The sequence below is a fragment of the Zingiber officinale genome, chromosome 8B (genome assembly GCF_018446385.1).
Source record: "Zingiber officinale cultivar Zhangliang chromosome 8B, Zo_v1.1, whole genome shotgun sequence".
Classification (NCBI taxonomy): domain Eukaryota; kingdom Viridiplantae; phylum Streptophyta; class Magnoliopsida; order Zingiberales; family Zingiberaceae; genus Zingiber; species Zingiber officinale.
This window is the reverse complement of record NC_056001.1, coordinates 14,854,612-14,960,377: the sequence shown is the minus strand read 5'-3', so window position 1 is coordinate 14,960,377 and position 105,766 is coordinate 14,854,612. Positions and strand designations below refer to the sequence as shown.

The following is a 105,766-nucleotide window of genomic DNA, read 5'->3' as shown; positions in this document are numbered from 1 at the left end:
TTATAGAATATTTTTAGGTCGAATTTCATTAGACTTTATTAAATTATCTGTTAATTAAGTTGAGAATTAATTTAATTTATTAATATATATTTTATATTAAAACCTAATGTATCAAGTTTCTCTTCCCTATATGCACAGCGCCGCCATCTAAATCGACTTTGACCTGCTCGCAAGTAGCCGACGGAAGCATTACCGACCACCTTAAATAATTTTTCTATTTGTTTTCCTCTTTTCTGACGCATTGCAGGTTTCACTGGATGACACTCATTGTTTCCCATCACGAGCAACCAGAGAAAAAATCTCCGCCTATAGTCCACCGCCGTAAGCCGCCATCGGAGAAAAGGCTGCAAGCGGCTGCTGCTCCGTTCCAGCCGTTCCGATCCATTCTTTTACCGTTATAACGTCGAAGAACGGTATTTCAGAAGACTCTCAGCTTCGCATGAAATGCATGTTGAGAGGTTGATATAGGCTGCCGAGAGATTGAACAAGGATCGGGCCTTAAAGATCAAAAAAATAATCAAAATCAAGAAGTGGGAAAAGAAAAGACTTATTTGTAAAAAATTAAAGCGATTTGAAGTCAAGGGTGAAGAGAAGACTTTTTATTTTATTTTTAAAATTATACCAAGTATTTTGAAGAGATCTTATTGGTTAAAATTTATATCCAAGGATTTCTAAACATCCATGAAAATCTATTGAAACTTTGGATATCAAAAGATTTTCATAGAGTTTTAAAAAGTCAAGTTTAAATACCACATGACTTTTTAAAACTCTATAAAAATCTAATTTGGATACTACTAGATTTCTATAAAGTTTATAAAAATCTAGATTGAATACACTTAGACTTTTAAAATCCACAAAAGTCATTCAAAATAATTAAAAGTGGAATATTGAATATATATATATATAGAGAGAGGATTGATATCCTACGCGCTCGCACAGTGTGCGACTGTGCACGCGCAGGATATCAATCGATTTTTTTTTAATAGTTTAAATTAAAAAAATCAATTAAAAAATAAATATTTTCTTATATAAATTTCTAATACATTAATATATCCCCTCAACATATTACAATACTCAATAAATACTTAAATTTATTTTATTTTAAATTTTTTTAAACCAAATACTATAACATAATTGGGAAGACTGAAAGCCTACAGATAAAATCTAAAAAAATAACTTAAAAACTATAACCCAAAGCCTGAACCCTAGAAATAAAATTTTAAAAAAATATTTTATTTATTAAAAAAATAAACATTTCTTTATATAAATTTCTAATACATTAATATATCCCCTCAACATATTACAATACTCAATAAATACTTAAATTTATTTTATTTTAATTATTTTTTTAAACCAAACACTATAACATAATTAGAAAGCCTAAACCCTATAGATAAAATCTAAAAAAAATAGCTTAAAAACTATAACCCAAAGCCTGAACCCTAGAAATAAAATTTACAAAAAATATTTTATTTATTTTTTTAATTAAAAATTTTTAAAAAATAAAATGTGTGATATCCTGCGCGCGCACAGTCACGCACTGTGCAGGCGCGCAGGATATCATTTTAATTCAAAATTAAAAAATAAATAAATAAAAAATAAAACAAGTGATATCCTGCGCGCGCGCACAGGATATCAAAACTTTATATATATATATATATATATATATATATATATATATATATATATATATATATATATATATATATATGCGGATATATGGAGAAGGGTCCAAAGGGAATTAAGAAAAAGAGGAAGGGCATTTCCGTCATTTGGTAGGTTAGGCTTGAAGGGGGAAGCACTGTTCACCAGTGGGGGAGGGGGGCTTCGTTTGGGTTTGGCTACTGCCGCCAGGAGGATTTTGTTCGTCCTCTCAAGCTCCTCGCCGGCGCGTCGGCGTTGACGCCGACCTCCTATGCTCTACCTCTCCTCTCTTCCCCTCTCCCTCTCTCCGTAGACGCCGGTTCACCGGAGGAGAGTTGTCCTCTGCTTCGGTCTCCAGGCGGACGGCGAGGAGCACCACCACCGTTACCACTAGCACACGCCGCCGTCGCCCACGGGCACCGCCACCGCCTCCTGCGACCATCGCTGTCTCTTCTGTTGATACAATCGACCTAGGATTAAATAGGTGATCTTTGTTTTTGATGTGTATGTCAAAGGGTTTAAGTTAGACTTTACATTGGTTCTAATATGTACTTAAGTTGTGCAGGACTTGGTAGACTGCACAATCTTGGAAAGTTTCATGGCTCATGTTCATCCGATGGATTACGGACAAAAAGCAAACGGAGTGAAGGGAAGTGAATCTCTAGGCAATGTGAAGGATGGCACGAAGATTAGCTGCAGGCTTGAGTGTATCTGAGGGACAAAGGCTGAGGAGAAAGACTTCAAGGGTAACTCCGGACACCAGTCGACTGATGCAGTTGACTGGGAGTGAACAGAGACATTCTGTTTGCTCGGTCCACAGTCACCAGTCGATGTATAAACAATTCGAAGTGTGATCCTTCTTTTCCTACTTGATCTTTGGTAGTCCCTTTACTAGCTCCATCTTGGCTACCTTGGCTATGTTTCTCATGTTGATGTGTCCAAGTCTTCTATGCCATAACCATCCTTCCTCTTCTTTTGATATTAAACACTTAATAGGAGGATTAGAAGCATATGAAAGATCAATATAATAAAGATTTGCTTTTCTAAATCCGTTTAGCACAACATTCTCAAAATTTTTATGCTTAACTAAACATTTATCGGGATGAAACTCAACATTATATCCGGCATCACATAATTGGCTAACACTAAGCAAATTAAACCCCATACTTTTAACCAATAGGACTTTATGAATAGTAATTTTAGATGATACCTATCTACTAGTCGAGGATATAGAGTATACAACAAAAGGACTCAAACAATTGAGGAATCATCCAATGTTGAGTTTGATGAATCCACTAGTACTTACCCTAGGAAATCCCCTATTGATCATATAAGTGAACCAAATCAAGACGTTACTCAAGGATTACAAAATCTACATTTAGGGGGTATTGATCAAGGGGGAGGAAGAGATGATTCGAATGATGAAAGAAACAATGTAAACAATGATCCTTCCAAAGATGATGATTCTATAACCTCAAGGATCTTAAGGCATCATCAAGATCATCCTATTAATCAAGTAGTTGGAGATGTTGCACAAGGGGTAAGGACTAGGTCATACTTTAGGGATCACACTAGTCAAATTGCACTAATATCACAACTTGAACCAAAAACAATTGATGACGCTTTGCTTGATACGGATTGGATTCTAGCAATGCAAGAAGAGTTGAATCAATTTGAAAGAAGTGATGTATGGGAGTTGGTTCCAAGACCAAATGATAGTACAATTGTCACAACTAAATGGGTCTTTAGAAACAAGTTGGATGATCAAGGGAGAGTCACTAGGAATAAGGCTAGGTTGGTAGCTAGGGATTTCAATCAAGTGGAAGGACTTGATTATGATGAAACATATGCTCCGGTAGCACGATTAAAGTCCATTCGGATACTATTAGGATATGCCGCCTATATGAGGTTCAAACTTCACCAAATGGATGTAAAATCGGCTTTTCTAAATGGGTTCATTAAGGAAGAAGTTTATGTAGAGCAACCACCCGGATTTGAGAATATGAATTATCCGAACCATGTTTATAAACTTAAAAGGCATTATATGGTTTAAAACAAGCTCCCTAGGCTTGGTATGAGAGACTTTCATCTTTTTTAATCTCTAAGGGCTTTCGGAGGGGAACAATTGATCCAACATTGTTTTTAAAGTCTAAAGATGAAGACATTTTCATTGCCCAAGTCTATGTTGATGACATAATCTTTGGCTCAACAAACAATGACCTTCTTCATGATTTTATTCAACACATGGAAAGCGAGTTTGAAATAAGTCTAGTTGGAGAATTAAGTTTCTTTTTGGGGTTACAAGTAAAACAAACTAATGAGGGAACCTATGTGTACCAATCCAAGTTTGCTAAAGAACTTATCAAGAAATTTGGATTGGAAAATGCTAAAGGAGCAACTACCCCTATGGGGACAAACACCAAGATAGATGGTGATCAAGAAGGAAAGTTAGTGGATCCAAAGCAATATAGGAGCATGATTGGTAGTTTGCTATATCTAACCGCTAGTAGACCGGATATATTATTCGCAATAGGAATGTGTGCAAGATACCAATCATGTGCTAAAGAGTCACATTTAGTAGCGGTAAAAAGAATTTTGAGATACATCAAGAACACTCTCAATGTGGGGCTTTGGTACCCTAGAACTAGAAATTTTGACTTAATTGGGTATACCGATTCTGATTATGCGGGTTACAAATTGGATAGAAAGAGTACTAGCGGTGGATGTCAATTTCTTGGACCTTCTCTTGTAAGTTGGAGTAGTCGAAAACAACCTTGTGTGACATTGTCCACAACCGAGGCCGAGTATGTGGCAATGGGTGGTTGTGTAGCCCAATTGCTTTGGATGATGCATATCTTAGAGGATCATGAGCTACATTATTCCAAAGTCAAGGTCTTATGTGATAATGTGAGCACCATTAATTTAACCAAAAATCCAGTACATCACTCTAGAACAAAGCACATTGAGGTAAAACACCACTTCATTAGAGATCATGTGACAAGAGGAGACATTGAACTACTTTATGTTGAATTCAAATCTAATCTTGCCGATATTTTTACCAAACCTTTACCCGAAGCGGAGTTTATCTCTATTAGAAGAGAGCTTGGTTTGTGCCTTGTAGAATAATAGATTTAGCTTTTCATGATCACATAAATTCAAAAGCTAAGTACATACTTGAATGCATCTCACAACGACCTAGGATGACTTGAATGTATTTAAACATGATGTGAGATATTAAGAAGATGCATTTGGCTCATCATGTTAGTTATGATGCATTATTGTGAGCCAAAATGACATCTAGAGATATCAATCCTTCATTGGAGCAATCATTGGGAAGACTTGTGCACAATCAATGTGCTCTTTGCTCCTAGATTATGATTGGAAATTTTTGAAACAAATATGGCCATGAGGACATCAATTTATAAATTCGTTACAAAATTATCATATAAATGACTCCTTGAAATGTACTCAGATTTGGCTAGGTAAATCATTCTAAGGAAAAACTCAAACTAGTACTTTGGCTCAAGGTTCTATATTTGTAATCTTAATGGTTATTAAGTTTGTATCTATTTTATAGGTTGGCTTGTATCCAATTGGATACCTATTTTTCCCAAGTAAATATTCACATAACAGATCACTCCACGAATTTTGGGCATTTTTAAAGGTCTAGAGAATATCTAGTGATTTTTCAAAACTCGGTTCCTGATTCTTCCATCTGCGTGCCAGTCCCCTGTCACTGCATTAGTCGACTGGGTCAGTCGACTGATGCAGTCGACTGGTAGCACTATTCGACCATACAGAATGGTTCTGTAGGTTTTTATTCTGGGGTGCAGTCGACTGCTAAAACATGCAGTCGATTGCAGCAGTCGACTGCATGTTTTAGCAGTCGACTGATGCCCTCGATTTTATATAAGCCGCCAGATTGGGGCGGCAGCAGAAACCCTAGTTTTTTCGCCGCCGCCCGCTATTTCTCGCCTCCTACCCCTTCTTCCCGACATCCTCCACCGTTTTGGGGCTCCAAATACTCTTCCAAGCTTTTGGATCCGCTCTCCCTCCCGTTCCTTCTCTCATTTGCCGCCTGGAACAAGGTTTAGCCACCCCCTCAAGGTTTGGGTTGCGGTTCCTGCCATTTCTCTGTCGTTTGACGATTCCCCGGCACAATGGAGCGTCGGTAATACCTTCTTCCTTGTTTGTTCTGTTATGTTGTGGTTGATTCTTGCCTAAAGTCTTCTATGTGTTGTTTCCTTGTTGTTTTCCTTCATGATTGACTGGTACTTGGCATGGTTATTGCATATGCATGGTTTAGAGTTAGGCAAAAGCGTCCGAGTGAAGCGGGAACCTCTCGGCAGCCCACTCGGCAACCCCCTCCGGCGCCTTCTGGAGGGCGGTTTCCCTCTACGGCTTGCCGAACTCGGTTTGAGAACACCAACTTCAAAATGATGAGTTGTCGCTATCTCAATCGTCCATATTTCACTAGAATTGCCCCCGAAATCATTGACATCAATGTGCATTATGGTTTAGAAAAGTTATTTCATTGCACAACTACTGTCAATTTAGACCTCTGTAAGGAATTCTATAATAATCTGTGTCCATCTAGTACTGAGGGTCATGCATATGTCACTATGGTTGGCGGGACATCCATTAGCTTCACCCCTGAAATATTGAGGTCATTCTTAGGGTGTAGGCGGTCTACTAGTACCTTTACATGCTTTCCTCAGGTTGAGGAGTCTCTATCTGATACACTCTCTCATGTCTCTGTTGATCTGATTCATCAGTATTATTTCCATGTTCCTAGGCCTCCACTTAAATGTATTTTTGATGCCACCCGCATGTCAGCCCCCAGTTACGTTCTCTATAAGGTTGTCATTGCATGTCTCCTGCCCATCGTGACCAAAGGGCAAGCCAAAATCCGTCTTCCTCATCTAGTTATGATGTATGCTCTAGAGCAGCTTCTTGATATTGATATTGCTCTTCAGGTCTATGAGTCTATCATCCACTTCTCTAGACCAGTCCAGGGGAAGCTATACATGCCCTTCTGCCATGTCTTAACATCATTTTTCGTGCATAAAGGGATAGATGTCACTAGGGGTGCCTTGCATCAGTTGTCTAAGGACTTTGATCAGTTAGGACCTCGCTAGATGTCTTTAGCCCAGATTGAGCCACGTGACGGTGTTATGGTGTGGCGTCGCCGCCCTGGCCAGGATGATTCTAATTCTGATGAGGATGCAGAGGATGTTCCTGTTCCTGCTGCAGAGCCAGCACGTGCTCCAACATCTTCCTGCGGCCACTATCGCTGCCGCCTCCTGTGACCATGGCCGCCGGCTGCCACCGATGCCTCCTCCCGCGGCCACAGCCATCGCCTCTTGCGACCATGGCCGCCGGCAGCCACCGATGCCTCCTCCCGCGGCCACAGCCATCGCCTCTTGCGACCATGGCCGCCGGCAGCCACCGCTGCCTCCTCCCGCAGCCACAGCCTTCGCCTCCTGCGACCATCGTCGCCGGCAGCCACCACTGCCTCCTCTCGCGGCCACAGTCGTCGCCTCCTACGGCCATCACCGCCGGCAACCACCGCTGCCTTCTCCCACGGCCACAGTCGCCGCCTCCAGCGGGTGTCGCCTCCGTTAGCTGTCGTCGCCTCCTCCCGCGGTCATAGCCGCCGTCTCCAGTGGACGCCTTCACCCTCCGGGTGGTCACCGCCTGCGCACCGTTTGTTTACTCCGACCTTCGAGTCGAGATGGGGTTCCGACCAACGAGTCGTGTTGTGTTTCTCTATTTATATTGCTATCATGCTTGTGAGTTACTTGTATCATCCGCCCTGCGAGCTGTCATCATATCCTGACCTATGAGTCGTTGTAGTATTCCGGCTCAGGAGTCCCCGTCCTATTTCGACCGACATGCCGCCTCTTGGATCCATGCTGCACCAGATTTCATGTCGTCTCCCCCTAGATTCGGCTCCTCAGCTGTCTCACACCTCTCTACTTGTCCAAGCCGCTACAACTCGATTAACACCGTGATCAGCTCACCGACCCATCCGAGGGCGCCTCCTGGGGCCAGGGTACGTCATCGTACTCATCCTACATTTACTTCATTGTTGTGCTATTATTTGATTGCTTATACATTTGTGGGACCCGCCTCGAGCATCGGGGTACCAAGGACCGGGGCAACTCGGTCGCTGGCTACAGGTACTGCTGACCAGAGGACTTTTGACGATTTAATCAACACAGAAGACAGCTCACCAGCCGGGTCACGGACATGCGGTCAACATTCCAGCCACGTCATTTCGGCAGTTCCGTCTTCTCAGATTCCCGACAGGAACATATATATATCTTAGGCAAAAGCATGGAAGCCGACGTAGCAGTAGGGGTGGGCCCCCACCCCCGTGATTTATCCTCTTTTAAAGAGTATGGTGTAAGTACCCCGGATTAGTTTTAATATAGTCAATCAAGTTAAGTTAGGTCTTTTTGTGTTTTGATCTTTGTGTCCAAGTGTGATGGAACTTAGGAACATAAAAAATCGAACGGAAGATACAATGGAGGAGAAGGATGGCATAGGGAGTAAGTTGACGAACTCAGTGCATCCGAGGGACGGGAAGCTTCGAAAAAGTACGCCGATGGAGCGAGATGGATGCGCACGGTGTTTTTTAGGGATAAGAAGCCGGAGCGGAAGACTGCTCGAGGACAAGGCAGGAGTTGGGTTTGGGTGAGCTCAACTCTGGATGACTGAAAAATCACCCAAGCAACCGGAGCGAAAGACTAAAAAAGTCAACGCAGTGTTGACTTGTCCAGGTGCCTAGACCATTTCCGAGCGCTCAAACTGTCTGGGATCAAACCAAGCGCCTCATTGAATGGATGGCGTTCAGGTGACATCAGCAGCACCCTGGGAGCCTGGACCGGTCCAAGCGCTCGGACATTGATAAAGTTTTATCATCGCACCATTGAATAGTTGTTGCGAGCATATAAGGCGCACAATTGGGGGTACCCGGAGTGGGTCCAGGCACCCGGAGATGCCACGCCATCAAAATGGCTAGATCGACCAAAAGGTTATAAATAGAGCACTGGTCCTCTTCATCTCATAACAACACTTGTATTCAAGTATCAAATCTTTGTTTTTATTTTCTGTGCTATAAATCATTGTACGGGGTTTCTCCGCCTTTGAGAGTTTGCTCAAAGAAAGAGTATTGATAGTGCGCTTTACTTGTCTTGAATTAGCAACCTCCTGGGTTGCAAACCATGTAAATCCGGTAGCCTCATTTCATTTTATGCAATTTATTTCTAATGTTTTTTAATCAAATTCGAAAGTTTTGAGAATGATATAATTGTTATTTCAGGTAATTCATCTCGCTCTTGCCGGCCGCACTGGGACCTACATATGGGATCGCCCAGAAGGGGTCGATAAAAGGATGGGTTCTAAAATGTGCAAGTGGGCCACCGTCCCATGTGCAACTGAGGGGGGGGGGGGGGCTCACACCCACTCTACATTATATATAAAAACTAATCTTTTAGAACTCATCCTTGTTAGTGGCCCTTTAGAAAAACCCCATTTGTCCCAGTGCATTGACCCTTTCCATGGAAGAAGGCAGATACCCAATAAGATATTTTACACCCGTTAAAAATTGACTTCAAAATCTTTTGAAACAATCATATGTAGGATCGTATGCATGTGAAAGAGAGAGAAGGGGTGAATCACGTATATTTTAAAAATAATTTTTTTATCGAACTTTTAAAAATGAAGTACACGGTGGAAAATAGTTAAGTAAAGAATAAAACTAAAAACTAAAAATAACGACATGATCAGATTAATTGGTTCGGAGCCTTCGATAACTCCTACTTCAAGACTCATGCTCCTTGAACCTATCGATGATCAATCCACTAATATTCTCTATCGGTAAACTCCTGACAAAGTAATCGAGAACAAAGAGAAGAATAGGAAAGTCTAACAACCCTACACTTCCTTAGCAATAAAGTAAATGATTTTATATTAAATCGTTACCAACACAAGGATGGAGAAGTCATCAGTTGGTCTGCAGTAGTCGAGTGGAGCAACATTGTAGGACAACAATAGAATGAAGTTAGACCAGCAGAATGATCGTGAATAAGCGTAGAAATGTTGTAGAAAATTTATGTCTGAGGCTACTATTCGAAGCTCCTTTTATAGACATTTCTGGGCACCTGTGTTGAACCTCGTAGTTATTTTGATGTAATCAACCAAATTTGGTTGGGTCCTATTTTATTTTAATCCCTGTGTCTAAGTGTGCAGGAGCTTAGAAATGCAGGAAGTCGAGCGGAAGACGCAGCTGGCAAGAAGGACGGCACGGGAAATGAGCCGACGGGCTCGGTGCGTCCGAGGGACGAAAGAGCTACGGAAGAGTACACCAGTGGACGAGAAAAATGTACACGACGTTCGAGGGACGAGAAGCCGGAGAGAAAGCCTGCTCGAGGAGAAAGCCGAAAATTAGGTTCGAGTGAGCCTTATTTCGGTTGTCCGCAATCACCCAAGCGATCAGAGCTTTGGAAGAAGAAAATGAGTGAAAAGAAGCTGGAGCTATTTATATGCTGCAGCATTGAGGGTGCCCTCCATGGCGTTGAGGGCGCCCTCCACATTGAGGGCGCCCTCAACGCCATGGAGGGTGTCATCAAACCAGTCAAAGTGACTGTTTCACATTTAGATAAAACTTTACCCAAATGCCATGCTGGAGGCACCCTCCATGCTTATGGGAGGTGTCCTCAAGCTGAAGATTGAGTTTCCAGACCCTATTAAAAGGGCCATGGAACTAGAGAATTAATTATCAACTCTTGCATTAACTTCCTAGCAAGTATTTAAGCTTTTATTGTATAAAACGTTTCTCCGCCTTCAGAGAAGGAGATTTTGACTGAGCTTTTTAACCACCTTGGATTAACAACCACCTACATTGTAACCAAGTCAATCCAGAGTCTCTTCTTTAATTCTGTTCTTTTATTTTTATTTATTATTGTTTCACCTTACGAGTTGAAAGAATGAGGAGGGTATTTTTTTTGTTTCAGGCAATTCACCACTCCCCTCTTGCCGACCCGCTGCACCAACAAGTGGTATTAGAGCCCAACAGCCTCAGAAGGACTAACTGTCATCTGAAGCAATAAATATCAAGATGCTGGCCGATGCAAGTATTCACCCCCCCCCCCCCAAATTCGACAGAGACTTTGCTACATGGAAACGCCGAATGGAGTTATTTTTTAAAACAGATTTCGATATTCTATTAATAATGAAATACTGTTTAGTAGCACCTACGGATCATAAAGGGGTCGAGAAAGAAGAATATCAGTGTACGAAGAAAGAGCAAGCCGATTTCGTGGCGAACAGGAAAGCAGAATTCCATCTGCTCAGCGTCCTTCCACCCTATGAGGTCAACCGAATCGGCAGCTACGTCTCCGCCAAAGATTTATGGGAGAAGTTCTTGGAGCTCTACGAAGGTACTTCAGAAGCGAAGTTAGCAAGGCGGAACATCCTCCGAGCTCAGCTAGCAAATCTCCGGATTAACAATGGAGAAAAGGTAGTGCAACTCCAAGCAGGAATCAAGGAGCTGATAATTCAGTTAAACAATCTCGGAGAATCGGTAACAAACCGAGATTAGATTCGGTATGCCCTCAACATCTTCCCAAGAACTTCAGAATGGGCGTCCTTAGTAGATGCATACTACATCTCTAAGGACTTTGAGGTAAGTACGCTAGAAAATCTATTTTTTACCTTCGAACTTCACGAATCTCGAATTACATATTCAAAAGACATAGAAAAGACAAACATCAACGTTGCCCTAAAGGCAAGGATGGAAGATCAAGAGTCTGAGACATCCATCGATGAAGACGAAACGATTCTACTGGTAAAAAGGTTCAATAAATTTCTTAAGTCTAATAAGTTTAAATCGCAATCAAGAAGCCATCACCGAAACAAAAGAAATGTCCGATGCTACAACTACAACAAAAAAGGGCATATCAAGGATGACTGTCCAAAATTGAAGAAAAAAGGACAAGCACAAAAAACTAACTTCCTCCAAATACAAGACCATGAAGGCCACTTGGGATGATTCTTCATTCTCTTATTCCGAGGTACCAGCCTTCTCGGGACTAACGCTAATGGCTAACCATCAAGAAGAAGATGAGACCAGCTCAGAGATGAGCATAGATAAAGGAGGAGGATCATAAGAAGAAAGCTGCGATGAAGGAGGAGCATCAGAAATTGAGATAAGTGAGGTACCTGCTCTAACCCCCAAACAGTCTTTTCATTTTATCAAAGTTCTTACAAGAGACTTAGTGAAATCAGAAAAACAGATTACTGAGTTAAATAGAATATTAGATAACCTGAAATCAGAGAATGAAAAATTAAAATTGCAAATTAAAAATTTGAAATCAGATACATGTTGTCAAAAACTAAACATTTTTCAAAAGTCTAACCTTAAGATTTATGAAAAATTAAACTGGTACATTAAAAATATCAAGAACAACTTAAAAGAATACTTAAATGATATGTACCCCCTAAATATCTAACTAACCCAGTAGGAAGGACCCTCTATTGGGTTCCAAAATTCTATCTAGATTAAAACCTTCTGTTAATCAAGACTTTCAAAAGAAATTAAATGTTTCAATTCCTTAAAAGGCTTTGTCTAGAAGTGGTTGATGATCCAATAACCAAGAAGGCATAGTGTCTCGCTATAACCTGGAAGTCAATTATCGAATTAAATGTTTAATTGACAAACTGACAAGCAATTAAGATAATGTTTTTAAATTCTTGTCAACTATTTAAGCGTTTCAAGTTTTTTTTTGGAAATTTCTAACTTGGAAATTGTTTCAAATTTTGTCTAACTTGGAAATTTTGAAAATTTGCAACTTGAAAAAAAAATTCTTTTTCGAAATTTTTTAATCTGTACCATGGTTTTTTTTTATGTGTACCCTATTTTTTGATGTGATAGAAGGGGGAGAGATAGGTACAAGTTTAGGGAGAGTTAGAATATTTTGTCAAATTATTTTATTTTATTTTATTTCTGAATTTTAATAGATCAATTCATTTTAGTATTGCAATTTCTTTTTTGCAATCTTTATGCTTGAAATGATGTTAGTTCGGTAATTTTTTTAAATTACTTGTTTGTTTTACCTTAACTTGAACTTGGTTTAATGCACATCAAAAAGGGGGGAGATTGTTGGACCTCATGGTTGTTTTGATGTGATCAACCAAATTAGGTTGGGTCATGTTTTGTTTTAATCCCTGTCTAAGTGTGCAGGAGCTTAGGAATGCAGGAAGTCGAGCGGAAGATGCAGCTGATGAGAAGGACGACACGGGAAGAGAGCCGACGGGCTCGGTGCGTCTGAGGGACAAAAGAGCTGCGGAAGAGTATGTTGGAGCAATCTAGTGACCCTAGGTTTTGATGTTTGGGCAAAGGTTTAAGTTAGGTTTATTGTTGTATTTGATATGCAGTGTGAGTGTGCAGGATACAGGTACAACAAGGAAGTCCAAGTGTGATCTTGGCAAAGGAGGAAAGTCCAAGGATGAGTCTTGGCGGTGTAAGTCCAAGCATGTAGTCTTGGCAACGTAAGTCCAAGTGTAGCTTGGCAATGGATGAAGTCTCGGAGGCGCGACCTCTTGGCAAAGGAAGACCCGACAACAATGACAAGGCCGATGGAAGCTCCAGAAGGCAAGACGTGAAGGATGGGGAGGCATCCGAGGGACGCAAGGCTGATGGAGGAGGCTAGAAGGCTAGGTCTAGGTTGGTCGGGCAGGGACGAGTGCTGAGAGATTGTACTCGGAGTAAAATATAAGAATTAGGGTTTACTGTAGCAGTACTGTAGCGTTACTGTAGCAGTACTGTAGCAGTCGACTGCATGTTTTAGCAGTCGACTGGTGCAGTCGACTGGCAGCGAACAGAATGTGTGAAATCGAGCCGTTGAGGTGTAACGGTCGAATTTCCACAGAGGGCAGTCGACTGCATGTTTTAGCAGTCGACTGGTAGGCGGGGTTTTCAACCCGCGGGCTATAAAACCAAAGCTTGGGAGCTTGGTTTGAGTTGACGAAATTAGACTTGGTTAAGGTCTAATTAGTAGTCTACAAGTGCTCAAGAGTTTTCCTTGTGTCCAAGAGGTCTTGGTGAGTTTGTGGTGAGGTTTCTCCACCCACAAGGAGTTTGAGCTAGCCGGAGGTCTTCCGGGGAGTAATCCACCGACGGATAGGGATCGTCCACCTTACGGACACGCCGTGGAGTAGGAGCTTTATCTCCGAACCACGTAAATGATCGTGTAGCTTGGTTTGCATTCTTTCTTGTCTTGTATTTTGTTTATCTTGTTTATTTTTGTATTATTCCGCTGCGCAAGCTAACAACGTAGGAAGCGAACGATTTGGGTGAGCCGCTATTCACCCCCCTCTAGCGGACGTCAAGGTCCCAACAATTGGTATCAGAGCGAGGTCGCTCTTCTACGGACTAACCGCCAAGAGAGCAAGAAGCTAGAGGAAGAAGAAGATGGAGTCCGAAGGACCGCTCGGATGGGATATCCGAATTCCACCTCCGTACGACAAAGAAGACTTCAATTATTGGAGGAAGCGGTTGGAGACATGGTTCCAAATGGATTGGAACCAATGGGTTGTCTTGAGTGACCCATTTGAAGCTCCTACGGACAAGAAGGGTAAACGCCTCCGACCTCGGCATTGGACCGAAGAGCAACGAGAGCAATCGGAGGCAGACAAGGAGGTAATGAGAATTTTGAATAATTTGCTACCTTCTAATATTTTGTTGAGTGTAGGTGAAACCACAAATGCAAGTGATCTTTGGAAAAAGATCATTGCCTATCATGAAGACCCTATAAAAATCCAAGAAGTGGAAGAGCCCAAGGAAATGGCTCATTGGTCCAAGAAGAGAAGGACCAATCCGATGTTGACAAGAGGTCAACATTCGAGGAGGAAAAGGAAGAGGAGGAAGAGAAAGAGAAGGAAGAGGTGGAAGAGGAGAGATCTTCCACATCCTCAAGAGATGAAGAAGTGGAAGAGTCCACATCTTCAAGTGAAGAGGAAGAAGAGAAATCCGAGGAAGAGGAGATCTTGGAAGTTCAACCCTCTAGTTCAACTACCAAGAAGAGCACAAAGGACCACATCAAATGTTTTGAGTGTGGTAAGATGGGGCACTACAAGAGTAGGTGTCCTTCGCTCAAGAAGGTAAACCCTAAACTCACTAAAGTTAATTTAGAAACTAATGTGAGTTGTAGGAAGAAGAAGAAGGAGAAGAAGCACATTAGGTGCTTTACATGTGGTGAGTGGGGTCACTACCACACAAAGTGCCCAAGGAGAGGAGAGCTCAAGAAATTGGCGCACTTGAAGAAGTGGGAGAAGAAGGGAGCTTCCAAGGTAAAAACCAAGGTATCATTTAATGAATCCATTCCGTTGACATATGATAAAAAGCATGCTAGAAATAACTCTTATCATCTTAATGTTATTTATCATGAGAATAGGAGGCATGATAACCTTAAGGATAAATATATTCCTCCTTATGCTAGATTTACCACACCTAAGGTTAGGAAGGTAAATAACAACTTAGGCAATAACACCAAGGATTTTAGATATATGCCTAAAAATAGAAATGCTCAAGGATTCAATGAAAAACCAAAATCTAGAGATTTATGGGGTGAAAATCAAGTCTTGAGGACAAGACTTGATAATTTAGAAAGGACCTTAACAAGAATGGAAAATATTCTTAGGGGTCAAAATGAGCATAACCTAAGAAAAGCTAGACAAGAGCCATCCAATGACTATAGAGGTTTGGGATACAAACCTAAAGTCAAGAAGGATGTGACTTCCTTTCATAGGGTTCCATATAGTTATGGGACCAACCCTAGGTTTAGAGGTCAAGTTAAAGATACTAGGGAAGGAATCCCTAAGAGTATTTTTGGCAAGACCAATGTGACTAAGGCTCCAAAAAGGCCTAATAAAGTCACAAATAAGGTTACAAAGGGAGTTAACTCTAGAAGTGACCTAGTGGAAGTGACCAAGGCTTCTAAGAAGCCAAGAAAGGTCGTTAGGAAGGTATCTAGGGAAGTCATCCCTAGTGAGTACCTAGAGCATCCAAGGAGCACCAATAGGTATTGGGTTCCTAGGAACATATTCTCTACACCCTAGATGGGTTTAGAGAGTGTCAACTCCAATTGGAAAGGTAGTTAACCCAACCTTGGGAAAGTTGACACTTGAGAGCATTTTCAAAGTGATTGTTAACCTTTGAAAATGAAAAGGATGATAAGTGTTACTCTTTGAAAGAGTAAAATGTGTCAAAATTTGAGAAGTTAAATCTAATTTAAATTGACACACTAGAGAGAAGCAAAAGTGATGCCAAATTTAGAATTCGACATTTTCTTATGGAATTAAGGGAAATGTAAACCTTAATCCAAATTGTCACTCTTGGAAAAGAGTAACATGTGGCAAATCTTAAGGAATTATGTTTGAATTAAATTGGCGCAATGTGGAAAAACATAAGAAATATCAAATTGGGATTTTGGTATCTTCTTAGAGTAATTAAAGAAAAATCTAGGTCATAATGTAAGATGTTCACTCTTTGGAAGAGTGAAATGTGTCAAACTTTGAGGTTTTGAACTTAATTTAAATTGACACATTTAGAAAAGGATAAGAAATGCCAAGTTGGGGTTTTGATATTTTCTTAAAAGGTAAAAGGCAAATCTAAGTTTTAATTTGATTTCATTTACACTTGGAAAGAGTAAAATGTACCATACTTTGAGAAATTTGTTTAAGTTAAAATGGCACAAATTTAGAAAGGAAAAATAAATGTCAAAATTGGGTTTTGGCATTTTCATGGAAAATCATGGGCAATTTAGGGTTAAATTTTGAGTTAGCTAGGGTTAAGAATACTTAGATAGGTAATCTAGGTAAATTTTATTTATGCTAACTTGCCATGTTTTGTTTGCCTATCATATGTCATGACATCATATTTATATTTAGCATTCATATTTTATTATGAAAATACAAAATACCATGTCATGTCATACATACATCATGTAGCTATAGCTTGCTTTTCATTTTGAAAATTACTTATTTTGATGTATGCCATGTAACATCATGCATTACTTTAATTCCCTTGTTATTTAAGGACAAATGGCATCTATTATAAATGGTAAATATCCCAACAAGAGGGATTATATCAAGTGGCATCCTAGATGGATGATCATGATTTTTACAATGCCTAGATAGAGATGCATGATCCCTTAGTTTAGGGCAAGACCAAATATACATCTCACAAAGAACTATAAGGTGACTTGTATGTGTTTTAATACACGTTATATACAAGTGAGATGTTAAGATGGTGAACTAAACTCAAGATGTTGATCTAGTGCATCTTGTTGAGTTTTAGGTTCATCAAAACACATAGTTATGTGTCTTCCAATCATTGGGAAAGCTAATGTACAAGTCATGTGCATTGAGCCCAAAGAACATGGTTGGATATTGGTTTTAAAAATGATTTCAAAATACTTTTGAAAAACCTTGGTGAAGACTATATTTTGATAGTAATCATCATTGGAAAGTTAGACACAAACTAGGAGAAAACATTGAAATTTTCAAGAGTTTTCAAATTTGTGTCAATCTTTGAAAATAGGAAGTATTTTCATAGAAAACTATTTTTCCTTGATAAAGTATAATCTAAATAATGTCTACATGAGTTTTCATGATGAAAACAAGTATGGTTTGGTTAAGAAAAACCAAAGTGAAGTTTCGGTTGAGGTTAGTTTCATTATTGAATTTTTAACCTCAAAACTTCAAGTTTTGGCTTTCCTAATTATTTAGGAACCCCAAGTCATTGTTGGTGCAATGATAGAAGTTTAACCATGTTTTTAGGGGGAGTTACTCCTTTAAAACATAAAAATCTTTTCCAAGACCAAAAGGACGTCAAATGTTAAGGTAGCACATGACATTGGTATGGGAGGCGTTGCCAAGGACAAGGGAGAGTCATCCAAGGCCAATAAGAAGGAATATGCTAGGGTAGCATATAATTATAGCAAGGATGAGGTGTCCAAGATTAAGGACAAGAAGTAATTAATCAAAGACAATGTGTCTAAGGTTAAGAAGGTGAGTTTAGTAGGCCAAGTGTCACCCGAGGTGCATCGAAGTGACCTAGCTATAGTGGATGAGTCACCAAGGGAGGTGACTAAGGTTAAGATTCCTAAGGTTAGGAAGAGTCTTTGGGACCCATGGTAGATGGGTTATCAAATGTGCCAAGTGGTTAGGAGACGGACTTAAGTCTCTAACATAGTGGGTTGGCACAATTGAGTTGAGTTTCATGCATAGAAATATGAATTGGGTTCATATTGCATGAAAATTAGTTTTTAATATATAGATGCCATATAAACTAATGCTAGTGATGCATTATGGTTTAGTATGGGCAAATACATCAAGAGGAAGCCAAAACTAGGACTTTAGGTCAAGGTTCAATTGAACTTTTTAGCTAGTTTTGTGTTTTATGTCAATCTTGGGATTGGTGATAGATATATTTTTATATATATTTTTCCCAAGTAGATATTGATATAATAGACCTCTCCACAAAATTTGGGGATTTTTGGAGGTCTGTGGAATTTCTGGCGCATTTCTGAAGTTGGCCAGAAAAGGCTGATTTTTTCATGAATAGTGTACCAGTCGACTGGTAACACTGTTCACGAGCACAGAATGTCTCTGTAAGCTCGTTTTCATGGGGGCAGTCGACTGGTACTTCTTGCAGTCGACTGATATGGTCTAAAATTGTTTTTCAGCACTAGAAAATGACTAAAAGAGAGGTGGACATGTATGTAATCTTATGGGGGATTAATACATGATATTTATGGTCATTAGAGGTCAAAGAGTCTAATAATTGGGATATTATTGGAGCTCTTTTTGATGTATGGCAAAGGGGGAGAAGTTTAGGTTTAAGTGGGAAACTTACATACCTTTGCAAGAAATCCTAGCTCAAGGGGGAGCTTAGGTGAAAGGGGAGCGATTGCTCATTTATTAGCAAAAGGGGAGAAGTTTACCTTTGCAAGAAATCCTAACTCAAGGGGGAGCTTAGGTGAAGGGGGAGCCTAGGATTAGGTTCCATGATTTATGCATGTGTAGATTGCATGTTTATTTGCATTATTATTGATATATTGTTTCCTAGCTCAAGGGGGAGCTTAGGTGAAGGGGGAGCCTAGGATTAGGTTCCATGATTTATGCATGTGTAGATTGCATGTTTATTTGCATTATTATTGATATATTGTTTCCCTAACTTAAACGGTTTGCCAAACATCAAAAAGGGGGAGATTGTTGGAGCAATCTAGTGACCCTAGGTTTTGATGTTTGGGCAAAGGTTTAAGTTAGGTTTATTGTTGTATTTGATATGCAGTGTGAGTGTGCAGGATACAGGTACAACAAGGAAGTCCAAGTGTGATCTTGGCAAAGGAGGAAAGTCCAAGGATGAGTCTTGGCGGTGTAAGTCCAAGCATGTAGTCTTGGCAACGTAAGTCCAAGTGTAGCTTGGCAATGGATGAAGTCTCGGAGGCGCGACCTCTTGGCAAAGGAAGACCCGACAACAATGACAAGGCCGATGGAAGCTCCAGAAGGCAAGACGTGAAGGATGGGGAGGCATCCGAGGGACGCAAGGCTGATGGAGGAGGCTAGAAGGCTAGGTCTAGGTTGGTCGGGCAGGGACGAGTGCTGAGAGATTGTACTCGGAGTAAAATATAAGAATTAGGGTTTACTGTAGCAGCACTGTAGCGTTACTGTAGCGTTACTGTAGCAGTACTGTAGCAGTCGACTGCATGTTTTAGCAGTCGACTGGTGCAGTCGACTGGGGCAGTCGACTGGCAGCGAACAGAATGTGTGAAATCGAGCCGTTGAGGTGTAACGGTCGAATTTCCACAGAGGGCAGTCGACTGCATGTTTTAGCAGTCGACTGGTAGGCGGGGTTTTCAACCCGCGGGCTATAAAACCAAAGCTTGGGAGCTTGGTTTGAGTTGACGAAATTAGACTTGGTTAAGGTCTAATTAGTAGTCTACAAGTGCTCAAGAGTTTTCCTTGTGTCCAAGAGGTCTTGGTGAGTTTGTGGTGAGGTTTCTCCACCCACAAGGAGTTTGAGCTAGCCGGAGGTCTTCCGGGGAGTAATCCACCGACGGATAGGGATCGTCCACCTTACGGACACGCCGTGGAGTAGGAGCTTTATCTCCGAACCACGTAAATGATCGTGTAGCTTGGTTTGCATTCTTTCTTGTCTTGTATTTTGTTTATCTTGTTTATTTTTGTATTATTCCGCTGCGCAAGCTAACAACGTAGGAAGCGAACGATTTGGGTGAGCCGCTATTCACCCCCCTCTAGCGGACGTCAAGGTCCCAACAGAGTACACCAGTGGATGAGAAGAACATATGCGACGTTCGAGGGACAAGAAGCCAGAGCGAAAGTCTGCTCGAGGAGAAGACCGGAAATTAGGTTCGGGTGAACCCTATTTTGGTTGGCCACAATCACCCAAGCGATCGGAGCTTTGGAAGAAGAAAAGGAGTGAAAAGAAGCTGGAGTTATTTATACGTTGCAACATTGAGGGCACCCTCCACATTGAGAGCGCCCTCCACATTGAGGGCGCCCTCCATGGCATTGAGGGCGCCCTCCACATTGAGGGTGCCCTCCATTGCATTGAGGGCGCCCTCAAACCAGTCAAAGTGATCGTTTCGCATTTGAATAAAACTTTATCCAAATGCCACGCTAGAGGTGCCCTCCATGCTTATGGGAGGCACCCTCAAGCCGAAGATAGAGTTTCTAGACCCTATAAAAAGGGCCATGGAGCTAGGGAATTAATCATCAACTCTTGTACTAACTTCCTAGCAACTACTTAAGTTTTTATTGTGTAAAAGATTTCTCCGCCTTCAGAGAAGGAGATTCTGACTGAGCTTGTCAACCGTCTTGGATTAACAACCACCTAGGTTGTAACTAAGTCAATCCCTAAGTCTCTTCTTTAATTCTGTTCTTTTATTTTTATTTATTATTGTTGCACCTTAAGAGTTGAAAGATGAGGAGAGTATTTTTTTTGTTTCAGGCAATTCACCCCTCCCCTCTTGCCGGCCCGCTCACCAACAACCTGGACCACCTGGACTGAGACATATATGATCCAGTTTTGTCGTTGGATTATCCACCTCTGGGTGCCTGACCACCTTCGGGTGCCTGGATCACTGATGTAGCTACATCGCGACGAAGCTCTATTCGGTTGTCTCTATCTACTTCCGGGCACCTGGATGTTGACGTACACCAGTCAATCGGAGTGCGCCAACTCATCTACACGAGTAGTTGGGTTTGGGCCAATCTAGGCGCCCAGAACTATTCGAGGCACCCAGACCTCCGAGCCCCTGGACCCTTTTCGAGCACCTGGAACACCTTTTTTCTAATTTTCTTTTTCTTATACCACAGAGTTAGCACAACAAGCATAATATGAAAAATTAAATGTTTTGACAGTCTTGTAACTATCCGGTCCTGACTTCGGATTTCATTGAAATATTAGGTCGGATAGACACTTATTGTTCCCTCAACTGGGAACACGTCATCACTATATCACTCTCCTCCAGTACTTATATTACTTACATTTCTCAACTTACTTGACTTTTGACCCACCAGTTGGGGTGTAATCGAGCCGAGTTGAGCCGAACTCTTGAATGTTTGAGCTTGGCTCGTTTATAATCGAGCCGAGCTCGAGCTTTATTTAACGAATATATTCATGCATCACGAGCTTATTCGAGCTTTTATCGAGTCTAAACGAGTTTAATAAATATAAATAATAAATTTAAATATTCATTAAAAACTAAATTATATATTTAGAGAAAATTATAATATTATTATTAAAATTTATAATTTTACTCTAATAAATAAATTTAATATATTTGTCTATATTTTTCATAAGTAGAATATAAAATCTATAAATTCAATATCAAAATTATTATTTTTTTTATTTAAAAATTATTTAATGAACTTAACGAACGTGTTCACGAGCTAACGAGACGAATATTGCGAAATTTGAGCTTCGTTTGTTTATCTTAACGAGGCTCATTAAACGAGCTCAAACGAGCTTTTATCGAATCGAGCTTCGAATAGCTCACAAACGGCTTGATTCATTTACACCCTACCCACCAAGTCTTTTTGCTTCATCTGAACTTCAGCGAGTTAACAAGTCATACAGATTCAATTAGTCTTCTTGTCATATAACAATTTATCTGATTTTTTTTATTAATTATCAGTTTAATTAGACTTTAATATAGTATCAAGTCTCATCAAATCTTTCAATTCTACGTATTTAACAAATAAATTAAAAAATATAATACTAACTTTAATTCATTTACCATCGAATCGAATGAGCATTATCAACTGTGTTATCGGAAGAAATGTTCATATAATGCAAGATGAATTTGTAATAAAAATAAAATAACAATACTAAATTATAAGGATATATCTGAAAATATTTATAAAAATGTGTGATGATAAAACAAAATAATAGAGATATTTTTAAAATATAGTTGAAATTATGGGATAAAATGCAATTCTCTATCTCTTTTTCCATGATTTAGTTTGATTTTTCGACTTCCCGTTTTGGATCGACACTCGAAAGGGTTCGCGAGGCTGCTGCGAAATTGGCATCTTCCTGTCGAAGGCGAGTTTTCTTCCTCCTTTTCTTCCTTTTCGGCCTCTTCTGTTCTTTGCCGATGCCGATCCCTTTTGCTCTCTTGATTTTCTGATCTGCCGCCTTCTTCCAGCTCTTTAGATGAGCCGTCCGTGTGGGTAGATCTGGTGAGGGCCGTTGGTTTGGAGTTCAGGTCTGTGCTGGAGGTTCGGGCTCTTTCCGACGGAATAAATGGAGGTGGAAGGGTAGCCGTGCCGGTGAAACGACAGAGATTTTGCCGTTGTTTCATTGTCTTCTTCCCTCAACACTTCCTTCCGCCGGCGGTGATCAAGGTCAGATCTGTGTTTAAATATAATAATAATCATATAAAAATATTAATAAATTTAAATGTGAATTGATAATTAAATTATGAATAAGAAAATAAAATATTCTAAAGAATATGTCTTTTTGTGTGGGTGTGAGCGGGTTGAAGCTGAATTAATGTTTGATATTTAAATTGTACAATTTTGATGAAAAAACTATATCGAATATAGTGTTATGGTTTGGAGATGTCTAAGGTCTCTCTTTCTCTCTTTTTTTCGGTTGATGTCGCTCATTAGTTCTATAATTTTGTGTTTACTTGGACGGAAGTGGGAAAGAAAAGAATGATGGGAAAAAAAATTTTTTAAAAAAAAAGAGATACTTGGAACGAAGTAGAGAGAAAGAATGGGTTTGATTCGATCTTATTTCTTTTTTGATTTTATTTTGGCCAAAATTGGGCAAAAGTAGTGAGCAGGAAGGTCATTTCCTCTAATGTAAGACATCAGTCCTTGAAAGTCCCAATTTTACAGTTGGCTGCATGAACTTTATTAATCAATTTTGCTACATCAACTTAACTTGAGTTTTCTTTGATCTCGAACTATTTTCACATCTGCAACTCTAATTGATTTATCTCACTTAAATATAGAATAATTTTTGCAATTCCACTAGTAGAATTTATTATGGGTAAAAATCAAAAGGGTGCCTCTTATTTTTGGAATCATCCAGATGCGCCCCACTTTTATTTTTTATTAAAAAGGCACCCCCGCCTCATGTAAAATTACCCATTTACCTTTTACTACATTGTTCTCATTATTATCTTTCTTATATTTCCCACCTAAATCCTGATCTGAGGGCATGTTATATTGTAACTGTTACAACTGAGATGTCATACAGTTGTAACAGTTACGATTTCGTAGCTGCTACAACGTGAATATTAGGTAAGCTTTGAGATGTCAAAATTTTTTATTCGGGTTAAACCACAAGACGTATAATATATCAAATTGAAGCTCGTTCAAATATCTATATTTATTATCGAGTGTAACCCGTAATGGCCCAGTCTTAGGCCAAAAAAACGTAGTTTAAAGCTTTTTGAGACTCTAAAGAATTTTAATCCTCTTGATTAAAGTTATTTTTCATGTTATAACAGCTATGAAATCGTAACTGCTACAACTACCAGCTACAACTATTATAGTTGTAGCAGCTACGAAACCGTAGTTACTACACCATGTGTAGCAGCTACGGTTTCGTAACTGCTACAATGCACACCACCGTTTTAGGATTTAGACATGCGATATAGACGAGATAATAATGAGAACAATGTAATATTAACTGCTACAATGCACACCACCGTTTTAGGATTTAGACATGCGATATAGACGAGATAATAATGAGAACAATGTAATATTGTCAAGCATTGTACCCAAGGCAATGATGTCATTTTACAAGGTAGTGAGACATCCTTTTAATAAAAAAATCAAAATGGGATGCCTTTTGATGATTTGGAAAAGTAGGGGCGCTCTTTTGATTTTTGCCCATTTATTATTATACTAATAGGTCTTGTCAACTTTAGAGCTCGGCTAATGTTTATGAACAGCCAGTAGAATTTATGCTTTAGATTTAGAAGTCATACTAATATGTAGTAGGACATCCTTTTCTAAATACTTTTGGCAATTGTGTTAATGATTGATAAAATCTTCATATAATACACTTCAAGTCTACAGATATAAGCTCTAGTTCCTCCTATTATGTTTGGCACCAACTAGAATGCCTGAACACTATGCTTATGGAAGTGTAAAAGCTATGATGTAGAAAAAAATTTAAGATGTTTTTTTTTTTTGACATAAAGACCTCACTTATGAATGATAGTTTAAAATAATGTTGTGATTGTGTCTAGCAGTCTGCTTAGAGCAAGTTGGCTCAACCTCGTCTAGATCCATACCTTGAATTCTTCGAAGGTCAGTCACAAATCTCCCTTCCTCATTCTTTTCCAAGATGTTACTGGCTCCTTGCTCGGGGTGGTGTCAACCACTCAATAAGACACCTATGCCTCCCTTTCTAGCACTATGATGTACTTCCTAGTTGCCCACATGAGCCAATTTTTGTCCAATAATGTGGTTACTGCATCCATTTCTTATTTTTGTAATGATTTGATTACAGAAAAAATTTACTTTGTTTGGTTTTAGAAACAATTCCGAAAAACTGACAAAGCCTTTTTACCTTTTGATGTTGCAAGGATCATGTACCTTTGTTTATACTTTTTCCCCTTTATATATTGCCTTTTCCGGCTATATGATCACTTTTGGAATTGCATTCTACAGTCATTGCCATTAAGGAAACTGCCTAAGTAGGAGTTTCATGGCATCAAGACGACATGTTGAGTTCCATGGAAATCAGTAGCTCTTGCACTTTTTCTCCTGGCCCTCGGGACTCTTCTCCTTATTCTATCAGTCTTCATCTTTACAGACCATATGGAGGGTGAGCAATCCCAAGCATATGGCCTCTTGGCGCTTGGTAGCCTTGCATTTCTTCCAGGTATGTAGTGTATAGGTTTGACATCTGTTTTCTGAATGAACTTTTTTTTTTGTCTCAATGAACTTGTGCACATGATGCTCCAAATTGCTCCATTTCTTCTCCTTGCCTTTTCTTCTTTTACTGATGTAGACAGAAGTATCTTGTTGCTTTCCCTTTCCTTCTGTTTGGGCTCCTTCCCCCTAAATTAGACTCGCCCTTGGGCAAAGTTGATGTATCATGGGTATTGAATCAACATTTATAATTATTGCAGGTTTCTATGAGACTCGGATTGCATATTACTCCTGGAGGGGTGCACCAGGGTATAGGTTTTCTGCCATTCCCAGCTAGTGCAAGTCGCGTGCCGGGGAATGTGGAATGTGATACATCATAAAAATAACAGTTCAACTCCACCTCAATCTGTCTTACCAACTTTGTTTAGCATCAGTTCAAATCTTTTGTCTCCGAATCTCGTGTCCCCTCTGTCCCACTCGTTGATTGGATGAGTCATATAACATCTTAAGGATATGGTACACATCACGAGGTTATCACATATGTCCGATCAGCAAGGGGACATGAGGACGAATCTGACGACAGAAGATTTGAACTGGTTTAGCATAGCTTGTTATGCAACTTTGATGGTTGCTCACACGTTTCACAAATTGTCATGCGTGGAATGGCTTTGTGATCTTATAGCCTGGTAGATCTTGAGTTTGGAAATGTTTCCACAAGAAGTTTATTTTGTTACTTTTTCTCAGTGTTTTCAATATATATAAACAGCATTTCTTTGATAAATCTGAAACACAGCCCAACTTATGTAAATAAAAATGAGGGAATATAAATAAAAAATACCATATAGTTCCACTCTTGCAGGTGCCAATGTTGGCACACCAAGAACAACACCAGATCCTATTCAATTTTGTCTAGACAATGAAACTCCAACTCAACAAAAATTTAAACCATGATTCATCCATTTTATCAATCTATCCACTAGAATGAACAAAATTCTGGCATGGAAGAAAACAGAGAAAACAATTGAGGGGAAAAAACTTCTAAAGCCAATGCATACGAGCGAGAACTGGCTTTTCACAGAATTACATACATAAAGTTTCTCAGATATACAGAGAATAATTTTTTCCGTTTGTTCTTTTATCTCAAAATGAAACACAACAAGAATGGAGACTTCATCACCCTTCAGCACAGCACGTTGCAGTCCTTGTGAAAAAAAAAAACTGTACATTATCGGCACAGGCACAGGCACAAACTCATCACCATGGATGAGTTTTCATTTACAAGGACACCTCTCTCGTATAGTTAGGAAAAAGAAGAAACTTTCCCACTGACGTTAGAGGTGGTGTGATCCCTCCGATTGAATGCTTTCATTGCCCGAGGCAATTTGCCGGGAGTCAGAGAGAGAAAGGCGCCTAGACTTCCCAGTGGTAGCTTCGAGAGGAACTTCTAGGGGTGGAGGGCCTGACGAGGAGACGAGGAAATTTCTTGCCATTGGAACATCAACCGGAGAGGATGGAGAAAGACTGTAAGCATACAACCCCATGGGTGTTGCCATTGGATGGTTAAATTTGCAATGGGCTCCAAACTTGCAGATGCCATATCTCGAATAGAAAATGCACAAAGGTTCTCCCTGCCATAAAGAAAACAGGATCCTACATTTAGCCAGATCCATGTCGAAAGATGCAAGGAGTATAAAAGTTGCCCGTATCGATTCTAGTATGCAAACATCAAGTTGGCAAGCAAGTATTGATTCCCAACAGTACAAAATACCGAGGATCATAGCAAGCAAGCAAGCTACCACACAGGATCAATGTACGGAAGATGATCCCAAATTCCCAGTGTCAAATCACAACTATAGAGGTCAATCATTGTCAAATTTACAAAAAGCCATACAAGAGAATTGTGTTTCTAATGATTTGTGTAATTGGCGAACAATGCAGGATGCAAAAAAGGAACCTAGACATTATCATATAAAGAATTTGATGTCAGCAAAAGTAACGAAATTAATGGAAGGAAACACGTGTGAAAAATGTCAATTTATTATATAGGATGACAGACACCTAGAGCATCATAAAGGAACAAGATGAGTTTGTGAGAAACATACAGGGCGTAAAGGAAGGCCTAACGGACTCAGCAAACAGTTAGGGGGAGGAACCATTCTCTCTCGAGGATGATTGAACTTGCAGGCTGCGCCAAATTTACAATCTCCTGTCTTCATATAAAATTGGCATTCAGGTTGATCAGGTCTTTCAGGGAAGACACTGTCCCTTGCCATTATGTACTGACCCATGGGAAGAGCATTTGATCGGTAAGATGGGACTGTCCCTTGAGCTCCTGCCACTGTTTCACTTTGGCGAGATGTCCCAAAAAATGAAGATGTTCGTGGCATAAGCAATGGACTCTCGGATGATGAAACAGCTCCTAATTGTCCCTAAAGAGGCAGAAAATACTTGTGATAGTAGCATAATCCAATATGATAACAGTATGTAAGGGGGGAAATCATGTCGTTAAAGAAGGCATTGTAGCAAAGAAGTAATTTGGTTATAGGGGAACATTCGGCCTTGAGGTCTATCTATATCTTACTGAGCAGCGAATCATGTGCATAGATCCAATTATTGATATCAAATATAACAAATTGTTAATAAAGAATAAAATTTTCCCAAAACTAAAGTAACAATGTTATAGAAGATAGAAACATTCAAACAGAACTATTTGATATCAATTATCTTTAGAGCTATGTAAGTATCAAAGATTTGTGATAACTACTTCCGGTAGAACTAAGAAACCCAGTTAACATAACATGACCGCCACAGGCATGGAATTAAATTTACCAAATATTGAGTCTCTCATAATTACAATGAAATTGGGCAAATTAGTTAACTTGCTCAAATATATAAAACACTAAATATTAAGAACAATTAATAGAATTCTGAACACCCATAAACAAATAATGGGTCAAATATTCCTGGCATAGTGCTTGTTATCCATGTTATCATTCAAAGTTGGATAAGATTAGCTGCTCAAATGGTTGGACAAGTATATTAATCAGAAAACTAGTCCAGTTTAAGCCAAAAATACTGGTGTTAAATAACAGGTCAACCCAAGTCAAAATGAAGGTTTAGACTTCAACATGGATGTTTTGTTTTCAAATAATCCTATTTCCATAATCCATATTCAGTATTTCCTGTATAGTTTATATTTCTAACAACAATAGCAATGGGAACATAATGTTTGCATTGCACTAAACAGTTAGCTGGGAGTATGTTGGAAAACTGATTCAATGGAGACTTGTGTGTGGAAATGCTGATGGTCCGAGAAAGGGATACCAACATTAAAGATGTTTAGGGAATGCATATTGTTTATATCCAAAAGTACTATAGGCTTTCCATCCAGCTTATACATGGTTTACTATTGTAGGTACTTCTAGTTGTACATTTGTGAAGTAATATGGTTACACTAAGAAAATGGCTTCAAGGGAAAAGAGCTGCACTATAAAGCAGATGACCATAAACATTCGTTGTGTCAAAGTTCTCTCTATAATTTTGTTTACATACTTGGGAGCAAAATATAAATATCAGAGCAACTTCAGGAAAAAAAATGAAAGACAAGAAGGCTTAGCCATATGTACTTGTTTTATCCGTTTGAAATCTAATAAAAATCCTGAGTGGCGTCAACCACTAATTCATATATTCTTCCAATTGGAGAGAGGAACTTTAAGTTATCCCATACTGGAGCTACGCCTTGAAAGAAAATGATGGCTTCAGACAAAGGAAAAGTTTAAGATAATCTAGCAGTCTCATCCTTAGGCAGTTGTAAGAACTCTTAACCTTGCAAGACTATCTTCCTTTTGATCCCTATCAAATCCTAGAAAAGCTGGTGATTCCAAAGATATAAGAAAAGGAGTGAAAGAAAGCGGGAATATAACCCTTTTGAGATTTGACTACTTTTTTACCAGCTCTACTTACTCAGCCCACTGGCCTTTCCTTCATCTCCCTGATTCTTATGTTGCTGTAAGTAGCTGCCTGCTTTGTCTAACTTTGCTAAGAAACAATAATTGACTGAGAGTAATGTAGAAATCATTCATATAATAGGTGCTAATATATTTGATTATACAAATTTTGCTTGGATATTTGAATACATGAACCGATAAACAAACCTATGAAATAATCCAAAGTTTGCTCTTTACTCTCCAGTCAGCTATAAATGGTAAGGATAAGTGAAAGGAGAATCCAAGATGCCCATCATAGATTAGAGAACCAAGGATATAGTTCTCTTATTTCACATAGGCTAAAATGACTAATGCTCTGTTTACTCTAAAGTGCAGATAAGGAAGAGAAAGAAATCTATAGTAGAAAATCATCCTCAGGAAGAGAAGAGAAAGAGTGAAGAAATATCTTCCTTTGCATGCTTGTTTATCTTGATAGATGAAGGTGGATACATGCAGCATAATTTTGTAAATAAAAAAAGGTACATGCACCATTTTTTTTTTGGCACATGGTCTAATTTTGTGAGTTAAAAAGGGTACATGCGTCATTTTTTTCCCATCCTCTGTTTTCGTCCGATTTTGAGATGATCGATTTTGACTCCAAAACTATCCGTTGATGGATTACATTTCTCTTCCATCTGAAAATTTTAATGAAGTAAACGACGGAAACTCTTCCACTACGGAAACTTTTCCTTAATTTTGCTTTCCGTCTTCCAAGTAAACTGAAATAATCCAAGCTTGCTCTTTACTCTGCTGTCAACTATAAATGGTACGGATAAGTGAAAGGAGAATCCAAGATGCCCATCGTAAATTAGAGAACCAAGAATATAGTTCTCTTATTTCACATATGCTAAAAAGACTAAGGGATGGAACCATTGACAAAATAATATTAACTAAAATAAAATAGTGTAGGGCAATTATAATTTAGCTCCTTTTCAATTTCAGAAAAGAATAAAAAAGATGAGGCCATGATCTGAAATCATTTATAACTTAATAGTTTCAGTTGACAACTCCAACTTCATGTGTTTTTTTAAATCTAAGTTCTTTCAATAACCATCTTATGGTCAGAGAAATGGCATGCAATAAACTTTAGCTTCTAGAAAATTCAGTGTTAAATTGAGAAACTCTAAAAATCTAGTTATGCTAGACGTGGGACAAGTATATCATGTTTTGCCAACATGAGCTATAACAGAGTCAGGCTGATCCAATTTACCAGAAGATTAAAGAACTGATTGGGTTGATTTTGAAGAGCAACAAACAAATAGCTTTCATCTATAATAGTGAGGAAATAAAAAAGCCCTTTCAAAAATAAAGAGAAAGAAATATCATCATTGTTAAAGAAAAGAAAGAATAGACAAGCTGAGCAGCAGACTTCAGTTTTTTATTTTCATTTCAGAGGACATCAAATGAGTTTGGTCTACAAATCAGAGCCCCAGATCATCAACTATTTATATAATAAAAAATAAGAAAGCAAGGATTGATGTATTATTCATTAGAGGGAGACAATTACATGATTCTTACTGAGTTTTGGCATATATATCTGTCAGTAGCAAAAATCCTGGCTAAAAGAGAGCTTATACATTACAATTTTTTTCTATAAAGATGAGATGCAAATCAAACATTTTTTTTCTCAAATTAGGATAATTTCTAAAATAAACGAATCAGACCGTTAAAACAAATTACCAATCGATAATTAAAGATCCAAATAGATACTTATCTGCTGATAATACACATAGTCACATACCTGATGGATCCTAATAATCCTCCATTTTGGCTAATTTGAAATGACTTGGATTTAACCAACCATATATCCATGAAGGATCTTTGAATATGGCATCACTAACCTATTGCTCTTGCACACTAACACAATTTTGTAGTTTTGAATATGTAATGGTCAAAATTTGGCTGAGTCCACGTCAGCTCAGGGTATATAAATTCATGACCATGAATGCATCATGCAAAATTGCACCATTCGCATACACAGTAGTTCACAAGAAAATTTAAATAAAATATTTGCAAAGCTTACTCCACATGCCGTATAGATATAATTCCTGAATTGAAGCATCTTTTTCTTAATCAGAAAAATACAGAGTTTTTTCTGAATGATCCAATATACAATCAACAATGACATAAAATGATCTTATTTGTCCAGTTTATGAATACTCTAGAAAGCAAAGGAGTTTAAAACAAAGTTTGACTTACTGGAAATGTGTTCCAGCTAGGTACTTGAACCAAACCTTGAGGAACAATCACTTGAGCATAGCTTGAAAGACCTTGCCATCGTGGGCTAGCAATGAAAGAAGCTCTTGACAAGGGCCAGTTTGTCAAACCCCCAGAATAAGATTGCTGAGAAGTAGGAGAATGTACACCAGGATAAACACTAGACCCGCGTAGTGAAACCAGTGTATTAGAAGGCTGTGGATGGTGAAATTTACAAGTGCTCCCAAATTTACATACTCCAGTTCTCATATAGTATGCACATTCTGTCTCATTCTACATAAATGTAAACATTATGTTATACATATATCATAGTTACACACTCACCAAAAGCTTCAAATACAGTCTTAGAGATTAGCAAGTAGCAGTTACAAACCGGACGAGTTGGATAGCCTAAAACATTTAGTTGGACTCTCCCAACAATCCCTGCCTTATCTCTAGGATGATGAAATTTGCATGTAGCTCCAAATTTGCATGTACCCGTCCTGAGATAGAACTAGCAAAAGGCAACAGAAGACTGTTGAAGTAGGAAGATCATTAAAAAAAAAAGACCCAAAATAATATTAAAAAAGCCATACATCATACACATAGGCAAAGTAACATCTAGTTCATGTGTACTACATAAATAAGAAAATTGGCATCTTTATTCCATTAATATTTCTTATATTATTCAGGAAAAGTAAAACAACTGTAGTGTATGTTCTAATTATTTTAGGTTTCAAATAATAATAGGAAATAAATGCAGAGAAAATAGAATACGCACAAGATGGAAAGAGTAAAGAACTATTGGGAAACAATTACCTGACATTCAGGATGTCCGACCCTTTCAGGATATCCTCCCTTAATACTTGCAGTAGCAATAGCCTGAAAGTTGACAGGTTTCAACCAAAACCAAGATAATTATGACCTCATGTAATATATATACAAAAGAATATAAAAGGCAAAGTTATATTACAAGCTCAAGGAATGAGAAGAAACCCATATAACAGAGAACTTGGGCAAAATGGCAACGGCAAACAGCCAACCACCAAACCAAAAAAGTGAAACCGCCACCAGCACCCAAGCCTTTAACCATGTATCAAAATACTTACTATGTGTAAGAAATTTAAAAAGAAGGATGATCTGTCTCATAATGATTATCTGGTAGATAATAACCTTTTGATCAACTAGATGTTGGTAATTCTTGCAATATATACATCAACAGAAATTGTGGCACCACAGACAAGAGTTTTACAAAAATAACTCTCAAGAAGGCATGCAATCTAGCTTATTCTTACTTGTGGTCAGTAAAAGAGTCATGGCTTTACCATTGAAGGTATCACTGCAATCACGTAACCAAATGAAATGGAAACACAGTCATGAGTGTTCACAATTATTTTAATTTAGAGTATTATCTAAGTCCAAAATTGGGAAGCGACAGATGCAAAAATTCATTCGGATGACATTGAGATGATTGGAGTACGCTCAGTGGAATGTGGATGAGATACATGTCTCCAGACATGTGCCAGGAGAAATAAAATCTGAAGAAAGCTTATATGTGTTTCTATAACAATTGCAAGATAGATTCCTTAGTAAAGTGACTACACCGTCAGTGCATTGTTAAATTAGTCTAAAGGATACACTTGCTTAATGCATAAGTTACAATAATGTTGATGCGTTGAAATAGAGCAATGCCCTAATTATTTCGTTAAAAACTAATAAATGAATTCATACAACAAATTTAAATTTAACAATGCAACACTTGGAAAAGGACAAAGGTGTAAATGGTCACACAATATCATTCACACTCAGACCAAAAAAAAAAGTTAGCAAGAAGGACAATAAAGAAACTAGTTTACCATCTGTCTATTAGGAGGATGATTGTATCTGCAAGTCATCCCGTATCTGCAAAGGCCGGTTCTAAGATAATAAGTACAGTCAGGCTCCCCTAGACGCTCAGGGTAGGGTCCCGATTCCATGGAATCAATCTCTCTGATGCTCATTTGCCACATTGCTTCTGCACTTGCAACAAATGCGTGGGCTTAGATTACAAGTGAAGTTAAAAAAGAAGAAGCCTCAGCTGAACACAAAATTTTAAAGGATGAACAACAGTGTCAGGAAATAGAAATCGTGGTCGATTAAGATCAATTGCCCCCAATGCATTTGTACCCGGAAGCACAGCTACTTCCTCTGCTTAACCAGAGAACTTCCGTAACGAGACCGGACGGGAAATAACAGTTTTGTAGAAAGGGCGTTGAAATTTCGAAAATATGGGAAGATGCTAAAAAGGAATATAAAAATAAACCTTTCCAGCGTATTGTGGCTTCTCGCGACGAAAAGCCAGCAACTTCCCAATCCAATTCGTCAGACCCGGATCGCCCCACTAGCCTCGGCCCAAAGACGCCCAATTTTAACTCCATAACCCCTCAAAACGAAATTTTCCTTGCGAATCGAAAGAAACTACGAAGCCCAGGCACGCGATCGGGGGTGACGAAACCCTAGCTAGCACACGGAGGAGAGTAGAGATGGCAGCTTACCTTCGTCCATAGAAGGGCGGCGCGACGGGGACGTCGAGGCGGAGGCCTCCGTGACGGACACGGAGGACGCCCGGGCGCCGCGCTTGTGGACCCCGGCGGCGGCGGCGTCGTAGTCCATGGGCGGCAGGCGACCCTCAAAAGGTCATGGAAAGGGGAGGAGCCAGGGCCGAAGGGGGGGAGCTCCCATTGGGGAGGAGGGAGGGAGAAAGAAATGGAGTGAGAGGGAGGCGAAAAGAGCGGAAGAGGAGAGACTCGAGTCTCCCGTCTCCTCCACAGCCACAAAGCGTGAGGAAGAGAGAGAGAAGGAGAATAAAAACCACAGCCATCCGCTCCATATGCGTTTGTAGAGGTCGCTGCTGTTTCATTTATCGATTTATGGAAAATAAAACTAAAATAGAACGTAAAAAAACAAAACAAATCGTTTTTTATTTTAAAAATAAAGAAATAAATATAAATATAAATCCATATTCCAAAATTTTAAATTTTTATTTATTTTCTTCGTTTATTTTTTCAAAAATAACCTTACTAGTTTGCTTTGTTCGTGAACGCAAGGGCAACGTGACCATGTTACTTTAGGTTTTTAATTTGCGCAATCTGACTATTTAAATGTCTGAGATGATTATTCATATATATATATTTAATTCAAATGTATTACACCAAGTGCATGCATCCTTTTATCAATATTCTCTAAGAAGCATCAAGAGTTTCAAAATTACTACTTGAATTATCATTTCTTACAATTTAAAATACATAAAAAATTACTAAATCTATATGTGTGACATTTTAATAATTTCAAATAGATCGAGAAGAACAATATTCAAAATATTATAAGAGGAAATTTTAATGAAATTATTTATTCGAAATAATCTTTTTATTTTGTATGCCACAAGAAAAAATACATGATTTTTTTTTGTTCGAGTAGGTAAGAAAAAGATGATGCAAGATTCTCAGCATTTAAGAATTCTTAAGAGTGTACATGATAATGTTTGTGCATATTTGATATTTTGAACATAATTTATTAGTTGTCATTTGTGTAGAATACAGGAATATAACTAAAAAAAATGGCAATGCAAGTTAATACATTAATATATATAATAAAAACCATGAAAATAAAAAATAAATAAATAAGTAAAGTCCATAGCTAGGGTTGGAATTTAACTCTAGTTTTTTTTTCTATAAAGTTTTCTTTTTGCATAATGTTATTTTTTTAAGGGTTGGTTAAGTTATGAGTGACTGGAAGCTTTGACGTAACCATAAAGTTTTTACGATCTTGGGCTGCTCCTCTTTGTTTTTTTTGTTTGGTTGGGTTAGATTTAGAAATTTATGCTATAAATGGAGGCCACAAGTAAAAAAGGGCCGGTCTCTCTTGTGTCTCTATTTGAATATTTTGGTGTTGGATCTTTTATGAGAGAGGAATACCCCGGTAGGAGCTATTGGGAAGGGTTTTTACAGTCCTTATAATCTCATATCAAAAGTAAAACAGCTCACTTATATTTTCCTTATAAAAAATCTCTGAACCATTTTATTCATGGTCTCACTCATCTTTCCTTTTTTTTTCTTTTAAAAAAATCATTCAAAATAATTATATTGGTCTCTTTACCGCCGGCCAGAGGAGGGGTGAAAGATAAGAGCAAAAATCTTTCTTGACTTATATCTTATTAGAGCAAATACTTGTATAAAATATATTTTATTAGAGCAAACACTCCTATAAAAAAAATAAAATATTAAAAAATAATTATTATAAGTAAATAGTTATTTATTTCTTAGTTATTAGGGGTGAGCATTCGGTCAAAATCGAATCGACCGAATCGAATAGACCGAAAATCGAATTTCTTTTCAATCAACCAAACCGACCAAATTTCCCTATGAAACCGAACCGACCAAACCGATAAGATATCGGTTAATTCGGTTTTCGACCGAATTGACCAAATTTTAAAACCCTATTCGGTTTTTACTTTTAAAAAAAAGATTTTATTTAATTAATTATATTTTAAAATAAAAATTAATTAAAATAATATTCTTATTCGGTTTAACCGAATTACAAAATTCAAAATCGAAACCGAACCGGATTAATCGAAAACCGAACCAAATTTTCAAAAAAACTGAAAATCGAATTAACCGAACCGAATGTCTAAATTCGATTGGTTCGGTTCGGTTAATTCGATTTTTCCGAATTTTTGCTCACCCCTATTAGTTATTAGAGAATAATTATTATTAGAAAAATAGTTATTTGTTTCCTAGTTATAAGAGAATACTTATTATTAAGAAATACTTATTGTTTTCCTAATTTATGTATTTTCCTATTTTCACTTGTAATAGTATTTATATATATCATATGCTATCATTAATAATATGTTTGAATTCTATCGTCAATATGGTATAAGAGCTCTAAGCTTAACAACAACTTTTTTTTTCTTCTCTTTCTTTCTTTTCTCCACAATATCTACCAGCCGCCTTCTACAATGGTTGCCGCCGACAACATCAACTGTCGGCTCCAGTAGCCTTCTACAATGGTTGTCGTCGATGACATCACCCGCCGACTATCTCTCACAAATACTCCTGATTCTCCTGCCTCTCTTGTGGTTCTCAACATCAATGCTCAGGCACCGTTAAAACTCACCACCTCCAATTATTCTGTATGGTGCTTACAATTCACGTATCTTCTATTCGGATATGACTTACTGGTTTTGTTGATGACTCACGTCCCTGCCCCCCTGCGCAGATAACGCCTACAGATGTCACGCTCCCTCAGGCGAATCCTGATCATATTCTCTAGCTCCGCTAGGATCAACTTCTCATCAACGCTATTATAGGTTCAATGTCCCATACTCTTGTGCAATTTATTTCTTCATCAACTTCATCTAGAGACGCATGGCAGACGTTGGAGAGAACTTACGCCACTCCCTCACGTGGTAGAATTATGACTCATTGTCAAAATATTGCCAGCCCTCAATAGGGTAACAAGTCTATCACTGATTATATGCAGGACATCAAAAGAAATATTGACGCTCTTGTGCTTATAAATGTCAAAGTTGACTTTGATGACCTCTCTATTCATGTCCTGAATGGTCTTAGCCAAGATTACTGCATTATCTCACATGCTCTGCAAGTTCGTGACATCCCTATTACCTTTGATTAGTTATTCGAGCAGCTCCTCAGCTATGAAGCCCAGTTAAAAGTTTCAACACCATCTCCATCTTCGATGCCAATGACTGCTCTTGTGGCTCAAACAGGGATTTCTTGTAATCGGTATTCAAACTATCGTGGTGGTCACCAGCAGGTTCCGCCTATATCCAATCAGCCATGCATGTCTACTCCTGGGCTATCTGCACATTCTCGTGCACATCCAGCTGTGTCCAGTCCCAATTGTTATCTTGGGCGCTGTCAGATTTGTGGTGACCAAGGTCACTTTGCTCGCCAGTGCGGTCATATGATTGCCTCGATGCTTGCTCTGCTTCCGTCGACTCCTCCGCGTGCTCCACGTCCCACATATAGTGCGTTGTTTGCGCACACTACCATTCATTATACACATTCGTCTGATTCTCGAGAATGGATTGTCGACTCTGGCGCCCCTCATCATGTCACCACTGATCTTGCTACTCTCTCGTTGCATGAGCCTTACTCTGAGAATAATAGCGTCGTCATTGGTGATGGTTCTAGACTACCTATTACACACACTGGTTCTTTCTCTTTCTCTACTCCATCTTTCCCTTTAGTTTTCTTCAATGTTTTATTTGTGTCATCTATGTCAAAAAATTTGATTTTTGTCGCAGCACTTTGTGCTACTAATTCTGTTATATTTATTTTCTTTGATTCCTATTTTCAGGTGTTGGATCGTCGTACGAGAGCGACACTGGTCAGCGGGGTCCATAGAGATGGTGTCTATTACTGGCCAAAATTTATGTCTACGCTATCATTACCTTCCACCTTTTCTATGTCTGTCTCATCATCTATTTCCTTATGGCATAGTCGTTTAGGTTATCCGTCATTAGATGTTTTGCAACGTTTTTTTTTATCCTTGGGTCTTTCGTTTCATGTGAATATTTTGTCTAATTTTTGATGCACTTTGTGCAATATTAATAAGAGTCATAAATTGTCCTTTCATAAATCTAATATTTTGTCTCGTGCTCCTTTGGATATTATATTTTCTTATGTTTGGATATCTCCAATATCATCATCTGATGGACTCAAATATTATGTTATCTTCGTTAATCATTTTACAAAGTATATATGGCTTTATCCTTTACGCAATAAATTAGATGTATACTCTACCTTTATTGCATTCCAAACTCTTGTTGAAAATCAGTTCTCGATGACTATCAAAATCCTATTCACTGATAATGGAGGTGAATTCTTAGCCCTTCGCTCCTTTCTTATTACTCATGGTATTAGTCATCTTACCACTCCTCTACACACTCCTAAACACAATGGATACTCTGAACGTCGTCATCGCCATATAGTCGAAACTAGTCTCACTTTGTTGCATAAAGCATTTATTCCACTCACTTTCTGGCCTTATGCCTTTGCTGTGACAATCTATTTGATTAACCGCATGCCTAAGGTCAGTCTCTCCCATATGTCCTCTTTTGAAAAATTATTCACCATCGTTCCTGATCTTTCTAAGCGTCGAGTTTTCAGGTGTCTATGTTTTCCGTGGTTGCGCCCCCTACTCTCATCACAAGTTTGATCCCAAGTCAACCTCTTGTGTCTTCCTTGGCTATTCTCTCACCTAGAGTGTCTTCCTGTGCTACGATGTAGCTCTCAAAAGAGTCTTTGTATCTCGTCATGTTAAGTTTATAGAGCATGTTTTTCCATTTGCCATCACCTCCTTCTTGGACTCCACAGTAATAGACACTGACTCTGAGCTCTCTGCTACACCAGTTCTCTCGTGGGGACCATCCAGCATTGATGCCGCAACCTGCCACTAACCGCAGTCGTCCGCAAGTGACTTCTTCACCGCTGTCATCATCACCGCCATCATCTCCGCCATCATCACCTCTTGTTGTTGGGTCGCCCACGTTGCTTGGTGACAACCGACCCTCTAACCCACCGACTCTTTCTCCCTCTCTCACTTCTCTAAACCAACATCCCATGCAAACTCACTCCAAAAATGTCATTTATAAACTCAATCCAAAGTATTCTTCATACTACTCTTCCATAACCTTGTGAACCCTCCTCTGTCACGCAGGCGCTCAAAGATCTGAATTGGGTACAGGCCATGCATGAAGAGTATGATGCTCTTCTCCGTAATCAGACTTGGACTCTTGTCCCACATTCGTCAGACCAAAATCTTATGGGTAATAAGTGGGTGTTTCGCATTAAGCGTAATTTTGATGGCTCAATTAATCAGTATAAGGCTCGTCTTGTTGCCAAGGGTTTTTTTCAGCGCCCTGGTGTTGACTTTCATGATACATTCAGCCATGTTATTAATCTAGTAGCAATGCATATTGTTCTTAGTTTGGTTGTGAATCGGAGGTGGTGTCTTCGCCAACTTGATGTAAACAATGCGTTTCTTAATGGTCATCTTGCAGAGGAGGTTTATATGGCGCAACCTTCGGGTATGCGCAGTGCTGAGTTTCCGGATCATGTGTGCCGTTTGCATAAGGTGCTTTATGGCCTGAAGCAGGTTCCACGCGCTTGGTATTTGGAGCTTCGCGCTTTCTTGATCTCTCTTGGCTTTATCGCATCCCGAGCTGACACCTCCTTATTTGTTTATTCTCGAGATGATATTGTTATCTATTTCCTTGTATATGTTGATGATCTAATCATTACAAGGAGTGATGCCTCTTCTATTGACGTCATAGTATGTAAACTTCATGCAAAATTTACGATTAAGGATCTTGGGGTTCTTTCCCTCTTCTGTGGTATTGAAGTTCACCCAACCTCAAATGGTCTTCTCTTGTCTCAGTAAAAGTATGTCACTGATCTTCTCTTCAAACACAACATGCTTGATTCCAAGCCAGTCTCCACTCCTATTGTTGTTGGCTCTCGTCTTACTTTGCATGATGAGTCTTCATCTTTTGATATGACTAAGTTTCGACAAGTAATTGGAGGCTTACAACATCTCCGTATGACTCGTCCTGATATTTCCTTTACGGTCAACAAGATTTCACAGTTTATGCATACTACTTCAGAGACGCATTGGGAGTGTTGTGAAGAGTCTACTTCGCTATCTCAATGGTATTAGGGATCTTGGCATTCGTCCTCTTGTGGATACACCTTTTACTCTTCATGATTTTTCTGATGCAGACTGGGCAGGAGATCCAGATGATCGGTGTTCTACGAGTGCATTTATTATTTTTCTAGGTGCTAATCCGATTTCCTAAAAATTTACCAAACAGCGCACGGTTGCACGCTCTTCGGTTGATGCTGAATATCATGTCATTGCCTCTGCAGCAATTGAGATACAATGGATTAAGTCACTTTTGACAGATCTGCTTCTTATGGTTACCACGCCTGCTATGCTTTTTACTGATAATTTGGGTGTCACGTATCTTTCAGCTAATCCTGTTTTTCACTCTCGGATGAAGCATCTGGCTATTGACTATCACTTTGTTCGTGATCTGGTGCAGGCCTCCGAACTACGAGTTACTCATATTCCTATTGAGGATCAATTGGCTGATGCCCTTACAAAGTCATTTTCTCGACCTCGGTTGTTTGTCATTTGCAACAAGATTGGTGTCATTTCTGGGACATCATCTTAGGAGAGTGTATTAGGAAATAATTATTATAAGTAAATAGTTATTTATTTTCTAGTTATTAGGAAATAATTATTATTAGAAAATAGTTATTAATTTCCTAGTTATTAGAGAATAATTATTATTAGGAAATACTTATTGTTTTCTTAATTTATGTATTTTCCTATTTTCACTTGTAATAGTATTTTTATATATCATATGCTATCATTAATAATATGTGTGAATTCTATCGTCAGTATAAAGAAGCATGCAAATCAAAGACAGAGACACAGAAAAAATTACTTGGTTGCAATCAAAGGATTGCTAATCCAAAGCAAGTGAAACGCACTATAAAGATCTTCTTTAGCGGAGTAGCCTCTTATAATGTTGATGGCTCACAAACAGTAGTAGAACAAAAAGAGAATGATTTACAAGTGATGTTTTTGGCTACTAGGATCAGGGCACCTAGACGTAAATAGAATTTTATCCTCGTCGTACCGGATCATGCCACGACGCGTTTTGATAAATTTTTCAATCCGGGCGCCCGAACTAAGTCAACCAGCAGGTTGACTTTTTAGTTCAGGTTCTCTCTCTAGCTCCGCTCATTTAGGTGATTTGATTTCGGCCATCCGGAATAGGGCTCAACCGAACCCATTTCCTGGCCTTTTCAAGTAGTTTTCTGCTCTAGCTTCTCGTCCCTCGAAAACGTCATGCGCCTTCTTCTCATCCACCAGCGTACTCTTCCGCAATGCCTCATCCCTCGGACGCACCGAGCCTATCGGCTCTCTCCCGTATCGTTTGTCTCGCTAGCTGCGTCTTTCGCTCGACCTCTTGTGTTTCTAAGTTTCTGCACACTTAGACTAGGGATGACAATTTTTCCCGTGGGTTCGGGGCCCCGCGGGGAAAACCCGAAATGGAGATGGGGATCCCCAATTTTTCGGGGATGGGGCGGGTTTGGGGCGGGTATGGGAATACTATCCTCATCCCCGAACCCGCCCCGAATATTATTATTAATAAATAATAATAAGATTTTTTTAAAAGTAATAATAATAATATTAATAATAATATTGATATTAATATTATCATTAATAATAATGATAAAATAATAATAATAATAATTAAATATAGGGATGGGGCGGGGATGGGGATTTGATCCCCATGGATTCGGGTTCGGGGAATCCCCGAACCCGAAAAAATGAGGACGGGGCAGGGATGAGAATGACAAACCCGCCCCCGCCCCACCCCATTGTCATCCCTAACTTAGACACAAGGCATTAGACAACAATAGAATATAACTTAACTTGGTTGATCACATCAAAACCATCATGGGGTACTTAATTATAATCTTCCCTTTTTTTTGATGTGGATCAACCCAAGTTAAGTTAGGGCAAAACAAGATATTAAATTAAAGACATTAAATGAAATTGTAAGTTTTTGAAATAGTAGATATGTAATATTTTTAAAAATATATCTCCTCCCTTAAACTTAACTTTTAACTCTCCCCCTTTATCACATTAAAAATAAGGGTTTTACTAAAATAAGTTGAAATTAAAGTCTAAGGAATTTATACTTGAAATTTAAAAACGGTGACTTACACTTAGGAAAATTTTGGGTAGAGAATATGATAAATTCTCAAAAAAATAAATTTTGTAAAAATAATTATGTGAGATATTTTTAGTTTCTAAAATATAATATTTTGCACAAACGAGCTAACTTAAGCAGAAAATAAATTTAAAAAAAAACTTTAATTTTAAAAACTACCCTTTTTAGTAAATAACAAATATTTTTAGATTGGACAAATTAAAAAAAAATTATAACAACTAATTATTTAATAGTTAGTCAATTAAACATTCATTTCAATAATTGGCTTCCAAACTTTGACAAAGCACTAAACCTTCTTAGATATTGAAACAACAACCACATCTAGATAAAGTCTTTTAAAAAAAATTAAATATTTAATTTTCTTTCTATAAATTTTATCTTTAAAAAAAATAATTTATTCTAAGCAGGAGTTGGGAATACAATATAGGTTCCTTCTTACTGGATTAATCAAATATCTTTTATGAACATATTTTGACGATAACTTTCTAATTTGACCCTTATGGTATTTAAAATACCAATTTAGTCCTTGATAATATCTAGAATATGAGCCTGCAGAATTTTTTAAGATTTTCTATTTATTTCTTTAAATTAGCATTTTCAATTTTTAACTTATCTAAACCCTCTATTAAGCATGATTTTACTGAAGTCCTTTTTATCTATAATTTTTTATTTTTTAATTTGTCATTTTTAGTTTTCAATTTGCACATTGATTTTTCCATTGATTTAATGTCAAAATATAGTTGATCAGGTGGTAAGAGGCATACCTCACTTAGCTTGTCAGATCTGACGCTTGATTATCCCATGCCTCGCTGTATTCGTCTAAAGTCACTCCCCCTTCATCAATGCTGGCTTCTGAGGTGCTTGGTTATTCGTGGCTAGCCATCAATGCTAGACCAGCATATGCTTCTATTTCTGACTCGAATGATGAGCTTTCGTCCCTAGTGGCCTTGAGATTCTTGTGCTTATTTTGCTTGGGCCTCCTGTCTTTTTCCTTTTTGAGTTCCGAGCAGTCCTCCTTTATGTGTCCTTCCTTTAGACACTGGTAGCATCGAACCTTTCTTCTATTTCTTAGATTTTTCTGTTCTGCATTTCTTTAAATTTGTAAGATCTAAAAAAATTCCTAAATTCCCTTACCATGTAAGTGTTGGTGCAGTAGGGCCGGCAAGAGGGTGTGAATTGCCTATTAAAAATAAAGCAAAAAGCGAACCTTTCTCATTCTTTCAACTCTAGTTAATAGCACTACCAAATAGAATAATAAAACTGAAAAAAAGGTAAGAAGATAATCTATTTACTTAGTTACAACCCAGGTGGTTATTAATTCAAGGCGTTGAAAAAAACTCTACTAGAAAAACTCCTTTGTTGAAGGCAGAGTAACCTCTTACAGACGTTTATAACTTATAGAATGACTAGGAAGTGAATACAAGACTTGTAGTTCAATTGTTATATTTTTCCTAGGTCCAGGGGTCTTTTTATAGCCTTTGGAAAAACTTATCTGAGGTTGGAAGGTGCTTTCAATAGGGTGGAAGGCGCCTCCAGCGTGATAAATCCTATCTGTGCGAAAATAAAATTTATCTTCGCAATAGTCACTATTTGAAGGCACCTTTAAGGGGTTGAAGACGCCTTCCATAGAGGCTCGAAGGCACCTTCAAGGGTTGAAGGCGCCTTCCTCCCGAAAGGCACGAGGGCGCCTTCAATACCATTGAAGGCATCTTTAGCAGCTGCTACCAATCTCCAAACTTCTCCTTTGGCTCTTCCGCTGCTCCATTCGCTTGGGTGATTTCGGCCATCCGAAATAGGGCTCACTCAAACGTATTTTCCAACCTTATCCTCAAATAGGCTTTCTCCTCGGCTTCTCGTCCCTTGAATGTCGCAGATGTCCTTCTTGTTCATCGGTGTACTCTTCCGCATCACATCGTCTCTCAGATGCACCGAGCCTGTCAACTCATTTCCTGTGTCATCCTTCTCGCTAGATGCGTCTTCCACTCGACTTCTTGTGTTCCTAAGCTCCTGCACACTTAGACATAAGGATTAAACACAACAAGACCTAACTGAACTTGGTTGACCATATCAAAACTACCTGGGTACTTACAATCTTCCCCTTTTTTATGTACATCAACCTAAATTCAAGTTAGAGTTAAAAATACAATAACATAAAAGTAAATAACAAATTGTTTGCAAAATAAGTAAAAAAAAATGCTTGCAATTAAATAATTAAAAATTCTAAATCTTACATCCCCCTGAACTTGTACATATTTCTCCCTCTTTGATCACATCAAAAAAATTTGAGAAAGATAAAATAAACTTTTAGAATATTTTGAAATATTTTTCCAGGGTTAATCTATGTAAATAACTGGAAATAATTTTCAACAGAAGTCTAAGAGATAAAAAAATAAGAAGTTTTTAGAATTTTTAAAAAATTTGATACTTTTTATACTAGTTGAATAGTCATAAAAAATTTAAATTGTATTGAAATTATTTTAAGCGAAAAATAAAAATAAATCTATTTCAGTTAGTTAATTAAACATTTATTTCAATAATTGACTTCCAAGTTGTGATGAGGCACTAAGCCTTCTTGGATATTTGAACAATAACCACTTATTTAGAAAACCTTTTAAAGAAATTAAATATTCAATTTTCTTCCTAAATATTCTAGATTTATCTTTCAAACATAATATTTTAATCTAAGGATGTTTTTGGAATCCAATATAAGTTTCTACCTACTGGGTTAATTAAAAATTTCTTAGGTATATATTTCTGTAATATTTTTCTAATTTGACCCTAGTGATTTCTAATATACCAGTTAATTTTACCATAATTTCTAAATCTTAGTTTTTGATAGTAATTAGAATATGCATGGTTATCTTTCAATCTCTCTATTTGTGTTTTTAATTTTTCATTTTCTAATTTCAAATTATCAAACAATTCTAGTGTACATATATTGGTTAATTGCATTTTCAAATCAAAAATTTATTTTTCTAATTTGTACATATTTTTAGAGAGCATTTTGATAAACTCAAAAGATTACTTGGGAGATAGTACACGTACCTCACTTACCTCGTGTTCTGATGCTCCCCCTTTGTCATTGCTTTCTTCAGAGGATCCTCTCCCTTCATCGATACTCATCTCTGAGAAACTTTCAATGTCCCTTTGGTGCTCTACTATCAAGGCTAGTCCGGCATAGGTTTCAATCTCGGACTCGGAGGATGATGATTCATCCCATGCGCCCTTCAGATTCTTATGCTTCAATCTTGTTGGTCTTTTACCCTTGTCCTTTTTTTTTTTTAGTTTTGTATAATCATCTTTGATGTGCCCTTCTCCTTGGCAGTTGTAGCATCAAACTTTTCTTTTGCTTCGAAAGTACTTATCTGTCTGCAACTTATTAAATTTATTAGTTTTAATGAAGTGACTAAATTTTCTTACCATTAGAGTCGCTTCGTCTTCATCAATTGACACTTCGGAGTCCGAATTATCTGTTCTTGCCTTCAGGACAATGTTCCGACTAGGCTCTCTTTTCATCTCTGCACATCTAGATTCGTGAAGTTCAAAGTTGGGAAAAAGACTTTCTAATAAACTAACTTTGAGGTCTTTAGATATATAAAACAAGTCGACTATAGAGGCCCACTCGGGTGTCCTAGAAAATGCATTTAAAGCGTACCTAAATGAATCTCGGTTCGTTACCTTTTCTTCGAGATTCGTTTGTCCGGTGATGAGTTCTTTGATCCTCGAGTGCAGATGTGCAACTGTTTCTCTTTATTCCATCTGGAGGTTCATCAATTTGTTCCGAAGCAAGTCCTATCTCGCAAGCTTTGCTTCGAAAGTTCCTTCGTTAAGCTCCAGGAACTTCTCCCAAAGTTCCTTTGCTGATTCATAATCTTTGATCTGATTTACTTCTTGGGGGTGGAAGTACGTTGAGTAGGTGGAACTAGGCTCGTTCGTTCGCTACGAAATCTGATTGCTCCTTCTTGGTCCATTGATATTCTTCCCTTTTCATTTCCTTGTGGGTCTTTGGGAACTACAAAATTATATTTAATTATCAAAAGAATTTCAAAATCAGTTTAAAAAAATACCTCCATGCATTTCTTCCATAACGCAAATTCTTCCTCGAACTTTGACAGGTAGATGCTCAGTTCGACCATTGCCTCAGTTAAGGGTGTCAATTCAGGTGGGTCGGGTCGAGTTGAGTTTTTTTTTAATCCAACCCGAACCTGAGTTCAACCCAAAATCCCTAAATTCAAACCCGAACCCGACCCGGATAACCCAAAAATCCGATTCAAAATGATTTTTTTTTTTGACTATTTTCCCTATAATTCTTCACTTTTATGTTAATACTGTAGAATCGAAAAAAATTTAGATATCTCCATAATGGTATGATATTGTCCACTTTGAGTCTAAGCCCTCATGGTTTTGCTCTTGAGCTCTACTAAAAAAGTCTCATACCAATGGAGATATTATTTTTCTTATAAACCCATGATCTTTCCCATGTGTTTTCAATATGAGCCTATGTTTACAACCTTGCAACCCCAACAATCCCCCTTCAAACAAAGGACCACAGGGTCCCCCTCAAGCATCGGGTCACTCTTGACCTGCTCAAAGCCTCCCCTTGAGCATCGAGTCATCTTGACCTGCTCAGGGCCTCTTCTACTTTGTCCAAGGTTTCACCCACATAGTTCGATCTTGGATCATGACTCTGACTCGTGCTTCTTTCGACGGTTAGTCTGGTGAAAAGCAATCTTGCTCTGATACCACTTGTAGAATAAAAAAAAAAATTAGATATCTCCATAATGATATGATATTCTCCACTTTGGGCCTAAGCCCTCATAGTTTGGAGATATTATTTTTCTTATAAACCCATGATTTTTCTCATGTATTTTCAATATGGGACTACATTTGCAACCTTGCAATCCCAACAAATACTCCATCATTATCATACAAACATGATATTAATATACATAAAAACATCTTAATTTTCAAAATAAAATTTGATTTAACCAAAAAATCCACTAAACCCTATATTTAGGTCAACCCGGACCCGACCCGACCCGACCCAAAACTTTTTAACCCTTCAACTCAAACCCGACCCGAACCCGAAAATGCCCCAACCCGACCCTGATTTTTTTTGGATCAACTCGAGTTAGGTCGTCAGGTTGGGTTCATTTTTGACACCCCTAGTCTCAGTGGTTCAGTCGGCGGTTAGTCCTTCTGAGGCGTTCTAGCTCTGATACAAATTATTGGTGCAACGGGGCAGACAAGAGGGGGGTGGATTGCTTGTTGCAAATAAAGCAAACCTTCTCGTTCTTTAAACTCTAGTTAGTAGCACATGTATACCAAACAGAATAATAAAACTGAACAAAAACTAAGAGGACAATCTATTTACTTGGTTATAATCTCGGTGGTTGTTAATCGAAGACGTTGAAGAAAGCTCCACTAGAAAAACTCCTTTATTGAAGGTGGAGTAGCCTCTTATAGACGTTTACAGCTCATAAAATGACTAGGAAGTGAATACAAGACTTATAATTTAGTTGTTGTATTTTTCCTAGGTTTAGGGGTCTTTTTATAACCCATAAAAAAAACTTATCCGAAGCTGGAACGTGCTTTCAATAGGGTGGAAGGCACCTCCAGCGTGACAAATCCTATCCATACGAAGATAAAGTTTATCTTCGTAATGGTCACTGTTTGAAGGCGCCTTCCATAAAGGCTTGAAGGCGCCTTCCTCCCGAAAGGCGCAGGGTCGCAGGGCGCCTTCAGTAGCTGCTACTGAGCTCCAAACTTCTCTTTTGGCTCTTCCGATGCTTTGCTCACTTGGGTGATTTCGATCATCCGGAATAGAGCTCATCCGAATATATTTTCCGACCTTCTCCTCGAGCAAGCTTCATCTCAGGCTTCTTGTCTACTGGTGTACTCTTTCTCAGCACCTCGTCCCTCAGATACACCTAGCCCGTCAGCTCCTTTCCCATGTCATTCTTCTCGCTAGCTACATCTTCCACTCGACTTCTTGTGTTCCTAAGCTTCTTCACACTTAGACACAAGGATTAAAAACAATATAACCTAACTGAACTTGGTTGACCATATCAAAACTACCCGAAATACTTACAGTAAGCTTCTTGGCCTCCTTCTGGATCTGAGTTTGATTCGGATTTGTCCTCCTTTGTGGCTCTGAGTGTCTAGTTCTGTCTTAACTCTTTATTTGATCCTACACATCTGGATTTATATAATTCTAAAGTCGAAAACAATTCTTCTAGTGTACTTACTGTAGGATCAAAAAAAATTTAGATATGTCCATAATGGTATGATATTATCCACTTTAGGCCTAAGCTCTTATAGTTTTGCTCTTGAGTTTTACCCAAAAAGCCTTAAGCCAATTAAAATATCTTTTTCTTATAAACCCATGATATTTCTCATATGTTTTCAATGTGAGACTATGTTTACAACCTTACAATCCCAACAATCCCCCCTTAAACAAAGGACCACAGGCCCCCCTCAAGAATCGAGTCACTTTTGACCTGCTCAGGGCCTCCCCTCGAGTATCGGGTCACTCTTAACCTGCACAGGGTCTCCCCTCAAGTATCGCGTCACTCTTGACTTGCTCAGGGTCTCCCCTACTTTGTTCAAGGTTTCACCTGTTGGTTGGTCCTAGGAAGATCATATCGGTTCCACTGTACAAAATTTTGTACAAGTGTCGAACATTTCCTAAACAACCTATTGGGTTCTTTAGAAATTAAATTAGGAATCGCAAATGGAACTTAACATTATTGATTCCAAATTTAACTTATCCGTTCTTAATGGTTTAGATTAGGATCGCAAACAATGCTTAACATTATTGATCCAAATCCACCTATGTTATAAATTCAATTAAATATTAATTTTCAAAATTGGCTTCCAGGTTAAACATGGCGAGGCACTAGGCCTTCTTGGATATGGGAGCAACCACCACTTCCTAGACAAAGACTTTTAAAGAAATTTAATATTTAATTTTCTTATATAACTCTAGGTTTAACCAAAAGGAACAATCGAATCACAAATCCGAAAACAAAAAAAAACACAAACTCGAATCACAAATTCGAAACTCTAGAATCATATGTCTCTTGTGTTTGGAATTCATACAAAGAAAAACTAGTATGATGCGGAAATCAATTACTAGTTATACCTTCCTTTGTAAGCAAATAACCTCTTGATCTTCTACCGTATTCCTCTTCTAATCTCGGACGTTGTATGGGCAACGATCTTCCGAGACGAGAACCGCTAAGCTCCTTCTTCTCCAAGCTAGATTCGGCCACCACCAATTCTCCAAGAGAAGTAGAGGTTCGGCCACCACCATCAAGCTTCAAGTGATGCAAGAGCAAAGCCTCCTTTCTCTCCTTCTTCTCCTAGCTAGAACCGACCACCAACAAGTGCTCCAAGGGAAGGATAATTAGGCCACTAAAGAAGAAGAGAAAAGGAAAGAATAGGGCCGACCACACACCAATGAAAAGAGGAGGAACTATAGAATAGATGTTCTATTGTGAAGGCACCTCTACCCTCTTTTTTATATTCCTTGGTCTTGGCAAATAAGGAAATTTAATTGTTATTAAAATTCCCTTATATTCCTTGCCTTTGGTTATTAAGGAAAAATTAATTAAATTTTCCTTTTAACCATGCTATAGCCGACCACATCCCCATGCTCCAAATAAGGAAAGTTTTAAATACAAAATTAAAACTTCCTTATTTATTTCCAGAAATTTTAAAATTAAAATTTCTCTAATAATTTATCCTTTCATGGTTGGTTATAAAAGGAAATTTTATAAATTAAAATATTTCTTTTAAACACGTGGTTGATTTCTAAAAAGGAAAGTTATCTCTAAAATTAAAATCTTCTTTCAATGTACAAATAAGGAAAGATATCTAATCCTTCTCTTAAATCTTTTGTAGAAGACTATAAAAGGAAATATTTAATTTTAAAACTCTCTTTTTAAATCATGAACATGGTTACAAAAAAGGAAAGTTTTATCAAAATTAAAATCTTCCTCTCAATCTACAAATAAGGAAAGATATCAAATATTTTCTTAATCTTTTGTAGAATGAAAGATTTAAATTTTAAACTCTCTTTTAAAATCATGGAATTCACATAAGAAAAATTTTAAAATAAAAATCCTTTTATTTTTCTTAGGGCCGGCCACACCATGCTTGGGCTCCAAGCATTGGCCGACCCCTACTTAGCTCAATCTTTGGGTCTTGGCTGGCCCTAACTTGGGCTCCAAGCTAGCTTGGCCGGCCACCAAAAGGTGGGTATAATTCTCTATATACAAGAGGCTACGATAGGGACCGAAAGGAGGAATTGGTTTTGGTCTCCCGATGAAATTAAGCTTCCCGTGTTCGCCCCGAACACCCAACTTAATTTCATCAATAATAATTCATACCACTAAAGAATTATTATTGAACTATCGCACCAATCCCAAATTACATTTTGGGCTCCTTCTTATTAATTATGAGTGTGTTAATCTCCCTGTGTTTAAAATGTTGAATGTCCACTAATTAATTAAGTTACTGACAACTCATTTTAATTAATATCTTAGTCCAAGAGTAGTACCACTCAACCTTATCGTCATGTCGGACTAAGTCCACCTGCAGGGTTTAACATAACAATCTTAATGAGCTCCTCTTAGAGACATTATCAACCTAGATTTCTAGGATACAGTTTCCTTCTATAATCAACAACACACACTATAAGTAATATCATTTCTCAACTTATCGGGCATTTTGATTTATCGAGCTAAATCTCACCCTTTGATAAGTCAAATAAATAAATAGTAAATATATATGCTTGTTATTATATTAGGATTAAGAGCACACACTTCCATAATAACTAAGGTCTTGTTCTTTTATTAAGTCAGTACAAAAAGAACTCACCTTAAATGATTCTACTCAATATACTCAGAGTATACTAGTGTAATTTATTAGTCAAGATAAACTAATACCTAATTACACTACGACTATTCCAATAGTTTGTTCGTTTCCATCTTAGTCGTGAGCAACTGTTTATAATTTATAAAGAACTGATAACATGATCTTCTGTGTGTGACACCACATACCATGTTATCTACAATGTAAATTAATTGAATAACTACACTTAACAAATAAATGTAGACATTTGACCAATGTGATTCTATTATTTCAAAAATAGATGTTTACAAAAAGCTAGGCTTTTAGTATACACTTTAACATCACCCATATGGTTTAATCTTGGATCATGGCTCTGACTCATGCTTCTTCCGGCGGTTAATCCAGTGAAGAGTGATCTCGCTCTAATACCAATTGTAGGATCAAAAAGAATTTAGATATCTCTATAATGATATAATATTGTCCACTTTGGGCCCAAACTCTTATGATTTTGCTCTTGGGCTCTATCCAAAATGACTCATGCCAATGAAAAATATTTTTTTCTTATAAACTCATGATTTTTCCCATGTGTTTTTAATGTGGGACTATGTTTGCAACCTTGCAACCCAACACTTACCTCTAAGTCCTTCGAGATGTAGTAGGTGTCGATTATCAAAGTCCATTATGGAGTCTTGGGAAAAGCATTGAGTGTGTAGTGTATTGAGTCCCGTTTTGTTACCGTTTAACCGAAGTTGACCAGTCCGGTGATCAGCTCCTTGATCTTCGCGTGTAGTTGGGCTACCTTCTCACCTTTTTCCAAACATACGTTTATTAGTTGATTTCGAAAAAGGTCTCGTCGTGCGAGCTTCACTTCGGATGTGCCTTCATAGAGTTCCAAGAATTTCTCCCAGAGGTCTTTGGTCGACGAGTAGCTTCCGATGCGATTGATTTCTTGAGACGACAACACACTTAGCAGGTGATATTCTACTATGCTGTTAGCCACGAAATCACATTGTTCCTTCTTCGTCTAAAAGTATTCTTCTTTCTCTACGCTTTGTTGATCTTTCGGAACTACAAAATCATATTTAATAATTAAAAGAATTTCAAAGTCGATTTTTAAGAATACCTCCATTTGGCATTTTCAATGCACGAACTCCCTCTCGAAGTTTGACGGAATGAGGCTTGGTCCGGCCATTGATTTCTTGGCTTCGGTTGGCGGTTATTCCTTTTGAAGCAACCTCGTTTTGATACCAGTTGTTGGTCCCTTGACGGCCGACTAGAGGGGGGTTAATAGTCCTGAAAGATAAGAACAAAAACCTTTCTCGACTTATAGCTTATTAAAGTAAACACTTGTATAAAAAAAATAAAGAAGCATACAAATCAAAGACAGAGATACAGAAAGAATTACTTGGTTGCGATCAGAGGATTGCTAATCCAAGGCAAGCAAAATGCACTACGAAAATCTCCTTTGAGCTGAGTAGCCTCTTATAACGTTGATGACTCACAAACAATAGTAGAACAAAAAGAGAATGATTTACAGGTGATGTTTTAGGCTACTGGGATCATAGCTGTATTTATAGCCCTGATCGGGGCGCCTGGAAGAGTTCCAAGCACCTGGACGTGGTTAGAATTTTATCATCGTCATGCAGGATCGCACCACGGTGCGTTTTGATAAATTTTTCTATCTGGGCACCCGGAAGGGTTCCGGGCGCTTGGTCTGTGAGGTGCCCTGGAGGCGCCTAATTGATCCGGGCGCCCGGACCAAGTTAACTAGAAGGTTGACTTTTTGGTATGGGTTCTCTCTCCAGCTTAGGGATGGCAATTTCACTCGAACCCGATGGAGGATCCGACATCTGACCCGAATGGAGGAGGGTATGGAGGGACTATCAATACCCGATACCCGACCCGAATACCCGATTAAATAATATATATACATATATTAAAGAAAATTTTCTTTTTTAAAATCAACTTACTATTTTTTGTTGATATTAGTAGGCCTATATAGATGTTTAATCTATTTTTTTAATTATATATATATATATATATTAATAGAATGTTAATTTTAATATGTTTTTGTTGAATGATTATAGCTCGATAGAAAGAAGAAAAATTACACGTATAGAATATATCCGATTTTTTAATGGGTATGGGTATACCCATTGGATATCCTATACCCGATGGGTATGGGTACGGAGGATATAGAATCCGACCCGAACTCGACCCATTGCCATCCCTACTCCAGCTCTGTTCGTTTGGGTGATTTCGGTCATTCGGAATATAATTCACCCGAATTCATTTCCCGACCTTCTCGAGTAGTCTTCCGCTCTTGTTTTTCGTCCCTCGAAAACGCCGCGCACCTCCTTCTCGTTCGCTAGCGTACTCTTCTGCAGTGCCTCATCCCTCGGACGCACCGAGCCCATCGACTCTCTCTCATGCCGTCCTTCTCGATAGCTGCGTCTTTCGCTCGTCCTCTTGTACTTCTAAGTTTCTGCACACTTAGACACAAGACATCAGACAACAACAGGTCCTAACTTGACTTAGTTGTGTTGGTGCAACATCCCTCAGGTCAAGGTTGACCTGGTTGACCAAGCTGAGTCTTGGTTTGAGTTTAGATGGTTGACAATAAGAAATTGATTGAAGAAGAGTCAAGTAGGTCAAGGTTGACCGGATACTTGACTGGGAAGTCCTAACTGGGATGTTAGGTAGAATGGAAGTCCTGGTGAGTGAAGCCAGGCAAAAGAAAAGTCCTAGTGAGTGAAGCTATGCAGATTGAAAACCCTAGTGAGTGAAGCTAGGTGAAAGTCCTGGTGAGTGAAGCCAGGTGAAAGCCCTAGTGAGTGAAGCTAGGCAGATGGAAAACCCTAGTGAGTGAAGCTAGGTGAAAGTCCTGGTGAGTGAAGCCAGGCAAGGGAAAATCCAGATGGATCAAGGATGATCGGACATCTGGTGTTGGGAAGTCCAAGTAGGTCAAAGGATTGACTGAATACTTGGCACGAGGAAATACAGATAGGTCAAAGGGATTGACCAGACATCTGATGGAAGTCCAAGTAGGTCAAGGGAGTGACCAGATACTTGGCATGAATAGAAAAGTCCAAGTGGGTCAAAGGGATTGACCAGACACTTTGTGGGAAGTCCTAGCAGGTCAAAGGAGTGACTAGATGCTAGGCATGATGTACCAACAGGTCAAGGTTGACCGGATGTTGGTTTGAGAGGCTTGGGACTTGGTTTTGGGCAAAACCAAGTCTGGATCGATCGATGGATCGATCCAGGAGATGGATCGATCGGTGGATCGATCCGGCCTCTAGCGAGCGAGAGCCTCCGGATCGATCCGTGGATCGATCCGGATGTCCCAATCGATCGGTGGATCGATTGGGGGTTCCGCGCGGGATCGATCCATGGATCGATCGGCGTTCTGCGATAGGCGCTGGATCGATCCGTGGATCGATCCAAAGCCTTCCGGATCGATTAGAAACATTGAATCGATCGGGATCCGACTGTTCGAGCCACAGGCGGACGTTGTCTTGGCATCTCTTCTCCGATTCACTACGGATCTCTCGACTCCTCCACGGCACTCACAAAGCTCAGATCGCCAGTTCTTGAAGGATCTTGGAAGTTCTCCAAGTCAAGAGGCGGATCAAAGCCAAGAAGAGAAGCTAGGGTTAGGGTTTATACTCATTGTAAGCTTGTAAGCTTGTATTTCTTGTATCATTTCCCTCTCTTCTTGTATTGAGTCTTGTAGGGCTTCTCCGCCCTTGGTAGTTACCATAAAGGAGAGTTTTATTTAGTGGAGAGTGTGTGTGTTGGTGTGGATCCTTGGATTAGTCACCTCTTGTGAGGTGGATACCAAGTAAACCAACCGTGTTAGCGTTGTGTGATTGTTTCTTTGTATTTCCGCTGCACATCTTTGAAGAAACAAGCAACGCCAAGCAACGCCAAGCAACGCCGAGCAACGAGCGAACGCGAAGAGCTATTCACCTCCCCCCCCCTCTAGCTACTTTTGGTCCTAACAAGTGGTATCAGAGCAAGGTTGCTCTTCACCGGAATCACCGCCGGAAGGGGCAAACATAACAAGCAAAGCTAGAGGGTGAAGACGTTGGAGCAAATTCATCAAAGTCAAAGAATTCAAGAAGCTCAACTTCAAGATGCAATTCCAAGATGGACTTGGATTTGATACAAGGGTGGCTCCACCATACACATCCACAAGCTTCGATTCTTGGAGATCAAGAATCGAAAACTTTCTTATGATGGAGATAGAGCAATGATTTGCTCTAATGGAAGGATTTTAAGCTCCAACAAACTCCAAGGGGAAGCTTCTCAAGAAAAGCAAATGGAGCTCGGAGCAAATTCAAAGGTGCAAGGCAAATGACAAAGTGACCAAGCTTTTGGTAAATTTATTGCCAAGCACCATCCTTTGCAAAATTGGAGAATTTGAAGATGCAAAGGAATTATGGAGCAAATTGGCCAAGCTTCATGAAGAGATCCCCTCCACTGTACAAGAGCAAGAAGTATCCAGAGAGGGTGACTCTTTGGAGCAAGACCAAGAGGAGGACTCCGAGGTTGAGAGATGCTCAACCTCCGAAGAAGAGGAAATCCAAGAAGCTTCATCCTCAAGGGAATGCAACGAAGGAAACAAGGAGGGAGCATACTCCTTGTTTCATATTCAAGATGATGAAGCCTCCACTTCTAGGATTGAGGGGGAGCAATCCTTGGTGACGCCGGATCAAGAAGAAGGAGAAGCTTCTACATCCAGGTCAAGAGACGAAGAGGAGGAAGAAGATTCTACCTCCACAAGTCAAGAAAAATCAAATGGAGGAGAATCAAGGTCCGATCAAGAGGAAGCTTCTACCTCCGGATCCAAAGGAAAAGATGCCACCCCTACAAGCAAAGGTATAAATATTTCAATTAATAATAAAAATCATATTATATGCTTTAAGTGTAGGGAACATGGGCACTACAAGAGCAAGTGCCCTAAATTGGCCAAGAAGAAGGGCCAAGTGGCACAAAAAGGCGAGGTGAAGCCCAAGGAGATCATCCCCAACACAAAGAAGAGTAAGGAGCATATTATATGCTTCTCTTGCAATCAAAAGGGGCATTACCGTAGTCAATGCCCCAAGGGGAAGAAGGTGGTCAAGGCTCAAGGAGGCACTAGTCAAGGGGGAGCCTCCAAGGTAAAGAAGAAGGTATCTTTTATTGAGCCTACCCCTTTACATTATGGTAAAAAGCATGATAGTTCAATTTTTTATCATTTTAATGCGATTTACCATAAGAATAGGAAGCATGAGGGCTTTAAGGAAAAGCATGTGGCCCTACATGCCAAAACTACCCAACCTAAGGTTAGGAAGGTAGATGGACACTTGGGCAAGAACACTAAGGATAATAGATACAAGCCCAAAAACAAAAATGCTCATGGGTGTAATGAAAAATCAAAATCTAAGGATTTAATGATAGAAAATCAAGTCTTGAGATCAAGACTTGATAAAATTGAAAAGACCCTAAAAATGATGGAAAATATCCTAAAAGGGCAAAATGAGCATAACCTCGGTTTAGGGGTACAAAAGCCATCCAATGGCCATAGAGGTTTGGGATACAAACCCAAAGCTAAAAGGGATGTGCCTAGTTATCATAGGGTTCCATATAGCTATGGAACAAACCCTAAGTCTAGAGGTCAAGTCAAAGATACAAGGGAAGATATCCCTAGAAGCATCTTTGCAACCAAAGTGACTAAGACTTCTAAGAAGTCTAAGAAAGTCACTAACAAGGTCACAAGGGAGGCTATCCCTAGAGTTGACCTAGAAAATGTGACCAAGGCTTCTAAGAAGCCCAAGAAGGTCACTAGGAAGGTATCTAGGGAAGTTATCCCTAGTGAGTACCTAGAGCATCCAAGGAGCACCAATAGGTGTTGGGTTCCTAGGAGCATTTTCTCTACCCCATAAATGGGTTAGAGAGTGTCAACTCTGATTAGAAGGGTAGTTAACCCAACTTTGAGGAAATTGACACTCAAGGAGCATTTTCAAGGTCTTGTTAACCTTTGAAAATGAAATAGAATTATTATTTACTCCTTGAAAGAGTAAAATGTGCCTAATGGTGGAAGAATTGATTTTAATCTTAAATGACACATATTGGGAAATTCAGAAGAACTACCAAGTTGGGATTTTGGTATGTTCTTAGGAAATTTAAGGCGATCCGGGCCTTAATTTAAAAGTGCTACTCTTGTGGAAAAATGAAATATGCCAACATTTGAGGATATGCTTATTTTCAATTGGCATACATTAATCAAGGGAATTAGAAATGCCAATTTAGGCTTTGGCATTTTCATGAAGCACTTTAGGGCAATCTAGGTTTAAGTTGTAAGTTTAGCTAAGATTTTAAGGATACTTAGATAGTTAATCTAGGTATATTTTATTTATGCTAAATCTTGCCATGATTGTTTGCCCATCATATGCCATGACATCATGTCTATTTTTGCATTCATATTTTATTATGCAAAATCCAAAAATACCATGTTATGACATTCATACATCATATAGTTATAGGAATCTTTCTTTTGAAAGTTATTTTATTTTGATGTATGCCATAACATTATCATGCATTAGTTTAATTCCTTGTAATTAAGGACAAATGACATTTAACAACACTTATTAACAAGTGACATTCTAGGTGGATGTCTAATATCTTTAAAATGCCTAGATAGATATGCATGATCCCTAGATTAGGGCAAAACCAAAATCTACATCTCACAAAAACTATAAGGTGACTTGTATGTGCTTTAGTGCACATTAGATACAAGTGAGATGTTAGGATGATGAACAAAGCTCAAGATGTTGATTTAGTGCATTCTTTTGAGTTTTTAGGTTTATCAAAACACATAGTTATGTGTTTTCCCATCATTGGGAAAGTTAATGTACAAGTCATGTGCATTATGCCCAAGGAACATGATGGGATATTGGTTTTGAAAATGTTTTTAAAAGATGCTTTTCAAAAACCATGGTGAAGGCTATCTTTTGATAGTAATCACCATTGAATAGTTAGACACAAACTTGAAGAAAACACTAAAGTTTTGCAAGTTTTCAAGTTTGTGTCAATCTTTGAAAATATGAAGTATTTTCATAGAAAACTATTTTTCTTTGATAGTATATGCCCTAAATAATGTCTACACGAAATTTCATGATTTTTGGATTTTTGTAGAATTTTCTAGGGGTTTCTAAAGTTGACTGAAATGGAATTTCAGCAACTATCAGAACTCCGATCGATCCATGGATCGATTGGAGTGCCTGAATCGATCCGTGGATCGATTCAGAAGGCAAGTCTCCCGCGAGCAGAAGCTCGCTGGATCGATCCAGGTAGTCTGAATCGATCAGTGGATCGATTCAGAAAGGTTCAATCGATTGGAACCCAACTCCAATCGATCCAAGTTGCTGATTTTGGCTGGGAAGGCCTGATTTCAGCATCTTTGAACCTCTTTGAGTCTAGGTAACCATTCCAAACCCCTAAAATACATTTGTATACATACAAAGGGTGTTTTCATGTGAAAACAAGGATGGATTGGTTAAGGAAGGCCTCATTGAAGTTTAGGTTGAGGTTTGTTTCAAATTTTGAGTATTTGAACCTCAAAACTTCTAAATTTGAGTTTCCTAAAGGTTTAGGGATTCCAAGTCATTGTTGGTGCAATGACAGAAGTTACCACCATGTCTTTAGGGGGAGGGACTCTTTAAAGACATGAAAAATTATTTTTCATGAACCTTGGAAGGTGGTTAACCTTCTTTAAAGAAAATGGTCATGTATGAGCTTTTGAACTTGAAATGGGGAGTGGATATCCTCATTATTTCAAGTGGGAACTCAAGTGGTTAGAAAATGCTCAAGGTTGGGTATTTGTCTACATTGAGGGAGAAGTTAAGGATAAATGAAGGGTATGGGACCTTCATTATCGTGTTGATCACAACGAGTGATGTTGTGAACAACGATGAGCAACTCTTCAGGGGGAGAGTCGTCAACAAATGGATTTGTTGATGTGTACCCAAAATTGGGGCATGGGTTGATGTGTGCCCAAAGAAGGGTTGATGTGTGCCAATAGGGGGAGAATGAAAGGACCTGTGAATGAGTGTAAGTTAGGCTTTCATTACCTAGAGGGAGTGTGCCCTCTTAGGGGGAGAATGAAGAGCTTAATTTATGTGTTCATTACCTAGTGGCATGAAGATTGAGGCTATAGGATTAGCCTAACTTACATGTGGTATTGTAAGTGTTATTGTGGTATTGTCAAACATCAAAAAGGGGGAGATTGTTGGTGCAACATCCCTCAGGTCAAGGTTGACCTGGTTGACCAAGCTGAGTCTTGGTTTGAGTTTAGATGTTTGGCAATAAGAAATTGATTGAAGAAGAGTCAAGTAGGTCAAGGTTGACCGGATACTTGACTGGGAAGTCCTAACTGGGATGTTAGGTAGAATGGAAGTTCCGGTGAGTGAAGCCAGGCAGAAGAAAAGTCCTAGTGAGTGAAGCTAGGCAGATTGAAAACCCTAGTGAGTGAAGCTAGGTGAAAGTCCTGGTGAGTGAAGCCAGGTGAAAGCCCTAGTGAGTGAAGCTAGGCAGATGGAAAACCCTAGTGAGTGAAGCTAGGTGAAAGTCCTGGTGAGTGAAGCCAGGCAAGGAAAAATCCAGATGGATCAAGGATAATCGGACATCTGGTGTTGGGAAGTCCAAGTAGGTCAAAGGATTGACTGGATACTTGGCACGAGGAAATCTGATGAAAGTCCAAGTAGGTCAAGGGAGTGACCAGATACTTGGCATGAATAGAAAAGTCCAAGTGGGTCAAAGGGATTGACCAGACACTTGGTGGGAAGTCCTAGCAGGTCAAAGGAGTGACCAGATGCTAGGCATGATGTACCAACAGGTCAAGGTTGACCGGATGTTGGTTTGAGAGGCTTGGGACTTGGTTTTGGGCAAAAACCAAGTGCTGGATCGATCAGTGGATCGATCCAGGCCTTTCCTAAGCGAACAGAGAGCCTCTGGATCGATCCGTGGATCGATCCAGATGTCCCAATCGATCAGTGGATCGATTGGGACGCGGCTGCTTCGCGCGATAAGCGCTGGATCGATCCATGGATCGATCCAGGCGTTTTTCCCAGAGCACAGAGGCGCTCTGGATCGATCCGTGGATCGATCCAAAGCCTCCCCGATCGATTGGGAACATTCGAATCGATCGGGATCCGACCGTTGCGTCGGGTTTATAGCCGCAGGCGAACGTTGTCTTCGACATCTCTTCTCCGATTCACTCCAGATCTCTCGCCAGCTCCTCCACAGCACTTACAAAGCTCAGATCGCCAGTTCTTGAAGGATCTTGGAAGTTCTCCAAGTCAAGAGGCGGATCAAAGCCAAGAAGAGAAGCTAGGGTTAGGGTTTATACTCATTGTAAGCTTGTATTTCTTGTATCCTTTCCCTCTCTTCTTGTATTGAGTCTTGTAGGGCTTCTCCGCCCTTGGTAGTTACCACAAAAGAGAGTTTTATTTAGTGGAGGGTGTGTGTGTTAGTGTGAATCCTTGGATTAGTCACCTCTTGTGAGGTGGATACCAAGTAAACCAACCGTGTTAGCGTTGTGTGATTGTTTCTTTGTATTTCCGCTGCACATCTTTGAAGAAACAAGCAACGCCAAGCAACGCCGAGCAATGAGCGAACGCGACGAGTTATTCACCCCCCCTCTAGCTACTTTTGGTCCTAACAAGTTGATCACATCAAAATCATCACAGCGTACTTACAAATTACCGAAACTATTAAACCATTAAATAATTAAAAAGGAGGTGTCATTAAAATAGCTGCAAGAACCATTAAACCATTAAAAAAATAAAAAGCGGCTCACCGTTTGGAGAGCCCAAGTTAATAAAATGTAGCTCCCTCTTGTTTATAATATTTTATCAAAATGGGGCGCACAATCAAAGATATTGGACTTCTGAGTTTACCGTCATGCGCACTTCTCAATTTATCTTGATGACCGATAAAAAACTTTCGTGAAATAAAATCAGTCACCCTTAGGTATAGTGAATAAAACTAAGTTTATCGTAATTTTTTTTTCTAACATTTTATCAGGCTTCCCATTCTATGGGCGGAGATCAATTTAGCGATCAAATCAAATGGCCCGCCATCGTTGTTGAATCCTCCCACTTCGTGATCTCTTCCTCACAGATGTATTACTATGGTGCAAATTACACAATAATGCATTATCGATGGAATAAAAGTATAATAATTTGATTAGCAAACTAAAATCTAAAAGTTATGAGTTTGAAGATAATAAATTACATGATCGAGCTATCAACCATCGCTCACAGCACTCTCAATTCTCGCTCAATATTTGAGTCATGGACCTTGACAATTGTCATCATCTATCATGATCTCCAACCTCCTCCTACTTGTTTGAGTATAGAAAAAGCTTATGATTATTTAATGGAGGAAGAAGAGGAGTGGTAGAAGTAGGGCATATGTGAGCAATGAATTATTCAATTTTACAAAACAATTATCTTTTTTTTGAAAAAGAAATATTCTCCATAATTACTTAAATTAAATCTATTACTCTCCAAAAGAAATATTCCCTCAGAGTGTGAGATGGTAAAGGGATACAATCCACTTGAAAATCTTTCTACTATCCTTATTTTTTAAAGTCATTCATTCACTCTCTTTATTTTTATTCTCGAAGCAGTGTGTGTTCTCTATTTATTGGACGAAACCTCATGTCTCTCATTGCAACATCATAGATCACTTTGATACAGATTCTTTAGGAAATTCGATAGGCAGCTTGTAGTCTGATAACATTAGAATATGATAGATTCACTATTTTAACAATTTCCCTATCGATCTTAAATATAAATACATAAACACACGATAAAATAAAACTTAGATCGTCTATTTCTGATAATCAATTCCTGTCCATTACGTTAGTCAGTATGATGCTAGAGATATAGTGACAAGTGAATTGTGTCTTTGTCTAAGATAAAATAATTAAGTTTTTAAGAAAATAAATAGAATGATCAGACTTTAAATATGATTTCAAATAATACATATAAATGAGTGATATATTTAATAGACAATTGACAAAAAGTCGAACTGTTTCAATTGTTAATCAACTATCATTCTTAAAAGAAGAGGAATAGAGTAGCTTTTCGAGTGGTCCTTGATACTCTTCTCTAACTTGACCTCAGTTAGCCCAACTCAAGAATTAACCACTCATACTATATCATACTTCTTACCATACCATAGTTAATTTAACCCAACTCAGAATTACTCTAACTTTAACCCTTACTCTCACCATGAAGTAGCAAGTGGAATGGATATTCGAGTGTAAAATTATTTTTGCTTAATTGATCTCTTAAATATTCATTTGACATGTCTATTTACTCCGAAATAAAATGTCATGATTAAACTTTTTAATAATAAATCAGAGATCTAGAATTCGAGCGCTTTACGTATTCATTTCAAACAACCTAAATCAAGTTAGCAATACTATTTTTATACATTAAAAAAGAATAAATTAATATAGAATGCAAGTAAATACTAAATACTTAAGAGTATAGACCATAGCTAGGGTTGGAACTTAACTCTAGTTAGTTTTTATTTTTTATTTTTTTTTTTTGGGTAATATAGATTTTTTCAAGGGTTGGTTAGGTTAGGGTTAGAAATTTTTGCTATAAATGGAGTCCAAAAGTAAAGAGGACTCATCTCTCTCTTGTGCCTCTCATTTGGGTATTTTGGTACTTCATCGTATAAGAGAGAGAGAGGAAGAGCGGGGTTTGTAACCTTTGGTTTGGGCTTCCCATTTCTGATTTGGGCGGAAATCAAATTGGCGATCAAGCCGCCTCAAATCACTGCCGTCGCCTTCGATTCCTCCCATTTTGTAATCTCTTCCTCTCATCGCTGCATCCGATTTATTTGCCGTCGTCGTTGGTCGCCGGAGATCGTGCAGTTTAGGGTTTCGACGGTTCTCTGGAGGAAAGTCGCAATTTTCCCCCGGCCGGTTCGTGTTCATGATTCCAAACTCCCAGTCTTTCCGCTCGCGTCGTGTCCTTTGGCTTTTCTCATTACTTTTGTTGATCGTTTGCCCGTGGTTCTGGGTGTAAAGCGAGTGTTCGAGCCTTGCAACTCTTCGCAATGCCGATGTGTTGAGAGTTCGTGTTTTTATTTTATTTTTTTTAGTAAGGTAGCGATTTTTCAATGATGTCTTTGTAGTTTGGCCGACAGTTGGGTTGCTCATTAATTTGCGGGTTAGGAATTCATCGCGTTTGACATATTTTGTAGAGTTTTATGGTCAAATGATTCGTATGAGACATCCTGCTAGCTTTATATCACGTTTAATTTGACCTTACTTGCTGAAATCTATCAGGAAAGTGAAGCTTTGTGATCGCCCGAAGAAGGTTGGAAAATGGAATGCAACAAGGATGAAGCCCTTAGGGCAAAAGCGATTGCTGAAAAAAAGTTCATGGAAAAGGATTATATGGGTGCCAAGAAATTTGCCTTGAAGGCTCAAAATCTCTTTCCTGCTTTTGAAGGCGTGATCCAGTTGATATCAACTCTTGATGTTTATATTGCGTCTGAACATAAAGCTAACGGGGAGAACGACTGGTATTCTATTCTCCGCGTGAGTTCTACAGCAGATGAAGATACAGTGAAGAAACAGTATAGGAAGTTGGCGCTACTGCTTCATCCGGACAAGAATAAATCTGTTGGTGCTGAGGGTGCTTTTAAGCTAATTTCAGAGGCATGGAGTGTCTTATCTGATAAATCTAGGAGAATGCTGTATGACCAAAAAGTGCAGAAATCTTTCCAACCAACCAAAAATCAAACTGTTCCTGGTAACTTTAATGGGTTTTACAAATTCTCCAAGAACACTGTAAAAGCACACATGGGGAATGGTAGCACTAGGGTGGTTTCCGCGACCACCAATCCGTCTCACAAGCCATCAGCACCTGAAACATTTTGGACATCTTGTAATAAGTGCAACATGCAGTATGAGTATCTCAAGGTCTACCTTAATCATACTCTTCTATGTCCTAGTTGCCACGAACCTTTTCTAGCTAAAGAGACAAAGTCTCCTTCCAACCAATTTGTAAACTCGGTGCCAATTTCTCAGCAGAGTCAACCAAACGACAACCATAGTGCTCCCAGCAAAAATGCCTCTGGTCAAGTGAGCAGTAACTCAATGCCTCAGGGGAAAGAAACTACTGGGCTCCAGAATGGAGCAAATCCAGGCTCTTTCACTAACTCAAATTTCCAATGGCGTTCTTTTTCTCGAAGTGCAGGAGTTGCTAGTGCTACTGCCTCTTCAGCTGCTGCTGCACAGGCTGCAAATGTTGTCCATCAGACTTATGAGAAAGTAAGAAGAAAACGTGAAGAGGCACAGGCAGCAGCTAGAAGGGATGTGTCTCTTCGCAGGAAGAATAATGCTCTCAAGAAAAATACTAATCCCTCTGGAGCACCTAATGCAGGTCAAAGTGTTGATATTCGTGTAACACAAGGGCGAGGCATTAGTCATGATCCTGGGAGTGACAAAAGAGCTGTTCTGACACAACAGTTTCATTCATCTGGGACAAATGAAGTGGGTGGAAATTGTGGTGACTTATTAAAGACCAGAATGGCTGAGAGAGCAAACAATCCATACATACAGTTCTGTCTTTTTAATACTAGGAAGATGTGGATTGAGATGACTAAGTCAGCAATAAAAGAGAAGTTAAAAGAGTGGAAATCTACTGCCTCTATGAAACTTGATGAGAAAGAAAATGTTAAGAAGAAACAAAAGCTCTGTGAAACTGGTAAAGATGAGGGCAAAGATGTAGCACATGGGGATGCTACTGGTCAAAAACAGACTCTTGAGCCACAGAATGACACCATTCAATGTCTTAATGAGAACAAACCACCTAATTCCCAATCCACTGAGTCAGATGATGAGACTAATGAACCAATGTCAATCGATGTTCCTGATGCAGATTTTCATGATTTTGATAATGATCGATCAGAGAAAGCTTTTCGAGGTGATGAAATATGGGCTACATATGATGATGAGGATGGTATGCCTCGTTACTATGCGCTAGTTCAGAAAGTTATCACTTTGAATCCTTTCAAAATCCGCTTTAGTTTTTTGACATCAAAATCCAATAGTGAATTTGGCCCTTTGAATTGGGTTGCTTCTGGTTTTCCAAAGAGCTGTGGTGATTTTAGAATAGGACGATATGAGGTGACTGATACAATCAATATTTTCTCGCACAAGGTTACGTGGGAAAAGGGACCTCGTGGTATCATAAAAATTGTCCCAAGAAAAGGTGAAACCTGGGCGCTTTACAGAAATTGGTCTCCAGAATGGAATGAACATACTCCTGATGATGTTATCTACAAGTATGATATGGTAGAAGTACTTGAAGATTATAATGAAGAACATGGTGTATCTATTATCCCTTTGGTGAAAATTTCTGAATTTAGAACAGTATTTAGTCGTAACACAGATCCCAAGCAAGTAAAGCGAATCCAGAAAGAAGAGATGTTTCGGTTTTCACATCAAGTACCTTCACATTTATTGACTGGTGAAGAAGCTGAGAATTCTCCCAAGGGATATTTTGAGCTAGACCCTGCAGCAACTCCTTTGGAACTTCTTCAGATAATCAAAGATAGTAAAACAGAAGCAGTGGCAGAGGCCATTGAGCCAACAGTTACCTAATTGTTTAACTTGGTATTATTGTCGTACCAGAATCAGTTTGTTCCACGTCCATTTAGTCATTTATTTTATGATGCTGTATAGTTTGGAAGGTTGTTAGATGACTTGGATAAAGTTTCTTCCCCCTGTCTTTTGCAGTTTGGCGAGGGAAATTTTTTCTGGCTGAACCAAATTTTCGTCTGCAAGTTGAAATTTAGCTGGACTTAGAACATTCTTTCAATTAAGAGATTCCACATTCTAATTAGCAAAGCGTCCACTGGTAGTTCCTTGTGCCTGTCCTGCAGGATTGGTAAGATGACAGCTATTTTATATTGAGCTTTTTTAATTTAGCTAACTTTTGGATATGCTGTATTTTCCCCCCATTCTTTATATCATCCTTCTGTTTTATACTAAGTTTAGAAATCCCACTTTTTTGTGCTTGTATGCTTGTTCATTGTATTTGTTAAACATACATTGAGATATTAAATCACACACACACACACACTATATATATATATATAGTGTGTGTGTGTGTGTGTGTGTGTATAGTGTGTGTGCGCGCGATAATATCTCTTATAGGAAACCTTTTAGGACTTAGTATTCTAAAAGGTCATCCCTTAGGGAATACTTTTGATGGCATCCCTTCCATGTCTTCTTTTGGTGTGATCTATCCATCTCTGTGATATCTCCATCTCCTTCTCTATGATCTCTCTGCTTGCGTCCTAGTATGCCTTCAAGTTCCTCTCGAAGTATTATCTCCTGCACTGTAGTGACTTCTTCCCAAACTGAAACTTGCTATGCCTGCCTTTATTGCTGATAACCCCAATGCTAATGGAAGCTCTTAAATGACCTCCTTTGGAGGTCAATTCCCACATGGAAGCTGCCAACTGTGACTGAAGGCACAAGATCACCAATCCCCTCTCTTGGTTCCTTGCTGTTTCTGGTTGCTATCAGACATGCTTCCACCATGTTCTTTTTTGTGGGTTCAAAAGCAATGGTGATAGACTCCATCCCCTTTTGTTCCAGTTGTCTTCTTCATCGTGAGCCTGTGCTGCAACCTCTGCCTTTTGTGTCAAATTCTCATAGGAGCTAGAAGGGAGTCCACCTTAGATAAGATCTGTTTACTTCATCCCTGCAGCTTCATATCTTTGCACTGGGCAGATTTGTTTCTCTTCTTTTCTCTTCCTGCTAACCTGTATCTTTTGTTCTCTTGATTATTTTCATGTCTCTTAAATGGAGTTTTCTTATTCTTCCATCATTTTCTTCCTCCGGATCTAGTTTCCAATGATGATTTCTTTGCCATTTTGATAGTGTGCCTTCCTTCAGATCTGCAGCACCCTCTTCTTCTTTGCCAATTTGCCCATCCATTGACAATTTTTCCAGCATTCCTCTTCACCTGGCAGCCTACAAGTGGATCTCGGCAGATGTGAGAGTCCGCTTTGCAGACATCTACTATTGCTTCTTCTTCTCCCTGTTTCTTTCTGATCTTGCATTATTCTGTATTTCTTCTTTTCACTTTTTTGCTCGTCCCTCTCATCGCATTAGAGTAACCTAGGGGGCACAATTCAATTTGTCAGTTAAGAGGAAAACAAAAACCAATCTGAAATATTTCAGTTTGGAAATATTCAAACTGAAATCAACCAAAATTGTTTTGGTTAGGCTTGAAACTACACTAAAACTTGTTTTTGTTTTGGTTCAATTTGAAATTGTTAATTACAAAATCAATATAAATTAACTTAAATCTAATTTAAAACTTGTTTGCAAACAATAATCCTGTTAATATTAACAATACAAATTATTATAATTTAGGGTTTATGTTGATCACATAATATATAAAATAAATAATAATAAGAAAACATAGTAATTAACATCCCAATTTGTCTTTGTATACATATAATCTCAAGGTTCAAATCTTGAATCATTTTGGAGGTGTATTGAATTATGAATTGTAAGGATCATTTTAAATAGATAAATAAGTCAAAAAAAGAAAATCTCCTTCATTGGAATTGTAAGAATATCTTATTTCACATCATATTGTGACAAATTGCATTATAAAGAACCAAAGTATTCCAAAATAAAATTGCCCTGATGATTAGAAAATAGATATTAAATTACTCGCCACTTTGAACATTACCAGAAAATTATTCGAACAGAGATTTAAAAGCTTTATATAGCAAGAGAAGTGTAGAAGCTGAGTCAGCAATTGTTTTGCTAATGCAACAAGTGAATACTCCACATAGGGATGCACACTATCAATCTCAAGTTCAAAAACATATTTGGAGATTAAATGAAACTCTAAAGCCAAAATAGAAGTGCTACATGTTGGATAGAGTTAAGGAATGAATCAATGCTACTTTATAATTCTAACTGTGGGAATAGTGAACAATAATGTAATTCAATAATACACACTCACAGTAGCTTACAATCCTGTAGTAATCTGGTTATACTGAGCATTTTCTTTTAGCAATTTCTCTTGAGATCAACAAATGCTGTCTCATTTGAAGGTGTTCTGGTTGAAGAGGGCTATAAGACAAGAGTTGTTGCTGAGAGATGAGGACCTAACAGATGTTGGGTTTGGACAAAGTTATTCCAGGTAAAGGAATATAAACTAGAAATGTCAATGAGGTTGCTGAGGATGCTGGCCAAAGGCATATGATCGAAGGCATTGGGTTGTTGAGGATGCTCAAGGATGTGTGGTGCAGTTAAGGATGTGTGGTGAGTTTCTGAAGATGTGTAAGGAGGATGCCCAACCGCTAAGAGAGGCCTTATCGTCAAGGAGGACGTCAGCAAAGCAGTAGTCTTGTCTTGTGGTTGATGCCTTTAATGCTATAATTATTAAATGGGTATATATAAACTTGGTAGTAATCCTCTACACCTAGAACTGTTAATGTGAGGCTAAACCCAGTAAACCAATATCACCTTATTAATCAAGTACCATTGTCCTTGCTTTGTAAATGTGTTGCTCTGATGTCAAGGAGTTAATGCTTGTGTGTTTTATGAAAACTTTATTTATGTTTTTTTGGCTTTAATCATGTCTTGGTCCATATGTTCTAGTTATACATCAATCTGATTATAGATCAAATCTTACTTCAACTTGAGGGGAATGTTAAATGTATAAGTTATTGTAATCATATGTAGTGGGTTTAGTTTCATATTGTTCACATTAGGCATATGGTAAAGTTGACTCTATACTTTGTAATAGTTTCCTTACAAAGAATACAATCTTGCACTAGTTATGGCAGTTTCCTGTAAAGTGTGATCCATGTCCTCTTGTTACCATTGTTTTTCCTTTTGGTGACGCAGTTATTTTCTTATGGCATGGACTACAACCTTTGACAAACCTCCAGGAGTACATGTATGAACTATTTTTCATGTCATCCCCTCGGGACGGACAGTTGACTAGCACATAGTGGTGTTGTCATCATAAGGTCTGGGGTTAAATTCTGGCTAGTAGTCGGGTGTCTGCCCTCCCCTTTGCGCTATTCAACTGTTTAAGGCTGGTAGCCACCTATGATTTACCTTTTCCTTGTTGGCCTAGGATAGGCTGACGGAGGCGTTGGGGACGAGCGCATCGCCTTATTCCATCATAGACTATTTTCATGTCTTTTTTAACTATATATATAATAAAGCATGCTATATTACCAAATTTAGCCAATTTCATTTTTGGTATTCCTGAGCAATGAATACTAGAATTATTAAAGTTCATTTTTCCATCAATGTGAGCAAACAAACATCCTTCACTGAGGGCTCGAAGTGGGATATTAGTTTTATAATATATTCCATTTCTATCACTTTCATCTTTAGTTTTTCTATGTTCTACATAATGTCTGTAATGCTGCACCTCCAACCACGATTGGAAGAGAAATATATCAGCCATTGTTGCTGAAGAATTTCAGCTAGACTGTCTCCATGTTTTAACATAATATACTTGCATACTTTGCTCTTAATTTGGAAGGAGCATGGATAGGGTGCGCCCTTTGATGCATGCCTTTACAACTAGGTTTACTATTTTAATGATCAGCTACTTTTGAAAAATGTTATTTCATTATGTGCATTATTGATTATCAGCATATTACTGTATGGCATTAAAATATATCATTTAATAATATAATATTCTTAGATTATTTGATCTGGTATTTGATTGTTTATAAAATATGTTAATAATCTAATATTGTCTATTATATGTACATGTGATATTACTAGTAATTTGACTTTCACTATTAATAATTGTATTTAAATTAAATTAACTTATCTGAATGATTGATTTAAATAATAATTAGCGATTAATTATTAAGTAATTAATTCTTGCTAAATTTGTTTTAAAAGTGCCTGCAGCAAGAACTATCAGATGGACTTAAATTGTCTGCTTTCAAGAAATCAATATTGTGCTTCTATTTTAAATAGCAAACCTGATCAATGTTATCAAAATAAAATTAGAGATTGATTGACCATTTATGCCATCCATATGCTAGATAATAGTCTTTGACATGAGCCAATTTTGCAATGTTTTTAAAACTGGGCCCACTGGTCTCAATCGGTTAAACTAGGAACCAGCAACAAATCTGATCTTGTTTGATTGGAAAACCGTTTGCTGTAAAAACTGGTAATTGACTCCTTTTAAGTTATTGGCTCTTTGGTTTGGTGGTTGTGTTACCCTCTCACAAAAGGGGCAGTTCAACTTGGTGTCGGTGCAAGCTTACCTTTTTTATTGTATTAGTATGAGTTTATATACATAGGGTATGGATATAATTCTGTTTATATATATATATATATGATGGTTATGGTGTCATTTTCCTGTCAACCGGTTCGACCAGTTCAGCCAATATCAGTAATCTTGTTGGATTGTTCTTCGATCTAATTTTCGGAACATTGCATTTATGCCATAAATACTTTAGCCATTCAATGCACCGCCATACTTGTTCTCTATAAAAGTTAATGGAATTATCTTGTCTTAAGATATCTGATTTAACCATTTAAATTTTATATCTTTAGAGTTGGTTTCTCTCTTACTAGTTAGAATGTGATTTATAAAAAGGGTAAAATACATATGTAAAATCATTGAGTCTATCTTTCAATCTGAAATATACATGTATAATAAAGTTCATTTAAACAAAGAAATACCTAAAACTTTCATCTATTCAGAAGCTTTTGATGTATGTTGCCAGAATGGTGGACAACTGTAAACCATTGTTATTGTTAAAGGAAAGGGATTATTTGATAATTCATGTTGATTTGTGGTGATTCTTCCAGTTCATCAATGATTATTCGGAATCCATCCCTGACATCTTCTTGATTCACAATGGTTTATTTAAGTTTAACATATTGGTATATGTATTTCCTTCTATTTATGTCAGTTTATTAAATAGTGCATCATGTAGCCGTCAGTTTTCCATAATTGAATGCAGTAATACTATTTCTTCGCTTATACTATCAATCATGTACTTTTACTTTAAGAACAATTAGACTATAACCGATGCCATGTGTTTTAGGCATATATGCTGTATCATAAGTGGCCTGCATATGCATTTGAAAAACCGTTTTTGTAGGTTGAACTAAACTGACTAAAAGGTCCAACTTATCCTATTTTGGCAGTTTGCAAGTCGTACTATTTCGAGTGATAAATTTTTTAAATATCAATATAAATATTGTAATAAAATATTGTTTAGCAATTAGTATTAGTGCTGATTGTATATACTCCAGTATACACATTCTATGCTTTGGGTGGACTGCATAATGTCTACTCACGCCTTTTGAAACCTTGTTTTTAGGTTGTATATGATGTTGCAAATGAGCTAGGACTGTCTTGTTAATTAGGCACTTCTAGAAAACTCCAGGTATTGGGACTTCGAATTGTTCCTCAATGGCATCCTTTGTTGTCCAATCTAATCTAGCAATTAAACAAAACCTTCGATACTATTCATTGGAGTTCTATAAAGTATTGTTTTGCAAGCGTATTCATCTTTTTCCCCCCTTGGTTTTAGATTTCTTTGTCATAGTTATTGTTATGTGTTAACTCCTGCTGTCTTTTATTTTTGCAGCTGGAACAGAGCTGATAAACTGAACACAAGTTTTTTATGATCACGACCCACTGTCTTCAATCATGTGGACGTCAGGTTTTGACAGTCATCCCTAGAGTTCATTCTTTTTGCAAGCCTTTGGCATATAGATTTTAGTAGTTTCTTCATCGCCAACACGATCCTTTATTGATAGCCTCTGACATCATGTATAGTATAATACCTCTGAAAGCTATTGTCTAGCAGGAAATGAAGTTTATTCGGTAGCCAAAGATACTATATGTTTCATGTTTGGAATCTGTTTGTCAGTAATCCTTTGTGTCACCCAGCTGGTCGTTTTGGGTAGCTGTTATTGTTTAAACACTACAAATTCTACTAATCAAGGATTTTGAATTTCATCTATTTATTTAAAATCTGCTATCCAGCTATCCTCTCATATGTTACAACACTAAGGAGGTGTTTGGTTGATGGATTTGGGAATGAGAGAATGAAATGATAGTAAAAGGTGGTGTTTGAATTGTGAGTTTGAAAATGATAATTTGGAAATGATTACTAGGTTTATGAAAATCAATCAAATCCTAACTAGTGGTTTCATTTCCATTCTTATTTTCATTTCATTTTACTATCAAATTCATATCTATAGTCATTCTCATCATTTAATCAAATACCACTTAAATATCCTATCGAAGTTAACAAGGGATCAAAATAGAGTCAAAAATGTTAAATAGGTAGTTTTTTAATCCATCAAACTGTTTTATCAAATGATTAAAAATCTAATCTTAGATGATGCTACTACGGTTAGAGTTTTGAAGTTCATCATTTTTTATGTTATTTTACTAAACAATTTGATGAATAGGTAATTTTGATGAAACCTATCTTTCTATGCGATAGGTTGAGAGGCCTGAACGCCATCAAAGGCGGTGCAGTCCTCCAATAGAAAAAAAAAAATATTAATCAAGTTTGAATTTGGAACGACTGATTAGTCCATGAAAGTTTTATAACGGATGATTTAAAAGTCTAACATCTATCTTATAGTTATGCATTCTATTTGAGACATCTTGTAGGCATTCTATAAAACTTTGTATAAATGTGTCATAACAGTCCTCCCAATAGAAACCTCATGGGAAGAACGAGAAATTAATACATTATGTTTTTTAATCTCATACCGACTTATAAATAAAGATGAGTATTTGTGACAAAAGGTAATTTGCATGCCCCTATTGCTTTTATTATTTCGTCCCTAGGTTAACACGAAAGAGGTAAATCATATATAATTACTAGTGATTAGTATAGATGACCAAGGTATAAAAAAAGATATATTCAGACACACCGAATTTTATAAAATTGAATATTTGTAAACTTTATGGTTGATTGATATAGACAAATAAAGAGTCAGGTGCATTATAATAACTTACATTAATTTTAGTTAAAGTATTATTTAAGCATTTTAGGCTCAATGCTTGGCTTAACAAGCTACAAAGTCATAAGCTAAAAAGGACTCGATCCAATAAACACTACAAGATCTTACAAGTTACATGTAAACAAGGTTCAATGTTATGATGCCACAGTACAGGAATATGCACTGAACATAAGGTCACTCACTTAAAATTAAATGGTGAACGAGAACACATTCCTAATTATTAAATGTTTCAGCAGAAATATATAGCTACCAAAATGTCATAAAAGACAAGGATATTGTACATTGAGCTAGTCAAACACAATATTAACTTCTGCCCGAGACAATTTATGCTTGTCAAATGGTTAGATCTACCTAGTCACTCCAATGAGAGGAGAGGGCATCACTCCGATAGCTACTTGTCATCTTTATCAGAATCTCTCTTTACCTCGTCACTCTCAGCATCGTCTTCTGCACCATCATCATGCTCCTCGTCTGTCATGTTGTTGATGACGTCTTCAATTATGCGCTTCACCTCAGCTTTTCTATCCATCAGATTCGTATTGAAGTGAGCTCCTGTGCACAGTTAATTTCATGCATCATTAAAATTTTAGTGTTAAATATATAGAGCTGTGAAACCCATTAGACTCGTACCTAACCGACGCAGAATATCTCCCAAAGTTGCCTGTGTCCAGAAGATTTTTTTAAAATTAGAAATATCAAATGGGGGGAAAAAAACCGAAGTACCAGACAGTCTGAATCAACTTACAGTGTTGAAATCCACTTCTTTCAATATCTTACTGACAACAGAATGCAACTCCTCAGTGCTGGGTTCATTTTTCTTAGCTTGATTTAGCTTCGATTTTCCTAATTTCATGGGAAAAAATTTAGGAAACAGACAGTGGGAAAATAAATTAAACTAAACATGACAGGATACAATGTTAGAAATAGATGAATGATTTAATCGACACTTGAAATTACATTAACCCATAGCCATTATTCAAATAAGCCTATAGTCAACTCAATGAATGCTTAGATTGATTGGAATTGAAAGGAGCAGAGCATGTAGCACTATCCTCTTTGATGTGAATTGCATTTAAGTAATGAAAATTTATCAATTGAAATAACTTAATAGATATACAAAAAATTTCCAAAATACGTAACTGTTTTACATGGGGAAAAAACTAGTATCTACCTTGTTTTTTATTTGTTTCCTCTGACTCTGGTTTGGCTTTTTTTCTCCTGCTGGTGCCTTCTTTCTTGGATGGAGGTTTCTCCTTAGCCTTGCCTTTTCTATCAACTTCTTTTTTGGGTTTTGAATCTGAAGGTGGTTCAGAATCACTACCCTCTAAAGAATCACTTTTTCTTGCAGAAGATGTAGAGGTACTTTTTTTAGTGCTATTAGCAGACTTAGTTCTTGAACTTTTCTCTTTTGCTGAGATCATGGTTTCTAGTTCATTCGTCTCCTTACCAGAATGCTTTTTGCTTTCTGGAGGTGAACTTGGTTCATCTTCACTAAACACATCTAAATCATCTTCTGAATCTTTTCCAGAAGGGATCTGTTTAACAGGAGTAACCTTGCTCTTCTTGGATGGCGCAATGGACTTCTTTGTTTGCTGGGCAGCAGAACCTTTATTGGTTGGAGCAGGTTCATTTTGTTCTTCCTCATCTTCACTCTTACAGCGTTCACTCTCTTCTGAAGAATCCCCATCATCTTCACCATCTTTTGTTTCATCCTTTGCATCACCAGAAACATTCTCTTCAGTATCTCCATTCTCATCTGCAGTGGGTTGTTTGTTACCAGTTCTTTGTTTCTGTACAAAAAGAGGAGCTCTTCAGCTTAATGCCATAAACTTAGAAAAGTATTCATCAAAAACATGAAAACCGGATAATCAACCGACTCTAAATGAAAATGGTTGGTTGTACATATTTGAAGATTGAAATTATTAAAGGAGGATTTAATTTACATATAACTGTCCAAAGTAATTATGATCAGGAATTTATAACTTAATCTTTCTATCCTATTGAGCAAAGATTTCAGGTGGGCTACTATCTGACCATATTATTGCTTTCCAAACCTCATAACTTCCAAGTAACTGAAGAACATTCAAATGGTCTGAAGTTCAAGACAATCCTTATAATGCGTAGAAAAAGCACTTTCTAAAGATTGTAATAAGGCAGTTGTAGAATACTTCCTTCACAGTTTTGATAGATTTCGAACTGCTAAAGGTTACTTTTCTATATGTCCAAGCACCCATCACAGGACAAGATTTACGCCCTTTTGCATGACAATAAAAGGGCCCACATGGAAGGATGGGGCAGCTTCACTGTTCTCTGATAACTGAACAGTCAACAATTTCCAGGGCGAAAGAAGTTCCTGCTTAGTTTCTTCAAAGAATTTTGCAAATATTTCATTATGCTCTTGCCGATGATATAACAGTCATCTTACAAGAAATAATGAGTCCGTTTTTTTGGTTCATGGATAAAATTTTCTTATGTCCTGAAGTATTCCTTTTGCCATTTTGGCAATAAATAGAATTTGTCATAATCAAAGTATTTGTCCAACTGTATCTTTAATATAATATGCTGCATCTTTTATTTAAAAGAAAAGGCGACATGATATTTAGCATGCTAAACTTCTTGGTCTAATCAAAACTTAATTGGTGGGTGACAATGGACTACTGAGATGAATACAAGCCATGTTATTTACCACTATTGTGGTTTTCTATGTGGGTCTTATCCCTCCTACTAGATCTTAGTACCAATTACCATTCTAAACAACCAAAGAGTTAACATGGAGACGAATTCCTCACTGATGGACCAACAAACAAAGCAAAAATTATGCATTTGAAAAAAAGCTTGTCGCATTCATACGTCAACATAAAAAAGAGAGAGAGAGGAAATCAAAACGACCTAATATTACACAGAAACCTCAAATCATCACTTTCCAGACATTTTAATTGCTTAAAGTGAAAGGAATAATACCAGTCCTGCGGTCCTTCCTATGTTGAGTGCCAAGTTAACACAAATATCGTATGCAAATTAAATTCAAAATAAAATTTCTCCTTGGCCAAACCAATCACTCAAATTAATCAGAATTAAATAATACAGAAAACACACCTTGTTACTTTTTTCTGAAGAAATGCCTCCAGATATTCCTTTTGACTGCCCCCGTCTCTTCCCTTTCTAGAACAATAAGATTATTGAATACTGGATCACTCAAGTACTCAACAATTATAAAGGCAAAAACGAAGTTTAAAACTACAATAAATATAAGCCCTCCACCTTTTCTGAAAGTATTACATCTCTAGTAATGCAAGGCGACTCCAAAAATTCCAATAAATTTGATACAATTTCTTCCTGAAAATAAAAAATTAAGATAAATTAATTGTATTGGAAAAACCATTACATGTGGCTACTGATTAATGTAAGGTTATTGTTAATTGTGTACCTTTTTGGTAGTGGTCTTTACAGCATGAATATCAAGTAGATCGCAGAAATCAAGCAATCTTTCCTTAGTATACTTGTCAAGTTTTTCTTTCACCCTTGTTCTCTGTTTTTCCTAAACAAAACAAATAATTTAGCCATGATAAATTCAAAACAATAGTTTAACTAAATGTTAAATCTTTCCATCAGATAATTTTTTTCTTAGTATGCCTCAGAATTAATCCAATAACTCCAATAACAATATTCAATTAAATACTAACGTCAGCCTGACCTTAATCTCCAACTATCAAACATGGTTCAGTATTGCTAGAAGAACAGTTTGCCATGGTAAATAGGACCAAAATCAGTAGAAAAATGCAATAAAATTATATGATGTGTGAGATAACAAAATGTGTTTTAAACACCACAAAAATTATGCATATCATGCATCCTGACTACAGCATAAGTTGGCAGTGGAATTGTGAAAAGGAATATAAGAAAAACAATCTATGGCTACAACATGATTGGAAAGCAAACAAAGAATGTCTTTAATCCTGTGAAAATCTATCAGAACTATGAGAATAAGGATCAGCTGTGGGGTCCATCCAGTCATTTTTTTTATATTTGTTTAGTTTTGGTTCTGGATCATATAAACCTCTTAAAGTTTAATATTAGTCCAATTTCGGTTCTGCCTAGTATAAGACCAAAGGGATCATATGCATTATGATAAACAAACAAACAAAAATGCTAATATGAAAATAACATACTATTGTTGACATTTTTGTTTTGTTGGAACCAAGTGTTTATAATTTTATATTTAACAATTTCAATTATGCTCCTACAACATGGTAAAAGTGGAAGGACTAGAAAAAGTTACCTCATTTTGACTCCAAACAAATCCAGAGAACTGCAGGATATTCCTCTTAAGATATCGTACCTGAATGATATTCAAATTATTCCAGGAAGAAAAGAAGAAGTGATATGTATAGAAGTATTCCAGTAATCACAGAATCTTACAGTTGATTTTCTTCCAAAGAGAAGGGTATGAAGAGCTCGAAGATTCTCATCAGCTTTTCGTTTAGATAGCTTGAATGAAACTAAAGCATGTAGCAAAATCATTAGGAAATCAAGTTAAAACAAAATGTGTTTGGCTTGTATCACAAATAAACTTCTACTTCTCTTATCTAGTTATCTCACACGAATTCTTCTTTTTTATCAGATTACAGGTAACAGTGATCCGTACATACTTCTATGTATATAAAACCATATAACCACAGAGCTACATCCCAAAAAAATTGCAAAAAGCAGTGCTGCAAATTAAATGGAATTATGAGATTTATCCTGCCACTGAACTTTATGAAGTTGGTTGTAAAGATGGATGAATATTAACTGTAATTAAAGTTAGATATCTCAGAACTATTATTCAATAAAGAGATATTTATGCAAAGCTTCTGAAATTTCTCTTGTGTGATCATAATGTGCTTATTGCCAGGATGCAGAACAGTTACAAAAAAGCACACAAACGTGGAGCAAACATGAAAATGTCAAGATGCACATACCAAATCACTAGAAAAGAGTTTTTTTTTTAAGAAAAAAATCCCAACAATCTGAGAGCAAGAAGGTGTAACTTCAATAGGTCATAAAATGAGAGAAAACAGGTCACGATAACATGACGAAGACATAATTAGGGGAATCAGATCATTTAATGTAGAGATTTGAATATCACTAGTATTAGCATTTAGCAATATGGTTTTCCATAGAGTTTAATAGAGGGATAATATCCATGTAGTTAAGCCCAAATAGGTGGGACTAACATAGTTTGTTGTATCAAACTTTATGTATAGGCTACTTAAAACATTTAGATATTATTAGCAATATATTCTTACATAAGTTTCAATGATGGGATATAATCTGCAAGCAGTTCAACACTATCTATGACTATCATAAATTTTGATTATATCACCCCAACAGTGGTCTTTTTTTACCCTTGCAAGTAACAACTTCGAGAAATATTCATCTTTCAGTATCAAATATTATTAAGTCTAAAATAATTATAAGATACCTAAATCACTTGGTGTTTCTATAAAAAAAGCAAACTCAACGGCAATATCAGATAAATGTATCAAACCTAAAGCATAGGGATGCATGCCTATGTCATTTTTACACTGAAAGGCAATGAAAGTTGAATAGAGAATTATAAGCTATCACATTCAATGTGCTTTTAAGTGGTTGCAACAGAGTAACATGTAAAGCAATAAAAGATATCTTTTCAATTTGAATAATCTCCTTTAGTCTATTCAAGATAACAGGCTACAAATTGTTAGTGTAGAATGTTTGGCATCACCTACTGTTTTTCAATCAATGATCAATGACAGGTAGCGTGTTTCATATGCATTGACTGTTTTAACTGATTAGTGATATTCTAATATTTTCTTATCCTTACACCCCTCATGCTGTTAGACATAATTAACCCATTTCTTCCAACTCATCATGATCATCAAACCCTATTTGACCCAACTATTTGGAGTTGGCTGCATGGATTTCATCCCTCCATGGGTAGCAAAAAAAGTGGAATCCGCCACTCTATTAGCCCCATACGGTCGGCCTCACGACCATCTGTGATGAGGTAAATCAGGAAGCTATAGTTGACCAGTACGGAGAGAGCTTTTTTTTCCTCGGCTTTGCTGAGGGATTTTGTCCTTCCATTGAGCCTTATGTAAGGGTATATCACTAGAAAAATCAGGTTAAGATTCATACTCAGAGACTTAAAGTTTAGACAATTTAGAAGTTGGTTGTTTAACACTAATTTGTGTCAAGCTTGGGACTGACACAGATTGTTTTCTCATTTCCTTCAAGTACAACGACCAAATTCAAGAATTTACTTTAAAATTGTCCATACTGCCACAGTCTGCTTTCGTGCATTTGATGCTCTACTACATATCGATAGCTACTCAGAAACAACAAAGATTTTATTAGTTCCCCAATGACTCTTCATTTCCATCCCCAACAAGTTCATGTCCACACTCATTACTATTTTTCTCCTAATACTCAATAAAAATACCATTTCAAATAACATCTTAAAACATTAATCACTTCAACCATATAGATTTTATTAATCAATAACTGCACACTAATGCTACTAAGAATCCGATCACTATCAACTCCATTGTAATCAATAAAGAAGGTCGTAGCCAAAGCCTAATTCTGTTATACTTAAGGCATGTTAATTCTTGCTTTGCCTAGACTCAAACTAATTATTTTGCAGCAGACATATATAAATGTTTCTCTGCCTTAGGTCATATAAAACGCCATTAGACAGAACACACAAACCACTCTCCATGTTAACCATTTTTGATAATTCAATTAGAAGCAACTTCTTCAGTCTCTTACTGTTGACAAATAAATCCAATATATTTAAATGTTAATAATTGAAGAAATTTCCTCCCCACGACCCCACCTGTCATCTCCACTTAACTCGTCTCCTTTATTCTCCCTTGCAGGTTATTTATACATAAATTGTTTCACTTGTCAAAAGCAAAAGGTGACTTTCAATGTTTCAACTTTATCTAAGAAGATTAAACAAAATGCAATAGATACATAAATCTCGGGCTGGACTAGATTCAGCAAAAACAAGGGCGTTTTTTTTTTTTTTTGCCGTAGCACACATTTCACTCAATTCCAGTAGATAAGGGGGGAAAAGATTAGAACGAATAGAGTAAATTGGGCAGGGTAGTACCATTGGGTATGTCTTTCAGCTTCTGACCAGAACCCTAAAATTCATATAAAATATCTCGATATCAAGAGCAAGAAAAGAAAATACTTCCAATAGAAAAGAGGACAATAACTAAGTTGTTTTCATTCAAACAAGGAGCTTCAACTAACCTGTTCGAAAGACGGAGTCTTTGGCACAGAGATTTTACGCGGAGACATCGCAGCGAACCTCTCGACCCTTTTCCGCTCCCTGGACGGCCTATCTACCGGCGTGACCCCTTCCCTCGCAATCAACCGCCGTTTTGTCTCCTTCTTCGCCGTCACTTCCTCCTCCCCCTCACCTCTCTGCTCCTTTCCTCTCCCTCTCTTCCGCTTACCCTCCATCGCGGCTTCGTCCGCCCCTTCTTCGCCTTCCTCCTCTACCTCGTTGCTCTCTTCGTCACCTCCAGCCTCAGCCAGTGAGGCAGGCGAGCCATCCTCGTTGCTCTGCTCGTTGACTTCATGCTCAGAGTCTTCGGCAAGGGATCCTCCGGCGGTGCTGTTGGTCTCTCCCGTTGCTGCTTCGGAGTCCATGAAGAAAACCCTAACGAGACGGGAAGAAGGAAGGGCAGCGGTCGCGGTGACCACTGAGGGCGCAGTGAGGGTGTTTGGAGGGCGGAAACGCTCAGGGATGCAGTGTGTTAACGCTTCACCTGAATCCTGTAATTAACCGATAATATACCTTAACCAACCGGTGGGTTTCAGCATGATACAGCCATTAATAATTAAGTATTTGGTGTTGTGTGTGCTGGAGTGATGGCGGATACAAGAAGGGGAAGGGGGAAGTTGGATCTCGGGCACATTTTTAAATGGAAGGATCGTAAATAATTGGATTCAAAACTTGATGCGGAATTTGAAGGCGGGATGTCCAAATTTAATGTTTTTTTTATGAATTAATTAAGTAATATGGAGTTTGACTGTTCGAATTTTCCCCATTCGTATCCTTTTATATTTTTTCCGTAAAAGAAATTAAATAAATTTCCAAAATATCTAACGTACTTTAATTTTAAAATTATCAAATCACTAATTGATATTTTTTAAAAGTTATAAAATTAATCGATTTGATAATTTTATAACTGATACATGATTTAGATATTTCAAAAAAAAAATTACATGATTCCATAAAAAGGCTCGATAATCTGTTTTCTAAATCGTGAGCTCTTTAGTTTGAATTATTATTAAAAATATATTTTATACACGCTAAATTAAACTTACATAATAGAAAAATCAATAAATGTCTATGGAAGGAGATTTGTGACGAGGCATCAGGTATATATGGAAACATTTGACGTATGACTAGCTCGGACTAACACAGATGCTTCCATAATTCGACTGTATAACATCTCAATTCAACCCACTAGAATCTAAAAACATGGTTTTGATATTCATTAGTACAAATGTTCATGATATGTCCATAGGAATATTGATCTTAAAACACAACACACTATAACAGTATCTTCAACTACCATAGTGTAGGTAAGTGCTATCATAGAATGTACATGCTTAAGCTTTCAGTCAAAAAAAAAAACAATTTAAGTTTGTACATGGCTAAAGAGTGAGTTTGCATCAGTATATGGGGCATCGGCGGAATCTTTCATATAACCTAGTCAAAAGACAGTTATTGCCGGGTCAGCGGAGGCGGTCCTGATGGCAACGGTGGTTGAACAACAAGATTGGATCCTTCGGGAGGTTGAAAGCTGTAGAATGGACTTGGAGCACTTAGATTGGGAAGCATCCCAAACATTGGATAGCTCGGAAGAGGTGGTGGAGCTGAGCCATAAGCGTAAGGGACGCCTGTCATAGGCCCTGCTACAGACTGCATGAACTGGACGGAAGCTGATGGCGATGGTGTTGCAAGTGACACCGAAGTGGATGGTGGCTCCAGCAGATTAGGAGATGGAGACTGCAGCGGAGGAAGCAGATGCATTGCTTCTGAATGTGAATATATGGGCATTGGCACTTGGAGCAGCGGGTGAGGTGGCGGCAAGCTGTTTTGTAATTTAGGCCTCTTGCTGTCAGGGGATTCTTCTTTATTGGCCTGGCCAAGTGCACCCTCTGAGGCAAGAGATGAGAGGACAAAGCTGAGCATTTGGGCTGAAGAGGCAGATGCTGTGAGTTTCGCTGCAACTGCAGCAGCTTCTGTTTTCCTGTTCTCATCAGTTAGAGAAGGTTTGATTTCAGTGAGAGGTTCTTCCTGGGTGCATCTGCTCAGGGTGATTTGTGTATCAGCAGCAGAGCTGGCACTAGCTTCTGGTGCAAAGCCAGGAGGGGCACCAGAGAAGGCCTGTGATGACTCTATCGGGTTCTGTGCGTCTGGCTGCTGTTCGACATTGAACTGTGATAAGATGTTACCCGTTTGCTTGCAACGTAGTTCAGCAACCTGGAGAATATGTGAGAAGCAATATGACCAGTTCGAAAAATAAATTTTGGAAACCAACAATGACCAAACTACGGTACGATGAAAAAGAATCATTGCTTTTATCTTTTAAAAAAAATGCATGAATATGTGATACGGTATTCATCAAACAAATGCAGCTTGTTTCCAATTAAATTACAGTTGCTAAATAGAGAAAAATAGCATGAAAATTAACATTTCTGCTATTTGGTCCAACAAATTTTTGTATTCCGTAGGTAAGAACACTAAGACTTTACCCCTGAAAGAGAGACTAACCTCTCGATAAGAATAAATTTTAGAAATCCACGGTATATATGTAAGGGCAGCCCGGTGCACAAAGCTTCTGCCAATGTGGCATCCCGGGGAAGAGTATTGTATGCAATTTTACCCTACTTTGCAAGAGGTTGTCTCTGAGACTCGAACCCTCTAGATCACATGGCAGCAACTTTACTGTTGCGCCAAGGCGCAACCTTCAAATCCACCGTAAACATATAGAAAATTAAATTTAGATGCATTTTCTTAAACAATTATTGAACTTAAACACTGTTATCAGTAACATAACTGTCATTTATGTCGACAAAACTGAGAAATGACAACTGTGGATGCCATAAGAAGGATCCAAGGGCATGCTACGGATATGACTGCCATTCCATTCTTTTGGTGAGAGATCACTGCAGTTCCTTATCCAGCAAAAGGAACCCTGCCCTGTGCTGCTAAGGCACTTTCAGGTAGGCATGTGATGCACAGAATTAGACCTAGTGAGGACTAGCCATTGAGAATGCCAAAATCATGCAGCAGCTTTGGTACCAACTACTGGTATGATTCGGCTTTCTGGGCAAATTAGCCATTAAGATGGACTTTAGACATCTTGCCAGGCTCCAAGATTTGACAACTCAAGATCTGAGAGTAGGTTACCCATCTGAAAATGCCAATCCAATGGGTTTTTGCCAAATTCATTTTGTCATGTACTTGTCCAGTCGATGGTAAAGGGATCGAGATAGAAGGCTAAGCCTATGAAATCATCAATTGTGGTTCTCGATAAAGAGAAATAGTAGACACGTTGTTGAAGTACCAGCAAGGGAAAATACATCTGGTAGGGAACTGATCACAAATCAGGAATCCAGACTGCTAAACAAGAAGGCAGAAAATTGAGAATATCAAGCAAATGGAAAATGCAGCAAGATATGTGGTTTCAAGCTAAATGCTTAGCTAAATTCCGAATGTTAGCCTTCCACTAGAATTAATTTACAAATATCAATTAGCACAATTTAGCCAAAAAGAATTATTTATATCCTTGTTTTTACCATATTTTCCTAGACAACCTCAAACAATCGAGTCACACATGGCTTGTGCATATTTCCAAGGATCTGATAACAAATTTATTAATCAGCTCTGTTCACATACTTAGTGTTAAGTGTTTGTTGAGGTCACATTGATTTTCAAAGGGGTAGAAGATAGACTAATGGCTGAGCATCTAAATATGCTTTATCAGAAAGAAAGAAGGCACAAACTGATTGGACAAGTAAAATAAATTTAGAAAAATTATGATAAGTTCAAAATTAGATCAAGAAGTAGTTTATTTTAGCGGACGATTTTTATTTTTAAAAAAATTATAACTTTTTTATTGCACCATGCCCTTTCACCAAGAAGAATTCAACTTCTCACAAGATGCCAACATCTTTTTCATTGTTTTCGAATAAACAAGGAAAAGTCGTACAAACACTTTTTTGGTCTTCAAGGTGTCTAATGTAACTTCAGTCATCTTCTCTCTCTTATAAGGTAGGAAATATAGCAAGTTACCAAGTGAAATTTCATAAGTATATGAATTGTATCCTAATGACTGAAAATGATAATGATAGGAACTGAAAGAGGGCAACAGGTGAAAGGTCAACAAATAAAGGTGAAGGTCCAAATATTTTCTAATGTGATAGAAAATTCAATGTTGAAAATTGGAATAATATCGTGGTAGTTTGCAAGTTAAATAATCAAGTGTTGATACTAACTTTTCTGGCAGGATTAATTGGGTATATGAATGTAAAGCCACAATCTCTTCCAATTAATTTGTCAGCTTGAATCACAAAATATTGATTGTGAGACATAGGAATACAAATACACAATCATGTTTCTTGCATATGAGGGAGCTATAAGTGGAGCATCATTTGTGAAATAAAATGTCTCCAGAAATGAATGAATATTAGTGACATTGGAATCAAATTTAACAATCTCATTAATCAAACAAAAACCCAAACAGCAAATTCATGGAGCAACTAATGCAAAGATAATTGAAAAGAATATAAGAATATTACCTGGAGTTGATGGCCAATTTGTTCAAGCTTTTGTTCCTGAAAATCAATTAATAGTAAAGAAAACCATATAAATAAAATTGACCTAAAACCTTCAGCAAACTGAAATTAAGTCCAGTATGATAAATCTCGAAAGATCCGACAGATGCACCTGCTCATTAACTGCTTCTCTTAAATATGAGATCAGAGTTGCTCTAGACGATTCGGATGCTTTCAGTTGTTCAATGCACTCTCCTAGAATGCCATGCTTAATTTGTAAGTTCCCAATGATTTCAGATCCATTTTCGCTTCCTACTCAACAACCACTGAATTAGTTTGGCAGTGTGATGTCAAATAAATAGAATAAATGGGAACAAATAGGCTTGAGTTATAACTGGCATTATTCAACAGTTATAACTGGCATTCTACAAAACCGCAGTTAGATGATATGGGTATATACTTAGACGACCAATAAATGCTTCAGTTAGGCGATGTGAAACTATGACAAATATGCATATCAAACAAGAAAGAGGAAGACAAAAAAAAACTTGGTTAGCAACAATAAAACAAGATAAAACTTATTTAAGTATAGATGATGATATAGTAGGAGATACAGCTCAACAGCGTAAAAGGATACATATAGCCGACCCCACCTAGTGGGATAAGGCTTGGTTATTGTTGTAGTAGTACTTTATCATACAGTGAGTCAAAATCCAAACATGGTACAATCAATATCAGTGAAGTATAAAAATCACTTTATTTATGTTTAGAAGAACTATAAATACTATTAATATATAGAAGAAGAACAAGGATTTGCATATGATTCTTGATGCCACCAAATTTATGATACTATAAATACTATTATATTCACCAAATAGTTATTGTGGTGGATTCTGGATGAGAAAGAAACATCTAATAATTGTATAGAAAAAATAAGTGATGGATATGTTAATGGTATTATTAGTGCTAGAACTTTTGAACGAGTTTCTAAAATTGTACGTTTAGGATTTAAATCACTTCTTTTTTTTTTTACATTAATACTAGATGAACGTCAATATCCTCTTTTTTTCTTGTGTATGTTATTTGCAAACAATATTGTGATAACAAACAAGAGTAAAAATAGAATAAATTCATTTAAATAAATTTTTTAATGTATTTAATTGATTTGTAAGTTAGTGATATTAGCCTAGGGATAAAATTCATGTAGACATCTACAAATAATTACCAAAAGCACAGCTTGATGCGGCGGAAACAGAATAAACTTGAAATACTAAAGGCGAAGAAAACAGATAAACTAAAGATTATAAGTACCACTCAAAACTACGAAATGTAGGTTCAATAATGAGATAAAATAAATGAAGGAGCAACTAAGTTGAATTGATATGAAATATTATGGTTTTTTAATATCTTGAATCTGTCATTGAACAACAAGATATTAGAGGGAACATAATTAATTGCAGAAAACATGAGAGCATATGAAGTCTTAGATGATCGTCACGTGGGCCCTAGTGTAAAGGAAAAAAATTTATTAGTTTCGTTAGATTAACCATACTATACAGGTTAGATATTAAGCATTAAGGAAACAAGACATGCAAAAACAAAATGACATTAACTTGTACACATCCTTGCACGTATTTAGAAGTAATTGAACTATGATTTGGATATCAAAATTAGATAACACAACAACAAATTGTCAGATCAAGAAAATGTTAAGGTAGTTCTACAAGTGATCCTGGCAATTGAAATTAGATATGTTTCTAATGCTTAAGAGAACAATCATCCCTGGATGTGCACTAACACATTCTTCTATTGTTACATTAGCTAATATACATTAGTCATTATTGCAATATCATGCCACTCACAAACAAAAACATTTACTTTATTTGTTTACAAATTCTTGGTGAGAAATCAGAAATGTTGTGCTTATCAGCAGAACATGAGCCTAGATTGACTCAAGACTTTTGTTTAGCAAGAAGCAATCATGAAAACAAACAAACAAATTAATTCAAATTGTTTAAACCTTGAAGAACAAAATTGTCAAATAATGAATAAGCCACTAGCAAAAAGAATTATGTTTTCTATAGGTTTAATCCATCCAGTGGCAATCACCAATTTCAAGCTCCAATTGAACCAGGAATAATAAAAATGAAATTCAAGCAAATACTTATGAACAGGTAAGGAAATATACCTATTTCAAAATCACTTCCCAGTTCCTTTTCTAATTTATCAATGATGTTAAGAGCACCTTGACATTTTCCAAATAACGAATCTTCATCACAAAGTTTATCATAGCTTGAAATGACCTTTTCTAGTATTCCACTAGATTGCTTCTGCACGTTTCAAACAGACATAAACACAAAAGTCCAGCATAGAAAACTATCATGCAAAAACTTTCGAATCAGTGTACAAGCTTATAAGAATACACCCCAGAACCAAAGCTCCTTACCAAGTTTTGAGTAATGGTCTTTCCATTGTTATTTTTATCTTCAAGCTTCCTTCCCAGTATCTCTTCCTTGAGGATTTGCCCCCGTGAACCAAAAACTTTACGCTCTTCCCAAATGTTAACCTGAAAAGGTTGCTGACTTAGAAAAGAAAAAGTGAAGTTGCATAAAGATAAAAACAAAAAAAAGAGACTGTTGGATGTCAAGTTACATTTCTCTAATTATTCAAAAAGACAGTGTGAGAACTGTTTGTAATAATGAACACGCAGCATTTACAGAATATATGCAGTCTTCCTAATTTTCCTAATTATATTTATTATAGCTGTATTAAATTTCTATATGATGAAAAGTTGGTATAGTTGAAACTTTTCGGTTAATTTTAAATCCTATACCTATGAATTTGAGTTAGCTACCATTTAGTTCAAGTTTGGCTCCATTTGAAGCCCAATTGGTTGAGGGGTTGAACCAAGGTTTACACATTATATGTGGTTTGGGCTTATTTCTGGAGCTGAATTTTATTTTTAAAAATAAATATTTTATTAAGACAGCCAATCACCCCCCACCTCATGATTATTCTTCCCCATTTTACACACGGCCCACCCCAATCTTCTTGACAGAAACTGAGAAAAAATCTCCTCCCTTCAACCTCTCTTCTCCTCCAAGAGGGTTTTTCATATTCCTTCTCCATTTCTCCTCCCAATGACAACATTTGAGAGACGATTTGTGGTGTGGATAGAGGCCAGAAGCGCTATTCTACAATTATGGCAAGAGTCAAATAATGTTTGTTAATTTTTATAACTTGTTTCTCAAAATCTGAATTCAATTAATTGTAGAATTCCTATAGTCTTATTTTTAGAAGTAAGTAAATTAAATAGAAGAAGCTTATAAGAGTAAACCATATGAATTTATCTGATATGCATTGAAGTAAAAATGAATAAATATAATTTTTAATTCAATTATCTGATTGATATAGTAAAATAGAAAATTTAAGTGAAAATGATTAAATGAGTTAAGTGCATCTCAACATGCTTCAACACACGTTGAATATTGGTATAATATAGTATAATAAATTTTTAATTCAATTGAATATGCAGTTGCTAGTCTTATTATAAGTTAACAAACTAAATAAAAGTGTATTAAATGGATAAAGCTTATCTACATTCATCTCAGCAGGCTTTGATTTGTACTAAAGCATGTTGAGTGGTAACACAATACAATTACAGTAAAGATCTCAAATTTACTATCATTGAACAAATGAACATTTATGAAATGAAGTGATCATTTTACAATGCAAACAGTTTGCATTTGATGAAGGCACTAAACACATTGAAGCCATCTGCCATTTTATAGACATTTACTTTACTCGAGATCTTGTTCAAGATATGAACAATTACGCTTAACCAAAGAACATATTATCCACATTTTTTATCAAGCCACTCAATGGTACTATATTACCCGTGGAAAGATAGGGATGACAAATATACATGCTCAAATTTGAATAGGGTGTCAGAAATAAAGAGTTTAATTCCAATGGTAAGAGTTATTAATTTGGTATGAGGCTTATAAACAAATGATGTAATGGCTAGTTTGGTATACAACAAAATCATATTATGAATTCAAATCTTAAGAGCATTTTTTTTAAGGGGAAAGTTCCACAATAAAAAATATGCAAAAATCAGGTTATGGCCAAAAAGGAAATACATATATATATACAATAGAAATTTCATTGTAAGTACAAGGTTGTACAATGAAATCCTCGACGTCAATTAGTATAAAAAGAAAATGCAAATAATTGTGCTTCACGGACTCCAAATGATGATATAAAGTCAAGAAAATAATGAGAAAAAATTTAAGTTACCAGTCTCTGTACAGTTTTCCTTCCGATATCACCTCCATTAGCAAATGCATCAGATAAAGCATCAGGAAGCACTTTCCAGAATTCATTAATGAATTCTAAACCTTTTCGCCGGCTGTTCTGCAAGATATCATTGGCAAGATACAAGAAGGATATTCTTTGTTCCCTAGGGGAGCAATAGAATTGATGTTCCCACGTTTCAACAACTTGCTTAGCTTTGTTCCGATGGAAGATGCACCAATGCGATAAAGCTAATTCATAGTTAAAGTGTAATAGATACAACAAGTGTTTGATTGCTAAAAACACCTTAGAATCCAGTGCATGTCCAACAGTAGCAACTGTTTAGCAACAATAGTTTGTATATAGCAACAAATAACAAGAGCAATGGAAATCAAACAAAATGAATCAAGATTACCCTGAAAATTTGAAACTAAAATGAAATTAAGAATGATGGATTAATTTCTCTTGGAAAGGAAGAATTACCTCCACAATACTAAACTGGAAAGCTTGTCAAAGCAAGCACATTCACAGAGAAAAAACAATTAAGAGATGAAATGATTTTTCAAAAAGAGAGAAAGGCTATTCTCACATCAGCATCATGGTACACACAAAGGTCCTAAGGGAAATAGAGGGGGTTTTGAGTAGCAAATTGAAAAGATAAAAATTATAAATAAAACACAATGCATTTTGTAACAAACTAATCTCAATCCACTGTATCTTAAGGCAATCAAGAAAGGGAACTTTAAGTACACACTTCTTAAAACGTTTGAAATCGATTTAACAATTACTTCTAGAATCCAGAATATTTCTTCCCTGAACTTTATGCAGTCATGTGCACCAGTCAAAAGAAATAATGGATAAGGATACTCTCTATACTCTGCTGTGAATTATTAAGTCTGGTAAGCTTATCCACCAAAATCTGCCCATTGAATGATCCATTCATCGTTCCTAAAAAGAAATTCAGTAGGCTGGAAAACAGAAAAATGAATTGAATATCATTAGGATATGAAACAATCCAAATGAAAAGAACAAGATAATATCAGAAACATAGAATGCAAATCCTACAAGTATGAAATTTATCCTTACAAGAGATTTAACAACAGAAAATTAACACAGTAAAGAAACTATAATTGCAAAAGTTAGAATTAACAGGATTTGGCTCAAACATCTTAGTATTTGCTTACAATATTAACAAAAATAAATTGTTTTTTCATCATTCAAAAAAAAGATTTAAAAACCGATACTATTTTCAAGAATGAAAAAATACATAATAGATGACTAAACAAGCTACAATGCATGTTCAAGTTGAAACAATATATACAAGATTTGTTACTCTGCCAGCATGCCTACAGCATGCCATGAACTTCAATGCATTTTTAAAGAATTGTAACAAGCAAGTGGATCAAAACAGACAGATCATAAGCACATTTCAAAAGAACCTGCATGCGTGTAAATTTGACTTTGTTGTTTTTCATGACTATATATTTACACAATAATTAATGGTAAACAACAGAAGAAACCATATTATTGCAAAATGGAGAAATCTCTAATTGACTGTCAAAATACTGATGTTCACATCCTTATACAATTTGAGCTACACTAAAAATTAGACTGAAGACACATACAGATACTTAAAGAATTCATATGTTATTACAAGAAAAATAATAGCCAAAGGTTGCCATGGTCTCATAAATGCAAGTAGTAACAGGTCACTACTAGAAACTGGAATTGATTATGTCAATATCTCTCCTCGATATGTGCTTATGACAAACTAAATGGAAACAACAACAGATACTTGATCGCAAAGAATGTCAGAGCAACAAGTACCCTTGGCCTAGACCTTAGGGGTTTGAATTAAAATGTATCAACTACAATCCGGGGTAAATACTGACTTGCAAGACAACATGACTAAAGAAAAATTCACTTCCAAGGATAAATGTCAAGGGCAGACGTAGATCCACTAACCAATAAATTTCCAATCGCAATAGCCAACAAGAAGTGATAATTTTATCAGATGCACGCGCAGGAGAAGGGAAAAAAGGAATTATCTGAGGCCATATCCCATAAAGATAACGACTTCAGTGCAAAATCGTCGATGTTACAGCTCTACCAGATACGTAATTAAAAAACTCGGCGCTCTATCAACACGTCATCCTTAGGTCATTACAGCCTTCGACGCAAACAAAAAGACGAATCGCCCTAGATTAAAGAACAAAAAACATACGGGAAGTAGTAATTCTCCCATAAAAGAAGGCACTGGAAGTCACTTCCGTACTCGAGGAACAATTTGCAAACGCGAGCAGCAGAGCAGCGTCAAAATAAAGCAGGAAGACAGGAAATCAGTTGAAAAGGCTCGTACAAGAGAAGCCATTGGCGATCTGACCTGAAAAAACTAGTGCAGCCGCTGCGGAGGCGAGCCTATGACTGCAATTTGCAGAACTCTTGGTCGGTCCGATGCCGGATGAAATGGTTAGGGTTTTGTTCTTGCATTAGGGTTTCTGGTCGGTGGGGCGATGGCGTCCGCCCTTTCAGTTCTTTTCTAACGATTAATTAAAAGAAACTTTGGACGGTAGCACTTTTTGTGTGCGTGTGTGTTCATTTACATTCCGAATATTCCTAACCTTATTTTCTTAAAATATGATAATTAGTTAGTTCTTGCATTTAATAAATCAAATCTCCAATAAGTCCTACTCTTATGACAAAATTACATTTTTTATGCATTTAAATTTTAACTTAAGCTTTATTATTTTTTAAATTATCAAGATAAACACACAATTTCTAAAAAGATTCCTCGTTCAATTTGTTGAAGTGTATTAAAATCAATATTTGCGACAAGTAATATTATCATTTAAAATTTTAAATAAATAAATTTGCTTAGTAAACAGGATAAGTTTGTCCATCAGAATAATGATGATTTTTTTTCCTTCTTACAACTAAATACAAAAACAAATGATGAATTTTTTTATTTCGTTCTATTCTCTTTTTTATTTTATCTCATTTTGCTCTATCGTATTAAGAGAATCCTAATATTTTAAGAGCTCATTAAAACAAATAAATTGCGAAAGTAAATAAATAAATGAAATGAAATTTAAACGTTGAATCACATCTTTTGCGGCAAGGTTATAAACTTAAAGCAGCTAAAAACCTCCATAATATTATTGCAACTATGAACATCATTATTATATTTTTATTCTCCTCACCAAAGGAGAGTCGAGCGGAGCTCTACTGTAGTGGTCAATCAGGTGTGAAGCGCTTGACCGGTAAAAGGTCGGTTCAAGCAGAACGCTCGTACATCCAAGATCATCATGCGCTCATCGCGGAGCAGAGGAACGTTGGGACGACCTGAGCATTAATTCGGTTGGGTGAAAATAGTCTACCGAACCGAGTCATTATAGGGAAGCAACAAAGGTCTGTTGGTCCCTTTGGAGGTCGGTAAGAAGGGAGGGGTGAATTGCCCTACAAAAATAAAACAACCTTTCTCGGATTTTCAACTAAGTTACTAGCACTTGTAATTAAAACAGAAAGAGACTAAAAGAAACAGACACAAAATAATTACTTGGTTTGCAATCAGAGGATTGCTAATCCAAGGAAAGTGAAGCGCACTATCTGACGATCTCCTTCGGGCGGAGTAGCCTCTTTACAGCGTTGACAACACAGACAGAAAAATAAAGCACAGAGAAATGGATTACAAATGAATTGAATGAACTGTGCAGAACAGTGTTATATTTATAGTACTGTTCGAGGCGCCCCGAAGGGTCCGGGCGCCCTGAGGGGGATAAAATTTTATCCCCCAACGTTCAGATCGAGTCAAAACTCGATCTGGTCAAAAGTCAGATCTGGGCGCCCGGAAGCATCCTGGGCGCCCTGGACTGGTTCGGGCGCCCGGAATGGTTCCGAGCACCCGGACCAGGAAAGTCAACAAAATTGACTTTTCTCGGTCCGGGACCTCTGCTCCGGTTCAGCTTGTCTCGGTCTGGGTCTTTTCGCTCCGGCTCCACTAGCTTGGGTGATCTCGGCCATCCGGAATAGGACTCACCCGAATCCAAGTTCTGGCCTTCTCCTCGAGCAGCATTCCTCCCCGGTTTCTCGTCCCTCGAACGTCGCATACGTTCTTCTCGTTCACCAGTGTACTCTTCCGCGGTCACCTCGTCCCTCAGACGCACCGAGCCCGTCGGCTCTCTCCTGTGTCGTCCTTCTCATTAGCCGCGTCTTCCGCTCGACTTCCTGTGCTCCTAAGCTCCTGCACACTTAGACACAAGAGTTAAACCAAACAAGACCTAGCTTAACTTGTTTGATCACATCAAAACCCCTTGGGGTCCCAACAAGGTCGACTGGGCGGGATCCCCGGCCGAGCGGCTCCCCCACTCGACCAAACAGTGGAACCCCTTTCATATCTCTTAATATCCCTTTGGGAGATAATGCTGCTGACAACGAGGCATGATCAACAAGCAGATCGTAAGACGAAAGCTTCTACCGTCTCATCAGAGATTTGCATGTTTTGCTAAGGTATAGTGTCAGAGATAATTTTTTGACAGGTCCTTTCATAAGACAATTTGGAGAACGTGTCCACGCCTCGAGGAGCATGCATATCGCCCACTGGGGCGCTATATAAAGGGGGGGTCCATGCACCGACTAAGGTACGCGTTATTCACTATTCACTCATGTGTTTACTATTACTCCATTTCCTTCCATCTTTCTGATGATTGACTTAAGCTTTGGAGGGTCAATGCCGGAGACCCCTTCTCTAGCTCGGCATTGACGTTTCTTGTGTTATATAGCGAAGCAAGGTCTACATTCAGTCAACAAAGAAGCCACATCCCTAGCCAGCCATCTCCACGATTTTTTAACAGGATCATATTGGTGGCGTCTGTGTGAACGTAGCCTGTATCTGATACGTGAAGATGGAGAATGTTGAACGACTCATCGCGGTGACTTTAACAAAGGAGAAGCTGGATATGCTGATACAAACCTGAGCAGAAAAAATGGTGGAGCAACAACAGCAGCAGACGTTGTCCTAGCGCTAGGTACATGAGCCCGCGACATCAACAACAGGCCATTAGGCCGAATATAAGGAACGAGCAGAGCATGTATCCATTCGGGGGCAGAATAAGAAGTCGATCAGTACATACGGGGACGCACCCAACATGCCGATCTCCTTCCATCGGGCACTGTTCCATACTCTATCAGAGGAGTAGTGCCGAGCAAACAGGGAATCAGGATCCTCATCAGATGATGCACCGGTGCGGGATGCACGGAAAGGGAAAGCACCACGGAATGATAATTCGCCCGAGCGAATCAACTGACAATTCTCTCAAGGAATCCTGGACGACCCCTACCCCGGCATTACACTCCGTTGATGATCCGGGAATACAATGGGATGACCGATTCAGAAGACCACCCGGCCAAGTTTGATAACGTGGTCACACTCCATAAGTACACCGATGGAGTGAAGTGTCGGATTTTTCTCACCACCCTTTCCAGATCGATGCAACGTTGATTCAGACGACTGCCGATCGGATCAATTCACAATTTCAAAGATTTCCGATTGATATTCTTGCACCACTTTGCCAGCAGTCGCCGCTACCAGAAGACAAGCGTTAATCTGTTCTCGTTGAAGCAAGGGGCCAAGGAGGCACTAAGGACCTACATTAAGCGGTTTAACCATGTGGTCATGGACATTCCATCAGTCTCCTCGGAGATATTAGTAAATGTCTTCACCTAGAGGCTTACCGAAGGGGAGTTTTTCTGCTCCCTCATGCGGAGGCCGTCAAAAGACTTTGACCACCTACTTCGAAGAGCCACCAAATACATAAATGTAGAGGAAGCCCAAGCGACACGGAGGAAGGAAGCATTTGCCGAGCATGCTGCTCTCGTGGAACAGCGACCAACCACCAACCATCAAAGGGCCCCTGATTGAGAGCAGCACAACTATATCAGAAGTCAAGGATAAATGTTGTGCAGCATGTAGCAGTCGGTCGCCCGAAAGCTGCAAAAGGCAAGTCATGGACGCCATTATTTTGCTCCTTTCATTAGTCGACAACACACAACACGCGCGACTGTTACGACCTAATGTCGATTTCCCATCAACCGACTCCACCAGGATATCATCGTCGCTCACTGACTCCCGAGTGACGACATCGATGCCAGTCGGAATGGCGAAGGGAAGAAGACAGGCGAATGAGCGATGTCATCATCAGCCTCAAAGGAGAAATAACACAAGTCCCGCTCGAGGTTCTGCTGAGCGAACAAGGACCTCAGCTCAAAAGGAGGAGAACCGTAATAACACCACTTAGGGAGAGATTAGAATGATCGTCGGTGGGCCGACTGGCGGTGATTCCAACTAAATGAGGAAGTCGCATGTCCGACGATTAGAAATACATGTTGTTGGATGGAGCAAGGAGAAGGTTGAGGGACCCGAGATTAGCTTCAGCCCCCGAGACTTAGATGGAGTAGAGATCTCGCATGATGACGCCTTGATCATCCGGGCAGTGATAACTAATTATACTATTCATCGGACTTTTGTTGATACAGGTAGCTTGATGAATATTATATTCAAGAAGACATTTAACCAGTTGTAAATTGACCGAAACGAGTTGCAGCCAATGATGACCCTACTCTATGGGTCCACATGCAATGAAGTGTTGCCGATCAGCCAAGCTTGGCTGGCCATATCACTCAAAGAGGAGCCGCTTAAGAGGACAAGGACCACAAACCTCATTGTGGTGGATGCACCGTCCGCCTACAATGTCATATTGGGTCGACCGATCCTTAATGAGTTCTAAGCTGTGGTGTCCACCTTCTGCTAGAAGATTAAGTTTTCGGTGGATAACGAGGTGGGTGAAGTTAAAGGCGACCAATTGGTTGCTCGGTGATGCTACGTCGAGATGGTCAAATCCGAAGTGAGGGCCACACGGAAGATCCCGCACTTGGAAGTGAACGCCATCACGGAAGAACCTCCCGCGTTGGTCTATGAGGAAAAGGAGGAGGTTCAGATCCATCCCGTCCGGTCGGAGGCCACTACATTTGTCACCGCCAACCTGACAGAGGACAAGAAGGCAGAGATGGTCGCCTGCCTTAGGCAAAACCATGATGTGTTCGATTGGTCAACACACGAGCTCCCGAGCATCTCACCAAGCGTAGCTTAGCACGAGCTTCAAGTCCGACCGAATGCTTAGCCGGTGAAGCAACGAAAGAGGGACTTTAGCTCGGAGCAGAATCAGATTATCCGAGCGAAGATAGAGAAGTTGCTAGAAGCAGGCAACATCTGCGAGGTACAATTCCTGAGCTAGTTGGCCAAGATCGTGCTGGTCTCCAAGTTGGGTAATAAGTGGTAAGTCTGCATCGACTTTTACGATTTGAATAAGGCCTGCCCAAAAGACTTCTATCCCTTGCCCCGGATAGAACAAATGGTGGACTCCACGGTGGGTTGCGAGCTGATTTGCATGCTCGATGCATATCAAGGTTACCACCAAGTGTCGCTCGCTCAGGAAGATCAAGAGAAGGTCAGCTTCATCACAGTCGACAAAACTTACTACTACAATGTCATGCCGCTCGGACTAAAGAACGCCAGCGCCACTTATTAAAGATTGATGAATAAGGTGTTTCGACGGCAGATCGGTCATAACATGGAGGTATATGTCAATGACATCTTGATAAAATCCCTCTGAGTTGTTGACCTTTGTGCAGATATCGAAGAAATCTGCTGGACTTCGAGGGCATACGAAATCAAGATGAATCCAAATAAATGCTTGTTCGGAGAAAGAAGTGGTCGCTTCCTGGGCTATATCGTCACCGAGCGGGGGATCAAGGCGAATCCGAGTAAGGTGAAGGCGTTGCAGGACATGCCCTGCCCCATAACTTGAAGGAGGTCCAACGACTGACCGGACGAATCACTGCATTATCAAGGTTCATCTCTAAATCGTCTAACTAGAGTCACTCGCTCTTCAAGGTGTTGTGTCAAGTGACAAAGTTCAAATGGGACGCGGACTGTGACAAGGCGCTAGAAGAACTTAAGGAGTACCTTACCTCCCTATCTATATTGGCAAAACATAATGTCGGTGAACTACACTGGGTTTACTTGTCCTCAACAGAGTATGCGGTTGGTTTGGTGTTGGTGAGGCAGAATAGCTTGGAGCAACAACCTCTATATTTGCTAAGCCATATATTTAAAGATGCAGAATTTCGTTACACCAGTCTCAAAAAATTAGTCTATACACAAATACTCACCGCTCGAAGACTCCAACCGTATTTTCTATCATATTCGATCGTGGTGATGATCAATAGTGCCCTAGGAAGAGTCCTCCTTAACCCAGAAGCATCCGGACGATTGATCAAATAGACAACCGAGCTAAGCAAATTCGACATACAGTATCAATCGTGAATGACGATCAAGGCCCAGGCCTTAGCTATTTTTGTCATCGAGGTCCAGAACATCGAGTCAGATGCGACTTGAAAAATATATGTGGATGGTTCATTCATTCGGCAAGGTAGCGGGATCGACATTCTCTTGGTTTCACCACGGGAGGACAGGATGCAGTTGTCCGTGCGGTTGGATTATCGAGCTACAAATAACGAAGCTAAGTATGAGACCTTAATAGTGGGATTACATGCAACTCGGCATATAGGAGCCATGAGAGTCCTCATCCATTCAGATTTTTAACTGGTAGTGCAGCAACTATTGGGCGCATTTCAGATAAGTAACGCTCGACTTAAGTTATACGCTGAAGCGTTCAAAAAGTTGAAGGTTGATTCCTAAGAAGTGGTTATTGAGAAGATCCCCCGATCGGACAACTAGGCCACGGACGAGCTAGCTAAGTTAGTCATCTCACTATCACTGGTCGTGATAGGTCAGTCGATCGAACAAGTCTCACTAGTGGCACACATCGATAGGATGGACAGGATAGAATTCCCATGCGATTGGAGGACACCGCTGATAGAGTTTCTCCGATCGGGTGTCACACCAGCCGATTAAGAGGAAGCTCATCTGTTGAAGAAGAGGGTCAGAAAGTTCACCATGATCGGGGATCAGCTATACAAAAGAGCTTTCTCAAGGTCGCTGCTCAAGTGCGTTGTGTTGGTGCAGGAAGCACCAGTCGATCAAACCTGTGTTTTGATAATGGCAAAGGATTCAAAAGTTAAGATGTTTTGTTATCTAACAAGTGTGATTGAGCTTGCAAGAAAGTCCTAGTGGATTCTGTTGGATCGATATGCACGTGAGAGAGGAGGGGGGGGGGGGGGGGGAATCACGTGTCTTAAAAACTTTTCAAAAAGTAAGTACGCAGTAGAAAATTAAAGCGAAATGAGAACACAAGAAAAACACAGAAGGTTTTACTTGGTTTGAAGCCTTCGGCGATTCCTACTCCAAGACCTAGGTCTTGCGGACCTATCGATAGGTAATCCACTAAAAACCTCTTCTGGTATCTCCAGAAGAGATAATCGAGTACAAAGAAGATTGGTGAAGTGCAACAGACTGCACTTCCTGTTTGTAGAATTTAAGTACAATAAAAATGTTACTGACACTTACGATTGAATTGGCTTGTTCGTGTATCAATGTCTGTCTGTCGACTACGATCAGAAGTCCTCAGAACAGTTGTAAGGTTCAGCAGCTTCTCAGCAGAGTCATAGTAGGAGCCGAAGCAGTCAGAACCTCAAATGGACGCGTAGTAGCTCGTATAAGTGTTGTGTCTTGAAGCTTCCTCGAGACTGACTTATATAGGGCATTGAAGGCGCCTCCAACTTGAGAAAGTTGATCTCGAATAACACGACCTCTATTTGTGACTTCATCCAAAGTTTCTCCCGCGGAAGGCGCCTTCCATAGCCTTAGAAGGCGCCTTCATATGAAGGCGCCTTCGGACACTATTCATCTTAAGGGAATTTTTGCTCATTTATCCTGCAAAGCAACATTAGTCTAATAACCAAAAATAATAACATGCAAGACAAATGTTAGCACAATAATAATGAGCAGTATTAATTAGTTCATGTTCTTCCAGGACCAAGAACTAGTCAAGGTCTCAGATTAGGGATCTGAAATGGACTTAACCTGGACCGACACCTATTGTCCCCTTAACCGTGGCATGTCCTCACAAGGTCACTCTCCTCCAATGATTGACCTTAACTTACCAACTTACCAGACATTCGGTCAGGTCGTCGACTTGTCTGGACTTTATGCTAGCTATTCGGTCAGCACGTTGACCTAGCTGGACTTCATGCCAGATATCCGATTAGCCCGTCGACCTATCTGTACTTCATACCAACTATCCGGTCAGCCAATTGACCTAGCTGGATTTCCTGCCAGATATTTAGTTGGCCCGTCGACCTATCTGGGTTTCGTACTATATACTTAATCATGTAGTTAGGTCACAACACAACCTAACTTAACTTACTTGTCATTTATCAAAACCTGAGTTAGATCGTTAGTGCAAATTGCACCAACAATCTCCCCCTTTTTGATGCAATGACAACCTAGGTTAAGTTAAAAAAAATTATGCAAAGTAAGCATACAAAAAAATATGAGTAAATTAACTTTTGTTGTGGGGTTTAAGTTGTTCTGATTTTTTTTTTTTTTGCTAACTTAATCCCTAACCCTCCCCCCTTTGACATTCATCAAAAGGACATGAGTTAATAAGTAAGACAGTAAAACAAAAACTTGTTCAAAAAATAGACAACAAAAAATAAGGTTCAGAGTTATGGGGGATGTACTTAATGAAAAAAATGAAGGTTTGCAAAACACTTGTAGTTCTTTAAAAACTAACTATAAAGTTTAAATAGTTATTAAGAAACTTTAAAGAAATAAGTTTTGCAAAAAAAATTTCAAGGATGAACCTTTTTCAAGATTTAAACTTTTAAAAGATTAATTTTTACAAAAATGAAACTTTTTCAAATATTTTCAAGGAAAAAACTTTCAAAGTTTGTTTAAAAGCAGTTTGCAAAAATTAAAGTAGTCAGTTTTCAAAACCATCAGAATTTTGCAAAACATTAGATATTTCAAAATATGTCAAGAATGATTTTTAAAATAGAATTTTGAAAAGTATAGGTGTGTTTTCAAAAAATATTTTTGAAAAATATAAGTATGTTTAAAATATCTATTCAAAGCAAAAATTTGAAAGTCATTTTTAAATATCTTCCCCCTGAATCTGACATTATTTTAAATTAATCTAATCAACTATAAATTACCCTTAACTGTCTAACCGTTAGTTACTAACTAACTATCAGAAGATAACAATGTTCACTTGATTAGTCAGGTTAAGTCTTTTTATCCAGTTAATATTTGACTAACATGGATTACTTAACCTGATCACTATAAATTTGGTATTTAACGCCCATACTTATGTTGATGCACTGATATAAACATCTTAAGCCAATACAATCTGTCTATGCATCTCACCCCTTTCTAAGTTTGGCAATACACAAACAATGTAGCCCAAATGTGTTGGTGAGATGCTTAAGTCCTAAATCTATAGGAACATGCTTTCTATGGAGTTGATCTAGACTGAGGCTAAAATTGATTTTAAAAATTTTAAAAATAAAGAAATTTTGAGAAAAATGTAAGAAAAGAAATTTCACCCTAGAATTTACAAATTATTTGAAAATAATTTTGAAAATATTGGTCCTAGTCTATGAAACACATTTCTAATTGTCAACGTAAGTTGCTAAATTTACTTTTAGGGAGGGGTTTGGTGAATATGTCAGCTAAGTTTGACTTGAACTCAATGTACTTGAATTTAATGTCACCTTTACTGATATGATCTCTGATAAAGTGATGTCTAACTTCTATGTGTTTAGTTCTTGAATGATGTCCAGGATTTTTTGTTAAATTAATTGAGCTAACATTATTAATTAGTACTTTTGTATTTGTAAAGTTTAGATTAAAATCTTTTAGAGTGTGGATCATTCATAACAATTGTTCAACGCATTCTCCTATTATTATATATTTTGCCTCAGTAGTAGATAAGACAACACAATGTTGCTTTCTACTAAACTAGCTGACAACTGATGGTCCAAGTAACTGGCATCCACCGCTTGTACTATTACGATCTAGTTTACAGCCAGCATAGTCTGAGTCAGAGTAACCTATGAGTTCGAAGTTGAGTGTTCTAGGATACCAAATTTTTACATTTGATGTTCCTTTTAGATATATGAAAATTCTTTTTACGTTAGTTAAGTGAGATTCTTTAGCACAAGTTTGGTATCTAACATACATACTAACCGCAAATAAAATATCAGGTCAACTTGCGGTTGAGTATAGAAGACTACCTATCGCACTTCTATAGTATTTTAGGTCTACAGGTTTTCCATTTGGGTCATTATCTAAGGTTATGTTAGTCACCATTGGTGTTTTTATTTCCTTGGTGTTTTCCATTCCAAATATTTTAAGTAATTTCTTGATATACTTTTGTTGGTAAACATAATTTTCTTCATTAGTTTGTTTAATTTGTAAACCTAAAAAGTAAGTTAGTTTACCTACTAAGCTCATTTTAAATTATTGTTCTATTAAGGTTATAAATTCTTTTAAAAATTCTGAATTGGTTGAACCAAAGATTATGTCGTCAACATATACTTGGGCTATAAAGATATTTTAGTTGATTGATTTTACAAATAAAGTTGGATCAATTTGTTCTTGGTTGAATCCTTTAGAAATTAGGTAGGAGGTCAACCTTTTATACCAGGCCCTAGGTGTTTGTTTAAGACTATACAAGGCTTTCTTAAGTTTAAAGACATGGTCAGGATGATCTAGACTTTCAAACCTAGGTAGTTGACCTACATAAACTTCTTCTTTTATTAGCCCATTTAAAAAGACAGATTTAACATCCATTTGATAAAGCTTAAATCCTTTATAGGTTGCATAGCTAAGTACATTCTAATAGACTCAAGTCTAGCTATTGGAGCATATGTTTCATCATAGCCAAGTCCTTCTACTTGACTAAACCCTTTAGCCATTAGTCTAGCCTTGTTTCTAATAATTTTTCTATTTTCACTTAGTTTATTTCTGAATACCCATTTTATTTCTATTATCTTTTTATTGTTAGGTGGTGGTACTAAGTCACAAACTTCATTTCTTTCAAACTGAGCTAGTTCTTCTTGTATGGCTATGATCCAGTCTGGGTTAAGTATGTTAGTTAGAGCCCTAGAGCCAATCATTTGATGATTGTATGGACTCATTGTATCATATTCTTGTATATTAATAAAGGCATTTGGATTTTGGTTATTATACTTACTTGTATTGGTGTCAAATAAACTAAGTATAATAATGTCCTTGAGTAGATGGTTCTCACCTATATCAATCAGTTAGTTGAACTGATAGTGAGATGATATAGGGAACACTACTCTTAATCATTCCTAGTCGAGTATTAACATTCAGGGACAATGTTAATGCAATAAGACTAGCATGTAGGTCAACTCGATGACTTGATCTCACAAGTCATGGATATAGAGATATCAAGTTGACACATGGGTATACATTAGAGAATGTATACTTAATGACCCGCCATGAGAAAGTATCATGGATCGTTATATGAGTGTCATATACTTTCTCATGTGGCTATTAGTATGACTACTAGTCCTTAGACCTGAAGTCACCATAGATCCCTACATAAGGAGTTATGTACTTTGGTTTCTTCAAACGTCACCCGTAACTGGGTGGACTATAAAGGCGATTACTGGGTATATAACGAATTATGCAGAGGGATGTGAGTGATGTAGATGGGATCTATCCCTCCCATATGACGGGAGCGACATCGGTATTCTTGATAGAGTGAGACCACGAAGTGCATGGCCATGCCCAAATGAGTCAATATAGGATATTGAGCTCATTTGATTTAGTGAGTCTACTTGGAGTTCAAGATTTAGATTGGTCAGAGGATGATACGGTCTATGCCTCACTTTGATCAATCTTGATGTCAAGGATAGAAGGACACTTGTCATATTTTGTGAAGAGTCACAATTAGTAGTCACAAGGTGATGTCGGATCTCGACATTCTTGTAACTTGGATAGTAATGATGTGTTGCTAGATACCGCTCATTACTTATGCTCCTAAATGGGTTTAGGGCATTGCCAACGTTACAAGAACCTATAGGGTCACACACTTAGGACAATTAGATGGAGATTAGGTTCATATGATGAACCAAGAGGATTAGATTCATTTGATGAATCAAATTGGATTAAGAGTAATCCTAATTGGGCTAACTTGAGTTCGACTCAAGTTGATTCATGTGTTCAATGAGTCTAATTTAGATTTTGACTCATTGAATCAATTTAATTAAATGAATTAGATTCATTATATTAAGTTGGCTTGAATCAAATGGTTAGATTAGATCAACCATGGAAGAGATTGGGTCAAGTTTGACTTGACTTAAGAAGGAAGACCAAAGGTTAATTTTGACTTGACCTTTTGCCACCTCATTGGTGAGTTGGCATTAGGTGGACCAATGATGATATTCCACATCATCATGATGTGCCACCTCATGGGAGTTACTAGTGAGTGCCACCTCATGGAGGTTACATTCTCTCCTTGATGACAACTTAATGCATTAATGAGGGGAGTTACAATAGAGAGTGGCCGGCCACTTTTGATTGAATGAGAAATTCAATTTGCTCATTCAAGTGATTACTCCTTCTTCCTCCTCAAGCTCTCCCTCTCCCTCTCCTCCTTGCTTGGCCGAATCTTACCAAGGTGCTAGCACACCTTTGTGTAAGGTTTTATCCACCTACGTGTCCGTGTGGATACTTCTAGAGGACCGACGCTTGACGATCTTGAGATTCGGCAACTCCTTGGACGAGCGGGAACGCGAAAGGGCACGCAACAAGGGTAAAGCTCTCAACACATAGATCTAGGAGTAGATCTAAAGTTTTTGAAACTCGTATTTGTATTTCGTTCGGTTTTCCTTGCACGGATCTACGGCTTTGGGTGATTCGGGGTTTCCGCGACGCGAAAAGCGGTTTTAGCGGCCCGAAAAACCCAACAGTGGTATCAGAGCCACGTGCAAGGCTAATACGAGTTTGTTTTTTTGGTTTTATGAAAACTAAAGTTTCTGTAATTTTCTGTAAAATTGTGTTTTTTGGTTTTTATGAGTATTTTTCTCGAGTAATCGAAGCACAAGTGTTTAGACGCTTGTAGGCTTCGACTACCGGGAAGATTTTTCCAAAACGGTAATGTTTCGACCCAAATCCGTTTGGGACAGCGAGCGAAGGTGCTGTAGGATCGCTTAGGAGCAACTCACGATGGTTAGATCGTGGGTAGGGGCACTCCCCTAACCCCGCAAGGGGATTTGCTTCGCGATTGCGTCCGAAATCGCTAATCGGGACCGCCGGAAAAATTCTTCTCAAAGGTTTCGTCCCAAATTGTTTTGGGACAGCGAGTTTAGGCGCTGTTGGATCTCAAAGGAACCCTCGCGATGGTTAGATCGTGGGTAGGGGCGCTGCCCCTGGCCCCGCAAGGGGATCTGTTCCACTATTGCGCCCGAAACCGCTAAACGGGACCGCCGGGAAATTTTACTCGTAAAAATTGTAAAAAATTAATTTTAAAATTATAGAAAATTATGAAAATATAAAATTTTGAATTATATATTAATTTTGTGATAGTCATGGCCCAAAAACCCAATATGATTGGATTGTGTTGTAATTCATAATACGGCCTGCGTGCCGTTATGTGTTTTTATTTTTCCGCGACCTGCGCGTCGTGCCTTTCTCATATATTCTGGTTGTAAATTAGATTTAGACTCGAATGTAACTCGAGTTTCAAATTGTAATGTACAAATTGGAGCGGTGGAGGATCCACACGAGACGGAGTTCCGAGGCGGGCACGAGCAACACAAGGTGGTCAAAGGGAGAAGCTGTTGACCCTAGGTTGACCAGTCGATCTTCTCATTGGCTTGAGAAGATCGTAGTAGGGCCATGACTAAATCACAAATAGATTAATTAGTTAATTGCTTATGTATATGATGCATGTTTAATAAGTAATTAATTAATTAGTGCCTTACGATTAGATTAGATCTAAGTCGTGCACATGATGCACCCTTGCGATTAGATTAGATCTAAGTCATGCACAAGATGCATCCTTTTCGATTAGATTAGATCTCGATCGAACCAACTCTAATGCCTAACCGTGCCGTGATACCTATCACTACCTCGATCACATGTATTGTTGAATCTGCCAAAGAAGAGCAAAACATATTATCTTGGTAAGGTACAGAGGGACATTCTTGGTCCCGCCTATCAACGCATGGGTGAATACAAACTCAATTAGATTGAGTATTCCTAGTTACTCGGTTGGATCGAGTCAACTATAGGCATTCTTCCAATAGTTGGAAAGGTAGGACAAAATCACGTTTATATTAACTCTCGGGCGTATTAGCCAAAGCTAACTCGAGTTTTAATATAAATATGGATCTTGATCCTATAAACAAGAGTTGCATAGAGATGTAATTGGTAATCGTTACCTATCGATCATACTAAGCCTTGGGCGTATTAGCCAAAGCTAACTCAAGGGTTAGTATGATGTGGATCTTGTCCCACAAGAATTATAGTATTTAGTGGGAGCATCATTTAGTTAAAGGCCTAATTAAATTATTTTAAAAGAATATGATATTTATTTCTGTAAATTTTTTGTTGTAGATAACCATGACGTC

General features: G+C 38.0%; 4 protein-coding genes across 6 annotated transcripts; 1 reads left to right on the top strand and 3 right to left on the bottom strand.

Annotated features, from left to right (window-relative positions):
- Nucleotides 1-26,142: 26,142 nt before the first annotated feature.
- On the bottom strand, nt 26,143-34,131 carry LOC122014329 (zinc finger CCCH domain-containing protein ZFN-like). The gene is made up of 7 exons (XM_042570531.1): nt 33,794-34,131; nt 33,116-33,273; nt 32,079-32,141; nt 31,654-31,773; nt 31,263-31,553; nt 27,180-27,506; nt 26,143-26,705 (listed from the first exon to the last, which is right to left on the bottom strand). Exons 1-7 carry the CDS (start codon nt 33,909-33,911, stop codon nt 26,409-26,411), a joined length of 1,374 nt encoding a protein of 457 aa, XP_042426465.1. The 5' UTR covers nt 33,912-34,131; the 3' UTR covers nt 26,143-26,408.
- Nucleotides 34,132-62,626: 28,495 nt separating this feature from the next.
- On the top strand, nt 62,627-72,050 carry LOC122016306. 3 transcript variants are annotated; one of them, XM_042573555.1, is made up of 4 exons: nt 62,627-62,797; nt 63,284-65,620; nt 65,744-65,894; nt 71,623-72,050. In XM_042573555.1, the coding sequence occupies exon 2, from the start codon at nt 63,323-63,325 to the stop codon at nt 65,606-65,608; it is 2,286 nt and encodes a 761-aa protein (XP_042429489.1). In that variant the 5' UTR covers nt 62,627-62,797; nt 63,284-63,322; the 3' UTR covers nt 65,609-65,620; nt 65,744-65,894; nt 71,623-72,050. The 3 variants fall into 3 exon arrangements, with proteins under 3 accessions (XP_042429489.1, XP_042429487.1, XP_042429488.1); XM_042573553.1 differs by having other exon boundaries at nt 62,627-62,917; XM_042573554.1 differs by lacking the exon at nt 71,623-72,050 and adding an exon at nt 68,089-71,611 and having other exon boundaries at nt 62,627-62,917.
- Nucleotides 72,051-73,106: 1,056 nt separating this feature from the next.
- Nucleotides 73,107-80,837, bottom strand: LOC122016307 (protein DEK-like). The gene is made up of 11 exons (XM_042573556.1): nt 80,303-80,837; nt 80,157-80,190; nt 77,438-77,517; nt 77,298-77,357; nt 76,446-76,556; nt 76,280-76,354; nt 76,115-76,180; nt 74,190-74,808; nt 73,764-73,861; nt 73,649-73,679; nt 73,107-73,570 (listed from the first exon to the last, which is right to left on the bottom strand). Exons 1-11 carry the CDS (start codon nt 80,702-80,704, stop codon nt 73,410-73,412), a joined length of 1,737 nt encoding a protein of 578 aa, XP_042429490.1. The 5' UTR covers nt 80,705-80,837; the 3' UTR covers nt 73,107-73,409.
- Nucleotides 80,838-81,528: 691 nt separating this feature from the next.
- On the bottom strand, nt 81,529-91,721 carry LOC122015397 (regulation of nuclear pre-mRNA domain-containing protein 1A-like). The gene is made up of 8 exons (XM_042572265.1): nt 91,527-91,721; nt 90,011-90,111; nt 89,147-89,394; nt 87,294-87,413; nt 87,036-87,177; nt 85,020-85,159; nt 84,872-84,907; nt 81,529-82,550 (listed from the first exon to the last, which is right to left on the bottom strand). Exons 2-8 carry the CDS (start codon nt 90,084-90,086, stop codon nt 81,789-81,791), a joined length of 1,524 nt encoding a protein of 507 aa, XP_042428199.1. The 5' UTR covers nt 90,087-90,111; nt 91,527-91,721; the 3' UTR covers nt 81,529-81,788.
- Between the last annotated feature and the right edge of the window lie 14,045 nt (nt 91,722-105,766).

Excerpts from the sequence above, each read along its gene's own strand:
- LOC122014329 (XM_042570531.1), bottom strand. The coding sequence starts at position 33,911 with ATGGACTACGACGCCGCCGCCGCCGGGGTCCACAAGCGCGGCGCCCGG. Across the intron at positions 31,774-32,078 it reads TCGGACATCCTGAATGTCAG|TTCTATCTCAGGACGGGTAC; the intron begins GTAATTGTTTCC and ends GCCTTTTGCTAG. Across the intron at positions 27,507-31,262 it reads CTAGCTGGAACACATTTCCA|GGACAATTAGGAGCTGTTTC; the intron begins GTAAGTCAAACT and ends CTGCCTCTTTAG.
- LOC122016306 (XM_042573555.1), top strand. The coding sequence starts at position 63,323 with ATGGAATGCAACAAGGATGAAGCCCTTAGGGCAAAAGCGATTGCTGAA.
- LOC122016307 (XM_042573556.1), bottom strand. The coding sequence starts at position 80,704 with ATGGACTCCGAAGCAGCAACGGGAGAGACCAACAGCACCGCCGGAGGA. Across the intron at positions 77,518-80,156 it reads GCTGAAAGACATACCCAATG|TTTCATTCAAGCTATCTAAA; the intron begins GTACTACCCTGC and ends TACATGCTTTAG. Across the intron at positions 76,181-76,279 it reads ATGTAATACTTTCAGAAAAG|AAAGGGAAGAGACGGGGGCA; the intron begins GTGGAGGGCTTA and ends TTATTGTTCTAG.
- LOC122015397 (XM_042572265.1), bottom strand. The coding sequence starts at position 90,086 with ATGAATGGATCATTCAATGGGCAGATTTTGGTGGATAAGCTTACCAGA. Across the intron at positions 87,414-89,146 it reads GGAAAACTGTACAGAGACTG|GTTAACATTTGGGAAGAGCG; the intron begins GTAACTTAAATT and ends CAACCTTTTCAG. Across the intron at positions 85,160-87,035 it reads GGGAAGTGATTTTGAAATAG|GAAGCGAAAATGGATCTGAA; the intron begins GTATATTTCCTT and ends GTTGTTGAGTAG.